Genomic DNA, 144,179 nt, shown 5'->3' on the forward strand with positions numbered 1-144,179 from the left:
ATAGCCCCATTAAAAAAGAGCCTGGGGATGTAACAGAGTTCTCAATGGAAGAAACAAAAGCATCTAAGAACTACCTCCCAGAGTGTTCACGACCTGTAACAATTAGGGAAATGTGTAATAAAACATCTTTGAGGGTTAATTAGAATAGCAAAGATCGACAGTCCAAAAGGAGTGCTGGAGAACACGTGGACAAATGGAGACCTCACTCCCTGTTCATGGGATTGCAAACTGGTACAGCCACTCTGAAAATCCATGTAGAAAATTCTCAAAATCCAAAAATAAAATTTACCATATGACCCTGATGTCCCACTCCTTGGCATTGTCCAAAGGAACCTTGACCCTATCCACAGATACTTGATGAGCTGTCTTTATTGTTATCATATATGCAAAAGTAAATGGAAATAACATAAATGTTCAACTGATGAATGAATAATGAAAGTGTGAAATATACTTGCAATGGAATATGATTCACTTGTAAAGAAAAATGAAATCATGACTTCTCTTTTGTGAATTGAATGGAACTAGAAAATATTATGTTAAGTGAGGGAACCCAGACCCAGAAAGACAAATATTGCATGTTCTCTCTCATTTGAAGCTCCTAACTCAAAATCTTCAGGTATGAGTATATAATTTGGAGTAACCAGAGAAACCAGGAAAATAAAAAGGGACCGTGGAGGAGGGGCTCTGCAGAGGGAATCAACCGGATACAGATGATGGGAAGGGAGAGTGGGGAGATGGGGGCAGGGCTTTAATTGGGGGAGGGGAGGGAGGGAAAAAGGATAAATAACAGTCAGGATGTTTGAAAACAATATAAGGATACATATTATTTTATACTTACCTAAAATTGGGTATAAGACACTATTGCTGGTGTCCTTACTTGTCTCCCAGAAGTTGAAAGTAAGTTCCTTTTGCTTAAGACACCATGAACTTCCAATATAGGGACTTGAAGGAATCAAGCTAGATCTGACTGGAAAGCCTTCTCCCTGAGGACTAGCTTCCGTAGTATTGGTAGATGATATGCAAGCTGCTCATAGAGAGAAGCAATAAATAGTCCAACTCAGCTGTGATGCCTATGAACCTCAGCAATGACCATCTTGGCAAGATATTCCTGAAGGTGCAGCAGTGGCACTTACATCTTGGCATTAACCAGTACCTGTCTAATTGAGCTTAAGGTACTCTGAAAAGGAGGGAAATCATGCCTGGTACCAATCACTTACTCAACTACTCCATGGCTGGATGGCTCGTGGACCCTAGAGAAGAACCTACTGCTTTCAGTTCCCGAAATGAGTATAATTCCTATCTGAACTCTGAATACTTACCTTTATACCACAGAGAAACGTTGCCCTTGCCCACCCCTCATCAAAGAAGATCCTTTGTTGTCAGACGGAGGCCATTGAAGAGAGCTACAGTGGGTCAAATGCAGAATACAACTGATAATGAGGTAACCAAACACAACTGATGTATCTACAACAGAACTCTACTCCAGTGTGGCTCAGGAAACATTGAGGAAGAGGGGGTGGAAAGACTGTAAGAGCCAGAGACCAGGACATCTGCTGTGAGATTGTGTCTCTTAGAATTGAAAAGGAAGTCACACCCATACAATTTCAACAATATGATTGCCTAAATAAGACCTGAACAATTCCAAGACCAGTTGGCATGCCACTGTAAACAGGGAAATCTCATGGGCTTCCACACCTAGAGAAAGAGCTACTTGCAGTTAATGGCTGCTAGGAAATGGAGAATCAGTTCTTTTCAGGAATGAGCTCCCTGTTTAGTTATACAATATCAAGTGATTGGCCCTAAAAACATATACATACAAGCAACACTAATTGGACTCAGCATGTTGTATTTACATTTTTATTCATGTATACATTTACATATATGTGGATATCTTATAATTTAATAGAGAAAAGGAGGCCAAAAATTTGAGATGGAGGAGGGTGGAGGATTGGAAGGAGGAGATGGAAGAAGGGAAGTGATATACTATTTTAATTAAAAATAAAATTTTAAAAATATAGCCGGACATGGTGGCACATACCTTTAATTCCAGCACTCAGGAAGGCAGAGGCAGGTAGATCTCTGTGAGTTCAAGGCCAGGCTGGTCTACATACTGAGTTCCAGGACAGCCAGAGCTGTTACACAGAGAAACTCTGTCTCAAAAACAACAACAACAAAAATTAGTAAATTAAATGGAGTAATGCATTACAACCATCTTAGCAACACACATATGGTTAGACAGCAACAAAAAACATAACCACAGGAAGGCAGGCAATAAAATCCAAACACCGCAATGAGAAGTAATATCTACAGCGTGCATTCACAGACTGTATAGAGATGGCTGTGCGCACAGGATGTTGGCTCTCCTTGCTGCTTCCAGGCTAGAATGCAGGCTTAAGGCACTGAGTCATCTGATGAACTGAGGCCATGCCCTCAAAGATGGTTCAGTAACAAAGTAAAGATTTAGTCTGGGATACTTCCTGGAGCAGAGCTGTCTCCCAGCCTTGCCCTGCTCACTGGCCTTTGCACCATAATACAAGAAGAGAGGGAATATTTATGATCTGAGTCCTTGTGTTAGAGGTCTTTGTTTGACTGGTTTTACTGGCATCCTTACTGATACAGACAGAAATGAATGAAATTTGAATGGCTAAGAAAATGTTTTTAATTTCATTAGCAATTAGGAAAGCAAAGCAAAATGGGAATGAGATACATTTTTGTTCTTTTTAGATTGGCTAATATAAAATCTGCCAATATTGAGATCATGTGCATAATCGTATACACAATAAAGTTTTTTACAGCATTAATAAAAAAATACAAGTGCAAAAATTCTACATATTATTACTTAGTAGTGTTATTTAATTAAATATTGGTACATCCAACAGCAAAACACTATCACTGGGAAAGAAGAAAACAAAGTTCATAAGTGAGATTATGTAACTGTAGGCAGGATGTTGGTAACATGGTCTCCCAGTTTACTTTCTACTCTGTAATAAAACACCATGAGCAAAGCAACTTGAGGAAGAAAGGGTTAATTTGAGCTTACATGACCTGATTACAGCCCATCAAGAAGGGAAGTCAGGACATGAACTCAAGGGAGGGACTGAAGCAGAGACCACAGAGGATCACTGCTAACTGGCTCAACTCCATGGCTTACTCAGCCTAATTTCTTTTTTTTTTTCTTTAATTTCATGAGATTATATAATATATCACATCATTTCTCACTTCCCTTTCCTCCCTCTAAATCCTCTCACATACCCCTCGTTGATCTCTTTCAAATTTTTAACTCTTTTTTTCATTAATTGGTGTTCTATACATAAATGTGTATGTGTTTGTGTGTGTGCATGTGTGTGTATGCATGTGTGTATGTGTGTACGTGAATACATTTCTAAATACATAAATACAACCTTCTCTCAGTCTGTATAGTGTTCCATTCATGTATGTTTTCAGAGCCGACCATTTGGTACTGGATAAGCAGTTTGTGTGCTCTTCCCTGGGGAGGACTGTTTCTCCCACTGTCAGTCTCCCATAGCTGCATATAGTTCTTTGTGCAGGACTGAAGTCTCCTGGACTTTTCCCCATCCACATTAGCATTTGTCCTTGTTCGGATCCTGTTTGGGCAATCTCATTAGTGAGCCTTTGAGGGTGTAGCCTCTGACATTACTAAGAGATATACTAGTACAGCAAACTCCCCGATCCTCTGGCTTTTTCCACCCCCTCTTCCACAATGATTCCTGAGCTTCCTTAAATGTAGGCATTGTATTATAGGTGTTTCTATTAGAACTGGGCTCCACAACTCTAAATGTTGATTGGCTGTGTTTTCTGTAATGATATTCATCTGTTACAAAGGAAAGTTTCTGTGATGAGGAGTGAGACCTACAGTTATCTGTGGGTATAAAAACAAATATTTAGAATGTAGTTAGGGGTCGTGCTGGTTTAGAAAAGTGGTGATTGTAGGTCTTCCTCCAAGATCTATGATTTCACTAGTCCTGGAAAGTTGGCTAGATTTCCAGGACCAGACATGAGTGCCCTCTTGTTGAGTGGGTCTTAAGTCCAATTGTAGAGCTTTTGGTTACCACCAAGGTATTTGTACCACTATAGCATCCTTAGGGTTATTGTGCAATGCTGGTCATTGTTGTGGTTAATAGGCATCATAGCTGGGTGGGACAGTTGGTTGCTTCTTCCTTTGGAAGCTTGCATGGTACCTTATGGTAGGAGAAAATCTGGAAGGATTTCAGGTCATGTCTAGCTCAGGGCCTCTGGGCCCTATGTCTGACATGCATGGTGTCTTTAGCAATAGTGACTTGCCTTTCATCTCTAGAAACAACTGAAGGCAATAGCAATAGCCTTCAATGTTTTGGAGTCTCTTGGATAGCACTAACCAACAACTCCAAAGAGGCCATCTAATATATGGTGTTGGGAGGTTTTGTTAGATGGTCTTTAGTTCTTGGAGGGAGCACTGTCCAACTAGATGGAAAAAATTCATTTAAGATACATGTGTATATTTAAATATAGACATGTGTATTATACGTTTTGGTTTGGTTTGGTTTGGTAGATCGTTATTAGTATGATTCCTTATGACCTTTTCTCTTGCAGTCCACAAGAATGTATTATAGAGATTCAGCTGTGTATTAAAGCTATACTTTGACCGGCCAAGGTTATGTCAAATGGGAAGCCATTTATCATGGAATATTTGGTGTTATCCAGTTCTTAATATTTCAGCTGTCTTCTGCTATAAAATACTTGCATGCACAAATACTTCCAGACTACTTTGGCAAACAGCTAAGCTTCTCAGATACTGTTCCACTAGGTAACTAACTTCTCCACTGAGCCTAGGAGACAAGCAGGCTCCTAGACGCATAGCTTTGTTTCTTGTGCAAATGAAGCTCAGACCAGCCCCTTCACTCAGGCTAGGGTCATGGCAGAGAGATTGACTGAGGACAACAGGGCTTTTTGCATAACCAGGTGCAGTAAGGACTGGAGCAGAATTCCAGAGAAGACAAAAAGCCACATGGCCAGAGAGAGGAGCAGAAGACAGAGGTTCTGTAGAGGGTAAAGCAGATCTCTTGTAGAGTTTATCAGGGCCAGGGGTAAAGAGTGAGGAAGGCTAGATGGAGGATGAAAGAACAGAGGACAAGGATCCAGTCAAAAGCACCCTAGGAGTTTACTAAAACTATGAGGACAGGAAAACTGGGCACAGAGAAGAGCTGAAGTGAGGACAGGGCTGAGGCTGTATCAATAGAAGGTTGTCATAAAGGAATAACGTTAGCAGACAAAAGAACGTAGTGTACATAGATTCCTTTCCCTCAGATAACCCCATACCGTACTCAGTGTCTTTCCCAAGATTCTGGGAGGAATTTTCTCAAGGCAAGAAATTGAGAAAATTCTGTCTTCCATACTTTTCAGGCATTCTTACTGTTCTTTTACCCTTCTTCTTCTTCTTCTGTATTTATATTCCTCCCTTGTCCCTAATTAGTGGTCCCTTTTCCCATTCTCCCTATGATATCACTTGTACTCTGCTGTTTCCCGTCTATTGTTCATGTAAGGATTCTGTATATGTGCAGCTAGGGGATCTCATCTGGTACCTTATTACATCATCAGCCAGCGACTGCATCGCAGCCTAAAAGCTGGATGCACACCCCCTGGCTTGCTCTCTCTTTGCTCTCTCTCCACGTTCTCTCTCTGCATCTCACTCTGCTCTCAGTCTCTCTCTTTCAATGCATCTCTCTCTGTGTCCTATCCCTTCTTCTCTCTAATAAAGCCCATTCTAACTCTGGTAACCAGGGCTCATGACTCTACTGCCACCAACAAGCCAGCACCGATCCAGTGCCAGCCACCAGCCCCCAATACCCTTTCAGCTCCCCCACACCTCTACTTTGGCCATGGTTCCCTCTTACTTTCCTAGTTTCTGTAGTTACTCCAATAGATGTACTCATATCTGAAGATTTGGAGCTATGAGCCTCCAGTGAGAGAGACCATACAATGTTCGTCTTTTGAGGAACTGGATTACCTCACTCAGGATGATCTTTCTTAGATCCATCTAGTTACCTGCGGAGTTCATGATTTCATTTTTATTAGCTTTATTAGCAGCTGAACAGTATTACATGGTATATATGTATCACATCTCCCTACCCATTCTTCTGCTGAAGGACATTTGGGTTGTCTCCATTCCCTAGCTGTTGTGAATAGAGCAGCAATGACCATGGCTGAGCAAGTATCTGTGGAGGAGGATGTTCAATTATTTGTTTCTTTGACTCTTGTTTTTTAGTTCTTTATGTATTCTGGATATTAGTCCTTTGTCAGGTGTGTAACTGGGAAAGATTCCCATTCTGTGGGCTTCATCTTCACCCAATTGAGAGCCCCCCTCCCCCACAAGACAAGGATTTTTCTGTGTAGCCCTGGCTATCCTGGCCAATATGATGGAGGCAATCTCTCAATTGGTATTCCCTCTTTCCCAATAACTAAATTTGTGTCAAATTGTTAAAAAAAACCACCCTACATGGAAATATCTCTCTCTCTCTCTCTCTCTCTCTCTCTCTCTCTCTCTCTCTCTCTCTCTCTGTGTGTGTGTGTGTGTGTGTGTGTGTCTGTGTCTGTGTGTGTGTGTGTGTGTGTGTATGGATTGAGTTCTATTCTCCCCAAATTTACATATTGTTGTCCAGGTGCTTCAGAATGGGGCCCTGTTTGGAAACAAGATCATGGAAGATGTAAGTTAAATAAGGTTTTTCCCCTAGGTGGGCCTCATCTAATAAAATGAAAAAGAAATGGGACCACCGAGGATTGTGCTGCCAGTCTCTTGTTTGGGGGCATTTACATTTCAGAACTGTGAGACAATGCATGTTTGTGGTTTAAACCACTGAGTTGGTGTGTTTGTTCTGGGAGCTCTATCCAATGAATCCACCCTACAACATTCCCCCTACCCTTATGTGCCTAGAAAAATGTTCATAGGATCATATCAAAGATATATATGTACACTAAATCACTGTGACAGCATGATTCTGAGTATTCATCAATATCTATCATCAAGAAAACAGATAAATAAGCTACAGCAAAACAATGAACTGGTTGTATCTCATATCAATAGGCACTGAAAAATCCACTGAAGTCTAAAAATATTTTTAAATAAAAATTTAAAGCATTCTAAGACAAAAAGAAAATACAAATACAAAGTGACAAACATGAAAATATTTGCAAAATATGATAGAAAAATATTTTTACTATTTTTTGTGAGTCCTCATAAAACAATAAGAAAATGCTAAATTCAATAGGAACAAGACAAAATATAGTACTTATAAAAATACTAATAATCAATAAATATGGGGAAAATATTCATTGTCACCAGGCAAAAAAGCAAATGTAATCTGATATAAGAAACCAAGATGTTTTAAAACCTTAACTTTGCAAAGATTAGATATTATTAATCAAGGCTGGTGCAGATTTTTTTTAAAACAAACTGATTTGGTTGTGTGTGTGTGTGTGTGTGTGTGTGTGTGTGTGTGTGTGTGTGTGTGTATACCCACAGATGTGTGTAAGCCAGAAGTTGACATGGGGTGTTTTCCTCAACTGTTTCTCCAACCCTTTCTGAAATAGATCTAGTTCACTGAGTGCTTCTATGGGCTGGCCAGCACGCCCCACCTATTTTCCTTCCTCCGAGATTCCAGGTATATGCTGTGCTTGACTTTTACATGGCTATTCAGGATCCAACTCAAGTATTCGGGCTTGTACAGCAGGGGCTTTACCAACTGAGCCTTCTCACCAGCCCCAGCTCAACTTATTCAAAGAGTAATTTGTCTGTATTTAGACTCCTTGAAGCGGAGGCTGGAGGATGGCTCAGTGGCTGAGTGCTTGCTGTATAATCATGAGGACTGGTGTTCAGATCCCGGCCTCAGAAAACACAGCTTTCCCATAATGTCTGTACTTACAGCTCCCAGATGCCCACAACTTTCTTCTGGCCTTCATTGGCACATAGCATACACAACACACACACACACACACACACACACACACACACACGCACGCACGCACACACACACACACACACACACACACACACACACAAATAAAATAAATGAACCAAATCTTTTCAAAAATACCAAGAAAATAAAAATCCAAACTGATTTTGCAATATAAATGTGTGCTGTGGATATCACTCTATATAAATAAAACACTGATGGCCAGTGACCAGACAGGAAGTATAGGCAGGACAAGGAGAGAGGAGAATTGGGGAAACAGGAAGAAGGGAGGGACACTGCAGCCACCGCCAGGACAAGCAGCATATAAAGACGCCGTTAAGCCACCAGCCACATGGCAAGGTATAGATTTATAAAAATGGATTAATTTAAGATAAAAGAACAATTAGCAAGAAGCCTGCCACGGCCATACAGTTTATAAGTATTATAAGCGTCTGAGTGATTATTTTATAAGTGGATTGTGGGACTGCGGGGCTTGGTGGAAGCTGGAGAGAAGCCCTCCAGCAACAAATGTGTTTTAAATGCAACAAGAAAATAAATCAAAGATGCACATTAATCATGTTTACAATCACTGGGCAGTTTTTAATGGCAAAACAAATCAGGAAACAAGAGCATCACTATTTTTGCCAATGTAGTGCAACCTAAATGAATACTATTCAGTATTGGTGTTTATTGACATCAAGAAACTTATCTCTGTTTTTAAAAGGAAGTAGACAGCTTATTGCTGGTTTGCATATTTATGTTGGTTCTTATGTTTGTCCACAGGAGTAGAAGAAGAAGCCTTTTGAGGGCATCAGTCATGGACAAGCCTGCCAATTACTGTGAGGGAAGAGCCCGGTGTCTCCCAGACAGTGAGACAGGGGAGCCCCCCATCCCTCCGTCCGAGAACGACCTCTTAGTTCAGGTCCTTGACTTGGCTGGCATACTCTACAGGGGCAGAGAGCGGAAGGTAGGCCAACTTATTTGGGTTGAATTTTAGAGCTTTTTTTTAAACAGCATATTTTAAATATTTCATGACTTTAAAAAGTTTTAAAGAACTCAGAGCTGGAGGTTTCAATTCGAAATGGCAACCAGAAACTTCAAAAGCCAAGTAATAAACTTAATGTGTGAGATCTCTATGAAGAAAACCAGAACACCTTCCGGGAGCTCCAAAGAAGATGGTTAAAATGCAGTCTCACACTGAAGCTGATACATGAAATAGATGCTGATGTTTGTTGAGCAAACAGACAGCGGACTCCATTTATCAAGCCCTGTGCCAAACACCCTGCAAAGTGCTCTGTGTCCATTGTCTCATTTCATCCTCAGACACCCAGCAGAGGAGGGATTACCATAACATTTGCTTTACATGTTATAGAGTATCATCTAAGGCTGAGCTTTTTCTCTGTTCATCATCTGGAGTGGAACTTTGACCCAAGAATGCCTAGTCCCAGAATGCAGGCCTGGCCTCAGAATCTAGAAGCCTTGCTGCACTTACATGGGATGCAGCCCTGGAGCTCTGCTCCTTCATGCCACATTGCTCTCCAGGAATGCAGAATTAGCCTTGCTACCCGGGAAACTATACAGCTCTACAATCATACACACTTGGTGGACCTTACTCCTGAATTCTGGTCTGCTTCATCTGATTGTAGTTTTTAAGTTAAAACCTTGTCTTGACACTAAGTGTCATATAGATGAAAGAAAGACACAGGATGAAAAGGGTCCCATAGGAAGATGAGGAGAGAGAATGGTGTGGGCACCACATTTCCTCAGGAAAATTGGCTCTGGACACAGTCTTTGTGGTCTCTGTAACTTCATCTTGTGAGAAAAGTGATTTTTTTTTTTCTTTCACCACAGGTCAGTAGACAAGCAACTCTAGAACCCAACACTTCAAATTTAAACCTCAGCACCACCCCTTAGAAGGTGTGTCAACCTAGGAAGTTTCTTTCTGAGCTTAAGTTTCTTTACCTAAAAAGGAGCTGCCAAGGCTGACTGAGGCAGTGGGGTAATGCATGAACAGCACATGCTACAATAAATAAAATGCATTCTGTAAGCACAAACTACATCCTACCTATCATTGACTTTGTCTTCATGGCCATTATCACTGTCACCCTCAAAACCCGGAGGCCACCTTCTGTAGCTCAGTGCCTGAATCTTTCTGCTTCTCTGGCCCACCTAACCAACTTCCCCTTAGCAGGGGGCTGAGCTCAGCCCTTGTTCGTTTCTTTGAGACTCATGATAGACCACAGTCCTGAGAGACGCTTGGACCATCAGCCCCTTCTGCCAGTCTCACAATTGAGTTGTTTGTGGAAGGCTGAATGAGAGACTGATGACTCGAGATAAGATACGAAATCAGCTCAGCCTCGCCACAGCAGACTTCTGGTCTACTTGTAAAATGGGTCTTGTCATTTATTTGACAGTCCCCAGGATTTCACAGGGGGGAGGATGAATGAAGCTAAGCACTCAGCAGTGTGTTCCTGATAGCCTCGAGTGTGGAGTTAGCTGTTCCCGGGGTCCCAGGACATGGCTGAGCTTTTCAACATCCTGGCTGTCCCCAGTCTCTTGTCATTAGTCCCAGTCAATGCTTGTTGATGGCCAACCCTGAGGGAAGGGGTTCAGGTGACTTTCCTCTTTAGTGGCCAGGAAAATTTTCCTGTTCAATTAATTTAGTCAGGCTCTAAAACTTTGACTGAAGGCGAGAATGTGCAGTCTGTGAAGGCAGCCTCCAGCTATCCTCCACCCCCTGTGCCCCACGAGGGCCAGAGTACCGTTTTTTTCAGCAGAGACCTGGGTGCAGAGTCTGGCTCGCCTGCATGTATGCTGTATTGCTCTATTTTTTCCCTCATTTTGCTACCAATTTTATAGGAATGTGACGGACTGATGAGATGGCACGTATGAAACATTTGGGACCGGTATCTAGAAAAACAGAACATTGGTAAAGTACTTGCCTTGCAAGCATGGGGATCTGAGTTCAATCCTGAGATGGAAGAAGAAAATAAAAGGTGGGTGTGGTGGTGAACATTTATAATTACAGTGCTGGGGAGAGAGCGGCAGATCCCTGGTGACAGCTGGCCAGCCACCCTAGCATACCTGGTAAGTCCCAGGCCAGCGAGAGTCTTGGTCACAGAAATGTAGGTAAATGGTGTCTACTGAAGAATGACAGCCAAGGATGTACCCTGGCCTCCTTGTGCATGCACACACACATGTGTACACACATGTGTACACACATGTACACAAATAAAACATCCATGATCATGAGAGCCTCATTAAATGATTTCCAAGAAACAGATGTGACAGGACAAAGGACCCTCAATCACTTCACTTGTTTTATATGGAATTCTTTCATGCATTAGGTGGCTTTAGAATTCAGTTGTTCCAAAACCTCACTGGTGACAAGGAGGGACCACTTAGTCATGGTCGGTGGCAAACTTATCCTGCCAGGGTCTGTCCACAGCCTTTCTCCAGCTTGATGGCCGCTCATCAGTGAATATGTCCCTCCACATCTCAGGTGTAGCTAGCCTAGCTTCCCTTAGTATCCTCAGTGGCCATAACAGGAGCTGGCACAGAGCTGGCATCTCACGGATACCTGCTGAGTTGGGAATTGAAATAATGGAAACAGAATCAAGACTCTGACACAGAGTCACTGTTCAACTGCAGCCTTACCAACAACATCTGCCTCTAAGTTTCCTCTCCCCCGCCCCCTCCACATACACTCTCTGTCCCTTATGTTCCTTGTCTCCCCAACATCTCTCACTCTCTCTCACAGTCCAATAGAGTCCTCGCTGTCTCTTTTAAGAGAATGTAAAGGCAATGGCACCTACTGGTCATGATAACACAGGCAGGGTAAGTGCAGAGGTTTCATGCCATTGAACTGTGGCAGATGAGATCCACCAGGTGTGGCCGCAGAAGCTTCTTCCTCCAGTCCAAGGATCAAGGCAGCAGAACAAGACAGGAGAGAATGCATCTGATGCAAGCTTACAGATGAAGGGTGGACAGCTCTTAGGGAGCATTAATATAAAGAAAAGTAGAGAGAGAAGGGGTGAGGCTGAGCGCCTGCTGTGTACAGCCAGCAAGTCAGCGTAAACAGCACGGCACCAGAGCCTGCTGTCTCTCTAGCTGCCTTGGGCACAGGGATCACCTGAGTGAGGTTCTTGCTGCAATCAGATATGGCTGTGGGAGGTCTGAGATGACACATTTCTATTGAGCACCTAGATAATCTGATGCTCCTGGTTTAGGGACCACACTTTGGCCACAAGGGTTTACTGCAGAAAGAAGCCCGAAGGCTCAGAGGCTCAGTTGTGATAGAGTCCTTGTCTAGCATGCATAAGGCCTTGGTTTCATTAGAAACTCTGAAAAATAAATGTGAACAGGTAAACTTGACAAAAACTTAAGGCCTCTGTACATTTCAGTGGTCAAAGGGGCACTCTAGCCAGAACTCCTCTCTGTTGTGGAATATTAGTTGAAGATGTGTTACATTTGTTGATGCTGTGGAATATTTGTTTAATGATGCAAAGATGTGTTGGCCTTCTTTCATGTTGCATTTGTTTATCTCTGTGAAGCTGTGTTACTTTCCCTGTCTAAAACACCTGATTGATCTATAAAGAAATGAATGATGACTAGCAAGGAAGGAGAGGAATAGATGGGGCTGCCGGGCAAAATGAATAAATAGAAGGAGAAAGCAAAAAGAGGGAAGAGTAAGAAAAGGAGAAGAAGAGGAGGATGCTGGGGGGCGGCCACCCAGCTACACAGCCGGACACAGAATAAGAAGGAAAGAAAAAATATACAGAAATAGAGAAAGGTAAAAACCCAGAGGCAAAATGTAGATGGGATAATTTAAGTTAAGAAAAGCTGGCTAGAATTAAGTCAAGCTAAAGCTGGGAATTCAGAAGAAAGAATAAATCTCCATGTATTTATTTGGGAGCTGGGTGGCAGACCCCCTAAAAGCGAAGAGTGAAAAGAAACCAACAATACCTCTCATTTTAGCTATGTGGATACTCCCAGGCTGATAGGGAGTGGGGATCCCAAGAACTCAGTTTTAAACCCCTGGCTTGAACACCCAGAGCATCAGCAGTGGCAGCAATAACAAAGTCATTCTCAGGTCCCTTCCAGAGAAACCCACCAAATTAAATTACTCTAGTTGTTGTGCCTTCTGGCCAAAAGATATAGGAAAGTGCCTACAAATGTTTTACCTCCCGCCTGTCCCTACCACAGCACACACCGACACTAGATATACCCCTCCAGAACTGAAGCATGCCATTCTTTACTCCGAAAGCCTGTGACACAATAGATATTTGGTAAGTGTTGGTTAAATTAGTCTACAAGCTTGACTTCTTTTTTTGCTACTTTGACAAATCAAATGTGACAGATTTCAAGTTTGGGGAGTGTGGGTGATTGGGAGGAGAAAGAAGCAATCTTCAGCTCATGGAGGGAACCGTAGTGCACACAGTGTGAGGCGCACATGGGTGGGTTATCTCTTACCATTAAAAAGCACAGTAAAGGAGACAGAGAAGTTCATCGCTGGAAGGTATCTTAGACCTTCCCTATATCTGAGAGGACAAATATCTGGCATGAAGAGTCATTTCTCTCCATTCCTGTGTCTGTGGTGGACATGTCTAATCAATCACAGCATTTTCCCTGATAAGCACAGACGTGACTTCAGAATCCTCAGGTTTGAATGCAGTGTTGGGGTGACTTAGCCTGCCCTCTGGTGAGGCCTTGTGCCTGACAGGCTTTGGCATGTACAAATGAATATATACTCTCCAGATTATCGCTTGCTCTGTGGCTCTCTTGTGAAACTGCACACCCAAGGTCACACCCAAGGTGCCTTTGTACCCAACACCTTTGCAGCTCAGCCTGAATTGGATTAACCTAGGGAGGAGAGGCAGGACATAGACAGTGTGGAGCAAAGCATATGAAGCAAGCTGCCCACTCCCCTGCACAGAAGAGCAGGATGGCGACGATAGCTTTTAACCTGTCCACCCATCTACGGACAATGTATTTTTAAGAACCAGGCATTGATTTGGCCTGTGCTTATTTCCATGCTATATTGCCCTAATACGCACTGGATGAATGACTTGGTTAGGAGATAAAGGTGTGATAAGTCACGTATCATAAGGTGACATGGAAGTGCTGTTTTCTGCCTCTCTTTATTGCTTTGTTTATACTCTGCTCACTCTGCATGCAGCCTCACCTCTAGGCAGTCACCAAAGTTGGGAAGTCCTTCTAGAAGTTCTGTAGCCAAACCCACTGACTCTTCTGTCCACAGAGCTCTCTGCCATGGTAGGTGGTTCTGTGGTCTTTGTAAAATGCTGCCCTACATCTGTCAACCACATTTGCTCCTCGGCACAGTAGGGAAGGCAAGTTATCCTTGGGCCATTTTACAGTGGAGAAAATGAAGGCAGGAAAAAGCCATCTGGTTACCCTAGATCCATGGCTGAGGGGTTGCTGAGTAGAGATGCACTCCTGGTCCACCTCACTCCTCAGTTGGTGCCCTGGGCAGGAAGACTACATTCCGTCAGTCACAGGGAGCTAAGGCACAGGTTTCTTAAGTTTGTGATTGCTCACACAGGGAGTCATCTCCCCCAAGATGCTGAGAAGATGGTCACTTGGCTTTTTCCCACTGGTGCCAGGTAGGCAGGGAATGGGCCTTTCGGGGTCCTCATTCTCCCAAACTTCCTCTGCCTGTCACCCTGGAGAAGAAACCCTGCTGAAATTGACAGGTGCCATGCCTCCCTCCACAAAGGAACAGGGAATGTCTTTCAGGTGACATTCCATTGGGGATGTCTTGCTATAAAGCAAGTACTGGCAGTGTTGGGGCAGTATGCCACCTAGTCTCACCCTCCCCACCTCACCCTTGCCTTCACCCCCAGAGGCAGCCTGTCTGCCTATGGGAGTGAGTCAGGGACTTACCAAGTCATTGCATGTCACGTCACTCAGTCGCCCCTTTGCCTCTACCAGTTCTAGCTGGCCCCAGGAAGCTGCTGCTACCAGGGCGGCCCCTTCTGTGTAATGGCTTAATTATCATGTCAATGTGCATTCATTAGCATGGCAGCTGTCATTGCAAATGGGGGGGCCAGGGGGTCCTGGAGCCCCTGGGGTCAGCCTAATTGATGTAGTGAACAGAATACTGTATTTACTCAACAATGATTGGGGTTTCTCTCCTGACCCTGGAAGGGCATCAGTGCTTGCCCAATCGATAGCAGCTGAATTTTCATCAGCCGTGATGGAACAGGATTCCTGGGCCTGACCCCTCCAGGCCAACCCAGAGAGCTGCAGGTGTCCTCCCATGATGAGAGACTCCCCTGATGAGAGACTGCATCTCTACATCTCAGACACAGAACAGCACTGGAACCCTGCATCTTTGAGGAAATATACTCTTCGGTGGTGAGTATAAAATTTACCTCTGGTTTCCATAAAGTCATGTAATTTTAACATGTTCATTTTGCTGTGACTCTCTCCCAGCTGGTTTAGGGTGTGAAACAACTGGGTATTAAATGTGCAATGACTCACTCTTATTGACCACTGGCTGGGCCATGTGCTGCTCTAAACAGCACAGGTATATCAGGACATTTAATTCTTCCAGCCCCTGCTCCTGTTCCAACAACTATTGCTATATAACCAATTACTCTCAGTGTCTAAAACCAACACCTTATTGCTATTGTTCCTCATGATTCTGTGTGTTGGATATTAGAACAAGATTTTTCTCAGCTCGAGAAGGTGTGGAGACACAGTCATGAGGATTCCTAAGGCTAGCACAGCTGGAAGCTGCCTCTCCCCAACCAAACACACAGCCTCTCTCTCTCTCTCTCTCTCTCTCTCTCTCTCTCTCTCTCTCTCTCTCTCTTTTTTTTTTTTTTTGGTTTTTCGAGACAGGGTTTCTCTGTGTAGCTTTGTGCCTTTCCTGGAACTCACTTGGTAGCCCAGGCTGGCCTGGAACTCACAAAGATCCGCCTGGCTCTGCCTCCTGAGTGCTGGGATTAAAGGCGTGCGCCACCACCGCCCGGCACACACAGCCTCTTGAAGTGTCTGGTTTGGACTTCAGTATGGTAAGGTGGCCTTGGGTAATCTAACCTTGTCTGTGGTATTTTAAGGTTTCATAAGACCAAAGCAAAAGTTGATCACCCCTTGAAGACAAGGCATGGCACAATGAAAAACACAGTTATTATGGGTTGCCTACCAGAGATGACCACCTAGACACAGTTTATAGCCAATAGAAAGTCTTTACTGCTGGTTAGGACAACACTCAGGTGCTCAGGACCTAAGTGTAGCCCCATGTATCCAGAGCTCAGGGATTTTGAAGGCAAAAACCACATCCTGACATCTCTCTCAGCAGCTGCAGAGGAGCATTGCAGAAGCAAGCAGTTTAGCAGAAGCAATGATAAGCAGTTAGCTGGAGGGGGTTCTGCAAGAGCAAGCAGTTTAACAGAAGCTAACTAAATTAGCTCGGATACCCTGACCTTGGGTTCCTAGAATAGAGTTGGGTAATTTTCCATGGGACTCTCCATCAAGGAGATCAAATTCTAGTTAAACCTGAAATGGCCTCAGCAAGAATGCAAGCTGGAGGAACCTCTTCACTGTCCTGCTCTGTCACACAATGACCCTTGTCTAAACCTTATTGGTAAAATCTATCATGAGCCAGCTCAGATTTAAGGAGAGGACGGGAATCTGAAGCCTCTTGAATGGAGAAGTATCAGAGATCAGAGAATTTGAAGCCATCTCTAATTTACCACAGGTACTAGAGTTGTTCTCAAATACAGACCAAGGCCCTGGGAAAGTGATGAACTGGCTGAGGTTGCTCAACTTGAGAGTGTATGTGGTAGGATTTGGACTCACATAGCCTAGCTCTTGAGCACTTAACTACTTACTTTGCATAACTCATTTTCAATGAGGCTTATGCTATGTTCTTCAAAAGACCCTTCTGAGTGCCTAGAGATCCTTCAATGGTAAGAGCGCCTGGGCCTTTGGGGGAAGAGGTAGTGAGTAGTGGGAGTTAGTTTTGCATCTTCTACCCATTGGCCTTTCAGCCCATTGAAAGTGAGTAACTCCTGAACACTATAAGGCTTTGATTTCCTGCCTTGAAACTACTCAGTGATGGAAACCTACCCATAGACATGTCCAGCATCTGAGAGGAGGCCAGCACTAAATGAAGACTTCATGCAGAGAAGAATTACCTTGACAGCCTCAGCCTGTCCCAAATCTCAAGTTGATCAGCCCACTAGAGAATGAGGTTGTGAGCCAGTGGGGGAATCATACTATTAGGCAAACCAAGAACTTAAGGATAGTTTTAGCTCACAATGGACCTATGTGACCTAGGGCAGACCATTTAACTTCTTGAAGCCCGGTTTCTTCATCTACAAATAAAGGAATTTGACTAAGTCTGAAAGAAAAAGGCTTCACCATTTTTTTTTTCAACTTCAAGCGATTGGAAGTTGCTTTCTAGGGAGGACCATTGTAGGTGCTCTTCAGAATGCAACAGGAACACATAGTGTAGGGATTGTGAGCCTAGCCTTTAACAGCCGAGCCATCTCTCCAGCCACACAAAGTGTGATGGAAGCTTCCAGGAGAGGGTGTTTGTAAGGGAGTCCTGGTTCAGATTCAAGTCCTTTATTTAGAGTCTGAAAACTCCACTTGAATTTTCTGAAGCCACTTTCTTACTATAAAGTAGGGGCCACAAGAGTTGATAGGTGATTTAAATGATATGGTATGGACAGACATGTCTGTCAACTCAGAACCAGGCACACAGGATGTACTAACTCAGGCTCATTGAATTTCATCCCTCAACACAATTGGGATACAGAGCGACAGCTAGGAGACCTGTAGTTTCTGCATAATTCGTAGGAGAAGCAGCAGTTTGCATGCTTTAACAATCTGTAACATAAAGATAACTTTCAAGCTATATTTAGTGCTATAGGCATGGTGAAATATAAAAATATAAAGTAAATGCACTATTACCATCTTTTAAAAATAGAAACTACATCTACCCACAAAAAGCTGCATCTGAGCAGAAATTCATTAATTTACTAAATTCAGTAAGATAATCTTTGCGAATAGTGAGGACTTCATAATAATGGCATGGGAAGGTGCGCAAGCTATCACTCTTACTCTGTCGAGAATTTAAGGCAGGGGGAAAAAAAAACAGCCAATGAATAGAAACAGAGAGGAAAACCTCCAATCCATTCATTCTTCTCAGCAGAAACTGCATCTCTGACCAGGTTCTGTGAATGCTGATGTGATGTGATCCTAATTCTGGGGAGGCCTGGCAAGGGAACCACCACAGCCTCACACTGAGCTGCGGATTCAGGCCTTCCAGGCTGCAAGTGGGTAGGATTCACATTGCAGCTACATGCCAGGCACCGCACAGCGGCCTTTGAGTGTGCACTTTCTCCTTTGATCCTTGCGGTACATAGAGGGGGGCAATTCCTGGCACAGAGGGGCTGAGATTTGCCATAGTTGGACTTGCAATTTTTCAGGGTTTTGTTTTTGAAAGATTTATTTTTTTATTTTTAATTAAATAATGTGTCTGCCTGTGTGTATGTGCATAAACTGAAAACACACTGGGAGCCCAGAGACATCTGATCCCCTTGGACCTGTGATTACAAGCAGTCATGAGCCTCCTGACAGGGTGCTGGGAACCGAACTCTGGTTCTCTGTAAGAGCAGTGTTGATCTTACTGCTGAGTCATCCCTTCAGCCCAGATTTTTCAATTGCATGGTGAAAAAATCACACCCATGTCATCATCTGTTTTTCCTTTTCAGTATTTAATAACTTACATGAGTCATTCAACAGCATATTATATGATAAGCTTCATGACAGTTGGCTGTGCATTGCTTCAGGGTGATGGAAGGGTTTTAAGTATCTTTAAGGTACGGTAGATTAGATACACTAATGCATTTGCAAACGTATTTTAGCTTATGATGGGATTATCAGAACACACCACCATTGTAAGTTTAGGAGCATCCATACATACTGCCATTTTCCAGGAGGACAGAGACTCAGAAATGCCCAAGGACCTTTCTTCCTAACCACATTGTCTCTGAGTGACAGATCTTGCCAATGTGACGTTGTAAAGGAGGAACTACCCTCTCTCTCCTAAGCCACAGAGGCCTGAGGAATGTTGGAACCAGGAAGTCCTAGATTTAAAACCCAACCCCAGTTCTTTCTGTCCCCATGACATTGGACAAGGGACTGATTAACCCTTGTGAGTCTTGGTCTCCTCATCCATAAAGTGCAAATTCCAGCAATAATAACATGGATCATGTTTTATGGCTGTGTGCACAGGCTTGGTAACCCCTATAATAGGTGGTGATTGCTGGCTTTCTCTTCTTTAAAACAGGATTTAACATAACAAGGCTTCATTGGGTTCTCAGCTTCATTGAGATACTTAGAATAGATCTAGGGACTAGGAACCTCAGAGATACTTAGAATAGATCTAGGGACTAGGAACCTCAGAGATCTAACCCACATTCCTTCCACAGGGACATCTGATCAATAGCTGTCCCCTCTAGGCTCTGCCTGCAGCCACACATTCAACCGTCTGCTGATGAAAAATAGTCACAAAGGAAGAGCCGGGTCTGTACTGAGCATGCTCTTTTCTTGTCGTTATTCCTCAAACAATATAGTGTCACGACCATCTATATACAGTGCTTATACTATAGCAGGTATTGTGAGTACCCTAGAGAGGATTTACAGTATCCTGGAAGATGGACACGGCTCAGATGCAAACACTTCACAGTTTTACATAAGGAACTTGGGCATCCTTGGGTTTGGTATCTGGAAACTTTCCCTTGCAGATATTTAACTTGGTTACATGTACCCTCTTGTGCTTGGGATTTGTTGAGATAAAAAAAAAAAAAAAAAAAAAAAAAAAAGAGGAAGAAGCTAAAAAGATGGAGGATGTGACTAGCTAGGGAGTATACAAATAACATCTATAGATTGAACCTCTGCTTTTCCTCACACCATGTGGGCTCGTCTGGGAGTCTCCCTAAACAGCCTTTTCTTTTAACAAGGCAACACTCCCTGCAGATTATTCCAAACTTTGGTGGCTTTGCTGACTTTCACTGGCTGCTGTCCCTTTCTTCCCTGACACCCACTTTGCATCATAACCAAATGCAGCCTGCCATCGCCTCCCCTACCTTCCACTGGGAATGATCTCTTTATCAATAATTTGATCCTGGAGCCCAGTGGGTGACTTTTTAGTGCCCTCGACACCAGTACAGATGGGGGTTTTGGATCCCCAGTGTAATTCTGGCCTGAAATGTTACCAAGAGCCCCACGGCTCTTCAATTACCTCCCTTGGCCTGTCAAGACCACAGCATCTCAAATTCAGTTAGCTGGTCTTTGGGTCTCAGCCAAGGCCCAGCCTCTGCTCCTAATGACAGCCAGCTGAGGGGACACTGAGAGGGGCTAAATTCAATTTGCAGCCCTTCTAATGAGATTAGAGGAGCAGGGTTTTTTATTTTCTCCAAAGTTTGCCATGGGTAGAATGAATGATGGCCCAGGGATGAGCTGTCAACGTCAACAAAGGCTCTGAGTTTTGAGAGGGGGATGGGAGGCAGCCACGCAATAGAGAGGAGTTTTTGGACACAGCCAAGAAGCCCTAAGTGAGTTGCTCAGCAGATGACAATGTCTGGTTGACACAGTATCACTCTGAGGACAGGACTCAAAGTCAGGAGTGCATTTTGAGGAAAGGCAAGTGTCAACCATAAGTAATATCCTCAGGTGAAACTTTGCTTTTCCTCCGCTTCTAAATTCTTTTCTGTCATTCTTTTTCAAAAACTGATATGCCAGAAGTCAGTTAGCAAGCTATGTTATTTAGTGGGTCAACTCAGAAACATTGAAAATATAAGAGCAAGGTTCCCACTACTCTGTTGCTTCGAACGGCTCAGTCTGGGTCACCTCTTGGCCAGAGGCACCTGTGCATCTCCCAGGAAAACTACTTCTATCAGTCTCAAGTTCGGAGCCAGCTAGTATCTCAGAGGCCCGAGCTTTGTTGTGCGCAGCAGTGAGGAGGAAGGAAGGACTTCATAGGGTGCAGAGTGACCTTGGGTGAGGTCTTCGGCACAGTTACTTGGTGAGTGTCACCATTAGCACTGATCTGCTTTGGAAATGTCACTGTCTGAGCTTCAACTCAGACCAACCACAATAGAGAAATCCAGGGGTGTGTGGGGGGGTTCCTTCAGGGTGGAGGAGCAAGGCTGGATGAACGTCATTGGAAAATCAAATCACACAGCTCGGAGGGTGGCTGTGAACTGCACCTTGGAAGAGAATGGCATCTAGAAGGGAGAAAGGTCAGAGGGTAAAAGACCCAGCCCCAGCTGTGCCCTGATCCAAGGCCGTTCTTAGTAGGGACTACAGTATTTCTGCCACCCCTGACCTGGATCTTGTGCGCTGAGTACATATTTGTCTGCTGCCTTGTCTTAAAGTTCCTCAGAGATGATCCACATATAAGACAGACCTCCTGCCCAATGTCCTTTCTTCCATCTAAATTCTCCGTTGACTTGATGACTCCACACTGGGCCTTATTGTAGCTCTGTTGTCTTGGTAGCCTGCCCTCACAATTCTCCAGAGCGTGAGCTGGACTTCACAAGCCTTGTCTCCTGTTTTCTTAGTCTCAAAGTCTAGCCCCTAGTAGACTAGTGATAACCAAAGACCATTAATTACTATGACCTTTTTGCACTTTCTTTAAATGTGGAGACCCAGCCAAACCAAGACCTTTTCTCAGCTAGAACAAATCAACTTAAGTCCTAGGTACTCATTAGATATCAACTAAATTGAGTTCATGAGATCAGATATATGAGATCAAACTTGGTCAAAGTTTGAGCATGGGAGCTCTTAGGTAGGTATACTGAAACAGGGCAGTATTTTTCATAAAGATGGAAGCTTACATCAAGGTCATGTTGTTTGTGTTTGATTTACTTTTGATAGACAAGTTTCAACCCACTCTGCCCATCAGGCTCAAGGTCAGAACTTCAGGGCCCTTGGTGACCCAGGATGCTCTGATGGTGAACTCATCTGTCTGCCTGTTTGCTGGAGGATGCTGTTGATGGTTACTTACAGTTCCACAGTCTGATCATGACTACACATCATCTCCAAATCAGGGCATCTGAGGGAATATTATGGCCAGAAGTCTCAGAGAATATCTTCCACAGAAAAACAGAAGAAAAAAACACTCCTGGCTAAGAAGGATCACGCTGAATTTGGGGCCTGGATAAAACTGGGAAAATAATTGAGTATTTATAGCTGGGTGATGGTGGTGTACACCTTTAATCCTGGCACTCAGGGAGCAGAGGCAGGCAGATCTCTATGAGTTTGAGGACAGCCTGATTTACAAAATAAGTTCCAGGATAGTCAGAGCTGAAGAAGAAGAAGAAGAAGAAGAAGGAGGAGGAGGAGGAGGAGGAGGAGGAGGAGGAGGAGGAGGAGGAGAAGGAGAAGGAGAAGGAGGAGAAGGAGAAAGAAGAGGAGGAAGGAGAGGAAGAGGAGGAGGGGGGGAAGGGGAGGGGAAGGGAGAGGAGGAGGAGAAAGAACTGAGTACTTACAAGTCCAATGTTGTTGAAAAACGACTCTATATGCCAGGACTACAAAGCCAGAGGAATTCTGACCTATGTCCATGATGGATTGCTTTTTTAGTTTGCCTACATTTTTGTTACCAATTGCTTCTGACCTTTTTCTGATTTTATTGAATTCAATTTAAATTCCTTATAAAAACACCATTTTGCCAGGTACAATGGCACACACCTTTTTTCTCAGAACTTGGGAGGAAAAAGCAGGTGGGTCTCCATGATCAGCCTGGTCTATATGAATCCTATGCCAAGATTACATAGTGAGATCTATGTAACAAACCAAACAAAAACAACAAAATCCATCATTCTGTCTGTCTGTCCTGGTTAGTTTTTATTATCAAATTGATACAAGCTGGAGTCACATGGGAAGAGGGAACCTCGGCTGAAGAATTGCCCAGTGTCTGTGTCATTGAAAGAATGCCTTGATTAATGATTGATGTGGGAGCACCCAGACCATTGTGAGTGGTGCCATCCCTGGGCAAGTAGTCCTGGACATTTTTCATAAGAAAGCTATCTGAGCCTGAGCCTGGGAACAGCCACTAAGCTGCATTCCTGCATGATTTCTGCTTGAGTTCCTGTTTGAGCTCCTGCCCTGACTTCCCTCAGTGATAGACTGTGACCTAAGAAGTGTAAACCAAATAATCCCTGTCCTCCTCTAAGTTGCTTTTGGTCAGAATGTTTTATCACAGCAAGAAAAACCAAAGTAGCATACTGTCCCCAAGGGAATCGTACAGTGAAATTAGACAGAAACATCAGAAATGCAAGCCAAAGCCCTTGAGCTTCTGGACCTCCTAATATGCCTTTGAGAACAGGCTGTTTATGGACCAATAAGGGAGACTTGTTACCCTGGCGTACTGCCTAGGGGCACGTAGCATTGGACTGAGAACCAGCATCTCCTGTAGGCAAAAGACACAGGACTAGCCAGCTTCATTAATCAGCTCTGCTTAGTCAACCTCAGCCCTCCTGCCCCATTCCCACCTCAAGCTGACGGAAGTGGAGAAATGATCCCTGGAGACAGGAAAAGACTCAAAAGACAGAAATATCCCATGACCAGCTATCAATTCATGATGCTTATTAATGGAAAACCAGCTTCTTGGGGATGAAAGCTTAATTGTAAATTGCTCTGTAATCAAGGGTGATTTTTATGGTCATTCTCTTGTGTGAGTCGCACAGATCTATCAAGAAAGTGATAGCTGTAGTGTATCCAGGCCATCAAAGCTCTACACACTGAGCATTTGACAAACAACAGAAACCCACTTCTCCTACTTCTCAGTGATTCAGCATCTGGCAAGGGCTCTCTTCCTGGTTTACAGACAGCATCTTGCTGTGTATCCCCATGGTAGAAGGGACAGGCAGCTTTCTGTGGCATCCTTCTGAAGGACACTAATACCGTTCATGAGAACTCCATGGTCTCCTATCCCAAAGGCTTCACTCCTAAAGATCATTTTATTGGTCAGGTTTCAGCATGTGAATTTTAAAGGAACACAACAAGCACAGGTACCTCATCCCATTTCAAGGTGAGGAGATGGAATGCCCAGCCTTAGGAAGTGTGAGCCTGGGATGCACTGCATATCTTACTATTGTCAGAAACATTGTCTGTCCACTCTCCCATGCTCTACCTTAGCATACATCCTTTCTGCACAGGATGAGCTGTTCCCTCCCTCCAGATTCTTCCACCCGTTTCCTGATGGAAGCCCTCATGCCCTACTAGAGGAGAGACTCTGAGACTCCTGAATGGCAGCTTCATGTACACTGGGAAAGCACTTAGCGTGGGGATATGACCGTGGCCCTTTTGTTGCTGGTCATCGTGGGCCAAGAACTTGCTCTTTCTCTCCCGTGACCCTCTTAGCTCCTTATGAGCTCTCACACCCCAGGTTCTAGCTCTCCAGTGTCCAAATCTCAGCCTGGTACTCTGATGTTTTTCTCTCCTTTGCAAGTTACATTAGCTTTTCTTCCTCTCGTCTATTTGCTGTACAGTGGAGTTGCACTCTGGTGTGGTGACTAGTTTTTTCCAATGTGAAAGCTCACCCAGTGCCTGCTGGATTTGCTGAGAACCTTGAGGGCCCGCCCCTCTCAAGGCGATGCCAGACTAGAGGATGGAGCCCTGGGTCTCTTCACTTTGCGCCGCATTATCACAGAAAGGTGGATTAGAAGTTATCTCCGCTCTGCTTTCTCTCAGCTCCTTGGCAACCCAGCCACTTCGATATAAATACACACCAGAAACGTGCATTGCCTCATACTTCAGCCAGAGCCTTCAGAGGCCCCGGTGCAGATACCACCATGGAGCAAGAACATCAGGAGATCCTCAGGACCAGGACTGCCAGCCTTGTGCTTCAAGGTCAAACATGGCACCCATCAAATAAAATGCCTGTGAGACCTGATAATTCCCTGACACCCATCCCACATGCTGAAGCCCTTTAATCTCTCTGGATAGCCAAATACTTCACAGTTGATACATATGCTGTTTGCATTCTTTATAGGTAAACAAAGGGCCAGATGACCTTTGCTATCTGTTTTTTGAACATTTTCCTCCCTCCCTGCAGCTAATGTAGTGCTTTCAAGTGGAACTTTCACTGTTTTTGGTGCTGGCTGTGTGAAAAACAAAAAGCTCAGAGTGTGATTTTCCAAGGCATCTCAATTGATCAAACATGAAGCAGAGTAACAGTGCATAACATAGATAGATTAGTGAGAGGAATCATAGCTCAGGGTACTCACATGGCCATATTAGTTCTGATGAATTGAATAACTAAATATTCAGGAGGCCAGTGCAAATCAGGTCTGACACTAGTGTGGGTTTAGTAACTTGCTGTTTTCTTCTTGAGGCACTCTTCTAAGCAAGCTCATACATGCACTTGACTTAGGCCTAAAGATGCATACATCAACTCTGTAAGAAAAGCCTCCTTCCTTGGGGGCCTAGGTATCAAATTCCCCAACTGCCCCTCATCTATATAATCACTTTCTTCAGACTCAGCATGAGGCATCATCATACATTTTCAAAACTCCAGGGGACCCTGGAAGAAGATACAACATAGAGATCAGAGGCCTAAAATGCCAGACCCGAGAGAAGAGCCAGAAGAAGCGTGGTGTGTTCATTGTAAATATTTTAAAGCTATATTCTTATCTCGCTTTAGTGCCGTGTGCTGTCTTTCCTCTGGTAATTGTAAATATTTAATATGCTGTAGCCCATCTCTTTGCTGACACAGGAAACATGAATAATCCAAGCACGCAGGACCTGTGCACCACTGCTGTGTACACTGCTCACGAGAGTCATCTGTGAGGAGCTGCTAGCAATGACTGTCCAGGCCATGCATCATGCAGAGGCCTGATCCAGCTCAGGGTCAGTCAGGGGAAGCCAGTGTCCATCCTGAGCAAAAATGCCCTTTTGTAATTAGCTAGTAGTGGTGTGCGTGTTTGCAAAAAAAATCCCTAAGTATTTTCAGTATCAGTATTTTTTTTCTTAAACAAAAGCATAAGAATTTTCACTCAGTTTCCCTTTTTCTATTTCCTTATCACCCTAAACTTTATCGTGGGGCATGGTTTTCCTTGCAAGGTGACCAAAGAAAGCCTCCAAATGCAACTATCTACCGTAATGGTGAGAAGGTCGAACTATGAGGGACAAAGGCTGCCTCAGATGCCCTGACTCTGTGGAGACCTCCTGACACGGTGACAAGGTCTTCAGTTAACCTCCCTATCTACTCCGAGCTGATTACAAAAAGGGGGACTTTTGCTCCCGATGGACACTGTCCTTCCATGGCCACACTTGATATTTACCTTGTGAAGGCAGAAGTAAAAACTCAGCCCCGAACTCAGACACTTAACTTATATCTCTAGGTCATTAGAAAAAAAGGAAGAACTCTGAGTACCTCAGTGAAGCCTGTGGGGCTAGGCTGCCACTGGGGACAGGAAAAATGTTCTGGGTCCAGATGGCCTCAGTTCCAACCCAGGTCTCCAGGGTCAATAGAGACCTGAGCTCAGGCTCTGCTGGCCCCAGAAGCCTTGCTTTGGAGATGCTTAGAGGTATTAAAGGCCTTCCAAACTTGGTGACTGACATGTTCAGGCTATGTGTCAGGAATTCATTAGTGACTCTTGGTACTCATGCACACATAATCACATTCTCACACATGTGCACACATTCATGATGTCAGGCACAGCCTAGCACAGAGCCACCAACCAAGGCTCCACCTGGACTCAGCTCAGCTATCACTCAGCTGCTGCCTGGATTTCATGCCAAGGTGCTATGTCACATCTTGCAGACTATGCTGGGACTTAGTGTGCTTGGGCTCTGCAGAAGGACAGCATTCAGAGAGGCCCTGTAGATGCATGGGAGTTCCTTCAGGGCCTTGAGTTACCATGTTGCAAAGAGCTGAGAATACCAGCCCTTTCTCATTTACCCTCCTTTCCCTATGGAAATTGCAGGGGATTCTGTGGACTGACATCGAAGGTCTCCAGCAGAAGGTTCTCAAATGCTGGTATCTCCACACAGGGGCAAGTGTGACATCTCCAGAGAGTCCTTGCAATACCAGTGCACCTGGCCCAGAACATGGTGACTGCTCCCAAAGTATCGCTGAACCCCACCTCAGCTACTCATTGCCTTGGGAAGTCACGTGCCCTCTTCACTACTTCAGCTTTCTCAAGTGTGAAGCAGAGCCAAACAGCATGGCAGGACATGGTGAGGACCAGCCACTTGACACACGGTGAGGTCTTCCCCTCTGAAGGGCAGAGACCCCGAGAAGAATGGTGTCTGAAGAGGCACCTGTGAGGGACATTTCTACTTAGGAAAGGCCTTCTACCCATGGCCCTGTGAAGAAGGACTCAGTACGGGAGGCTCACACATCAGGTCTTTTGGCTAACATAGGTGCACTCTGCAGAGAGCTGGGACTCCCCTGAGCCTTCCCACAGGTGTACCACCTCTTCTCAGTGTGTTAGTCTTTGGAGAAAAGGAGATGGACCTGAAGCAGAGAAGGCGATGAGCATGGTGTCTACACCAAGAGCAGCAGATCAGAGGGACAAGCTCTGCAAACAGAACAGAAGATGGTAGAGCTAAGTGAATCTCTTAATGGCTTGTCTAGTTGAAACTCTGGGACAGGCTCCCACCGTCTGATTTTCTAGACACTCTTATCCCAATAGCATAAAATATCGAAGCTTATTGAGAAACATCTCTATCTGTGTGTAATTCATTTATATTCACCATAATAAACTTGCTTGCAGTATGTGTGTGAGGTTTATGGGGAGGGGTGTCTGTTAGGAAATCACAAGAACATGCTACATCCTAGTAGAGTGAAAATCAGTGCCAGACAACTATTTAAGTTCCTTTTTGGATCTAAGGGGCATAAATACTCTTCCCGTGATTTCCAGTTGTATTACTCAAATGAAGTGTGGAAGCTTATGTAGCACGGATCTTAAAAGGTCTTATTAATAAAATCAAACCTGAAGCCAGGTAGGTATTGGGGTGAATGCTGAAAGATCAGAGAAACAGAACAAGCCACAGACACCTCACCTTGCCAATTCCTCAGCTGATCCTGTTTCCTCAGACTGGAAGCCTCTGAGTCCTCATCCAAATGGATCTCAGCTGAACTGCTGTTCAAAAGCCTAAAAGCTTAGCAAGCCAAAAGCTTAAACAGGCTCTAGTCCTGGTCCTCACGCTTTACATACCTTTCTGCTTCCTGCCATCACTTCCTCAGATTAAAGGCATGTGTCACCATGCCTGGCTATTTCCAGTGTGGCTTTGAACTCACAGAGATCCAGACAGACCTCTGCCTCTGGAATGCTAGGATTAAAGGTGTGTGTGCCACCATTTTCTGGCCTCTATATCTAGTAGCTGTTCTGTTCTCCGACCCCAGATAAGTTTATTAGGGTGCACAATATATTGGGGAACACAATATCACCATAGGCTTACTCTCTGCCCTCTGATTTGTCTTTGTGTGTGTATGTGGATTTAAGGAAAATTTAACAGTTTTCGCTTGTCTCATCTTGTCTCTCATTTCTTGTATCTTTCCTCACAGTGATTCTCTTCTGCCTTTTACCTCTATGCTATCTGTATCTGAAGTGTGCCCCAGTCATTCAACTAATGCCTAATAACTTCCCAGGAAGTGTGATGGACTGTGAATAAGACAGACACTTTAAACTCCCAAGAAGCTCATAACCTGACGAGGAAACAGACAATGTGCAAACCCTTCACCTGTAAGGACAGGCTGTGGGATGGGTGCTGTGATGTGCTGCCTAGTTCTTCCTTTGGGGTGAGAGAAATCATCCCCTGGCTGCTGTAGGTTCTACAGAGACTTTTTCTAGGATGGTCCGCATCCAATGCCATTTCACCCTCGCTCTGCACAGCTTTGAAGGAATCTCTCCACTCCTGAGCTCTTCAGAGGTGCAATCTAGCCTGGCCTCACCTTCACTCTGCGGGGTGCCTGTTGACCTGTGAAGCAGCCAGTGTTCTGCTCTCAACCAATGTCTCTTCCTCTGCCAACTCCTAAGCAGAAAAGAGGACTAGTGACAGCCCATGACCATCTGGGAGATGACAGGCAACAGAAATAGGGATAGCTGGGAGGGTGACGGTGAGAACCTTGGGATATATTCTTGGAACTGTGATTTTTTTTTGTATTCCTCCCGGTATCATAGAGCTGGCAGGAAAAGAATGCTGGACAAAAGGAAAATGACACTTTGATAAAAGGCTGGGAAACACTGATTGGAAGCTGTGAATATCAACCCAACTTTGAACCACACATCTGAGAACAGGAATGAACCACCAGACAGAGTAGATAGGCATGATCATGCACAGACCAGCCGTTGCCAACTTGGAACTTACAGCTGCGTTGCCTTTTGGGAAATGAGTGAGGCTTGCCAACAGCTTGATGGCATTAAGTGTTGGAGCTGAAGGTGGAGGCGTACTCAGGCTGGTAAAAAGTACATCTTCATCGTAGAATGATGGAAAAATGAAGGGAGTATAAAAACCAGAAATCACAAAAAAAGCTAGGCAGATTTAAGGTGAAATACATAGATTTTAATAATAAGTAGTTAAAACATTTCCAATAGGTAGTTTCACACGAAGTAGAAAAATCAGTTCAAACTCCAAGTATTAATACACAGATACAGTAAAGTAAAAGTTTAATAAAAAGCACAGCGCATGGTGACCAGCACAGGGAGTGTGGCAGTCAGGGCTGTAAGGTGTAGAGTGGAGATGACCCAGCAGATGAAAACACAGTCTTCACTCTTGTGTTTACTCATTTTTTCCCCATTCATTACTTTCTAAAGATGGATAACAACTTTAAGAACATATTTAAGCAGGGGAAAATTTTTTTTATTTATTTTTATTCTCCTCTCATATATTATATCCCAACTGCGGTTTCCCCTCCCTCCACTCTTCCCAGTGTTTCCCACCCCTAACTCCATCCATTCTTGCTCCATTTCCCTTCAGAAAAGAGCAGGCTTCCCAGGGATTTCAACCAAACACAGCAAAACAAGTTATAATAAGACTAGGTACAACCCTCCTATCAAGACTGGACAAGGCAATCCAGAAGGAGGAAAAGGGTCCCAAGAGCAAGTGAAAGAGCCAGAGACAGCTCAGCTCCCACTGTTAGGAGTCCTACAAGAACACCAAGCTACACAACCATAACATATGTGCAGAGGACCTAGATCAGATCCATACAGGCTCCATGATTGTTGCTTGAATCTCTGTGAGCCCCTCTAAGTCCTGCTTAGTTGATTCTGTGCGGTGTGTTTTTGTGTCCTCGAACCCTCTGGATCCTACAATTCTTCTCCTTCTTCTGTGGGGTTCCCCAGCTCTGTCTGTTTGGCTGTGGGTCTCTGCATCTGCTCCTATCAGTTGCTTCATGAAGCCTCTTGGATGATGACTGGGCTAGACACCAATCTATGAGTATAGTAGAATATCATTAGAAATAATTTCATTGACTTTTTTTCCCCTTTCCAGTCATGTTTGGTTCTATCCTAGGTCTCTGAGCTGTCTAGCCCCTGGTTCCTGGCCATTCAGACAACATCAGGTTTGGGCTCCCTCTCTTGGTATAGGCCTCAAGTTGGACCAGTCATTGGTTGGCCACTTCAGATTTAAAGCACTATATTCCATGTTGGACAGGGCACAGCAAAATCTGGTATGTCGGGAAATGCTGGGGAAAATTCAGCAGAATATACACAGTGAACTACTATGCACCACTAAAAGGGAAAGAAGTTCTGGCACATGTTCAAATATGGTTGAACTTGGCGTAATGGGAGAAGGTTATGCCAAGAGAAATAACCCAGTCACAAAAGAAGCACTACATGGTTCTCTTCACATTAAATCAAATAAGTGAATTTAGAAATGTGGTTGTCAAAGTGGTTAGAGAAGTGTTTAGAAAAAAAGTTTGGCATTGCAAGATGAAAAGAAATACTGAGATATGTTGCATAGAAATGTAAATACCCCTAACACTAGTGAACTACATACTTAAAAAATGGCTAAAATGGTGAATTTACCATTTTATGTTTTGTACAACAGAAAAGGAAGGCAGAGAAGTGTAGATGTAACCATCTTGTTAAATAAGAAACACAGAGCCAATGCAGAGATGAAAGCCCAAGAGGTCAGAGTAATAGATAAGCACTAAAAACCTTACCCTTCACTGTGGCTCCTGTCCTTCCCTCCGCAAGAGACCTCCTTCCTGTGTCTCTGTCTTTTTATAGACTTTCTGTTCTGCCTTCTCATTGGTTGTAAACCTAACCACGTGACCTCCTCGTCACTGCCTGTCTATGCAGACCTCCAGGTCTTCTATGCTTGATATTGAGATTAAAGGTGGCACTCCATGTTGGTGGTATCCTTGAACACACAGAGATCTGCCTGTCATGTGATCAAGATTAAAGGCGTGTACTACCACTACCAGACTTCTGCTATGGCTTGCTATTAGCTCTGGCCCCCAGGCAACTATATTTATTAACATACAAATAAAATCACATAAATTAAATAAATACAATTAAATAAATAAGTACAAATAAAATATCACCATAGAGAAGAGACACAAGACAAGAGGAGCAGGTCATGGTGTCTAAGCTGTTGGGGAAAGGAAGTCCACACTGTAGCAGATATCACAAAGTCTCTACACTATGGTCCTAAACTTCACACACACACACACACACACACACACACACACACACACACACACACACATTCTTTCAACTGAATTACAAATTAGGGACCAGAATTTAAATTTAAATTTGAGAAAATTTAAAGTTTCTCAAAAGCCAGCCAGTCCTAAGGGCATACACTTGGCCAAAATATAGCAACACAGAGTTAAAACTAATTAAAAATGGCAACCTGTCTATGAACACTAAAGAAAATGGCAATATAATCCTTACAAAGTAATATTTGTAAGAATATATCATTCAAAATATTTGGAATTTGTTTAAGGTTATAACAGGGAATAGTTAATTTTCCATTACAAATAATTAGAGAATTACAATAACAGTGATTCAAATCATAAAATAATAAAGAATTAAAACGTAAGAAAAGAAAGGAAAATTAATTAAAAAAACACATACAGAAATTAAAGACTTACAAAAGAATAGCATTAAGAAATAAAATCTGTTTTCTTGAAAAGAAGAACACGGACAAATACCTAACAACTACAATTTAACAAAAGTGAATTAAATAGTACTTAAAATAGAAAACATTGTAAGTGTAGACTAGTTCACAGTATTGCAACTGAAAGTCCAGTGAACTGGTGCTTCGTGGTGGAAGTGTGCAACAGATGTGGATGTGGCCGGGTGAAGCAGACCTGAGGACCCTCAGAGAAGCCCAAACTTCTCCATGAGGCTACACAGAGACCCCCCTAACTGGTCATTGTACAGAGGACAAAGGACTGGAGAGTACTCAACTCCCAGTTGGACATTCATGTCTTATCTCAAGGCTCAGGGGTCTTTATGGAAGATGGGAGTGGAAAGACTCTAAGAGCCAGAGGTGATGGATGACATCAAGAGAACAGTGTTTCCCAGACACAGCAGTCCAAACGCAAGCAGGAACTCATAATAACAATGACAGTGTATGCAAGACCCGCACAAGCTCCAGCCAGACTAAATCCCAGCACAGAGGGTGGGAAGGCCCATCTGCAATCCTACCCCTGGTTTAGGAGCTCTTAGCATTTGATTGCTGCCAGGAGAGAAGAGTCAGCTGATTTTGTTGTTGTTTTTTAATGATGTGACCCCTCATAGACTGACCACACACCAGGGAAGGCTCTGATCCCGAGACTGGGTGGGCAACACAAACTGGACCTGATGGGAAAGAAAAAGGAAGCAACTTCCAAGTTGGCTGGGGAAGGACAGGAGAGTTGAGAGGGTAGGAAGGGATGAGTCGAGGAGTGAGGAGTGGAATACGTCCAAATGTAGTTCCGTGGAATTCTCAAAGAACTAATTAATACAAATGATTTAAATAGAAAAGAGGCTTCGTGTCTCTGCCAATTAATTTTCCACATTTATTCGTAGGCAAGTACCCCTTGGTGAGGGATATTGACCTTCAGGCTCCATGGTACAGAGAACTCCTGTCTGACCATGTCTGTAAGAGTGTCTACATTAGGTTAACTGAGGTGGGAAAACCCACTCTGAATGTGGACACACCAGTCCATGGCCTCTATGAATTGGGGAGACCCAGATGAGGAGTACCAGCACCATCCCTTTGTGCTTCCTGACTGAGTACCAGCACCATCCCTTTGTGCTTCCTGACTGAGTACCAGCACCATCCCTTTGTGCTTCTTGACTGAGTACCAGCACCATCCCTTTCTGAGTCCCTACTGCAGACATAATACTTCCTCAAGCTCCACCTTCCTGCCTTCCCTGCCACAGTGGATTGCTTTTGTGGGTATTTATTCTGTCACAGAAACCAGACACACAGCTAATACAGAAGATAGAAGAGTCAAAAGCTTCTTCATGAGGGTGATGGTGACGTTGAGAGGTTGCCTGGGGCAAATCCAGGCCACTCTCTTACATTGGTGGTCAAGTAGCCCTGATGGCACCTTCTGAAGTCACAACAGTTGTCCCACATAGAAAATATGTTTACATCCACATCTGCAAGTCTTCCTGTTTCCCTGAGGAGTGGACTGTAGGACTGTAGTTAACGGGGTCTTTGCTGGTACCTCTTCTTCTTTAAGAGGAGCATGGCCAGTCTTTGCCCTAATTCTCTTTAATAGACCTTCTGCCACTGGAAAAATTCACATTCTCAAATTGGGAATATCAGCTTAGCAAAATCTGTTCAACAGGCTGCGGTGTAACCCATGAAAAATGAGGCACATCACTGCTCAGTATTCATAAGGATGCCAGCAATGTGTTTAGCAAAAAAGGTCCATTATCCAATGAACAGTGTGATGGTTAATCTTCATTGTCAGCTTGACTGGGTTTGGGAACACCCAGGAGGCGTTCCTCGGGCCATGCCTGTGCAAGCATGTCCAGAGAGGATTAACTGAGGACAGAGGACTCAACCTGATAGTGTAGCACCGTCTCTGTGGGCTCGAGTCCCAAAGTGAATTAAAACAAAGCAAGCTGAGCACCTCTCTCTCCCGCTTCCTCCTTCTGTCCCTCCTTCCCCCTTCTCTCTTTTTGTCTCCCTATCTCCCTCCCCCTCCCTATCCCTCTCTCCATCTCACTCCCTGCCTTCTGACTGCAGACTCATGTGGTGAGCCTCATCAGGCTCTTGCTGAAACGCTCTCTCGCCCTGATGGAATGTACCCCTCAAACCGTGAGCCACATGAACTGTTGCTTTGTTACTTCCATTGAGTACTTTGCTACAGCAATGACAAAAGTAGTTGATTGATTTAGTAAACTCTCAACGGGTGGAGGTGGCGCACGCCTTTGATCCCAGCACTCGGGAGGCAGAGCCAGACGATCTCTGTGAGTTCAAGACCAGCCTTATCTACAGAGCGAGATCCAGGACAGGCACCAAAACTACTCGAGAAACCCTGTCTTAAAAAACAAAAACAACAGCAACAAAAAATAGTAAACTCTCACCTGCCCATCATCAAACACATACATAAGCACACATGTGGATGTTTGCATAGTTTTACATACATACGTTATGTATTTTCCTGTAGATATTTTCATTAGTAGTTGGAGCTATTTGGATAACTTACTTTGTTGATATTCTAGATTTCCATTCTGCAATTTTGATGTGTTATTTTCAAAAAGAAGAGAAATTAAATAAAACCTAACACATTTTTTTAAAAATGTATGTACAAGTTGTGTCTGAACTATGTCTTTATATAACATTCTATCTCGTGTGCTTACACATTCACTTTTGCCGCTCTAGTCTTGATTCCTTTTAGGACAAGACACTGTTGATGGATTGACTCTTTGTCCAGTGCTTTTTTATGTTGTGAGCACCACGAGATGTGGGCATTCCAAGGAGGAAAGAAGAGGTGGGAGGGAGGGAGAAAGGAGGCATGTGGAAAGGGGAGGGAGGGAGAGAGGAGAAGGGAGGCAGGAAAGAAGAGATGACCAGAGGGTAGAGAGAGAAAAGAAACTGGGATAAAGAAAAAGGAGAAAGGGGGAAAGACTAGGGGCAAATCCAGGCAACAGGGAAGGGGGGACATGTGCTTAGAGTCATCATTTCTGCCCAAGTCTAGGATGAGAAACCAAATTCCCAACTATAGTTTCGCCTCTGTCCTGTCCACATTTCTGCCTTTTGGTTCTGATTCTGATACCTTTGACACTGTTGGGTGAACCAGCCATTTAGGGCTCCAACCACTAGGGTCCAGTCCTAGAAAAGCTTTTCCCAAAAGGTACTGCGTTCCTTGCAGATGTTTGCTAACACATCAACAGCTGGAACACTGCACAACACACTCCATCAATCATTAGCAGACATTACCTAATTGATAAGGTTGTCCCTCTGAACAGCTCTGTTCCCAGTTCTATGTGACACACAATCACACTCTATTCCCTTTGCCTGTGACATCAACATTCTTGGCTAGGCTCTTGGAAAGGAACATTTCTACCCAAGATAAATTGAATCTGGGGACAGAACCATTCCCACAGGAGCCCCATAGCTACATTCCCCCCGGCTCCATCTTCCTGTCCATAGTGTGTTCCATTCTAGCAGGAAGGCTCCTCCAAGGACCTCGCTGATGCTGATGCCAGGGCAGCTGTGGCTCCTCACCAGCTCCCTGTGACAGCAGGAAGCAGATTGGAGGCACCAGGCATTTGGTGTCAATGGATGTGTACACATGACCCCCAAGGCTGGGACCATTTCTCCCTCTCTTCCTCTGTGGCTCCCCCTCACACACACACATGATTTTACAGCAACATTGAAAATGTCCATCTGGTCTTCACTGGCAACAAGCTTCTCATGATAGCATATTTCACTGACAGCACTTGGAGGTGGGTTATGAATCCAAGAAGCAGTCAAAACTCCCTGGACGCCCATGGGGAAGCTGAACAGAGCTCAGGGAGATTGCAGGAAGATTCACAGCAGCTAGCGCCTGCTGCCATTGCCTCCATGTGGCTACTGAGGAGGCTTTGCTATGAAGTTGGTCCCTAGACCCTGAGATTAAGGGAAGGACACATAATAGCAGGAACAAGAACATATTTCCTTTTAATTAAACAAAAACTTCATCTGTGTTATCTGTCTTGAGCATAATGAGGCCTGGAGTAGGCCCTTCATGCATGCAAGCTTTACTTTGTCTCTATTTTGGTCTATAGGCATGGGGGGTTTGGAGTCCACACCTTGGATTATGTGTCTAGATAGTCTCTGTTTTCTTATTGGGTTGACACTAGTTTCTGTCCCGCATTAAAACCTGTGAACTTTAGCCGAGCTCTCTGAAATGCAATGTTACACCCAGTGTTTTCAAAATCTGCTGAGGAGGCAAGACTCAGGGTCATCTACCCAGGCCTGGGCTTTCTTCCGGGAGAGGCCAGAAACCTCAGGAGGGGAAGCGAGGATGGAGCTGGATGCCAGAGGTCTTGACCGAAAGCTTAGCTGCTTGCCATATGTGATGGAAGCGCTTGCTCTGTGTATAGATCTAAGAGGAAAAAGAGAACATGGGCCTGCTCTCAGCTCTAGACCAAGAAGGCCATGGAGGTGAGTTCATCCCCTAGTCCTGCCCAGGCCTTACAGTATTCATGCATATTGACCCTCCTGAGACTTAAGAAAATTTCTTCATGAATACTGGGTTTCTGCTGGAGTGTCCAGCAGAAAATTTCTGCTAAAATATCTCTCTGTGGAAAGATATGGGTCTAGAATAGGAATTACATCCTCTAACTTATAGCTGGTGGCTCTGGTTGTTGAAAAGAACCAATAAACATGCCACACGTGCTCCACAAGGATGATCAGAGGTTGCTAGGTGCAAACTTTATAACTATAACTATATCTATATCTATATCTATATCTATATCTATATCTATATCTATCTGTCTGTTTATCTATATCTATCAATATATATATATATATGTATATATATAAAGAGATTTTCTATTCATTTTACATACCAACCACCGATTCCCCTGTCCTCCCTCCTCCTGCCCCCGAGCCTTCCCCCCCCAACCCATCCCCTATTCCCACCTTCTCCAAGGCAAGGTCTCCCATGGAGAGTCAGCAGAGCCTGGTACATTCACTTGAGGCAGGTCCAAGCCCCTCCTACCTGCACCAAAGCTACACAAAGTGTCTCACCATAGGCACTAGGCTCCAAAAAGCCAGCTCATGCACTAGGAAAGGTCTCAATCCCACTGTCTGGGAGCCTCTAAACAGTTCAAGCTTAACAACTGTCTTGCTTATCCAGAGGGACTAGTCCAGTAGCTAGGTAAAAACTTTAGAGTCGCCTCCTTTGGTGGTCAAAGGGTGCTGTCTTAGTTAGGGTTTTTATTCCTGTGATGAAAAGTCATAACCAAAATGCAAGGTGGAGGGGAGGGTTTATTTGGCTTACACTTTCACATCACAGTTCATCATCAGAGGAAGTCAGAACCGGAACTGAAGCAGGTCAGGACTCTGGAGCTGGAAGCTGATGCAGAGGCCGTGGAGGGTGCTGCTTACTGGCTTGTTCCTCATGGCTTGCTCAGCCTGGTTCTTGTAGAACCCAGGACCACCTGCTACTGAATGACACCACCCACAATGGACTGGGTCCTCTCCCATCAATCACTAATTAAGAAAAATACCTTGACCAGGACAGGCTCCAAAGCTACATAGAGAAACACTGTCTGGAAAAGAAGAAAAAGAAAAAAGGAAGGAAGGAAGGAAGGAAGGAAGGAAGGAAGGAAGGAAGGAAGGAAGGAAGGAAGGAAGGAAGGAATGCCCTGAGGCTTGCCCACAGCCTGGTCTGATGGAGGTGTTAGTTATCTCAATTGAGGCATTCTCCTCTCTGGTGACTCTAGCGTGTGTCAAGTTGACATAAGACCATTGTGCACAGGTGCCAAGCCAGTCTCCCTCCCCTGTGCAATAGTGGTAGGGGAGCCCTGGAAGGATCTACCTTTTTTTAGCTATTCCATCTCCCGGCCACAGTCCCCCTGGTCTGAGGCCTTGGACAAACACAACCCTCTCTCCAGATCATTGACCTTTATGAGAATTCAAGCTTCTCTGCAGCTTGGAGCGGGTGGGATTCTCTGGTCTTCCACCCTTGCCATCACACAGGCCCTCCTGCTCCTCTTTAAGAATTTACATCTGGGGTGGGGGTGAGGATGGGAAGAAAACACCCCGAGGTTCCACTTGCAGTCACCTGGGTGCAGGAGCAAAGTTGCAGGACTCTTTCATGTTACAGGACCCATGGGAGATGTAACTGTGTAAATCTCTACTTTCATATCTCGATCTCTTGAAGAGAACACAGCCCCAACGCCACAGAAAATAAACACACAGTCTAATCTCCCCCAGTGCTGGGACAGTTTGTTGAAATTGGTGAAATGATGCAGACCCCACCACATGGTGTGATAAGAGTTATAAGTCCAGCTTTCTGGTTATTAAACAGAGGGTGGGCGACTCTGAGGCTTCTATGCTATGCCATGCATGGGCAGAGCTCATTTGCTGATCAGGGTTTGGGCATACATGCACGGTCTGTTTCCTTCTGTGGGGACCTGTGCCTCTGATGATAAGATCCCACCCCAATTTTCTGACCATTCATTGCGTCATCACTGACAATAGGAAAGAGAAATCGAGTTTTAATGAGTCATCCTATACAAGACTTAGAATGAAATAAAGCAGCTTGTGAATTTTTTTATTTTGATTCATAAGATTTCTTTCTTCAGAGTAAAGCTTAGAAAGCCACAGTCTATAGTGAACTATGCATTTATATTCACATATAATATCATTGCAAAAATCAATGTTATACAACAAACATACGAAGAATTAAATGAAATCCCCCTTCCAGTGTCCACAAACAAAGTGTTTTGGAACACGGTCTTTGCTCCTTTACTGACTTCAGAACACTAATTGCTTCCATGCTGTCCTGCAGGGGTTGAGCCTGCATCCAAACATATTTACCCTCTGAACCTTCTCAGATATCTTAAAGAAAAAGAAAAAAAGGCAGCCCAAATTTATGATTTCCTCACACCATTTCACTAATAGATGATGAGGAAATCTGGGAAAGAACAGGACTGTAGACAATGTCCTCCCTACAGCTGGCTGAGGCCACATGGTCAGGGTCCTTCCTAATTCCTCCACCATGAACCTTCAAACCATAGCCCTCTAAGAGCTGTTGAAATGCCCATTAAGAAATATTGATTCTGAAGTATGACTTCATGGTCTTGAAGATCCCTGGTATCATGACAGGACATGATATAATATCCTGTGCAAATATAAATTACATTGTCAGAGTCCCAGTTGCTCCAGGAAGAAAGAGAGGGCTATAAAAACACAAGCATTTATGACACTGTAATGTTTGCAGTGGGAACACTCAGCCTGACCAACACCAGTTTCCTGTGGGATGTTCTGTTGCTCGCTGCCTTTGCTCCGCTCCTAACAACACCTTTCTGGAGTGGGTTCCCTCCTTTACCTCCAGCGTGTATTGCCATGCCCCAATGTTTCTCAGGAAGGTCACTTCCAAATGCAAGTTCTCACCAGTCATGCAAGCAACACACCAGGTGGAATTGCCAGGTTTTTTTGTTTCTAAGAATTGATCTGTGACGAAAACACAGAAGGATTACTCACCAAGGTGCTTGAGAAAGCTTCATGGAAAACAGTGTGTGACTACATAATGGACACATCAGAGTAGAGGGAGAGCTGGGGGGCGGGGGAACAGGAGAGAGGTTGCTTGTCTCTGTGTGGAGTGAAGTGTGGAAATCCTCCTGTATCTCTTCAATGAAGCTCCAGTCAAATTACCAAATGGTGTTTCCATAGACATGGCACCCGAGTACTGGTCCCAAGTGTCATTTTCCAACTCAGAGGTCTGAAGAAAACAGGGCTAAAAACACAAGGGTAGCCAGGGGCACCCAAGTACTTTCTCCTCTGAGGACCTTGGACAGCAATGCTCAGGGATGCAGAGCAAACACAGCCAGGGAGAGACAAGGGGCCCTGGTGCGCAGGATCTTTGTCAATAGTGGGGAAGTGAGAACGCGAGTCTAAAGGCTAAGGACAGTGTGCTCTCAGCCCCTCCCCTCATCAAAGCCGTATAATGGCAGGAGAATAGACAGTGGGAGAGTTACATCAAGATCAACAACGTAAAGGAGGCCAGCAGGCAGGAGGAAAGATGGAAGCTCTTCTCCACACCTGGGCATCATCGAACAGAGTATGCTATACACACTATAAACACTATACACACAATACACAATAAACGTATACACTGCATACACACGGTTAAGGCCAGTGCTATGTAAATATCCTATAAGGTCATGTGCCACACTCACGTTCTTGGGAATATTTTCACTCCCTTAACAAATGGTCCCTAGTTCTAGTTCTACCCATCAGTTCTGAGTCCAGTTCATTGTCCTTGTACACAGAAGCTTGGGATTATTTTCAAAACCTGGCATAGTGGCTCCTGTCCTTAATCCCAGCACTCAGGAAGCTGAATCAGGTGGACCTCTGTGATTTTGAGGCTAGCCTGGTGTACGCGGTGAGTTTCAGACCAGCTGTGGACTCCATAGTGAGACCCTGTATCAAAAATTAAAGATAAAGACAAATTTTTAAAAGAGAAGAACCTGGATATTTCAATAGGTACTTCTAGAACATTCTGGCAGGTACCCTAGCTGTCACCTGCACCTACTACAATCACCTGCTACCCTTCAGCACATCTCGTGTCTAATTTAGTACATATTCATATTGAAGAGTCAGAAAGAGATTCCAGCTAAGCTGTCAGTTGATGTCTCCCTAGCAGATTCTGCATGCTGCATTTGAATTTATCTTTAATTCTCAGGACATCCCCACATGGTGACTGTTACTATCTTTTTGACAGGTGAGGAAACAGAGAGGTTAACTATTTTGTCCCAAATCAAGACAAACCCAGGAACTCATGCCTATTCCCATCTGCCTGTCTTTCCACCACCTGCCAGTAACTGGCTTCTCTAATGAAATAAATCAGACTGGATCAGCACTGGGGTAAGCATGAAGAACGCTGACTGTTCCAGAAGCTCATGGTGTTGGTTGAGCAGAAAGAAGGGCCTGTGGGATACCCCAGAAGACTCCAGAAAGACCTGCACTGGTTTTCCGTGGTGGGTCAGCCACAACTTTTGAGTTGAGTAATATGTTCTTGAAGTTCAGATTTTAAATCTCTAAAGTTCTGGAGCCATTAGCAAAGTCATGGCCAGATTAGGAACTTCTAGGCTCTTCTGTCTCTCTACCCCATCTACTCGCTGGCCCCAACCGTCCTGCCCCAGGTGCTCCACAAGAGAGTTTGCCCTGTGGGCTGAACCACTGAACCCTGCTCAGCATCACACTTCACAGGCCTTTCTCTCCTCTCACTGATGTTAATGGCTCATTTCCCCACGGCTCTCTCTTTTCACCTTTTAACCATATGTCTGTCACCTCCCGCTTGTTAATGGCTTTCAGGCATTCTGTGGTTCAGCACAGTCTTCCTGGGGCCTGCTCCACAGAGACTTCCTGGGGCAGTCTTTCTCCTTGGCTAGGAGTTGCTGAATTGCTTAGAACTTGTGAGCTACTGTCTTAGTCACAGTTAAGCATTACCGAAGGACTTTACAAACAGCCTGAGAACTTAGGTTCCAGCATAGGTAGGGTGCCCTGTAAGCCAAAGGGAGCCAACCCCACTGCAGCATGTTAGAAGTCATCTGCAAGTGATGGCAGCTTATCCCAAAGACATCTTCCCACAACCGGCTCATGGAAACCCCCATCCTTTTGAGAACAGGGATGTTGTATCCACTTACAAGAGAAAACCCCCACCTGCCACGGTACAGCAAAGAGATACAGTGGTCCCAGGCCACACCTTACACTCTGGTTTGTGCTAACATTCTATGCTAAAGAAAGATGAAAGCCTCCCACCTACGATTGGACTTGTAACTAACTTCCACAAGCTGCAGGCCTCGGATAACACTGCAGGAAGATTACCACCTACATCACTTACAGGCCACCCACCTTGTCATCCAGGAAAAGCAGAATACCACAGTATTGCAAGCCTCCAGTCAGGGAAGAGAGAGGGCTAGTCCCCAGAGGAAGCAGCAGAATACTCAGATACTGTGGTAAGTAAGCCTCTTATCTACACCAAGAGATGAAGGAAATGCCTTTTCCACTGTTAGTCCCCTGTCTGTTTGTTGTTGCTAACAAAATCAATTCCCTACTTCCTGCGACAAAAGTGGAGACTCCAACCCTCAGAGTCCTGCTTATTAACAGCAGGTGGTGCAAACATGTCCTCCCACTGACAGGCATTTTAGCTCATTTCAGATGCATTCATGGCCCATGAACACAACTGAGTGAAAAGCATGCATTCTCTCTTGGATGCAGAACAGACATATTTCAGACTTCTGGAGTCTTGGTGGCATTTTCACTTTTCAAAAGTGGGCCATTGGAGAGTGCCTCTATACCAAGTCTACCATCCACATGACAGTTTCCATTTTTCCCCTGCAGTGAGACTAGGAGGAAGTTGGGGGTCCAGTTGCTGTATTTGGGGGTAAAACATAACTATCATCTGGATTGGGATGTGAAAGGGGGTCTCTGACAGTAATGCTGGGGTAACAGGGGTGAAATGCTCTGTCCGTGCAATGTGGGATATTCAGCTCCCCCTGTCAGAACCCACTTAACCTGTCGCTGTCACATGTCAATCATAGGAAAGTAAGTTGCTCAAGCAGAAAAAAAAGCTTCATTAGTTAGTCATGTGCCCTCAACTCTAATTTTAAAGAAGACACTGTGGCCAGAGAGCTTAGAAGATTTTGCCTGATGCCATACTGCTCAGTGGGGCCAAGTCAGTTGGGAAGCCAGGTTTTCCATTTCTAGTCAAGAGCTCAAGGCTCTTGCATGTAGCTCTATACTCATGAGAGCCTGTGACAAAAGAAAAGAGGCGATCACCTCACATCCCAGGTTTCTGTCACAACAAACACACAATGATCCCTGTCAGTAGTTTGTACCACTGATTTCCTGTGTGATTTCAAGTAAAGTATGAATCCCTTTGCATCCCATTTCCTAATTTGGAAAATCAGAAGAGATAACTGGTCACTAACTGCTACTTTGTGGTATATACGAAGAGTGATCTGTAAACACAAAGAAAAAAAAATGCACTGGCTCATAGGCAGGGAGGGAGTCCTGCACACATACTCATAGGGTAAGAGGCATTAGTGTAAGGATTACGTATTAATTACGTCACAGCCTGCAACGTCCCAGCCTAAAAAGCGGGCGTGCCCTCTTTCCGCACTCTCTCCTTCAGTATTCTCTCACTCTCCCCTCCCTCTCCCCCCTTCCTCCCCCCCCCCCATAAAGCTCTAGAAAGGTAACCATGGCTCGTGATTCTCCGCCACTGCAACATCTGTCGGCATGGCTGCTGCGGGCGGCAGCCAGCCACGAGCACCGCTTAACCAACAAACCAACAATAAGCACACTGTACAGTTAGATCTGGTACTGAGGGGCCATGAAGTAGCTGACGTGTGAATGACAGTAACGTGTTGAGTAGAAGAATGTGAGGGAGACCTGAGGAGAGGGACAGACACAGTAAGGAGGAGACAAGGTCAATGTGCTCATGAGTCTGCTTAACAAGTAATAAGGAAGGGGAGACCATGACTTCATTTCTAAGCATTTTCAGGAAAATTTAACATGTTCTTACAATCTCCTCAAATCCCAATGCAATTTTTACCCAACTAGAAATGGAAAACTTCACTGTGTTGAAGGCGCTGGGATGGATGCTCTTAGTATTTGCTATGGTTTGGACATCCTTTGAGTGAATTTGTCTCCCAAAGGTTCATGTGCTAGAGGGGTGGTTCTTGGCGTAGCAGTGCTGACATCATGCAAACTTTAATAAGTGGGGTCATTCTTTCAGAATGAGACTTTTGTTTACACAGCCCTCTGAATCCTGGCATGTCAGAGATTTCAGCTAGGTGACCACACTTGAGGAAGCCAAGTATAAGGTACATTTTGGGGGTCACCTTCAGCAGTTCAGGGTCAGTGACATTTCACAGGTCTCTCGTGAAAACTGGTGGTATGTGTATGTGAGAATTTGACATGGAGAGAAATAGGGCTCACAGGTAAGACAGACACTGACAGCAAATGCTCACTCCTGTTTCAAATCCTAACTAGAGTCCGATGCGCACGATCAGAGGGAGTGTGATCTGGGTCAAAGAAGCCACCCAGGAGCTTGCTGTTTGCCCTGCCACTCAGATCTCCCTTTTCAGACCAAAGAAGGCGGCGATTTGTTTGTTGTGTGACTCTTTCATCAAAATCCAAACCTCTGAAACACAGGCACAGCATTTCTTGGGCTACCATTTATGAATGAAGTCAAGTCACTTGGGAAACGAAACCCAGCATTGCCCCAACATGAAATGTTTGACCCAACAAGAGATCTTATGCCCTTTACAAGCACGAGAGACGGGGCCATTGTTAGCCCTGTACAAATGAAAGATCCGAGGTGTGTTTCTTCTAATCTCACTTTCACACAGGCAATCAGAGCTCGGGTGGGAAGAAATAGAACAAGGCAGGACCAGTTTGCCCTGCTGGTCAGGCTAGAGTTATGGGGAAGAGGCAGGGTCGCTTTCACTAAGTGAATGGATTTCAAGAATGATTTTAACAGGTTTAAGGGGTCCATTGAAAAGCCTCCACGGAAAAGAGCAAAGAGCCCAACCACAGCACCCAGAACGAGCAGAGTGCTCTTGTGGGAAAAACTCACCAAATCCTGTGTTGTTAAACATGGTTGGCGAAAGGCCCAGTGAGCAAACCCTGAAACAACACTGACCCAGAGACCCACACTAATGTGGCCGAGCAATTAGGAATTATCAAATTCATTCCCAGGGAAGATGACACAAAACTTCAGAAAGAAACACCTCCTGAGAGACTCAGGAAGTCTGAAGCAGGAGAGGGCGGAGCTTTTGAAGAGGCACAGGAGGGAAGTAAAGGGAGAGGCTGCCCCTTTACTAGGCGAAGGAGAGGGAATAGGAAATAAATACCATCCCCCTCCAAAGCGCAGGGTCTGGAAGGCTCATTTAGTGTGGAAATGGAATTCTGACTCATGAGAAATGAGAATGAGCTTCGACTGAAAACCATCTTACCCTTTTCAAAGTACTTTGATGTCAACTTCTTTGAGTCATCTCCCGGGTCACCAGGAAGATGTGAATGGTCGTCGCAGCAGGAGAGACCACACTGGGAGGCTGGATCCACCTGCTCTAGCCACAGGCCATGAGGTGCACAGTCTGAGGGTGGGCCATTGAAGCCACCAAGGTAGCCCAGAGACCTGCCAGGTGGGGAACTCATCAAAACCCAGCAGGTTATGGAGAGAAACTTTTTTAAATGTAGTCCCTGTGCCAGAAAGCACCCGCCAAGGCAAAGACCACGGCTAAACTGCTTTGTTAGAACTTCAAATTGATCCAGGAATGGCACTGTGTTTACTCCTCATACATTCAACAAGCATTTAATGCAAACAATACCACAAAAGGACACTGTTCGAACACAGCCACAGTTGAGAGTGTCATAAAGTAAACATCCTGTAGGGCTAGCATTCTCAAACTTCGTGTGTCTGGCTTGTGAGGTGAGCAGTCTGCCTTGGCTTTGAAAAGTTTTCTAGTTTGTCTCACATACAGCCTTCAACAAATAAATACCATGCACACTTGCTCCTGAAGTATATTTGTGTGTAATGACTACACCCCCACACCTGATGGAGGAACTGTGCCTTACATCTCATTGGCTTGTCTGGAAATGGTTAACAAGGCAGGGCTGGAGTGTTATAGGCAGAGAAAGGGAGGTTTGTGGGGGCTGGATAGTGTTTGCAGACTCTGGACACCAGCCATGCTCCCTGAGGAATTTTCCTGGTGTCACATAGGATGGAACTGAGAATAAGAGTGGTAACATGTAGACTGTGCATGCACACACAACAGTGAAGATGGACCAGACCTGGTAACATGCAGACTGTGTGTGAACACCCAACGGTGAAGATGGACCAGACCTCAGGAGTCCCGTCACCAAATAAAAACTCAGTAAGTCAGGATGCCCACTTAAAACTGACTTAGAGACGTGCCCAAAATATTGTCCTTTATCCCTTTCTTTTTCATTTTCTTTGGTTTAACTTGACAACCTTTCCTGAGATCTACTGCAAGTCGCCACGCCTCCTTTGGAGCTTCCTATGAAGCTGTTTCGGAAGGAAGGTGATCTTAGAAGCTGCCTTCTTGCATGCAGCCTCGGGTTAGATGGGTGTTTGGATCTGGATGCCACAGACAGGTACCTCAACCTGGACAATCAGGAAAGAAACTGGGATAGCAGGAGACTGACAGCCTCCACAGGCTTTATGTGCAATGCAAATGCTCCCTCTGTCTTCCTGAGGATGCTGACAGGCTAACTGTGCCTTTCTGTATTGCAAAGACCATGAAACTGAGACCAAAACAGATCAAGGTGGGGAGCTGGGCTGTAAACACTGGCTACATACTTCCCATCATACTCCATAACACAGAATTTGCATTTTCCAGTCAGACCTGGGCTACTTCCACACCACTTCTCAACTTCCAGCAATGATACTCTCACCACAGGCAAGGATGCCTTGATTTCACAAGGCATTTGAAGGGGCCCAGGAAGAATTAAAAAAGCAAATTCTGTCATGCCCCAGTCACTAGGACTCCTGTTCAGGAGCCAATGAGGCTCCCTCTCTCCTGGGCCTCTGCCCTTGGACAGCTTCCCCTCCACACTGTCGGGCATCCTAGGCTCAGGCTTGCTGACTACTTTTCACCAGCACCCACCTGAACCCCAAGCAGTCACAGGAAGTGAGGTCAAAGGCATCTGAGGTAAGGGAGCAAGTCATGACGGTTTCTGAGTGTGTGTGCTGGTGGAGACTGACAACAGAACACAGACAGGAACTCCTCTACAGTCCATTGCCTCCCATGACCCAAAGCAAAGGGACTCCGAAATCTTAGCACTCTATTAAGCCCTTGCTGCTCAAAATCCTACACAGAGGGAATCTACTTTCAGTTCACCTCTGGCTTCACGAGGTGAGGCAGCAGGAGGGGAAGGAGGAAGAATACATTCAAGTCAGACCCATCACAGGCCAACCCCTCCCACCCCAGGACTCGGCCCACCACTCTCTCTAAAAAGCTTTTTGCATGAGCAATCCATACAAATTTGATTTGAGACTCTCGATAGAATGGCCACACAGAACCAGTGGGCAGGCAAGTTAGGAAGCAAATGTATGGATCAACTTTTGTCAACAACATTGCTTTCATAGCCAAGGGTGGAAGGCCAGAATGGAAGGTGGCCCCACATGCTTCAGTGATGCTCTGACTATACCCCCAGATGGTAAGTATGTTCTGGGAAGAGGTAAGTTTACCAGCATCCTGGAGACAGGAATAAACCTGTGACAGTGGGTTGGCCTGAAGACTGAGACATCCAGAAAAGCACACTCCAGTGAGGGTGTCTGATCTGTTTCAGCCTGAAGACTGAGACATTCAGAAGCACACTCCAGTGAGGGTGTCTGATCTGTTTCACTACAGCTTAAAGGGCCCACAGAGAGTTCTACTAATAAACAAGTCTTTGGTCTGTCTATGTTGGCTGGGGTTTGCAGTTGAGTACAATCTTTGTTATCGAGAGCTTGCTGTGTGTTAAATGTTAGCAAGAGCTTGCTGTGTGTTAAGTCTTGTGGGTACAACTTTACCTAATTCTCAGGGCACCAGAACTTGCTCTCTCCTCTGCCTGACACACCCCAGAAAGCAGCAGGGATGCTCTGTTACTTCATGTGGGTCTTACCTTAAACAGCACCTTTTCAGAAAAGCCCCTCTGGGTGGCCTTTGAGGGACCAGCACCCTGCCCCGTCGTCACCCTCTGCTCCTTCGCTCTCTCATCTTCGTTCGTAGCTCTTCTTTTATGTGTGAGGGCAAGGACCAGACTAAAGCAGCAAAAGAGAAAGATACACCAAAAAAAGTAAGACTCGGGGAGGGAGGGAGGGAGGGAGGGAGGAAGAAAGGCATGGGAGGGGAGAGGGTACATCTGAGTGTGCTTGAGGAGAGTTCTGGTCTGCCCAGGTTGTCCTGGTTAGAGCCAACTTACCGAAGGTACTCAGGAAGATGTGTGCGCCCGTTTTCTGCAATGCAAACAGCAGTTGGCAAGTTACAAAGAAATTCAGTGTTCCCAGTTGACACCTACAATATCTTCCCTTTGGGTCCGTTCTGTAGGACTTTGGTTAGATTGGCAGGTGATTTGAGGTCAGTAAAGAGGAGGAAGTACCCCCAATAGGCCTGATTCCCCTCTCCCGCATGTACACACACTGAGGGACGCTCCACAATGATGAAGCTGTGTTAAGGGATTAGAAGCCCAACACACGTCATCTGTACTTCCTTCCCCGGGAGGAACGCTGGCCTGGGGAGGCAGGGATGGCTGACTCCCTGAAGCACAGCTTAACTCCTCTGTGCCCTGGGCTTGCAGATTGGTCCCATGAGCCACAACCTACAACCTGTCAGTATTAATCAATCTCTCCTTCAGAGCTCCGTGTGATGCTCAGGAATGACAGACCAGAGTGCCTAGGACAGTGCCTGCCTTGCCACTTAACACAAAGTCTCAAGCCCACAGTCTGTTGCTAAGCAACCTTTCTATGCTAAAACCCGAATTGCCTGGCTTCTCTGAGAAGCACTTTGGACATGGAGTCATGGTTTTCTTAGATTCTGTATACTGAAGAAAACATCTCCTTGCAAGTGTCCCCTGCAGCATCTCGGCCTTCTTGGTCTCTGTGATGGACTGTAGAACTGAGCAGGCTGCTGTTTACTTCACATAGGACCCGGCTAGGATGGACCTCTTGGTTCAGGAGGTGGCCCCTCCTACCTGGGCCCATTCCTCTTCCTACACAACCCACCACCCTACCTCTGCTGGGCTTTGATCTCTGCTTACCTGAAGAGAAAGTTCATTCCTCCTAAGCCCTGAGGCCTTGCTTTGCTTCCAGTTCACTGTGTGAGCTCTGTCTTTCCTTCAGGGCGTCATGGTGGCTCTGGCATGGGGACTCATGGTGGCTCTGGCATGGGGACCCCAAGCCGTTTTCCAGCCTGTTACCTGGGCAGCCCCTGACTTCTGCCTCTCTCGGTCCTCTGTGCCTTTACATACTGAGTCCCTTTTCCTGGCACACCTCCTTACAGCCTTCACTTGGGGGACTCTGTAGCCCAGGCTAGTGTTGACTTACAGAGGAGGAGTCCATCTCTTGCTCTTTTGCCTTCCTTCCAAGGAACCGTTGATAGGCATCTTACAATTCTTTTTTTTTTTTTTTTTTTTTTTTTTTTTTTTTTTTTTTTTTTTGGTTTTTCGAGACAGGGTTTCTCTGCGTAGCTTTGCGCCTTTCCTGGAGCTCACTTGGTAGCCCAGGCTGGCCTCGAACTCGCAGAGATCCGCCTGGCTCTGCCTCCCGAGTGCTGGGATTAAAGGCGTGCGCCACCACCGCCCGGCTAAACATCTTACAATTCTTATGTAGGCCTCATTTCATTGCCTGTGACAAAGGTAAATTGAGGTGCCTGTACTGTGGTCAAGCTCCTTGACAGCTTCTTCCTTGAGAGGCTCCTCAGATCTGCACACAAACAGTTCCATCAGATGTCTCCACCAGGCCTCGGCACCGGACTGTCTTACAGGTTTGCCTTCTTGTGAACTCAGCATCCACTTTTAGTCTAGCAGTCCAGTCTCCCCTGAAGTAAAAGACAAGCTAAGATGGAGGCCATGCCAGAACACAACAATGCTTCTGTTGCAACAGATTGGGAACTGATTTACGCATGTGTACCTAATGCTGCTCATGAATATTCCGATTTTCATGACAGAGTTTTGCAATTTTATGCACTCAGGTCTGCTGGAGCGTGACACACGTGCTTCTAAAATTCACTGTGTTATGTAGGAAAACACAATTAAAACAGGGATCCTGGGGAAAACAAAATTGAGACACAACATCCAAAAACTTCATAGATCTCTTCCCTGCTCCCTTTCTCTGTCTGAACTCCTAATGTACAGAAGAAAATCAGAAGACCACTGATTTTGTCTAAGGCACCCATTTGATAGGTAGAAAAGTTGAAGCCACAAAATACAATCTGGAGTTGGAAAGACGGCTCAGAGGCTAAGAACCCTGGCTGCTCTTCCAAAGAACCTGGGTTTAATGTCCAGCCCCACATGGCAGCTCACAACCATGTGTAACTCCAGTTCCAAGGGATCTGCCTTCTTCTGGCCTCCGTGGGCACACATATGTTGCAGACATAAATGCAGGCAACGCACACACATCAAAATAAATTTTAAAAGAAACACATTTCGTTTGTTGAAGACAGAGTTTTGTTGTAATAGTCCAGGCTGGCCTCAAATTCTTTATGTAGCCCTGGTTGGCCTTGAACTTGCAACCCTCCTCCCCCAGCTTCCCACGTGCTCACACTACAGGCATATGCCACTCTGGCACTGAGAATAGTGTTCAGGTAAGTAGAATACCAGGCAGGGCAAGTAGATGCTGGCTGGAAGCTGGGCAGGATTTTTAGTTCAGAGTTTTAATGACAATTGACTATCTAAATCTCATTGGTTTTATAACAGCCATATAAATGTTGAAAACTGAGTTGGTAGGGGGAAAATGTCTACAAGAGGCTCAGACACAGTAACACAAAGACAGAATGTTTGCAATATCTCCCTACCCGCAACCTACTCCTATTCCTCCCCCTACCGTACCCCCCAAATTCTATATGTGCGAATTCCGGCCCCAGTGTGCTGGGAGTGGAAAGTGGGACCTTTGGGGTGTGGGTCTGGAGCCAGAGTCCCATTAGTGGACCGTAGCGCACTTTCCTCCTCTTACCCCACCACAAAAGGACACAAAGCAGAACCTGGGAGCTGCAGACTAGAAGCAGCCCTCCCCAGAACCTTATTGATCCTGATTGGGTACTTCAGTCCCCAGACACACCAGCCAGACATCCACTTCTCTTGTTTATAAGTCAACTGGTGTGAGCGCACTGTGACCATTAAGCAACAAGGGGTTTCCCCCAGTGAGAAAAGCCTCAGCCCTGCGCTGAACAGCAAATGAACGCACAGGGTGAAGGGCGGGCGCTCGGCTTTGACAAGTTCCACTAATCTGTAGGGGTTTGAGGTGTGAAAACAGGAAGAAAGTGCAAGGATGTGTTTCCATTTTCGGGCCCCTGTACCCCCAAGGAGAAGCCACCCGGAGCTCCTTGTGCTTGGGCCGACCTGCATCAGGATCATCTGCCTGTGAGACCCCTGTAAGGCCGGCCACTGGCACAGGTGGAGCGAGGTTAAGTGAGCAGATTATTCTGCCTTTTCACTCATCTGGAAACAGTGTGAATGAGAGCAGCAAGGAGCAGTGGAAGAGACACCAGGGAGGGGCCACAGCAACCCTGTTGTTGGACTTTTTTTTTCCTTAGATAAGTTAGACAACAGAATCCTAAGTCCTGAACAACAGAGGAGACAGGAAAGGGGAGGGAGGGATACATGCATCACACACACACACACACACACACACACACACACACACACACACATCGCACATATGTATATACATATATGTATCTCTTTTGTCTCTCTTGCTGTCCATGCCCTGGATCCTGGGCTTCACAACCTCTAGATCCACAAGACAGTAAATTTTTGTAATTTGTAAGTCACTTACTTATGGGTTTTCTGTCATAGAAGCCGAAAATAGACTATGCCACGTATCCTGAAGGAAAAGGGCCTGAGCCGGACAATATACCGTTTAACGTTTAGCTGAAGGGTGTTTCTGGAGTGCAAAGCTCACTGATCCTCAGCTGATAACCTTACCCAAGAGTCCCTCCTCTCCACCTCTCCCTCCCATTCGTGAGTCTTCCTCTCACCACTGAGCAATGGCACCTGGGTGCCCTGGAGGGCCTGCCATCCATCAAGCACTGCTGTGCACAGCTGCGGCCCACAGGTCTGCTTCACTCCTTGGGACAAATCTTGGGGCTTCCGAAGGGAGGAAGGAACATTTTCTAACCAGGAGCTTCTGTAGTGTGCTCTGGCTTGAGCTCTGAGCTTGCTGACACTCTGCCTGTGGCCCACAAGCCCTTCCCCCGCACACCTGCTCTGGAAATGGCACTCACAGGTAATTTGAGAGAATAAAAGGGAGCTAGAAAGGAGCCCTATTGTGTTGTCATTTGTGCCCGAGTCAATGGAAACTCACTTCAACTGGCCTTATGCAAAAAGTTCAACTTGAAGTACACATTTTCAGAGAACAGACGACAGAAACAAGTCTTCCCCAGGGCATGGCTGAGAGGACCCCAGGAGCTGCATCTTAACAGTTCAGTCAGAATTAGCTGACATGGCTATGCAATGGTGATCTCCAACCTGAGAAAGGATGATTTTGCACACTTTTTGAGGTGTACCATTTAGAATATAGGTCACTAATCAATCACATTAAAATCAACAAGCTTCCTGCTGTCTCTCCCTTTGGAAGCCTGACAACAAACCTCTTAATGTATGCCATTTACCATCAGATGGAAGTGCCCACCACGCATCTCTGTGTGTGTGATGCCAGCAAATCTGAGTTTCAGATGAAGAGTCATCATCACTTGGCCATCCCTGTCCCCAAATAATTACATAAATGAAGTGAGGATGCTGGGCCAGAGCGTAACTGAAAGAACTATCAACACCATCACGTTTTAAAAATGTGTTTGGAGTCAAATATTTTCTGTTCTCTCTATCAGTCCTTTCCACACCCCTCAATCAGCAGCTCAGTGGTGCTCTTGTCTGAACGAGCCACAGAGGAATAGTCTTTTCCGGGATAATGCGGTAGAGACAATTTGATCAACGTCACCATCCTCTGGTCAACTCACAACAAGCTGTGACTCTCAGCAGCATGAGGCCAATTGCTTCTCCTCTTCCATCCCACTAATTTGGGAATTTAATGTGGTTTTTTAAGACATTCACACAAAATTTAAAAGTGATGTATGTTTAGGCCTGTGCACAAAAATTTATAAATACAATGGATACTGCCCAAGTTATAATGGACTCAGAAAGTACACTTCTAGTTAAAGGTTCCCCACTATTGAATAACATAATTTAATTTAACATGTTATTGAATACTCATATGTATTGGGTGCCATTAATAAGAAGGTAATGAAATATGACCCATGGTGCTACCCCAGCTTTTCAATAAATTAAATTGAAAATCTATTTTAAATTAGAAGCAAAAAGATTATGCTAAGTGTCAATGCCCAGGAATTTGTGAAGGTATTTTTGAGGACTTTGGAATTTTTAAATACTTTAAAATATTTCAATTATGTGTGTTAAATAAATGAACTAGTACTGTAGTTGATGTACAGTAGTTGACTAATAATAATCTCAGAATGTTTCTCTGGCTACCTTTATTAACAATGCTACTGGAGTTTAACTTCTTATTGCCATCTTATCTGTGGACAGTTAGTACCTCAAACTTAGGTCTGCTCATGAAACTTGTTTCCTGGGAGTCACTGGTGGGTTCTTCTTATCATTTTCACTAAGAGCCCCATATAAAGTAGCTAAGTAACTCCATGGTGGGACGGACCGCAGAAATATCACCACTTCCCTAACCTATTGTCATGATAGAGAATCATTGGTCACTTTGGACATTCTTTAACTAGATGGTAGTGAAAAATAACACAGTTCAAAGTTACCAAGTAAACACACATCCCCTAAATGTATCCAGAGGCCCAAGCTGTTGTAGTAAATTTTGAGAAGTATGAGTGAGATTTCCCGAACATTCTGGACTGTAGGTCTTTCTGACCTGTGGTGACGACTGAACAGCTAGAAACTTCCCTCATGCCTGAGGCTGCTACGCACATACACTGTCAGAGCAAGCAGGGTTGGTGACACATGCCCTCTTGCATGCCAGCACATTGGCCCATTCTGTTCATCTTGGCCCAGCGGCATACACTGTGAGAATGAGATTAGCCTGCATGGCCCTCACCCTGAATCTCTTTTTCCAACTTGAAAGTGAAGACTAATGCAAATCTAGGGTCTCCAAATGTAGCCCAGGATAGTCTCAAATGCGTGATCCTACTGCCTCAGGCTCCGGAGAGCTGAGATTACAAGTGTGTGTGACCATTCCTGGGTCATGAAAATAGTAAGTTACACTGAGAAATAATCGAGCATAAGAAAGACAGATAGCACCTTTCAGGTCAGGTAAATCTTTATTATCCTGATAGAGAACTGAATACAAGAAGATGAATATCCAATACAAGAGATCCTGGCCATCCTGTTCAACAGGAAGAATGAAATGGATATAAAGGTACTGATCAAAAAGCTACATCAGGACAACTGATTGTTTCATATTAATGTCTTCCCTGAAATTTCACATTTTAAAACTGAGGAAGACAATTCTAGAAAATATGAAACCTCATTAATGCCTGTTAACATTAGCAGAAATGAAGCCCTAGGAGGAAGAGTAATTGTTAGTTAACACTCGGTCAGTTCCTGCTATTAGACTGGGAGAAACTCAAGCATTCTACGTGTGGTCTTGTTCCCTGTCTTACAGATGAGGAGACTGAGGCACAGTGGCCAAATAGCTCGTTCTAGGGTACAGGAGTTGTAAATAACAGATCTGGGATTGAAAGCGATGGCCATCGCTGGATGCAGCCATGCTGCCATAGACAAGGACTCAGTGTTCCCTCCACTGCCCACTGCCCAGAACATCTGTCCTTAGCACAGAGCCCCTAGAGATGGTGAGGCTGGCCTCACTGCCACACTTACTGGGAGGAAGCACTGATAGCTTCATGGTGGGAAGCATGAATAAAACAATATATTCCATCTTTTGGGAACTGGTTGTTTTAAGAACAACAAAAAAAAATGCAAGAACTTGGAAATAATTGAATTATTGCTCTCTGGCTGAATTCTTGTTTGGGAAGAGTATTTTTCTATCATCTATTGCTGTTTGTGGACCTGGAACTAAAATAACAGTTGGAAAGAAAAATAATAAAAGCTTCTTATTGACTAGTGGGCTGTCCATTTCTTCAGCACCATTGAGTTCTACCAAAGGGGAGTTATAATAATAATAATTCAAAACTAACGGAGCAAACTTTGGGAAGGAAAGTTTAAAAGTGCATCAAATATTTAATTAAGTCTGGAGGTGCTGAAGGTGAGAATCCAAGGCACAATGCATTTAGCTATTATGCAAAACAAGTACAAAATTTACAAAAATAAACAGAAATGGGCCAAGAGAGGGAGTTAATAGGTAATTTCCCTTGTCTGTTCACAATAAAATCTTCTGCAGATCATGGCCAGATTTCAGAGGATGGAAAGTATCTTGGAGTCGAGACCAGGAATGGATGAGAACACCATCTATGTTTGGAGAAGACATCTAATGGAAGAATCCGAAGCTATTCTTGTCACTAAAATAGCTATTGAAAACAAAAGATTGAGTCACAGTGATGTTCACAGTGTAAGGGCCTCCACTATCTCCACTCCCAATCCCTTCACCATGCCTGTGGGCAATTGGGATCTGAACTTTTCTTAACCAAAGAATATGGTAAAGATGATGAGGTGTCCCTGCCAAGACTACATTGCGAAAGTGTCCATCACATGTTTACACTGGAAACACTCCTTACTGGTATGGTGAGGTTTGGGGTCATGTTGAGAAGCCCATTGCAGATACTTCTCAGTGATCTCTAAGCTGAAGGCAGTCTCTGGCTGTGAGCCCCAGGCAGCTCCTCAGTCCTAATACAGCCCTAAGAAAACAGGCTGCCAACAATGTGAAGGAGTCTGGCAGTGAATTCTTCCCAGCCCAGCCTCCAGATGAGAATTCCCACTGAGTCTTTGACTGTACTCTGGGGGCACCATAAGCAGAAGGCCCAAAGCCCCACCTGGACTTTTGGCCTATGATAGCTATGAAGCAATGATGTGTTTTTGTAAGCTGTTAAGCTTATGGGATTTATTACAACAGAACTGTAACAATGATAGATAGAAAGCTCTATGCACTGCCTATTCGTGGGCTAAAAGAGACCCACATGGCTGCTCTCTTTCTAGCCATTTTCTTCCTGGCTCCTAGGGGATTTCATGGGATGAATGACAATCTTACTCTTCCTAAAAACCAAGTAGCTGGCAAGGGGGCTGCATGTGCCTGCATTGTCTTGGGATGGTGAGCAAAGCATCACAGTCGGGGCTACAAGCTTTAGAAGTAGCTCTACCCGGAGTCATGCACACTTGTGACCCTCTACTTACCAGACACAAGTTGCAGGTTCTGCTTTTGGTACCACAACCTGCCCCATTCTCTCCTAAAACCATGTTGTTCTTATGTCTACTTGGGAAGAAAACCTTTCTATTCTTTCCTTCCCTACTCAAACTTGTACCAAGATACAGCACTTTTCAAATCACTTAAGATGCAATTTCATGCTATTCATGCTAAGGGGAATTCAGGTTAAGGGGAAGCTAACCATATCTACTTCCCTGAAACACACACTCACACACAGAGAGAGAGAGAGAGAGAGAGAGAGAGAGAGAGAGAGAGAGAGAGAGAGAGAGAGAGACAGAGAGAGACAGAGAGAGACAGAGAGAGACAGAGACAGAGAGACAGAGACAGAGAGACAGAGACAGAGAGACAGAGACAGAGAGAGAATGTTGATAATCCACTAGAGTAATTAAGGTCCCATTAGTAAGTTATGTGAAGGATGTAATTACTTTGCTTTAAACCTGCTACGATTGCTACTCATCATTTGACAAGCAAGAAAATACTGTTCCAGTCCACTCTAGTTTAATAGGAATAAGCTAGAGGCTTCTACTGTGACAAGGCTAAGCACTGGTCCAAGTCTCACAACAACAGAGAGAATGAACACAGTTGAGCCCCAGGCTCTGAGAGACGTTGACTCCAGGACCCACTGTGAATATTCAGATCCACAGTGCTCATGCCCCTTATTATAAGATGATGTAATGTTTGCGTATCGCCTACATACATCTTCCCATACAATTTAAATCCTTTCTAGATTATTCATAATACTGAATACAATGTGAGTGCTATATGAATAGCTATGATGCAGCTTTCTTTGGGGCAATATGACAAAGAAAAGTTTTGCATGTGCTTAGTATAGACACAATTTGTTTTCTAATAAAAATTTTCTTTTTAAATAAGAAATTAATTGACTCTCTGGATAAAGAACCCAGTGGTTCAGGGAGCTGAGTATACTACCATTTGCAATATAGCAAAAGAGAAGCAAGCGCTTCAGAAGGCAGAGGAAGGACCCAGCCCATGAGCTCTAAATGAATGCCTCTGCTCACTACAGAAGACAGATGGGTCAAGATGATTCAAGCTAATTCACTATCTTAGTTTTCCCCTCCAACTTAGTATTAAAGATCAAGCCTTAAAGATAAAGTAAGAAAGTTCTTGGTTATAGGAATAATTCCCCCAGCTTTTAAATAAGAGCAGAAACTCTGAATTGGGCTTCGTTATATCCATCTACTTGTAATCCTTCTGTTCTTTCTCGGGTCTGTGTGTTCATCCACTGTCCATCTAGTCACAAAGAGTATGCAGGGTGTATGTGGGTTCAGTCTGTTCTGGCTACAGTGTAGCCCTCTTATGAGCATCCACCCGCACAGATGGTCACATGCACTGTTCTCCAGCCCCTTCCAGCTGTGGATGTTCAAAGATGGAGATCAGATCTGCCTAATTCACCGTGGTGACCTCAGAGCACAGCACAGAAGAGGCCCCAGTTAGGTAAGAATCTAGATGATGGTTGTATGCATAGATAGGAGACTAGATATGCAACAAAGCCCAACTCAAGCAAAACCACCTTCAGCTTCTTATGATACTTAATTCTTCATATTTAGCACCTACAATGATGAGACAAAAAGTCAATAAAGATTAATTTTCCTGTATTTAGTCTAGCTAAGTCCTTCCTGGGTACATTTTGAAGTGACATTAGACAGGAGGAGTTTGCTTTATTTAACATCTAGTCAAAAAGCTTTCTAATCCACAGAAAATGTTGAAAGACAGACCTTATTCCTGCCATGTTAAATTCTTTATCTGGGCCCTTCCATACTCAATCCATGAATGAACATGTAGAAGCCTGAGAAAACACATTTCAAAAGGGAAGTCGAGTATTATCAAGCCTCGGCAGAAACATAAATAAATTAATAAATTAAGTCAAACCAAGAAAATGCCTCTCTAGACATTCACATTCCATGGCTCCGAGTTCTCAACTTTATCTGCATTCTTGAAGTTTTGCAAGAGCCACAGGCAAGCTGGCTCCCAGGGGCCAAACCCTTGATAGCTACATGGCAAACAGTAACAAGCTTGGGTCCACACACTGGATGGAAGACATGCAGTTCCAGGCACAAACAAAGATACCATTTCCCTATCCTGTTGCATGGAGCCATGACCTCATCCATCTTCAACTCATGTCTCCAAAATGCATCCTTCTGAGGCCAAAGAAGGCAGGCCAGGAAGCAGGGGACGTCACTGGTGAGAAAAGAGGCTTTGTTGCAAAGTCCCTTTGGGTGGGAACATCTGCCAAACTGATCATGTGAAGATGAGGACAAGGCCAGGGTGAGATGTAGAGGGAAACAAACATCGATATGAAAACCGTTTCCCAGTATTCTTGATCCTTAGAGAAAGCTGTTTCCAGATGAGACCTTTCATCAGCTTCCTACTGGGAGACCACAAGGCGCCCTGGCCCCATGCTCTGAACACATCATCCAACACAAACAGTGTCTAATGCTACCATTTCCCAGTCAGCTTCTAACCCAGAAGCTCAGAAATGCTCCCATCTCATCCTTCTCCTGTTCTTCCTCCAGAGGACACACTGAGAGAGAGGCTCAGCCTAGAGGCTTTCATGCTGGCATCTGTCTGTAGGATTAGATACTCAGTGTCCAGACAGACCATAACTTGCATCTATTCCAAGCCTTTTCTTTTACAGTTGAGGAAAATCAGGCACTGATATTGGAAGTTCTTGGCTCCATGGCCCTGAAGTACGAGCCCCAGGATCTCCGTCCTTCTGCTCTGCCCACAATGCTGAGCCCTTGCTTAAAGCATAGTTTCATTTGGAATAGTTGAAATCAATGGTAACTGGTAGCTTGGGGATTTGTGTCCCCTCCATCCATGTGTTCGTCCTTCAGAATCTCCTTGTTCCCTACATATCAAACCTAAACATGTTGGATGGGAAGAGAAAAGACTCATTTTGAAAGTCAGACCCAACCAGCGGCAGAGAAGAACACAGATTGTCACAGTTCACTAGTGATGATGTTCTTGGACAAAGGAATGAAGTGACTGTGGCCACTCTAGGATTGGACAGGAAGGCCACTACAATCTGACCTTCTTACTCAGCCTCCTTTCCTATACCCCAAATAAGAGGGCTCTACAAGAGCCAGAACCTTCCAGTGACTCTTGAGTGTGGCTTTCTTCTCTGACCAAGTTTTCCTTGCCTCTGAGTTCTGCCTGGAATGCCCTCCAGGATCCTCTCCATCCATCTGATCAGGACACAAAGTCTCTGCATAAGCTTCCTGACTCCCGCTGTCCCCACAGAGAGTGGCCAAGCTGCAGCCAGACACAGCAGTTTGCCTCTGCAGTACAGGGTCTTGCTTCATGCCACATTTGAGTTCCTCTGCCCTATGCTTTTCTCCCAGCTGGCAAGGGCTTCTTGCTGTACTCCCAATAACAATTAGAAGGCCATAAGTTAGCCACCTGCAGCAGAGCCCATGCTGGTGTGACTAACCCCACAGTACCACACGGCTTTTCCCAAAAGGCGTAGAGGAAGTAGAAAGTAAGAACAGACCTTACAAGGCTGATTTTTATGCTTAGCAATGCATTGGTTTTTGTTTTTAAAAGTTTGACAAAATTTTAGAAACATTTTTGGAATCAATGAAAGCTTCTTAGTGTGCAGAGCATTCCAAACCCACAAACAGAGCAACCCTGACTCTCTCTCTCTCTCTCTCTCTCTCTCTATATATATATATATATATATATATATATATATATATATATATATATATATATATCCACCATGCACCATGTTTTCTGAAATAGCTCTCATGTACTTTCGATTGTTTGTTTGAGAGGGTTTCTCAGTGTTGCTCAAGCTGGTCTCCAACTCACAATGCTCAGACATACATATATATGTATATATGGAGAGAGAGAGAGAGAGAGAGAGAGAGAGAGAGAGAGAGAGAGAGAGAGAGCTATTTCCAACCAATTGAAAATGAAATATTTACTGTCAAAGCCTGAGACAGGTGTGAGATTGGAAGGGATGACAGAAGGGATCCATAGAACGTGACCTTGGTCTCAGTTTGTCCTGGGCAGGTAAAACAGGCCCCGGGGCCTGGCTCTGAATGACGGGGAATTCCCAGAGGAAGGAGTCTGATCAGAAGGTTCCAAATGTTTCTCAGGCCACTTGTCTCCTTCCTGGAGGACCCCTGAGTGTCTAGATGTCTGGAGCCTTGCTCGCTGGTCCTGTCAAGTCTGGCTGGAGTCTGGGAGCCAGTGTGGCAGTGTTTGTGGAGCCAGAGTGCAGATTAAGCCATGTTTTAGAGGTGACCTCTGTCTACCCCTCCCCTCCAGGCCTCCCTCCCCCAGCAGATCCCACCTACGTGCTTCTGCCCTAAGTGGGCCTGCCCCTGCCCCTCAAGACCAAACACAGTCCCACGAACTGAACAGTCACACCCCCACCCTCACCCACCCCATGTCACTTTCTTCTCAAATGGACCTGGTCTTTGTTGTTCTAATTAGATTATCTCTGCCTTGGGGACCTAAAGGACAGTCCCCAGCAGCCTCGGCTGGAAAGGCAGGTCACATAATCCCTGTTATCAAGAACCTTGTCATTTAGCATGTAGATCAACTAATTCTTTCGATACCAGGGGAGCAATTGTGCATCTTAATATTGATTTTTTTCTGAGATACAATCGCCTGCATTCCTGAGTCAGACTCACTTACTGAACTAAAAGGCTCCGCTGACTGTGTAATGAAGCCGCCCCTCCTCCATCACACTCGCCACTCGGACTTAATGGTACAAAGCTGGGCAAACCTAAGGGCCTTGGTGTTTTTCCACTCGGTCTAATTTCAGAATAAGCTTCCAGTTGACAAGAAACAGGAAAACAAAGGTGGCGGCTATTTTAGGAGCAAGTGCATGTAGCGGAGATGGACTCCCCACCACCCACCAAACCCGCCCACACTTCTACCCCCGCCCCCATGCTACAGGGTGCAGTGAAATTGGGCTCCTCATTGAATGAGACCAGCCTACCCGCTTTGTAAATTTTCTGATAAATGAGTAGCCTGGGCTTTCAAATCAGGCCAGGGTCATTTTCTTATCAAATATGCTTAATGGGAGGCAGAAGAGTCAACATGTGAACTACGGCAATAAGAAGAAAAAGGTGGGGGGATTCAGAGCAAAAATGCATTGGTTTGGGGCCGGCAGGAGTGTTGATTCTGTATCATGAAGACTGAGAGGCAATGGCAAAGGCCAGCCCAGGGCTCAGAAAATGCCCAGTCTCCTCACTTTCCACTGTGTTACCCAGAATGACAACGTCTGCTCTTTTCTGAAAAGGCACCGTATGTTTACCACCAGAAACGCACGTGTTCTGTCCCTTACACACATTGCTATCTGCTCCTCCCAGGCACTGAGAGGAATGTTCTGTTCATGATCCCCACATGACAGGCAAACCACAAAGGCCCAGAGAGATTGTATGTTTGCTGAAGTCTCAAACCAGGAAGTGACAGAGCTGGGTGTCAACCAGACCCACTCCTAAATGTTAGCCATAGGTAACAAGACTCACTACACTCTTCTGATCTCTGTTGTCTCAGTCTATTTATTTAGTTCATGTATTTCAATGTGCCTGCATTCATTCTGGGAGGATTAGCATTTTCCAGGGCCTAGGTGCCCAAGACAGGAAAGAATGTACAGTGCAGGGCAGGAACATAAATAAATGCTGCCCAACAATTAAGGTGAATCTGACTCCAAGAAAGGGGTAGGTGAATGCAGGGGAACAATGGGTATGGATTTCAGATCATTACAGGCTCTGTCTTGACAAGAGTCCCAAGTGCTTTGATGCCCATGAGGAAAGGACTGAGTTAAGAGAAATTGTCATTAAAAATCAATGCTTTATAAAAATGGAAGAAATCATATATCCCCTTGATATTCATGTGAAACCTTCTAGGCCACAGGCTCCAGATAGGAACTAAACTGTTGCTGCTTTACAAAGTCAAGTTCAAGATTGCTCTATCAGGACAGATGATCTGAACTTCAAAGGCTCCTACTGAGGAGTTAATACTTGTTGAGGAGGAAACACTAATTAACACATGCCTGTGTTATCCTTATGCTTTATATTCAATAAGGGAAGAGTGCCATGGACTTTTTATTATGTCCTTTGCATTGAGTGTGAGTCTGTCCCAGACTCTCTAAATCGAGTGCTTTGCTAACTTTGTAGCATAGAATAACTCTGTCGTTCTACTGGACTCAAGGGATTAACTCAGCATCTGGCAGGCAGGGGGTGGTGCTTAAGAAATGTTTATTAAAACAGAAAGATGACTGTTTGGATTCACGGATACTAAAAAATCTCTTTTATGCACGCTGTACCATGTGATGGTGAATCTTCATGGTTACTTGACTAGATTTTGATCATCTGGGAAAGTGAGGAGTGTTTTTCCAAGATAGATTAACTTGAGGAAGAGAGCGCTGCATGTGGGTAGCACCATCCCATGGACTGGGGCCCAACCCAGATAAAAGGGGGGTATAGAACAGAAGCCAGCTCTGCACCAGCACTGTCTCAGCTTGCCTCCATCCACCATGAAGAAAGCCTCTTGCCACGTTCTGCGCACGCTCACCCAGCCAGCAGTTGTGGACGGAGCCCTAATTCTGAGTAATTCCTTCTCCCATTGCTTTTGTCAAGTATTTACAAGTTAGTTACAGCAACTAAAGGAATTGACACATCAGGAGAACGTACCTGGCCATACTGTACTTTACCGGAATAGTTCCGACCACTCCAGTTCTCCTGTCCCCGAAAACCATCAAAAACAACTTCAGTATTTGAGTTTTCATCCGAACAGTTCCTGCTGCTATTCCCTCCACCCCGTCTTACTTTTTGAGACCTCCTTCTACCATAATAATGCCTTTAAAGATCTTATCCAAATATAGTCACATTCTGAAGTACCAAGGGAATGGGTCTTTAAAATTTACAAGGGGGGCACTCCATCCAGCCCCTACCCCTGGGTTCCTCTAAATTGTTTAAACCTCACAGCAATTTGTGAGAAGCCAGTTTTAAAAGCTATCATACTTCTGTTTCATTTGGCTTAAATCTTAATAATAGAAGAATCTATTTGTTATCATACAAGAAGTCTAAGCCTGGCATGGTGACACACACCTGTAATTTCAGCATTCCACATGCTGAGGCAGGAGGATTGCTTTGAGTTCAACTTTCAACTAAGCCTGGGTTACATAATGACTTCCAGGCCAGCCTAGGCTACAGTGTGACAGTGTGAGGAAGAGTCCAGCCAGGGAAGCAGATAGGCCAGCAGTAGATCCCCACCTCTCCTCTTCTCTCTCCTCCAAATCCAGTCCTCCAGTGTTACACCCACCTGCTGTGGACTCCCCCCCTCCCCGCCCCCATCTCCAGCAGACCACATAGCTCTTCTCCTCCAAATTTCCCCCCCACTTATCCACTTGTCCCAGTGCCGACTCTAGCAGGCATTCCCTGGGAATCTGTCATCCAAGCTTGTCAGAGAAGCAAGTAGGCCAGCAAAGCAGGTAGGCAATCTTCAGGACTTCACTCCCTCCTCACCTCCAGATCCAATACCCCAGTTTCGTCCCCAGCTCTATAGAAGACTACCTGCTGTGGCTCTGACCTCATTCCCAAGGGACCAAGCAAATCCTGGTGGAACACTCTATTTCCTCCCTAGTAGACCCCCTCTGCACTCCATCTAGCCCATCTCTACTCCTAAGTGTCAGCTCCCAATACCTACAAGCACATTCTACCTGGAACCTCCAATGGCCACACCTGGCAAGATCCCAGGATTCCCTACCAGGCAACAAACAGCTACATATGCTGTTAAGGACCAGAGTGGCCAACAGAAACCAAGAAACAAAACACCTCCCCAACAAAGACAAGACCAGATATCAGCACCTAGAACAACAATCATCCCAACCCCAGATGCCTAGATGCCAGCATGAAAACACAATTAACAGTCAGGACAATATGTCTCTATTAGAGCCCAGCAACTCTACCACAGGAGGACCTGAGAATTCAACATAGCTGAAGCACAAGTCAAAGACCTTAAAATAGATTTTTAAAAAATGCACACACAGATGTCTTTTCTAAAAAATTTTAATTATTTACATTTTTTTTTGTATGAGTGCTCTGCATACCCACAGACCAGAAGAGATCCTATTATAGATGGTTGTGAGCCACCATGTAGCTGCTAGAAAATGAACTCAGGAACTCTGGGAAAGCAGCCAGTACTCTTAACTGCTAAGCTATCTCTCCAGTTCCTTAAAATAGCTTTTATGAATATGATAGAGGTCTTGAGAGGAAAATGCATAAATCCCTTAAAGAAATCTATGAAAACATAAACAAACAGGGAAAGGAAATGAATAAAACAGTTTAAGACCTGAAAGTGGAAATAGAATCAATAAAGAAAACCCAAACTGAGGGAAATCTAAAAATGAAATGAAAAGTTCAGTAACTTAAACAGAAACCTCAGAGGGAAGAATACGAGAGATAGAAGAGAGAAGAATCTCAAGCATTGAAGATAAGATAGAAGAAATGCATATCTTAGTCAAAGAAAATCTTGGACCTATAAATGTCTAGGCACAAAACATCCAGGAAATCTGGGGCACTATTAAAGGACCAAATCTATGAATGACAGAAATAATGGTAGGAGAAGAAATCTAGGTCAAAGGCACAGCAAATATTTTCAACAAAATCATAGAAGAAAATTTCCCTAACTTAAAAAAGGACACGTCTATCTAAATACAAGAAGCATTGAGAACAGCAAATAGACTGGACCAGAAAAGAAATTCCCCAAAACACATAATAAAAACACTAAACATACAGAACAACAACAACAAAAGAATATTAAAAGCTCCAGGGGAAAAAGACCAAGTAACATATAAAGACAGACCCATTAGCATAACACCTGACTTCTCAATGGAGATTCTAAAAGCCAGAAGAATTTGGACAGATGTTTCACAAATGCTAAGAGACTACAGATGTCACCTCAAAAACTACACCCAATAAAATGTTCAATCATAAAATGTTGGGGCAAAAAATACATTCCATGATTTAAAAAAAAAAAAAAAAACTTTAAGTAGTATCTATCTACAGATCCAGTTCTTCAGAGGGGCTAGAAGGAAAACTTCAACCTGAAGAGGTTAACCATACCTAAGAAAACACAAGAAATAAATAATCTCAGACCCCCCAAATCAAAAGAGGGGAGAAATCCCACACTACCACAACAAAACAACAGGAATCAACAGTGTTCATTAATAACTCTCAACATCAATGGTTTCAATTCCCCAGTAAAAAGACTGACTAACTGTAGTAGCACTTTCTCCTCAGGATTGCCAGCCTACAGATAACGACACAGTGACTTCTTACTAATTATGAAATCTTGGCCATTAGCTTAGGCTTGTCCTACTAGTTCTTATAACTTAAATTTACTTCCTTTTATTTATCTATGTCCTGCCACATGGCTTGGTTACCTCTACTCTGTACTGTATGTCTGACTTATTCAGTATCTTCCTGGCATCTCCTGTGTGCCTAGATTCCTTCTCTTCTTCCTTTCTCTCCCTGGAAGTCCCGCCTATCCTCTTCTGCCTAGCTATTGGCCATTCAGCTTCTTATTACACCAATCACAACAACATATCTTCACACCATATGCAAATATACCACAACTAACAGATCATATTTGAAAATAGGATCCATTCTTTTGCAGCATCCAAGAAACATATCTTAACATCAAGGATAGACATCACCCCAGGATAAAAGGATGGAAAAATATATTCCAAGCAAATGAACCTAAGAAGAAGCAGTATAGCCATTTTAATATCTGACTAAATAAACTTCAAACTAAAACTGATCAGAAGAGATAGGAAAGGACACTATATACTCATCAAAGGAAAAATCTACCAAGGAGATATTTCGATTCTTAATATTTGTGCATGAAACAGAAGGGTGTCCAAGTTCATTAAGAAAAAAAAAACACTACCCGAGCTAAAATTATATGTTGACTCTCACACACTGATAGTGGATGGCTTCAATACTCTAAAAAATGCTGGAGGCAACTGATGTCATAAACCAAAAGAACCTAACAGATACTTGCAGAACATTTCAAACACAACAGAATATACCTTCTCCTCACCTCATGGAAATTTCTCCAAAATTGATCACATACTCAGAAACAAAGCAAGTCTCAACAGATACAAGAAAGTTGAAATAATACCCTGTAACCTATCTAACCAGAACTGATTAAAGCTGGATATAAACGACAACAGAAAGCTTACACATTCATGGGAACTGAACACCTGGCTACTGAATGAAATATGGGTCAAGACAGAAATTAGGGAAGAAATTAAAGACTGTCTATAATTGAATGAAAATGAAAACACAGCATACCCACTTATACAACACATTATACCCACAATGAAGGCAGTTCTAAGAGGCAAGTTCATAGCACTAAGTGCCTATTAAAAAACTGGAAGGAGCTAATTCTAGTTACTTAACAGCATACATCAAAGCTCTAGAACACAAAGAAGAAATGACACCCAAAAGGGGTTGAGAGGGCAAGAAATAATCAAAAACAGGGCTGAAATCAACATAATAGAAACAAAGAGGGGGGAACCCACAAAAAAATCAGTTAAGCAAAGATTTGGTTCTCTGGGAAAATCAATAAGATTGACAAACCTTTAGCCAAATTAACTAAAAGGCAGAGAGAGAAGATGCAAATTAACAAAATTAGTGTTGAAAGGGGAGACATAACAACAGATTCCGAGGAAACCCAGAGACTCCTAAAGACATGTTTGAAGATTCGCTCTCCACCAAATTGGAAATTCTAAAAGAAATGGATAGTTTTCTCAATACACACCACATGCTAAAGTTAAATCAAAATCTGATAAGCAATGTGAATAGACCTGTAAGTCTCCCAACCAAAAAAAAAAAAAAAAGGCCCAGGGCCACATAGTTTTAGTGCAGAATTCTACCAGATTTTTAAGTAAGAGTTAATGCCAATACTCTTCAAATTATTCCACAAAATAGAAACAGAACTACCCAAAATCATTTTATGAGGCCACAGTTACCCTGATAACCAAAGCACATAAGTGCTCAACAAAGAAAGAAAATTACAGACCAATTTCCCTTATGAACATAGATACAAAAATACTCAATAAAAGACATGCTAACTGAATCCTAGCAGGGATGGTTCAACATATGCAAATGGATAAACAAAATTCACTATACAAAGTGAAAGACAAAATCCCCACATGATCATCTCATTAGATGAAGAACGAGCCTTTGACAAAATCTAACACCCCTTCATGATAAAAGTCCTGGCAAGATTAGGGGGACACACCTCAACATAATAAAAGTGATTTACAGCAAGCTCACAGGAAATGCTAACTGAAATGGAATGAAACTCAAAGCAATTCCACTAAAATCAGGAACAAGACAAGGATGTCCACGCTCTCCATACCTATTCAATATAGTACTTGAAGTCTTAGCTAGAGCAATGAGACAACTGAAAGAGACCAAGGGGATACAAATTAGAAATGAAGAAGTCATTGGCAGGTGATACGATAGTATACATTAGTGGCCCTGAAATTCCACTAGGAAACTCCTACAGGTGTTAAAACACTTTCAGTAAAATAGCTGGATACAAAACTAACACACAAAAATCAGTGCCTGTCCTATGTACAAATGACAAAAAGTCTGAGGAAGAAATTAGAGAAACAACACCTTCACAATAGCCTCAAAAAATCTAGGGGCAACTCTAAACAAGTAAGTGAGAGACTTGTATGAGAAAAACATTAGGAAACTGAAGAATATATCAGAAGATGGAAAGGTCTCCCATGCTCAGGGATGGGTAGGATTAATAAAGTAAAATGGTCATACTGCCAAAAGCAATCTACAGATTCAATGTAACTCTCATCAAAATTCCAACACAATTCTTCACAGATCTTGAAAGAACAATTTTCAGCTTCATATGAAAACATAAAAAAACCTAAGACAATTGATATTATCCTGAATTATGAAAGAACTGCTAGAGGTCTCACCACCTGGACCTCAGATTGTACTACAGAGCTATAGTAATAAAAATGGCAAGGTACTGGCAAGAAACAGACACATTGATGAATGGCATTACACTGAACACAGACATAAATCCACACCAAAGACAACTGATTTAAGAAGAGGGAGGAGGAGGAGGGAGGAAGGAAGGAAGGAAGGAAGGAAGGAAGGAAGGAAGGAAGGAAGGAAGGAAGGAAGGAAGGAAGGAAGGAAGGAAGGAAGGAAGGAATCAAGGAAGGAAGGAGCCAGAGCCTGCAGGCAGATGCCACCTGGAAGGCCTACCCAGGGATGACCTACTGGGCTGCCATCCGGGCCCAGTTCCATAACATCGAGTAGGTCCACCCCAACATCTACCCCATCTATGGGTCGCTGGAGCGCATGGAGGAGCTGGTCCTGCAGAAGCAGATCCGGGAGCACATCACTGCCATCAAAGATGAAAACCTGAAGCGTGGTTGTGTGGAAGATGGCAGCAGTGGCCAGGGAACAGCTCCGTGGATCCTGACAGACCCGTGGACGTTCTGAGGGGAGATAAGGAGGCGGTGGAGGAGGAGTCTGCAGAGCCCACAGTGTCCCCAGAACAACGAGAGGAGGGTAGGTTCTATAGGAAGATGCTTTTTTAAAAAGTGGACTCTGGGAGAATGGAGAAACGACAGACGTGGCGATGAAAGGTATGGGGCGATACGGGAGCAGCAGACAAAGACCACGGCATGCACAGACGCACCGTGTGATGCGCCGCAGTTTGCCATGCCCCTCCAAACAACAAGCACGCAAAGCCGAAGTGGGAAGGATGGAAGGACAAAGTGTTGTATGAGCGGTGGAGAGAGGCAGAACTAGAGACCCCACGGAGGTGACAGCTGTGTGAGAACACTGCCACGAACAGACGAGAACGTCAACACTAAGCAGTGCCAGCGGGGCAGGCAGTGTGCGGCAGCCTGGAGCTAGCACAGGCTCTGTCCCGAACCCACTGCCAAGCCACAGGATCGCCCTGGCTCGGAACGGTGCCAGGAGCTCTGAGGTGGACAACAGTCTACTCCAAGACCCAGCCACACTCTCTTGCATCCAAAGGATGCTTCATACTACCGCAGAGACACTGTTCAACCATGTTCGCTGCTGCTCTATTCGTAATAGCCAGAAGTTGGAAACAACCTAGATGTCCCTCAACAGATGAATGAATTAAGAAAATGTGGAACATTTACACAATGGAATTTTAATCAGCTGTTTAAAAAATGAAATCATGAAATTCACCAGCAAATGGATGGAACTAGAAAAAAAGTCATCTTAAGTGAGGTAGCCCAGACCCATAAAGTCATTAAATATGGTATGTATTTGCTTATATGTGGATATTAGCTTGTAAGCCAATTATAAGCAAGCTACAATCCCTAGAACCACAGAGGATACCTATAAAGTAAGTGACTCAGGGAAGGGGGTCAGATAGATATCCCCAGGAAAAGGAAATAGAATAGGTAGCAATGGATGAATGGGGGGCAGGGACTGGAATGGGAGGATCAAGCAAGACAGGGAAGGGATGGTGGGGGTAAGGGAGAGAGTATGGAGGGGAGACAGCTAAAATTAAGGGCCATTTGAGAGGTAGTATGGAAACCTAACACACCAGAAGCTTCCTAAAATATGTACATAAATGAAGGTGATCTAAATGATGTCACCAAAACACAGAGAAACAGAGCCCAACTGGACACCTCTTGTCATCAAATGAAGTTTCCAGTACCAGAACTGGGCTGCATCTAATTGAATTGCTAGGCAATGGGGTTCCATGGGAACCCCCAGGTAACCCAGGATCAATGCAGATATGAACTCATAGAAACTGAGGCAGCATGCATGGGTTTGCATCAGACAGGGTCCTAGAGCTGAAAGAAGAGGACACATGCCCCCATCCCTAACCAGAAGCAGTCTCCAATTGGTAATCACTAGCAAATGATAATTTAGTTTTCTTCAACAGAGTCTCACTGGGGAAACAAACCACTCTTTCAGGTAGAGTGAATGCCCAGCAATAGATGGCCCTAAGAAAATGAACTAAACGGAATTGTTGAAGGTTCCTTGTCTCATAATGTCATGTCAGGGCGTTTCTTTTTACCTTTGTAAAAATTATTTTACTATTATTTTCTCTCTCTCTCTCTCTCTCTCTCTCTCTCTCTCTCTCTCTCTCTCTCTCTCTCTCTCTCTCTTACCCAAAAGTCTTTCACATGTTCATCATGGCTTCCAGTTTTGTGTTTTTATGGGATCCCTGAGTGTGTGAACTAGTGGGTCTCTGTATCTGTTTCTTGTGCCTTTCTTGGGTTCTTTTCTTTACATTTGTTTGTTTGTTTTGTTTTATTCTGTATAACAAGAAATCCATTGGGTCTGTTTAAAGGGCAAAGAATTTAATAAGGGGAAAAACTCACTGTACAGAACAGAATTGACACAGGTTCTAGAATGCTGTTTGGACCGCCTGGATCAGTCCCACATCCAGGTCCCGCGAGGGATTGAAGAGAGGCCTGTCTATGTGGGTCTCAGGTCTTAAGGGTTGCCGAGAGGCCACACCCCAGGGGCCATGTACTTCAAGGTTATAGGTGGGCAGAGCTGTTACCTGATGCATCTCTAGGGGCAGTGCCTCAAGGTCATAAATAGAACAACATCCACTACAGTGTTGCTTTTGTATTATCTTATTATATTTCATTTTGTTTTATTACTCTCCCTTAGAAGCCTGGTTGCTTTCTAATGAGAGACAGAAAGGGAAGTATCAGGATGGGGAGGAGTTGGGAAGAAACTGGGAGGAATAAAGGAGGGGGACCATAATCAGGATATAGTATATGAAAAAAACTATTTTCAATAAAAAAATTAAAGGAAATCAATTTCAGAAGGTCTGGCCTCTCGCTACCCCCAGCCCTCCATCCTCCAAGTTCAAAGATATCATTTTAGGAAAATGATCAGATTCAAAGCTTGGCTCTTCCACCCAGTCTTCCACTTGTTTTCAAGTTCCCACTGGAATCCCACTATCCCAGGATGATTCTTCTACCTCCCTGCTAGAAGAACTCTCTCCTCTTCCAAGTCCTGAGAACTCACTGATAGATACCTTGGATGAGCATTATCTATCCACACACCCGATTCCCCTCTATTCTTAAAGAACCCCAAGACTAGTTCTGATTCATCTATGATCACCCACAGTCCAGAAAGGAGATGCCAGAGTACACACACCATCCTTGTACCTTGGTGGGAAAGAGCCCTTTATAATGTTATTTCCAACATGCCTCTCTGCAGAGATATATGGCCATATCTTAACTTGTGATTCCCTTCTTTTGAAAAAAAAATTAATAATGTGTTTATTTGTGGGGAGGGTGTGTGCACATGTGTGTGCAGGTGCCCAAAGAGTCCAGAAGAAGGTATCCGATCCCCTGTAATGTGAATGCTGGGAACCAAACTTGGGTCATCTGCTAGAACAGTATGCACTCTTTTTTTTTTTTTTTTCGAGACAGGGTTTCTCTGTGTAGCTTTACACCTTTTCCTGGAATTCACTTGGTAGTCCAGGCTAGCCTCGAACTCACAGAGATCCACCTGGCTCTGCCTCCCAAGTGCTGGGATTAAAGGCATGCGCCACCACCGCCTGGCCAGTATGCACTCTTAATCACAGAGCTATCTCGCTTGCCCAGTGTTCTTTGTAGCAAATACCAACAAGATCTTCATTGGATTTTCCTGGTCTTTACTTCATCAGTAAAAGTTAGTATCAACTCCTCTTCCTCTTGACTCAGCCTTAGGTGAAGGTTAGAGGAAATGTCTTCTTCCCTCCCGGCAGTACAGTAAGTTCTATGGATGGATGACAGACCAAGGGCCTGGTCCGACTTCAAAGCTTGAGACTTTGCTAGAGAATATAAAGGGAGCTAAGGGACTATCCCATAGGAAAATGCCAGAGTAGATGAAATCAAGATATAAGAGCCAAGTTTATTGCTGTGATATTTATTCACAATAACCGGAGTGTGGGAACAAACTGTATTTCTGCCAATGGATAAATTAGTTAAAAAGAAAAGGTGTTACACATACAGTGATAGTTAATGTTGGTTATCAACGTGACGGGACTGAGAATCTCCCTGATCACACACATAGAGTGATGGTTAATGTTGGTTATCAACGTGATGGGACCGAGAATTGCCCCCATCAGCTTCTGGAAAGGTCTTTAAGAAATTTTTTTATTAGATTAATTTAGATGTGAGGATCTGTCCTAAATGTGAGCAATACCATTCCATGCAGCACCAGACTGCATAAAAAAGGGGAAAGTGTGCTGCACACCAATGTTCATTGGGAGCTACCTGCATCCTAACTGTATTAGTTTGGTTTCCATTGCTGTGATAAAATATTGACCAAAGTCAGCTTGGATAAAGAATGATTTATTTGGCTTACATTTCCACATTATAGTCCAATATAGAAGGAAGTCGGGGCAGGAGCTCAAGGCAGGAATCTGGAGGTAGGAACTGAATCAGAAACCATGGTTACTAGATTGCCCCCCGCCCCATGGCTTACTCAGACTCATAATCACCTGGCCAGGGTAGTGCCACCTACACTTCTCCCACATCAAGCATTGATCAAAATGCCTTACAGACATTCCCACAGGCCAGTCTGATGAAGACAATTCCCCAGTTGGGGTTTTGTTTTCCTAGATGACTCTAGTTTGTGTCATTAAGAAAACTAACCAGCACACTGACTAAGGCCACAAAATGTGACCAGCTGCCTCATGCCCCTGCCACCATGCCTTCCCTGTGATGATGAATTGTACCCTCAAACTGTGAGCTAAAGTAAACCATTCCCTCCTTAAGCTACTTTCATCATGGTTTGTCAAGGTTATGGGAAAATTAATATGCATAAAAAGAAATATTGCTCAACCTCAAACAGGACATATTCTTGGATATACATGAATCTATAGGACATTCTGTTGAATGAAATGAAATACTTACAGAAGGCTACGTACTGCATTATTACACCCATATGAGTTATCTAATCATCAAATTCATGGCAACCCAAAGTAGGATGGAGCTGTCATGTGAGGAGGTGCATAGCCCTGAGCTGCTGTTTGACTAGTATGGAGTTATGTAAGAGGTACACATGGCACAGAGCTGAGGAACAACACCGTGCCTACAGACAACATGTCTACATCCAACACTTAGAACTCTATTAAAAGGGTGACTCTCACGTCCTGACTAGGTAGCAGGGTGGAGCATGGCGGGGCCCACGCAGCAGAGGGCAGTATAGCACACACAGTGGCGCCTGCTGGGTGATCCCTCAGGAGACTGCAGTGGAAGAGAGAGGCACCTGGCTTTATTCAGATCTACTTTGTCTTCATTTCATAAACCTGGTTTTGTCAAAGCCATTTTATTCCATCAAAAAAACTTCACTAGCTCTTCTTTCAAATCTCGGTAAGAATGGGGGAAGACTGAGTTCACTGAACACTGAACACGGTACGGATGCCGAGAGTACATACCCACATGCCAAAGTGCTCTCTTGCATGTTAAACGGCCTTTAATGCTTACTCTTTTAGGAGTAAAATAGAAAAGACAACATTCAAGTTTACCTGCTCCATGTCTGGTGAGAAGACAGTCTGCAGGTGCCATAGCTCAAGGTAAGATGTACACTGTTCCACAACCAATACAGAAGAAATAATGTTCACCTCTGAGGTGTCCTGGGAATTATAACATTCCGCAGGAATTAGTGCATCTAATCTCAGGGAATTTTGATTAGACACCCTCAAAAAGCTGCAGAAATACTGAATTAGTATAAATTCTTCATAAGGACCCACTTGCAATAAATAAAAAACCTCCAGAAAAGAACATTTTTCTTACCATTTAAAAAAAAAAGTGAATGAACACACTCCTCAAGCATGTCTGAGGACTATTGTACTGATATCCAGAGAAGTCACCTAAACAGGACAATGGATAGTGAGTGTCTTAAACAGGATCTGCAGATGTTTGTAAATGCTTGCAAAAAAATTGCAATAGTTCCGAATGAATCTGGCTTTCTGGGGCTGATCTGTGGGATATATAGGGCTCCCTAGAGAGCAGGTGTGGTCAGTTGGAGGACAGAGTGGGGTATGAAGTCCTTGGGTGGCTGAGTGAGAAGAAACTAAGACTGAAGGGGACTAAAACAACATCTGCCACCCCACCCCCACCCCCACCCCAGCGATTTGATCCCTGGGAAGTATGCACATGGTAACAAGAGCAAACAGTGGGTAGGACCTATTTACAGCTGTGGTGATGTGGCTGTCTGTGTCCAAAGAGAAGACTGACCTGCTTCCAGTGTTTTTAGTATTTTTTCTGTCTGTATCAATCTTGGACGTGACACCCTCATGAAATTCAAATAATTAAGACATTTAGATTAGCATTCTTAACTGACCACAAAGTGACATAGGAATGTGTCACAGTTGGTGTCTCTTATCTCCACAAGGTTACCAAGATTGGGGTACCTAAAATGATAATGGATTTTCTTTTCTTCACCATTTTATACTTTTTTCTTTAAAAAAAAAAAAGCATAATTTATGGTAATCTACATAAAATTTCATTTGTGTGTGACACGTTTAAAAATTAGTTGATTTGGGGATTCCAAAAATTATTTCCTCCAACAAGGTAATAAAACTAAACTGGCAAACGATCCAGCAGCATTTCCAGAACTCCAGGGTTTAAAACCAAACCCCTCAGCAATCCGGGGAGCTTTATTCTGTTGTTCTTGTCATTGGTATTGTTTTGATTTATCTTGTGAAAAGGGGCTGAATATCAATAACAAAAATCTGAGCCTTGTGATTTTTCTAACTTGTCTTACTCCCATCTACTTCTCCCAGCTCTGTGGTAACTTTGGAGACTGGTATCCTATAGTCTTGGTGGAAATGAACAGCTTTGCAGTTACCACAGAGACGGGAGAGGGGCAGAGTGTCTTCAGAGTTTCTTCTCTTGGGTGAGATCAGTGAAAATGGTGGAGCACAGACCTCTGCCAATTCTCTCTTCCATAAAAACACTAAAGAAAACTAGCTAAAAAAAATCAAGAATGCATTTTCAGAACTCTGAAAATTAGCTCAATTCTTAAAGCTAATTCAGGGATTTGAACTTTTGAATTAGCATATCGATGCAAAGAGAACAGCCGAGCTTCAGTAAGAACAGCATATCAATGACTGTTCCCATCACCGTGTTAGAAAACTGACAGCGTCATCTTAAGGGAGGAGTGTTTCTTTTGGCTTCAGTTTAGAGGGCGTAGTTCATCCTGAAGGGGTGACTGAAGAAGCTATGGCAGTAGAAACTGCGGTGTCTAGTCATCTCTATAACTGAGAGGAAGAAGAGAACGCAGCACCAGAAGCTGGACTGGGCTACAGTCCACTGGTCTACCCTGCAAACTCCTCCGCCACCACCCTCCACAAGGTCCTCCCTGTGACCCGCCTCCTCCAACGCCTCCCAAAACAGCTCTACCTACAGACTAAGAGTTCAAGCATCTTGGTTTGTAGGGGACACTTCACAATCAACTCATAACAAATAACACAATTCAGGACATTTTATCTAATATTTGTCCCCACTTCTTTATGCTCTACAGTAGCTTATTAAATAACTTGATTATAAAATAATCATGATAGAAATTAGTATTGGCTAATCGTCATGGAGATTGGAGATTTTTTTTTTTCAAAGCATGATTTACAAAGAATGGTTATAAATAGACATGTCGGGTAGCTCAAACTATCAGAAAAAAAGAGTCAGTATGTTTGGAGATAAAAATCAGTTGAGATTATCCAGTTTGAGAAATAAAAAAAATAAAAATAAAGAGAAATACACAGAGTGTACTGATGTGTGCCCCAGGGATAAAAGAAAGATGGTGAACAATATTTGGATAAATAATGTCTAAATGCTTCTTAAAATTGGTAAGACATTAACTAATACATGCAGGAAGCTCAGTAAACACCAAATAAGTCAAACACAAAAATCCACATCCGGAAAACAATAATCACTTCTAACAGATGGAGAAAATCTTGAAAGAAACAAAGCAGAAATGACCCATCATATACAAGAGATCCTCGATGAGATCCTGACAGTTGATATTTCTTCAGAAACCATGGAGTCCAAAAGTCAATGGAACAATTAATTCTTAACTTTTAAAGAGCAAGTCTGTCAAACCAGAACTCAGTCTTCACAAACTTCCCTTCAAATCTAAGTAAGAAATTGAAGACTCCCAGGTGAGCAAAACTAAGAGACTTGCTACCAGAAAACCAGCTTTGCAGAGGGAATCATTCAAACTGTAATGAAAAGGACAGTAGGAAGCAACTCAAACCTACATTAAGAAATAGAAGAGAAATCTAGCTAAGTTTGGTAGCAGACCTGTTATCTCAACATTATGGAGGTAGAGGCAAGCTGATCAGGAGTTCAAGGCCAGCCTGATCTACATAGCAAGTTCAAAGTCTGCCTAGCATACCTGAGCCCCTGTTTCAAAAACAGAATAAAATACAGAATGCAAATACAAACAACATCATGGTGATTCAACAGAGTTCATTAGGGAAGCAGAATTTCTGTGGGTAATATAAGGTAAGAAATGTCCTAAAGGAGTCATGAAAGCTTGGAACTTTCATGGGAGCTTCCTATGGTAGTAGAAACAGTCTGTCTTCATTCAACAACACAGGCACTAGAAACACCGGTACAACTTCACTACTATAACTGAGAAACTGAACTCTTCATCTTAGCTCTCAATACACTAATTCCACACTCCTAGATTCAACCAAGTGTAGATGGAAAATATATTCATTTTTTGTTATTTTTTGGTACAGTAATGAAATTATTAAAAAATATGTTCTTGAAAATTTATGTATACTACACCGGGCGGTGGTGGTGCACGCCTTTAATCCCAGCACTCGGGAGGCAGTGCCAGGTGGATCTTTGTGAGTTTGAGGCCAGCCTGGTCTATAGAGCGAGATCCAGGAAAAGGCACAAAGCTACACAGAGAAACCCTGTCTTGAAAAACCAAAAAAAAAAAAAAAAAGAAAGAAAGAAAAAGAAAATTTATGTATACTGAACATGTATAGATCTTTTTCTTGTCATCATTCCCTAAACAATACAATATAAAACCATTTACATAGTATTTATATTGTAGTGGTAACATCTAGAGGTTAAAATATGTGGAAGGAAATTCTTGGATTATATGTAAACGCTATACTGTTTTATATAAGGGACATGAGCATCCATAGATGTTAGTGTATTTGGGTGGGCCTGGCATCATTCCCTTCCATGCACTATGGGACAACTATATTTAATTTTAATTTGTTTTAATGTCAGCATCCATACATGGCCTCCTGCTGCTGAATTAGACAACACAGCATTAGATTTTTCTCTGTGGGTCTGCAGGTGGCTCAGAAAAAGGTGCCTACAAAGTGAGAGAGGTAGAGGACAACTTGAAATCTAAAAGAAAAATGAGGACCAATGTCCAACTCTCAGCACCTTGATGACATGGGGGAACTGCCAAAGACGGTGTTCTTTGCCTCAGAACTGCTCACACCCCTGGCCAAGACCCAAGGAAAGTGAACAGAATCTGGAGGCTTTGCCATACTGAGTGTTGCCCTGCTCCAACCAGGAGAGTCAATCCATCACCAGCAAAGTGCATGAGATGCCTCTCAATAGCAAGACGCTATGTCTCCTTGGTCCACCTGACCTCAGATGTGCACAGGGAAAGGGATTCTTGGTAACTTTATATGGCATCCACTGTCCTTTCTGGCTCCAAAAAGGGCCATGTGAATTTTTATTCCTGCCCTCGCCAGGCTCTCCTCAGCCCCAGGAGATGCAGCCTGGCCTCACCAGTTAGTAGTCCAGTGAGGAGTCAAAGCTACAACTAAATGTTAAGCAGAGAACCTGTACTCTTTGTTCATCCAAAGAAGAATCATTGGTCTGAACTTCCTGACACTAAGTGAACATCAGATGAGTGAATCGAACACTCTGGTTTGACTTACTGCTTTCCCTCCTGTATCTGCACCTGTCATCAGTGTGTGGAGGAAGACTGTGGCGAAATTCAAAGGACAGATTGTCCTTTGAGAAGAGTCACAATACACAAGCAATGTACCCCCCAGAAGCTGTCTGAATTGTTCAGCACTACATATAAACCAGGAGTCACAGAAAAAGAAGCAGAATTATCTATAATCCCATTTTCACATCTTATCAGAAAGCTGTGTATAGGTCTGAGCCAAGACAAACTGTTTTTATTAATGCCTCAGCTGGACATGTGAGATGATAATATGTGTTTACTTCGCAAGAGAGCACGGGGTTCACAGTTCCACTTTGTTGTGAGAATCTGGGTTTATCCATTGTTAACAAGAGCTGGATACGCTCCGGATCTTCCTAAAATAACAGTGATTCTTCTTCATGAAGGAGCCACAAACAAAATGGGCTGCTTGATTATTTTCCACCCTGTGTGCCTACACAGTGCTTCGATGTTAGACCTGGTACACGGACATCATCAGACATGTTGATTCATTAAACCAAGTTTATCAACCTCTTTGAAAGTCTTGGAAGAAAATAAGGAAGTAATTCAAAAATCCAGTACAGTCTAGTGTGGCCTAGTGTATCAAAAGGCTGCGAGAAAATAAGCTGCAGAAAAGTAAAAATGTAAATAAAAATGTGATTTCAATCTCTGCTTGGCGACTGTCCTCCCTGAGGCCACTAAGGCTTGGTGCCATCAGATGCATTAATGCCGAGACACTGGTCACGGGTGGGGCAGGGGAAAGGATGCGTAGATCTGGAGGGGAACCACTTATGAGCCTGAAATGCATTCAGCGGATGCATCAGGCACCAGTTGCTGAAAACACAGAGCGGAAAAAACTTCCTTTAGCATTGGCTTGACTGGAGGGGATAAACGCGGCAACATGCTGAGTTACTTAAGCAATGCAGAATTGCATGATGTCAGAATTCCACAGGACTGCACTGTGGTGCTGGGCTGGGGCTGGGTTGCCATGAGGCTGTCTTCAGGCAGTGGAGTTTCTGATTGAACGGTCTGAGAGAAGCCGACCTCTGGGACCCTTGCTGCCACGCTTCATTGTAAGCAGAGCAGATTCCGTCTGTTCTCGCGGATGATGATGGATGACCCTCAAGGACTGATGCAGATCACTAGAGTTGGTGTCACACTGCAGTCAGAAGGCAGAGCAAGTGTGGACAGGAACTGAAGAGAGCGTCTGTACCAGGCAATGGCTCCTGACACAATTGCTTTGGATGGAGACGCCCATAAGGATCCACATCCAAAATAGAGGACCCCCCGCCTTGTACTCAGAAATCTTGTCAGAGCAGTGGATCACAGAGCCCACAATTAGGACCTGGGACACTGATGTTGCAAGTCCTGTTTTTAGATACTCATTTATCCCTAATGGTCATATAACCTTAGGGGAACAAATTAAGACTAAGGTCCATTACCTTTAAAAGTGTAAGATAACTAACTGCTTTTTAACAATATAGAAGATGGTTTCTCTTTCACGTAAACATCAATCCAGTGGAACTTTCACATTAGGAAGAGCTACTTTCTGCCGTTCACCTGTGCTTTCCTTCTGGTCTACCTTAGACTCATCATCAGCTCCAGCCTCCACACAGAGGAAGCAGGCAAAGGGAAAGAAGAGAGCAGTGACCTCCACCATCACAGGCTCGTCCCCAAGTTGCCAAATACTTCTTTCCTTTGCTTTGAGCTCAGTCCATGGCCACGTGGGGCTGCAAAAGAGTCAAGGCACAACCATTTTCCCAGATGCTGCTGGGAAAGACGACAAGAGGAAAGGGTGGCATTACAGGGCTCACGGAATGATCTGCTACACAAGCCTGTCTGGCTACTGTGGCTGAGGATGAAGCTAGAACACTTGCCTGCCTGGCTGTTGTGAAGATTAAACTAAGAGCTGAGAGTGAGCGAGTACCTTCCACCAGGTCAGCTGGAAGACACGGTCCGTGGGTGCCTGGGATGCTGCCCTCCCTGCACCCACAGAATCAGTGCCTGTGTCTACACTGTCAGGAGTGGGGTTCACCTGCTAGCCAGGAGGCAGAAGCAGATCATCCAGATCTAACAGTTACTGTGGAGCTTGGAAGGTTCGGAGTGCTGTCAGGGAGCTGGGGCTGGTGAGGTACCTGAAGGACTTGTCATAGGTGCAAATTTTAGGAGAGCCCCAAAACATAGAACTTTAGAAAAATATATCCTAATGAATTTTAAAAAGCAAAATTAATGAAAAATTCAGGGTGAACAAAATGTTATGTAATGACAGTTCCTGATTCTGTTTTCCAGGACTCTCCTCATCCTCCCCCATCACCTAATCCACACCCTTAAAGGTCATTCCTGCCTTGACAGCCTTTTCTCAGGCCTGAGAGATTTAATACAGTGTTGAAAAGGGCTAGCCTTTGAACCTGTGAGTGGCATTTTCAGTAATACATCAAAGAGCAAGAAAATATGAGCTCTATAAGGTATGTGAACATCTTCCAGTTGTACCTCAATTTTAATGAAAACAATACTCTTCAAACATTATAAAATCTGCACCATCTAGATCACAAGGAAGAAATGAAAAGTTTCTAAAACTGTACCATAAAACCAAAACTTTTTTGGTATTTTAGTGTCTATCTTTCTCAAATTTTATGCAAACAATATGTATTTTTTTAAAGTGAATCCATCAGTATAAAGTGCAAATTGCATTTTAGTTTAATGGCATTTCGATGTTCAACACTCTCCTATAATTTCCTAAGTGTCGCTACATGTATGCACATCTCTAAGCAGCTGTGACAAATGTCCTTGTAGATAAGTTGTTTTTGTAATCAGCTGTTTGCTTCCTTGGCACAAATTACTATAGGAGGATCACTAGGCAACCCCCTCTAAGCTAGCTATAGACAGTCTTCTGGAAAGTTCTCCCAATTTATACTCCTCCCAGAAACATACCAAAGCCTCCCCATTCTCTTGGCAATAAGGAGCATAATCAAGTTTTTAAAAACCTTCTACTGATTTAAATAATGAAAATTTAAAACATTTTCACCCATATCTGATTGCTACTGAAGATCAGAGTTTATTTTAGTTCCTTTTCTGGTTGCTGAGATAAAAAAATACCCCAAATAGCGATTGACGGGAGAAAGGCTTGTAGCCCTCAATTCCGGGTGCAGTCCAGGAGGGAAGGGAAGTAAGGCAATGGGAGCCTGAAGCAACAGGTCATATGGTACCAGCAATTGGCAAACAGAAAAGGATGAATGCGTGGTGCACTCAGCCCCGTTCCTCCACAGTCCAAGATCCCAGCCCAGGACGGTGCCACCACAGTGGGCGGGTTTCAACGATCGCAGCGAAGGTAACCCCCCCACAGGCATAGCCAGAGGCTATGAATCTGTCAGTTGACAGATAACACCAGCCATCACAATGTTTTCATTTTTATTAGTATTTGCAGTTGTGTGTGGTGTGGACATGTGTGTGGATATGTACACATGCAGCTAAGTGCAACCAGAGAGGTCAGAGGTCAACATGGAATGTCTTCCTGTTTCCCTCTCCATTTTGTTTCCTTATTTCCTTCTTTTTTTTTTTTTTGATAGAGAATCTTTCACTGAACATGAAATTCACCATCTGGCTGAAGAGCATCAGGGCTATCTTGTCTCCACCTCTTCAGTGCTGGTCACGAGCATGTGACTCCACGCCTAACTTCCTATGTGGGCTCTGGGGATCTGAACTCAAGCCTTCAGCCTTAGCCTAACAGATACTTCTACCCACTGAGCCATCTTGCCTGTCCATATTTGAAGTTTTTACGACAAATTGCCCAAGGTACTCAGCTCCATAGTGGGAGTGATTCAACTCTGTATGTTCATTTGAGTCTCCAAGACCTCAACACAGTCTGGCAAAGCACTCAACAGGTCCTGAATAAGAGAAATTGTCTAGCAATTCAGGGAAGGTCTTCATATATCCCAGGGATTAATATTTTTCAATGATTTCACTTCTTTTTTTCCACTTAGTTTATCATATATCTTTCTTTTTATTTACTGTTATTTTTCACACAAGATTAAAACACCAAACTAGCCAGGCAGCAGTGGCACATGCCTTTAATCCCAACACTCAGGAGGCAGAGGCAAGTGAAGCTCTGAGTTTGAGGCCAGCCTGGTCTACAGGGCAGCCAGGGCTACACAGACAAATCCTGTCTTTAAAGCCAAAACCAAAACCAGAAACTAAAACAAAACACTAAATGACTGTTTGAGTAAGAACTAGCAAAGTTATATACACCCAAACTTGTGTGTGTGTGCATCTGTGTACATGTTCGTGTGTCAATGAGTGTCTGTGTGTGTACTTGTGTATGTGTCTCTGTGTGTGTCTGTAAATATGTGTGTGTGCCTGTCTCTGTGTGTGTCTGTGTTTGTATGTGCATGTGTGTCTGTGTATCTCTCTGTGTGTGTATCTCTGTGTGTATCTCTATGTGTGTCTCTGTGTGTATGTGTGTGTGTATCTCTGTGTGTGCGTGTGTGGTGTGTATATCTGTGTGTGTGTGTGTGTGTATCTCTCTGTGTGTGTATCTCTCTGTGTGTGTGGTGTGTGTATCTCTGTGTCTGTGTGTACTTGTATGCTTGTGCAGTGTACTCATTTTCTATGTACTTCTTTCTTAAATATTTTGCATTTTTTGGAAAAAAATTATGCCTTTTAAAATTACATGAACTCCAAATGTGAACTAGAAAACATTTTATTTTTTCTATATGGTTGGTAATAGTTGCTTAAAAGACTTCATGGGATCAGTTACCCTTTCTCAATAAAAATTTAATTTTACTAGAAATGCTTCCTTTTTACCTCATCTTGGCTCCATTTTTGAATGTCCTGTGTCCTCCCCAGGTGCATCTGTCTCTCTGCATTATTACTGTGCTGCCTTAAGGAATGTTTTGACAGCAGAATTGGTAATTCCTTTCTCATTACACATCTTTTAAAAATTCTCAGATTGGGAAGGCATGATGGCCCAGCTGGTAAAGACATTTGCTGCCAATCCTGGAGAGTTTGACCCCTGGACCCACAGGGTAGAAAGAAAGAACTGACTTCATAGGCACTCTCTGACTACACACACATCAAGACACCCCACCCCCACCCCAATAAATAACCTTACTTCTCAGTTATTCTCCAGTTCTCCTATTTCAAGAATGACAGAGTCAAATGATTTAAGAATCCCATTATGATTGCATTTGACACTGTGCAACTAGGTTAGCTCGTTTTGGTGACAACATAATTTTTAATAAAAATCACTTCCACAGAGATGTCATGTCTCTAGAACTGAAGAAGTTATTGATTCCTCAAGCTACCTCAAATGCTTCCTACTGAATATATTTTTAGATACTTTATATTTTAGGTCATCACTGAAGTAGGGTAGATCTTCCTCTCTCTGTCTTCTTACTTGTTACTATTTTCATATTGAAAAGCTAGTCTGTGTGTTTTGTTTTCTTATTATTTCCAGATAGAATCTCTTATGATAAACATTTTACTTTTGAATTAATTTTTATACCTCTCGTTGTGTCTCTTATCCCACTGCTGTTCTTTAAGCTTCTAGGATGATGTTCAGTATTAATGATTACTGTGAGTGTCCTCATCTTACTTAGAGGAAAATACTTCTATTTTGTGCTATTCATTTTAAGACATTAATTTCAACATTCTTAACTAGGTTAATTAATTTTATATTTTTTTCTCTCAGAGGATTAAAAATAGAGACTAGATATTAGATTTTTTTAAGCATTTGATAAAGTCTTTTACCTCATTCTCATAATATGATTGGGTGCATTGATAATCACCTGATTAAGTCCGTGCATATTTCTGTAGTATCCTTATTCGGTCATAGGTCATAGCATATAATCCATAAACCTGGAGCTATCATTTGCTTATGTATTACATAGGATGATTACATTTACATAGCTTTGCATTTTATATACAGTTGTCTCTCATGGATTCTAATGTATAAAGTTTTGTTATCAGGCTTATGTTCGTTTTCTAAGTTGAATTGTTAAGATTTTTGTTCCTTTCCTTTCCTATTAAGTCATTTCAGTGTCACAGGGTTGTGTGTTTCTTCACGACACAGAGGAATTTCTCTGTAAATTTCTCTACGTCCAGAGCCTTTAGTAACAGATCTTCAACTGTATTTTCTGTATTTCCTGTTCTCTGTCCTCAACTTCTTTCATGGGTTTTGACCACATAAATGTTGGTTGCTTTGTGTTCTTGATTTAGTTGAGGTATTAAAATGAATTTAGAGATGTTGATTGCATTTTCTTAATGTTTTCGCAGTTTTTGTTTCTTTGCCTAAATCCACTTCTTATTATTGATGTTTTCTCTAGCATGTTTTTGGTTTTGAATTTATTGTGATTACAATTGTGGAGTTTGCCAGTGTAATTGGCCCTTTCCAAAGAATTGTTTGGACTTACTGGGATGTCTCCACTTTTCTAATTAATTATTTCTGCTTGGACAGAAATTTCCTCATTGAACCTTAGTGGACAGGGATATGAGGGGAGCTGAAGATGAATAGATAAGACCATGGATATGGGGGGATTCCTACTGCAGGAAGAGGAGCAAACCACACAAAGAATAGTGAAATATCCCACATGACTTTGGTAATACTGCTTTTTTTCAGAAGCAGAGAGGGAGGCAATGTTCATACTGCCATTTTAAAAACTGTCTGCAACTATTTTTATTTATTTTTGATATTATAATTTAATTACAACATTTATTCTTTCCCTTTCCTCCCTCCAAAGCCTTCCCTTCTTCAAATTTATGACCTCTTTTTTCACTAATTATTATTGCATGCATATATGCATTTATATATAAATATGAATGCAATAGATTATATTTGGGAATATATATGCAACTATGATTTTTAACATTTTTATTTAGCCATTTTGGTAATTTTCTTTTTATTTTTAACTTTTGAAATTTTGATTTGAAACACTGCTCAAATAATTTCTACTCTTTAATGTATCATGAGGGTCAGTGTATGTGTGTTGTGTTAATAAATATGTTTTTTAAAATATTCTTTTGACATAAAAATACTTTTTCTAATCTTGAATTTTTCCAACAGATTTATTAAGCAGAGATTATTTGTTAATCATATTATACAGATTCTCTGTATCATTGTTTAGTTTTATCTTCTTGTTTTTGTTGTGGGGTATGCACCAGAGAAGACTGCTCAGGCATGGGCTTGAGCCAATAGAAAGTCTTTATTAGCCAGCCTGTGACTACACTGGGTGTTTGGGATCCCAGTGTAGCCCTGAGCCTTTCTCAGTGTGAGCTTTTAGGCACAAAAACCATGCCCTGGGTTGACACACTTCAGTTATCAAGAACAGTTAGCCAGAAGCAAAACTACAGAAGCCAAAAAGCAGAGTTAGCACATTTAGAGAGTTTTCCAGAACCATAGGCTTTGATGGATTAGGCCTTAGCTTTAGTTTTGTCTGGTGGCGCTGTCACTGAGTTTTACAGCCTCAATGGTAGGTACTTCTACCATGGAGTCAGTTGTGCTAAGGTTTGGGGCCCTGTTTCACTTTTGTTGACAGTTGAGCCAAATGTATTGATGTTGCACTATAGCGAACTTTACACTCTTCCCCAGTATCTCTTAGCAGCTTTTACTTAGAGGTTTTCATAATGCTCAGAATTTAGCAGTCATGAAAATGACTCCAGGTGTTGTCTTGTTACATTCAGTGTCACACTGTGGTGGCAGCACTTGTACAGCAGACAGGTGCACAATTACATCTCAGAATTCACAACAGCAACAATAACATGATGTCATTTTTAATGTTATATGAATTAAGTTCTTGGTCTACTCAATTTCCCCTTGAAATTCCTTTGTCTAATATTAATATTGCTAATGCTATTCTTTTTGCATATGCATTTATTATTTCAAACATTCTGTGCCTTTAAAATATACCATAACCAGATACATACTATTTCTAACTAGATATAACTATCTTCATGCTTTGTGATAAGAATTTTGAAATCATCAGCATCTGTAATTTAATCTGTTCACCTCAGTATGTTGGGTTTGCTGTACATGTAGAGCATACGTACTTTTCTGTGTCTTTTAAGTCACCTTACAAAGGTTGAAACCTTGCTGTTTGCAGGTAGGCATGGCTGCCCACAAATATATAAATTATGTGTCCTTGCTCAGCTTCAGAGACATAACTAGGAAAACTAATATCACCTGAAATGCTATAGAGCCACGGTCAGTGTTAAACCAACTTTATATGAAACACAGAGAACTCTAATTTTTAAAGAGATGTGAGACATTCTCTCTGAGACTTGGCTTTGTGGGAAAGAGATGGGGACTGGGAAGACAGAGCTGGCACCACTGCAGGCGTCTGAACTGAACTCACCAGTTCCAGCTATGTGAAGTGTTTCCTTGCTGCTTGGCCACGTTTCCTCTACTATTCTGTACAAACCACCATCACTTTCTGGTTCTTGAGTCCACTGTGTGCCAGGAGACTTGGATTTCCTTCTGAAGAAGGAAACAACCAATTAGAAAGGCTATAAAACTGGTAGGTAGGTTCCCAGACCCCAACCCATGACTCCCCACCTGCTTCTTAATTTTACCTCATGCTCCATTGGGGTGTATTGCCTGACACTTAACCATGGGCAGGACCGGCAGTGGAGATTGTTCTGCCCGCTGCTTCCTCGTGAATCTCCTCAGGGTGCCCTTGTTTAGATCCTCACCATTTTCGGTCAATGTGTCTACCATTATTCATGACAGGTAAAGCCTGGGCAGAGAGGATTATACATGATACCACAGAATGAAGATGACCAGCCAAGCCCAAAGGTGAGAAATGGCCTCCCGCTAGAGAAAATAGCCTGCAAGGCTGATCTGAAAGGATGAGGGGAAGTCCCAGGGCAGGGGAAAATGGTCCTTCAGTAGCCTGATAAAATGTCACACCAAAATTAATTAGTTAAAACATCTAGTTACCATAGCATGAAAAACTCACCGGTGTCCACAAGGGAAATAAAATCTGATGGGCTAGAGCAATCTCTGTTCTATATCCACTGAATGAAACCCATTTGTTTTGGCATAGTCAAGAATTATTTGTATTGTTATTAAGATTTTCTACAGCTTAGCTTCCACCCTTGTGGTTGTGAAATAGCTTAATCAATAAAATCAGAAGATGCATTTTAAACAATACCCAGCATGCCACTGAAAGTACATCCAATAATCTCTACCGCCCAATGTCAAGTGTTAAAAAACTTTCCCAACCTCTTTTGAAATTGTAAATAAATAGTTATAAATTTCCAACCAAGTAATTATTTATACTGAGTTGGTCAAATACCTGGGAGTATATTGCAAGATTTTCAAATACGTATCTCTACTTCCTTGTCTAGATGCGGCTCTGGCTTGTATTCATTTAATCATCTCTCCTGTGTGTCCCAGGAAGGTCACTCGGGTTTACCGTGGCTATCAAGGGTAACACATTCAGCAAATTCTTAAGCTCTTGTCATCTCCCTAGCAGCCTTTTGTGGTCCTTTTAGCAGTCTGCTGGGCTGGGCGGGAGGAGACAGGTTGCCCTGGGCAGTGTTGTACAGCACAGTTCTTTGTCTCTTGCTGTCGGCCAGTCCTGTCACTACATTGTTCTTCTGGCGGGTGCCTTTGATGGACTATCTATTCCCCTGTCTCAACACTCGCAGCAGCATTTGGAGAAATCACAGCCGCCGCTGTTCATTCTGGTGGAGAATAACCCGACAGCCCACACACTCAATGAGAACACTGTGCAGGAAATCCCAGAGCTATAACGCACTCTCCTTCCCTGAAAATGCCCTCCAAATGTTGCGAGACAAGCTGGGCCTGTGCTATCACACTATGATCAAGAGCGACTTGGAGAGGAAAGGGTTTCTTTCATCTTACAGGTTACAGTTCATCATCCAGGGACACTGAGGCATGAACTTGAGGTGGGAACCTGAAGCAGAAGTCACTGAGAAACACTGCTTCCTGGCTTGTTTCCAGGCTCATGCTCGACATCTTTTTTTCCCCCTGAAAGATCACTGCTTAGTGATACATGATTGAATCGCCAGTAGAATTCTTAAGGTTCTGAACTTGTTACTTGTTCGTTTGTTTTACATTTATATTTACTGAATATCTGCCGTATACTATGCAAAAGGAACAGAGTTACTTTTGCTTTTTCACCAGTGCCCAAGTCCTTATTATAAAAAAGTCCACTCTGCTGAGTTGGCTCCCCTGATTTTTTTGTTAATCATCAGGCATCGTTCTCCCATGTGTTCTTCCACATAGAGCATCGTGGTACAAGCCATGAAATACTCCAAATTCTGTCTGGAGAAGTAGAGGAACAGCCATTGTTTTCATTCCCATTTGACAAAGGATTAACCAATGGAGTGTAACTCTTCCTTTTGTGGCAGTGGAACAGAATGATGTTTGACCGCCAAATGTTTATTTTTATAAAAACCAAGCACTGGTATATGAAACAGCACATAAGAAGCCCATCAGTGAACTCAGAACAGTTTTCCTTGTTTATGTTACCTGAGTGCAAAGCTCCAGTTACAAAGAGGTTGTGAGTAACAACTGTGGACAAAAATTCAAGTGTAGTCAAGGATGCGTAGGTCTTCAAAACTTTCTACTGAACCTTGAAAATGAAAATGAACTACACCCCAAAACAACAAATTAATGACTTCTTAGCATTATGTGATTTCTATAACCCATGAAATCTGCCCATCACAATCATGTAGTTATTTTAGTAAAACTAGTTCTAGTCAACTTATAGAGTTGTGCAGACACCACTTCAGTCGAGTCTTAAAACATTTCCATCACCCTGAAAGCACTCCCTCAAGAACATGTCCAGGAAGTCTGCACACTTAACCTCAATTCCTTGAGACCACTAGCCTACTTTTGGTTTCTACAGGTTTATCTTCTCTAGGCATTTGACACACTGTTCCTAAGCATCATAGCTTGTACCTTCATCCATGTTGTAACATGTGTTAGCATGCACTCATTCCTTTTGATGACTAAATTATATTCCAGTGCATGGACATATCATTTTTTTGTTCATCCACCAGAGGATGGATGTTTGGAGTATTTTAGTTTTAGTCTACTATGACTATTTTGAGGACATTAATATATCAGTTTGGGGTTGACATATTTTTATTTATCTTGGGTAGATACCCAAGGGTGGATTTGTTGTTTCATGATATCTGTTGAGTATATAGTAAATATCGACCTAAATTTTTAAGCAAGTGCCAAGTGTGTTTTCTAGATAGTTTAACTATTCACCATTCCCACCACCAATGCATAGTCTCCACATTCATGTCAACACTTATTTTTATCTATTTCATGGCATCCGTCCTCCAGAGAGTAAGTGATTTCTCGTTGTGGTTTTCAATTTCATTTTCTTAATGGCTAATGATACCACATACTTTCATGTGCTACTATCTCCTCAGGCAAAATATTAATTCAAATCTACACTATCTTAAATTAGGATATCTGTCTCTTACTAATGAGTTGTTGGCATGTTTTGGTTAAGCTCCATACTAGAAATGTGTTTTGCAAATACTTTCTCCCGCTTAGTTTGTCTCTTCATTTTACTAAAGGACAAGTTATTTAAAATCCTTGTTACAAGTGCCGTGTGGGAAAGATTTAATATTTATTCCCAACATGATCGCATGACTGAGATAAGCCACACATGTGAAAAGCACCTGTCCTATGACTGAGGTAGGCCACACATATGAAAACACCTCTTCTATGACTGAGGTAGGTCACACATATGAAAAGCACCTGTTCTGTGACTGAGATAGACCACACATATGAAAAGCACCTGTTCTGTGACTGAGATAGACCACACATATGAAAAGCACCTGTTCTATGACTGAGGTAGGCCACACATATGAAAAGTACCTAGCACAGAGTTGGAAATTAGACTTGTTGAAGTTCAAAACATAAGAAATTGCACAAAATGTACATCTTTAGTCAGGGGGAAAAAACCATCCATGGACTACAGCCCCACACTAAACACTGAGACATGACGGAAGAGTCAAGACTCTGGGCTGGGAAGGTGACCCCAAGGCAAGAATGAGCCCAGCTTGTGGGCAGAGCAGAGGAGGAAACCAGCATTCTATAGGTTGAAGGCAGAATCACCCTCATGTCATTCTGAAACAAACATCTCTAAAGCCCACAGCAGAACAGCATGTAGCAACAGATATTTTGTTATACCATGTGGAAAAATAAAAAAAAAAAATAGCAGAAAGATTATAGCTGATGTACTGTGCTGCCAATACTGAGAAAAACTACAGGTATGATTGATGTGTGGGCTTGGGGGTGCCCACGTGTGCATGATTGTGTATTTGAGTACACATGAATGTGTAGGTGTGTGTGCTTGTGGAGGTCAGAGATCAACCTTGAATGTCATTCTTCAGGAGATGTCCACCTTGGTTTTTTTAGACAGAGTTATTCACTTGAACCTGGGGCTTGTGGATTAGACTTGGCTGACTGCCCTAGGATTGCCCTGGCAATCCCTAGGATTCTGTCTGTTCCCACCTCCCTGGTGCTGGGGTTACAGATGCGTGACACCACACCTGGATTTTCAGGTAGATTCTGAGGTATATTCCCAGCCTGAAAACCACAGACATTTTGGAGGTGGGAATGCTTGACAAATATGGGGAGCACACAGAACCCAAACATAAGTAGGGTCTGTACACAGGTTGGCTATGCCAATTGGGGAGTACTGGGGTATGAATGTGAGATATTTTAAAGTATTTTTAAAGGTTTTTAAAATTAATTTTAATTGTATGTATATGCGTGTAGGTTGGTATGTGAATGTGAACACAGGTACCCCCAGGGTCCAGAAGAGAATGTTGGATACCTTGAACTGGACTTAGATGTGGTGATGAGCCACCCGATGTGGATGCTGTGAACAGCTCTGGTTCTCTGCAAGAGCAGCGTGTGCTGTCCACCTCTCCGCCATCTCTTCAGCTCCCATTACAAGCTCTTATAACCTAGGACCAGTTTAAAACTAAGGCCATCTTGTCAGGGAGTCAGCATCAAAATCGGTTTCTAAAGCCAGTATCACTAAATGAGGAAAATCTGGCTGCCATAAAAAGAAGGAAAACACAAAGGGGCAAAAAATAAAAACAAACAAACAAACAAAAAAGCAACCACTAGCAGCTGGTATTTATTTGAGCTTCAACATAGCAGCTCTGGGGTGAGGTTTTTGTAGGGACTGTCTTACCCAAGTTTTGCTATTCCTGGCTAAATAGATTGTAGACAGAAGAGGGACACACCAAGACTTAAAAGGTTAAGCTTCTTGGCAGTACTGGAGATCGATCTGGATTAGGCCTTGCTCTTAAGCACTATAGTGTGTTGCACTCTGTCCCAGCCTGCACAGGGCAGGAACCACGGCCTGTCCCCTCAACAGCCAGCACAGGGCCTGACAGAAGACAGTTAATGGAAGTGGGGCAAGCAGGCATGACTTGGACCAAAGTCTTAACAACTCGGGATTAAGCTAAGCCCTAGCTATGAAGAATGATGGAGAAACTCACAAGCACACCATAGCCAAGCAGGAAATGGAATAGAAGAGCCGGCTAAGGAAAAGTAAGGGTTCTAAGTGTCAGAGACGAGTACTTTGAAACGCAGGTCCAATCTTTTCTCCCTGGAGTAAGAATTTCATTTCACATTCCCTTACACTGAATTCATTCCCTGACTGGTCCCTGGCACTGATGCATGGCCCCGTGTCTACTGCAGGAGAGGCCTCACCAAACAAGCATCATATTTGCGGCTTTATTGCTTAGGGGGGGTGGAAACGGCACCTTCAACCCTTCAGGTTGGGGTTGAGCTTGGGTCCTTCATGTCATCCTCTATAAAATATAAATACTAATCACTCCTACTCCTTCAGAAGCCCAAACAGGGAAACTTAAAATACTGTTTAAACTCCCAAGCCCAGGGCCTGGCCTTTAGAAGAGGCTCAAAATATGGTAACATGATGGTTTTACTTGCTTGGATGCTAGCACTGATGCCCATATCAACTGGGACTGTCTCATTCCAAAGATGTCACAACACTCGGGCATGGTGCAGTGCCAGGCTGGATATGCAATGGGGCTCAATCGCACCGTTCTTATCCTGGCCGAACTCTTTGAAGATAAGACACCCTTAAATCCTGTCCTTCCTCCACCATTCTCTACCCCCTCTCCCCGCCCTCCTTTCAGCTAGTGGACAAGAAAAGAGAGTTCTGGCATCTCACCAAACTTAACAGGAAATTATGAATGAGGATTGCACAGGACAGTTGACTCCCATATGAGACAGACCCCGAAGGGTGGGCAACAACCCCAGGGAGCCTGAGACCACTAAATGACTGTCTGTCTTGGACTGATAGGCAAACAATAACCTATTCCACTGAAGGTCTCGGTGGTATTATTAGTCAGGGAATAACTGAGACCAACCTTTGTAAACATTCATGGCGCTCAGAAACTGGCATCTGGTGCCTCATGTGGGACTGAGATCCCTCCAGGAGTCTGAGGAATGTCACAGCAATTGTCTAGTGGTTGATGTCCGCCAGTACTTAGCACAGGGCTATGTCAAAGTGTCAGTGCCCAAGGACTGAGTTCTGAAACTGTCCTAATTAGGGTTTTGTAAAACATCAAAGGAGCATTGAAGAAAAAGGGTACTGGCTTCAGAGACTGTAGAATACACATGGGTGCCCTTTGTCCCTTTGCCAAACTCAATAAACGCCACTCTGGCATCACCATAGCTTCCACAGGGGGAGTAGTCTTGTTTTGTCTGTGTGTCCATACACTTGCTGCATTGTGGATGGGACTCATTATGACCATTTTCAATGCTTGATAGTTTTCCTAATAAAAACTTAAAAGGACAACATCAATCAGGGCACCTACTACAGCCTCCTGATAGCACACCTGCCATGACAGCGCTTGACCACCTAAGCAGAGCTCTGGGCATTTATTACTAGCAAGAAGGTCCAAGGTCGGATGCTTTGGGCCAATTATGACATGGAGGCCATCCTCTGGAATGCTCTAAAGGTTTAAGTCAAGCTAGGTGGTGGTGGCACACACCTTTAATCCCAGCACTCGAGAGGCAGAGGCAGAGGCAGGCAGATCTCTGAATTCAAGGCCAGCCTGATCTATAGAAAAAGTTCATGACATCCAGGGCTACACAGAGAAAACCCTGTCCAAAACAACAACAACAACAAATTTAAGTCAGACTAAATAATATTTCAAACCTGTTACACCCATCAGGCCTTAATTGAAGAAAACAGGGCTGAGTCTGTTACCATTGTCTCTGCAGTGATGATTTAAAAGCTAAGCAGTCGAGCTGTTAATTCTGTGAGAAGTAATGATCCTCACTTCATAATACGAGCATTGGAGATCCAGAGTAGCAGAAGTAGGGTAGTTTATTTTCCAATCTTGCAGTCTAGCATCTGTGTGAAGGAAAGCAGGAGACAGCTGGTGTGCTGAACTGGCAGGAAAGAGTGGTTTTAATATCCCTGATCTTATTTCCTTGCTTCCTGAGTTCCTTATTGGCTGGATATTCATGGAGGTACAATCTTCCTGGTGTCTAGTATTGTCCCCTCCTAGGAGTCCCCATTCTGTTGGTTCAGATGTAAAGGCTTACCCAATGTGTATTTTGTGGCTTGGGATTCCCTCCTTTTCTGACTGTGAGCTCAGTCAGGTAGGAGACTGTCTGTAACTTTACAACCCTAGGATGAACTGAGAATACTTAGACACACAGGTATCAGCTGCCAGATAAGGGAGACAGGGCTGCGTGCCCCTTGCTTATCTGTGATTCTCTGATGAATTCTAAATGCACTCCATACTGAAAATAGAACATGATTTATTTCTTACAATACTCATCTAGCAAAGAAACATTTCCTAAATCTCTTCCACATGTCAGGGACAAAGATTGTTTTATCTCACTTTTTAAAAAGTCTTTTATGTAATATATTGTTTTTATTTTTATTGAAAATAGATTCTTCTCTCATACAATACATCCCAAACACAATTTTCTCTCCCTCCACTCCTCCCAGCTTCCCCCCAGTTCTCCTCCCCAGATCCATTTCATCTTGGTTTCCCTTCAGAAAAGAGCAGGCCTCCAAGAGACAGCAACCAAACACAACAAAACCAGATACAAGACAAGGCAAAAGCACTCATTGAGGCTGGCCAAGACAACCCAATAAGAGGAAAAGAGCCCCAAGAGCGGCAAAAGAGTCAGAGACACACCTGCTTCCAATGTTAGGAGTCCCACAAAAACAACAAGCTAACAACCACGGCATATATGGAGAGGACCTGGTGCAGGCTACTCTGTGATTGCTACTTCAGTCTCTGGGAGTCCATATTACCCAGCTTAATTAATTCAGTGGACCATGTTCTCCTGGTGTCCTCCATCCCCTTTGACTCCTACAATCTTATTCTTCCCTCTTCCACGGGGTTCTTCAAGCTCTACAGGAGGCCAATGGAGACCTTCAGTTTAGAGTGTATCTCTGCATAATATCTGGCTGTGGGTCTCTGCACTCACTCCCAGATGCTCCTGGAGGAAGCCTCTCTGATGATGACTGGGTAAAGCATTGATCTATTTAGTATAGCAGAATCTATGAAGGTGACTCTAGTGAGAACTAGTCAAGGAGGATACAGAATCTGAACGGGTCATGTTTGGTAGCCAAGCAAGGCTTCCAGGGTGGCGCTGGGTTGCATTTGGTTGAGTTGTGGGCCAACGGGGTCCCATGGAGATCCCTAAACAACTCAGGCTGATGCTAGGACAGAAGTTGCTCTCTGAAAACTGACAGTGGGCCCCCATTGCCAAGGACAACATCCACACAGCTCTTTGACTGTAGAGGGTTGAGCTGCTGCCTGCATGGAGCCTTCACCCCTACATTCTAGTCTCTTTGGAGCCAGAAAGTACTCTCCAAGCTACAGAAAGGGAAATGTGGACACCAACCCAGCCACAAAACCCTGCACCCACAATCTGTCCTGTCTGCAAGGTATGCATGGGGCAATGGTGAAGAACTTGTGGGATTGGCCAAACAATGTTTGGTTTGACTTGAGGCCCACAACAGGAGAGGGAGCCCATGATCTACACTGTGTAGATGGACAGGAACTAGAGACTGGATAGCCCAGAGACTTAGGATAGAACCAAATACGACTGGCCAAGAAAAAAAAAATGATTCCTAATGTTTTATCTCACTTAACAAACAGATAAACAGGAAACCCAGGTAAGGCAGTGTTTAGTATTTCTCACCTTTTCATGGCAAAATGAAAGTTCAGAGATCTGAAATGGTCTCCTCAAGACCACAAGGTGAATAAGTGGCCTAGCCAGGTTTTGAACCTGTGCCTTGCAAGTACAGGCCACAGACGTTTAATCTCCACTCTACTTTCTATCAGTCTGGAGTTGCTTGAGTCTATATTACAATTTGCATCTCACAACTAAGAGATGCACACTAACTAACTAAACAATTTTGTGTGCTGAAATTGGATGGCAATTGTGAGCTATTAAGAAAGTGGAAAGTGGGGGCTGAAGATGGCCCAGTGGTTAAGAGCGCCTACTGCTCTTTCATAGGACCTGGGTTCAGTTCCCAGCGCCTACATGGAGGCTCACAACCATCTGTAACTCTAGTTCTAGGGAAGAGTCAGATGCCCCCTCTGACCTGTATGAGCATTGCATGAATGTGGTGTACACACATACACTCAGGGGCACATATACACCCAAAATAAATACATTTTAAATTTTAAAAAGTTGGAAAGTGATTCCTACTATGCTATTTAAAAGTGAGGGCCTTTGAAAAGTAACTGTTATGGGATAAAGTAATGAGGTGGAGCCCCATGACTGGATCTTAGTGCCTTTATAAGACAAAGGAGAGAGAACAGAAAGACAGACAGACATGAGTGCACTCCCTGCCTCTGGCCACGCCATGCCCTCCTACTCTCGGGACTTCTCAGTAGGGAAGTCGTCACCAGAGTCATCTTCTAAGAATCAGAAAACAGAATAAATACTCTTCTCTTTATAAAGTATCTTGTCTCGATTATTTTATCACGAAAACAAAAATGAACCCATATAGACGTTAACACAGACTTTTATCAATCACTTAAGAATATAAAACCCATCATATCCGAAGAGATCTTGGCTGCCTGTGTCCTGGTCATTGATAGTTCAGGGAAAGGGTACTGAAAGGCATGTTCCCCGAGTTTAGGGGCATCTACCCTGACCCCTGGAGCTTTCCTGCACTCATGCATTTCTCCTCCAATGTTATAGCAATGTAGCATTTTCTAAAAGGGACATAAATCAATGATAGGCAATGTCTTTGTGAACAGGATTGTCAGCTGATCTCTGCCATGTGTGCTCAGAAGTCCTTGGGTTTCAAGAAGAGGTAGGAACTGGGTCCTGTCAAGGTGTCTGTGGACACCAGAGTCCCGGGAAGTGGACAGCAGAACCACCACACAAAGTGAAGCTGGCGACATTGCCCACTCAAGGCATCATGAAAACAGGATTTGTTTTTTAACTCCACTTAGTAATTGGCTCTGGCATGGGAGGGTCTAGTATACAGTCTTGACACCAACACCTCAGAAGGCTGTATTCTGTCCCTGTGACCATCTGCTAGTGCCTAGAATGACTATAATGACTGGACTTTTTCTCTTTCATTTGTTGCTATTTCATTTTTTTGCTACCTCCCCAACAACTGTGCAATAAACCCTATAGATTTAAAAAAAATATGAGAAGTCTACTGCTTTAGGTGTCAAATATTCTCTCTCTCTCTCTCTCTCTCTCTCTCTCTCTCTCTCTCTCTCAACCTGAAAACTTGAAATACAGACAAAGTTTCTAAGTTTCTGAGTAGACTGTTGGGGGTGTTTGTGGATGCCATGTGTGTGATCGGTGGCCTGGCCTGGCAAGCAGATTGAAGAACATAGTAGACACCGAGAATCAAAGACCATAGTCAAATGGAAACCACACAGCTGGCATCTGATTCTGAAGGTCTGGGCTGGAAATGGAGCCACCGGATGGAACCAGAGCTCCAGGCAGGAAGCATACCTGGGAAGGACAGAGGAGTGAGATATCTGAGCCTAGGGTAGCAGCACAGCTTCCTCTGGGACCCTGACAGACAGCTGGCAGCCTTGACAGTCCCAGTCTCCAGTTTACCCCTTCTCTTCAGCACCAGCTAACCACAACCTCCCACTGAATGGCAGGCCTCCCAGCAGGTAACGTGGGTTTTAGACTATGGGGCTTGATGCATGTGCACATTGGAGTCTCAGACACTGTAGGCCAGAAGTTTTCAAACAGTGCTCCAAAAGTGCCTGAGCGGTCACACTCAAATCATCCCAGGGTACTTCTGTCTCCTAACTGGACAGATAATATTCTAAAACTTCTGGAATAATTTATAAAAACTGCCAAAACCTATGTTGTTCATTAGAGTGTGTTACATAAAGAGTGTATTAGTTGTCAGTTTGTCTAAACTAGATATTTTCATTTTAAGAAGCAAATTTGAGTGTAACATTAAAATTTGTTGCATGATATGTATTGCTTATTATTTATTCTGAAGTTTTCCATTTCATATAATATGAGGCTTGGGAAGAACTTCTCAGGTTTCATTGCTTGCACAGGGCAAATATAGCATGTGTGTAAGCACACACATAGGCATGCAAAGTGTCTTTCGGGTCATGATTAAGTTCAGCCAGAGGGTCTGAGATACCAGTTGTCTGTCCTGGGACTCATTGTGTAGCACAGGCTAGACTGCTGGGAACCGATCTAAAATAGTTGCTGAGAGGAAAATGGCTTACTGTCTTCTACAGTATGGATCTGCCATGTCTCCCAAAGGCTGCTGTGGTAAAAGTTTGACTGCACTCTGATAGAACCTTTAAACAATGAGACCCAGTAGAGAATCCTTTAGAGCATCGAGGGATCACACTTGACAGGTCCTGTGGGACTCTGCTCTCTTCTCTTCCTGTCTTTTACTTCTTAAAAATGATGCACTTACCTCACCAAGGATAAAAACAACGGGACCAAGAAACACTGCTGGTCTAACTGAGACCTGCAAGTTAGTTATCCCATGTATTTGTTACAGTAATGGATGGATGGCCAGTGTGTTTCTCCTCCAGAAACTGGACTTTAAGATCACAGGTGGCACAGAGCCACAGGAAAGATGGAAGAGCCCAAGCCAAGACCGGTTAAGTCTCCACTGGATTCCAGTTTAGTTTTTTTGTGTGTGTGTTTAAAGTCTACCTTTCCCATATGTAAAACACAGATTATCTGAATGACTGGTATGGCAGGACATACCCATGGGTGTAATAGTGGTATAAATGTTAAGGGGTTAACCAATTGCTTTTTGGTTAGATTTAAGGCCTCTCAATGGGCAGAAACACATGCCTGATTGTAAATATGGCCAAGAGCCCATGACTGGGGAGATCGTAGGCTCCAGGGTTGAACCCACTACTATTATTCTGCTAAACAGACACTGTGTCTCTGTAATAATAAACTAGTGCACCTCTCTGACTTCATCAAAGAAGTTTCTTTGTGGTTGACAACAATTAATGCAGAAACTCACAACTCATCAAAATGCAGAGAATACACATTAACGGAATACTCAGCCACAAATGGAACCATCACAGAAGAGGAGGAATTCGAAAGGTTGTAAAAACCAAAGAAGTTGGGGAGGGACAGAGAAAAACCACGTTTTCTGGACACAACAGGACTGCTACTCTCATGAGCTTACAAGCAGTCATAGCTGCCTGCACAAGACATGATTGTTTATGAGCCCTCCTCCCCAAGCTATGCAACAATCGGGAGGGGGGCTCATAAATAATCATTCTTAATAAACAGCTCTTGATAGTTGATGGCTTCTGGAGGAAGGAGAGCCAGTTTTCTTTAAGAGTGTAGCCTCTGGCATGTGGATCATGCTCCAGTAGATGGCCCCATATTCATCCATTGAAGAAACTCCATATGGAGTTTACTTTCTTTGTGGCAAAAGTTAGCCATTGGGCAAGAATGCCCTTGCCTCAACTGCTGACAATATGTTGTCCAGAATGGGCAAGCAGGACACAAAAGAAAAGGACTGCCAAACCTTGCCAAGATAAGGTAGGAAGGCCCTTTAGAAAATCCTGCTTCACAGATGAGTCAGTCAGATATGCTAGGCCTGTAGGCCAAAGATGGATGCCCCAACATTGCAGAGAAATCTTGGATGACTGTCCAGGCAGATGTTTCTATCATTTCTCAAATTTTTTGGAAGTCACTTGTTTGCACTTCCTGCTTACTTAGGTAATATTATTTTCTTCTTGGGTCTCTGAGGAAGTTGAAGATTACATAGTTATAGTTTTCCTTGTTAACAAATTCAGAAAAGAAATTCACTAAAGATGTGTAAAATGTATAAGTTTGAAAAAAATCAAAATATAGTTTTTAGTTGATAATACAAGTTAGGATAGAAAGTGAATTAGGTACAACATTTTGGACTCAGTAAAATATGACAGATAATGGAGTATTTTCTCTGAATCTGTCAAATGTTAATGGATTGGACATTGTTAATGTAATTCTTGATTGTATATATTGTATATACTTATTGTACTTATTGTATATAATTTTTCTTATATTAGTTATAACCTTCTATTATTTAGACAAAAGGGGGAAAATGTGGTGATATATTGTGTACCCCAATAAAGCTTGCCAGAGAATCAGAGGACAGAGCCAGACAGTGGTGACACACACCCTTAATCCTATCACTTGGGAGGCAGAGAAACGTCTGGATCTCTGTGAGTTCAAGACTACACTGGAAACAGAGCTAGGCAGTGGTGGCACACACCTTTAATCCCAGTACTGGGAAGCACACTCACCTTTAATCCTAGGAAGTGACATGGCTGGGCGGAGAAAGGTATCGAAAGCATGAAAAAAACAGGAACTAACGTAGTTCAGCTGAGAACCTTTTGGGTAAAGACTCAGAGGATTTCAGTCAGAGGATTTATGTACATTATTTAATAATAATAATAATAATAATAATAATAAAAGAGGATAGGCTAGATCTGATAGGATCTAGAGGAAGGAGTGGTAGGGTAGTAAGTAAAGTCAAAATACATTACATGGAATTCTCAAAAAATTAATAAAAATGTTATATATATTTTAAAATGTTAAGCACCTCAAAAAAATTTTGCAAGAAATTGCTACTCAAGAGTGAGAGGATCTTCACACATGGGTACAGGTCCAGGAGGTAGAAGAACAAGGTCATAGTGCTACTTGGAAGTCAGAACTCAAGCTCTTAACCACTAAAATTGAGAAGTTCACAGAATCAGCCTCTGGAAGACAGTGGAGTAGGCATAGCTCCCAATGCATTAGTATTAACTAAGGACTCCCCATCATCACAGGGCACAGCCTCTCAGTAAGCCCTTCCTCAGACAGCAAACCCTGTGTAGAAGAAAGAGAGATTGATTTCTGTACTTCGTGTCTGCCCTCAGCACATCTTCAGGGTTTGCTTAGACCGGGGTAGCAAACAAAATCAAGACCAATTTTAGCCACTGCACTGATATGCCGTTTCAGAGCTTCAGGGGTATTACTATCATGGATTTGGAGCATTTTATGACTTGTGGTGGTTTAAGTGAGAATGGCCCCCATAGGCTTATATTTTGAAGATTTGGCTCCCAGTTGGTACACTTGCTTAGGAAGGATTAGGGTTGTGGCCTTGTTGGAGGAGTCATGTCACTGGAGGTGAGCTTTGAGGTTTCAAAAGCCCATGCCAAGCCCCCTCTCTTTCCCTCTGTCTCTGTATCTGAATCTGAATCTGTATCTGTCTCTCTCCCCCTGCCTGATGCTTGCTGATCAAATGTAAGCTCTCAGCTACTGTTCCAGCACCATGCCAACCTGCCTGCCACCATGCTTTCTACCATGATGATCAAGGACTCACCCTCTGAAACTGTAAGCAAGCCCCCAATGAAATGCTTTCTTCTTTAAGTTGCTTTAATCATGATATCTCTTCCCAGAAATAGAATTTTACCTAAGACATGACCCTGAGCTAATATTTCAAGGACCTCCCGCTATCATCCAAACCTCACAATCCAGTCAATTTCTCCTTTCCCTCAGCAGCTGGAGATGCCACAGAAACATAAAGTGTGTGTCTACAAGTATGTTAATTAATTTTCTCATTGATGTGAAAAATTCCCAGTAGAAGCAGTGTGAGGAAAGAAAGGTTTGTTTTGCTCTCAGTCTGAAGTGGAGTCTACTATGGCAGGAAATGCAGTGAAGCAGGCGCACGAGACAGGTGCTCACACCACATCCACACTCGGGCAGCAGAGAAAAATGAAATGCTGATACTCAACTTGCTCTCCCCTTCCTCTTCAGTCTGAGAACTCAATCACTGGATGTGAACACAGTCAGAGTGAGACTTCCTTCTTCAGTAAAACACTTCTAGAGATGTTCTCACAAACACACCCAGAGGTATGTTACCATGGTGATTCTAGATTTAATCAAGTTGCAATGGTCATCTCAACCAATAACCGCAAGCAGGACTTCCATCAACTAGTACCCAATCCACTTTATTCCTCACAATAGTCCTCAGGGACCAAGCAGAAATTCCTCTTCCCATTTTACAGACAGGGAAGCTGACACATTGTGAAACTACATTATTTACCCAATGTCTTTTTTTAAGAGAATTTTTATTATTATTAAGAAATTTCTATTCATTTTACATACCAACCACACATTTCCCTCTCTTTCCTCCTCCTGCTCCCCAGCCTTACCCCCACAACCCACCCCCAATTTCCACTTCCTGCAAGGCAAGGCTCCCTATGGGGAGTCAGAAGAGCCTGGTCCATTCAGTTTAGGCAGGTCCAAGCCCCTCCCCCTGCACCAAGGCTGTGTAAGGTATTTCACCATAAGCACTGGGCTCCAAAAAGCCAGCTCATGTATCAGGGATGGATGGATCCTGATCCCACGGCCAGGGGCCCCTTGAGCAGGTCAAGCTACACAACTGTCTCGCCTATGCAGAGGGCCAGTGTCTTAAAGCTAAGGAACAGTAGAGCTGAGACCATCTCCTTGGACTTCTGACACCCAGACCTTTGACCTTTCTGTTACTCTTTAAGCACAACAGAGACATAGGATTTAGTTATTTTTTGTTTTTTTGAGACAGGGTCTCACTCTAGCTTAGGTTGGACTAGGACTCATTATGTTCCAGGCTGTACTGGAATTTTTCTTGAGGGACTTTTCAGGGGAACCCCATTAAACATTGCCAAGTCGTGATATCAACAGAGTCATTATCCTAAAATAAGACCATCTTCCAATAATCTCCCGTCATCCCCCCCAAACTTCCAACACTTTCTGGCTCCTTCCCTTGCCAAGTTCCCATTGATCCCCACAAGCTGTCTTAACTAGCATTCCCTAGAACATGTCTGAATGCCCACCCTTCTTGGGTCCCCAGAAGGGACACACCTTGGAGATTCCCACCTCAGATACATCTGTCAAAGTTAAGAGAAATAGAGAAATAATGAGAAGGGAGAACATGTAGGTTAGCAGCTGCCTTATGGCCCCATGTCCCTGAAGAGGATGACTCTGAGAGAAAGAGAGAGAGAGAGAGAGAGAGAGAGAGAGAGAGAGAGAGAGAGAGAGAGAGAGAAATATTTTCTGCTTCTACAAACAACCCAGCTCTGAAGAGAGACTTCTTTTACATACACTTTGCAGGGACGACTTAAGTAAGTCTTGACGACTCTCTTTCCCTGGAGACTAGACTAAAAGTATTGTTTAGAAATCTAATATATGGTTTATTTACTCAATTTGTGCTGAGCTCCACAGTTCCTTCAGGCCAGCCTCACTCACCCATTACTCTATTAATGCTCCATTACTGAAATTAGTGCTGTAATTGAAGGGGGAAGGGCTGTAGAAGGGGACACTCCTTAAAGGCACAGGTCCTGGCTAATCACATCAGGGGAAGGGGCATAGAGAACTGGTGTGGGGGACACTCGAGCTTTCCTAATGTTCTGTTCTTGTGCAAAGCAATACCTTTGCAGCTAAGAGCAGGGAGGAGACTGAAGTCAAGGTTGGACTGGCCAGAGTGTGACTCAGGGACCTCAGCAAGCCTTTCACAGTTCACCACACTGGTGTGACACCGTTTCCAGGCCCAGACCGCTGACCAAAGTAGTCAATGCCAAGGCCCAGGGCTTCAGTTCTGCCCTTATCTTGGCCGTTTCAAACACACAGTATCAGCCCCATTCTTGGCATGTGAAGAGATCAATGCCATTTGTCTTCAGCTCCCTTGGCTATCTTCATTATTGCAATGTGCCAGCCTGCTCTCACCTCTCCTCTTGGCTTGTCCTGGTCCAGTCAGCTCTTTCATGGACAGTCTCTGAATCTTCAGCCAGCACAGCTCTCTTCTTCCAAGACCCATTCTATGTCCCCCCCAATCTCCATGGTTTCTTCACTTTTTGCTTCTCTTCCATGAAGTAAAAGCACACTAGTAACTCCTGAGTCCCCAGCACACCACTTTCTCTTTCTCTTATAAACTGAATATAGTTTTTTATGAACTTGGCCGGCACTTCATGCCTTATAGTCTATAATGCCTGATGGGTTCTCAGTGCTTGGGCATTTGAGTTGCACCATCTCTCACCTGCTGGAACGACTGTCTTAAAGGTCCCCAGCTGTCCCGTTTCTCAAGTCTTACTCTTTACTAGACATCAGAGAAGCACTGGGAATGGCCAAGCATCTTTTTTCTGCAGTGAATATCTCCTCCCTGTCTCTACAAAATGCTCTCTCCTGGTTCTTTTCTGTATCTCTCCGACAGAATATTCTCTTCCTATTGCTGTGATGTTAACATTGTTTTAAGTCACAAGAACTTTGGAGAACCCCGTACAGTACACAAACACATACATACCACCCATTCACAGCTGCTATGGAATCTAAATTCCAGATAACAACTGCTGCTCTTTTCTTTGATGAATTCAGTGGTTCCCACTCTTAAAATCTTATGTATTGGAGCAATTTCTACAAATTGCCCAGCTTCAGCCTGGGCCTTCTTGGCAGTTTATAGCTGTATTTTCAGCTGTCTTAGGAGCAGGCCATAAGCGCATCAGAGATGCCTTCCTCTTCCCCTTGTCTACCTCTGTTCATGACCTCAGACATGGGGACCTCAGACATGGCATTTCCTTAACATTTGTTTCACCTTGGAGCCAATCTTGTTTAGCACAGGATAATTAAAACATGGTTTAAAGTATAAAAAAGCCCACATAGCCTTTCCCTAAGATCCCAATGCTTTGCACCTCCATCAGAGCCCAAGGTTAACATGATGGCCTGTTGTGGAATATTTGATCACACTGTGGACCTTGAGACTGCATTAATTAAATAAAATCAACCTTGGGTCAGGAGGTAGAGCCAGCAACTAGTTGACAGAAAGTACTCATAGAGAATCAGGGGGAACCCAGAAAATGGACAGAAAAATACAGGAAGTAGTAGGAAGGAACTTTGAGTGTGGTTATCTTTTTTTATTTGAAGCGACAGAAGAGACGCTCTCTTTCTGGATCACTGCCAAAAGAGGAAGGCCAGTTGGTTGCCAAGGTCTCTCTGAGCTAGCAGGTTTTCACCCCAGCATCTGACTTCCCAGTCTTTATTGGTCAATAGAAGGATAGAAATTTAGTTAAAAACTACCTCGGTGGCAGCAGCAGGAGGAGCGCCTGGCAGAACACAGAAGCAGCAGCAGGGCAGTGACTGCAGAGCCACAGTAAATAACTGAAATAATCATAGATTCCGATGCAGACACAGCCGGCAACAAAACAACAATGGCCTCTGTGTAAATATGGAGAAAGTGGAGGTGATTCAGCATCACCTTTCCTCCACAAATAACTTAAATAGGCTTCACACTGACCACCCCCAAGAAGCCTGAACTATTTTAAGGGTGTGCAGGTGAAACACTCTTAGCAGCTTGACTATTTTACCCTTTGATCTTGCTGAAGCCAGGGCCGGAGGTGCTAAAATCTAGATGAAAAGACTGGTCCCAGAACACTTTTATACAAGTCAAAGTTTGAAGGATAGGAAATCCCTCCAGGTTGCTCTCATGAAGCTAAATGGCAGACTGAAGCTACTAGAGAAAAAAACTGCCCTTCAGAAAACCTTCTGGATCTAGGGACAACTGTGGTCACATCTACTTGGGGCAAAGTGACAGCTCCCATTGCCAGAAAGAAGGTCTTGCTAATGAATTTCTAAACACAGCCTTTCTAAGTGATCTGTGCTGCTTTCCAGAGGGAGCACACTCTGAGGATGTGTGTGTGGTAAGGAAGCACACTCCTGGGAGGGCTGTGGTGAGAAAGGACCTGTACTGAAGTGCTATATAGAACGAGAACTGCAAAATGAATCCCTGGAGCAGTGTGGACTCCGGTAACTGCCATCTGACTAACTGTGACATGACCGAGTGGTCCATCATACTCTAACCCTGGAAATCAAGATAGTATAATCACTCCAGTACAAATAGAGTCTAAGCGCTTATCTTAATTGATGTATTTCACAGCATGTAAAATATAAGCTTTTGAGTTTCACAAATCCCTCTGTGGATAGGGCAGACTGTGAGTTTGAAATGACCTTGAAGTTTCTCTGTAGTCAAAGGGCTAATTAACTAACATGCTGTTAGGAAGCTTTCTATTCCTTATCTGGACTAGGGCTCAGCTTAAATAACTGAATATAACATAGCTGATTAAAATAACTCGAAATTTCAGACCTAAAATTTTATTTAATACAGTGTTCCCCTATAATGCATAAAGACTCCAAGGGTCCAAGCCTAACTAAAAATTTACACAAAGATACAAGTCTTTCAGAATGAAAGCCCAAGTATCCTGACTCCCAGATTCATTGTCTTTCTTGTCCATAGTTCTCTCTGTAGAGGGTTCAAAGACTTTAGCTATTCAGGTAAAATGCCGCAGACATTTTCTCTAAACTAGATCAGGTAACATGCCCTCCTAACAGAAGCCACTGGGAATCTGATGTCATATGAAGTGATCCTTTAAAATTTATTCTTACAGTGACTTCTTCCTGTGTGCACTGGTGGAAAAATTAAGCTGTGTAAGTTCTAAAGTCATACAGTGTAGTCAAATCTAAAGATATGGCCAAGAGTCTTAGCCTTTCACAAGCTTGTGGTATGTTTTATAAAGAGGTCAAGCATGCCTATGGCTAGGCATGTTCTGTACCTTGAAGAGAACTGGAAATAGCCTGTTCTATCCTAAGAGGAAGTGGAACCAAAAAAAAAGTGTCTCTCTCTGCATGAAAGATGTTTAGGCAGGTGTTTTTTCTGGTGAACCAGTGCAAGCATTATAGGTGGTATGAATAATAAGTACCAAAAAATGAACCAATATGTAAGAATGAGCTGCTTGGGGAAAGCCAAGTTCCTCAGCTGTCCAATCCATGTCACAGAAACCTAGGGCTTCACTGGGAGATGTGAGGGATGACATAGCCTCCATGTAAGGTTCCATGTTCACGTAGCCAAAACTTGTCACATTACTGTGTCCATGCTCTCAGCCTCACTGTTACCACATGACCATAGAAAATGGTGAAAGAACCAACCTTGATTCAATCATGAAATGGAGCGTGGTAACTTCTGTGAGTTGTCTCTTCTGCTCCCTTTCGCCATCCTCTTAGTGCTCTGGAGTCCTCTTTTCTTCTTGTCTCCTCTAGTGCCAACTGCTAATGGTTTAGCCGGATTTGAGTCATTGTGCTTTCCTCCTTGGAGCTGTGGCTTAACACACTAAAAATAAGCATCTGCTTCTGCAAAGGCTTCAGAATTAAGATGTAAGTGCCACCGTGGAACTGCAGACCCATGGCATCCAGAGGCCCATGTAGATGGAAGACCTGAACCACAGAAGTATTGAGAGAGGCCCTCTAAAAGGACAGCAGAACCTTTGAGCAAATCAAGGAGAACTTTTGGTGGAAATGAGGTGGGCCAAGGAATAATTTTCATATGACTGGTGTTCTTGACCTAAAATCATTGTACTACTTGAAAACCGCCACAAATCAACTGAAGAGTAATAACAACTTTGACAGAAAACATACTGGATAGGAAACCTAAGAGTGTTGAATTTAATCAAAGACTTAAAAGCATGTATTGGTATAATAATATTTTCATTTTTAATTTGCTTTTTGGTTGCTGAATTCTTCCATTTGTTAGGAATTTTGTAGCAATACTAACAAACTCTTAACCCTGGTTTTTCTATTACAGATCACATTTAATATTCTATGAAATATAAATACTAGTGTTTCAGTGTTCAAGATTTCATCATGAAGTAGACGTTTCTCTGGTTTGCTACATATTCTAGAGGCTTGCTCCCTGTCATCCATCATTGTTTTAGGTTTTGAGTATTCTCTTCCATGTTTGGGAGGAGTTCTCCAGCTTTGCTTCCTTATTACTGGGAAAATTCCCTGTGGTGTCTACTCTTTTCCTCCCCATCTTCAACCGGATTAAACTCTTCCTCTGTGTCTAAAATCACCTTGTATTTTTTACTTTAGCCAGATAGACACTTTTACACAATGACTGCTTCACAGCTTGTTCTGATTTTGCAGCTTCATGTTCCTGTTTCATAAAAGGAATGTCCTGCACACAACAGGAAAGTTTCTTATGGGATTCTTTCTCTGATTAATGGTTTAGGAGCCATGAATAGACGGGTAACATCTTCTTTCCCCAGAGTTTGCATTGTCTTTTTTCGTAAGGCCATTTTTATCTTCTTAGTCACCCATGAAAAAAGAGACCCCCATTTAAACCCAGATTTTCTAGAAGCCCTCATCATGGCACTTCTGGGGTCAGTGCCACCATACTAAGATCAGGAGCTGACAATCAGTCACTCCTGTCAATCAATACCTGTTCTTTGTCTTGGTGTGGAGAGGCTGGAGTTGGAAGTTCCCTTTCACACTATCAGCCGTTCTAAAATGGGGCATTTTGTCCTCTTGTTCTCAAGGTAGAGCATAAAGGATTACACCCTTCATCTATAACTCCACCTGCAACCAATGCTTCTCTCTATGCATAAAATAAATCTAAATAAACCAGGTTGCCTGCATTCCCTCCACATTGTTGGAAATGTGGTCTCTGAACAGAGTGGATGAAGACGGTCAGAAGAAAGGTTTGTGAAAAGCATGGGCCAGGGGGTGACCTGGGGAGAGACAAGAGTCCACAGGCTCTGGGTTTCAGAGGCTGTTGAGTGCTGCTCATCTCCCAAGTCCTTCCCTGTGACTTGGAGATGTAGACCACTGTAAGATGGTGACCACTCACTACCCTTCTTGTCTCTTGCTTGAGTTGTTGGTACTGTTAGTTAGGTGACAGTTGCCCCAGAACTGAACTGAACAGATTCCTTCCCATGTTTATTACTTGCTTTTTGGGTTGTAATTTTCTCAGATTCACTCTGGATTTTTTTTTTTTGAGACAGGGTTTCTCTGTGTAGCTTTTCGCCTTTCCTGGAACTTGCTTTGGAGACCAGGCTGGCCTCGAACTCACAAAGATCAGCCTGCCTCTGTCTCCCGAGTGCTGGGATTAAAGGTTGTGCCACCACCGCCCGGCTCTCTCTGGATTTTTTGTTGGGGAATGAGGGGGCATGCCAAGAACCACAATAAGATCAAGTCAAAAGCCCTAACTTCTGTCCTACCAATCTGGACCCAGCCTTTACATCTCTACATGAGCACCCACAGGGTCCCCAATTCCAGGCTGATGCCTCTTTCCACCCTTCTCTAGGTCCTGCAGTCCTCCTCCATTCTTTTGTAATGACTGGGTACTGTCTGATTCATGGGAGGTCTTAGTTCCATTCAGGTAATGTGGCAAGGAGAGGGTGCCCACTAGCAGGCTCTGAATCAGCCACCATCCAAGGAGAGACAAGGTTCCCTGAACTAGGAAAACATGAACTGTTTAGTGCCTATGGAGTGAGAACAGTCAAGAAGAGGAGATGACCTCCCAAGGTTAGTAACTACAGCAATTTTGAACAAAAAAGTGAATTGTAAAGGTGTAGACAGGGAAATAGGAAACAACCAGGGAAGGTGTGATCCTGAGGGCTGGTAACAGTGGGACGAGGCCACTATCAAGTCTGAAGGGATGAGGAGAAAGATTGATTTCAGAATAATCAGATTGTTATTAGTCAAAAGCTTCATTTTCTTCATTAAAACATGAGTAATACTAAAAAATGTGCCATTTATATTTTTAATCTTTGCTTTTAATGGTTAAGTGGCCTCTATTAAGTAGATGGGAATTAATTAAGCATTGACTGAGGAATAAGCCAAGTATCTGAGACCGCTGGAGTGGAAGTATGAGGGAAGTACATGCTGGGACTTCTGTTAGGGATGCCTGTGAACAAATGCCAAGTATGCACCCCTGCTCACGGAGGGGGCAATTAAATGCCCTTGTTTGGCTCAGGGCTGAAGCCCCGCCTGGCTGGAAGGCAGTTGGCTTGGGCCCAGCGTTATTGCATGCCTGCCCTCGCCAGCCCCACTTCAAGCGGGTCACCGGATCTGTGTTGCCACCTAGGAACATTTGAGAGAGCTGTGAGCTTCAGAAGGTGAGGCGCTAGGGCGGATTGGGGGCAGGGAAGGCCAGCCAGGCAGGGTGGCTGGAGAGTTTTGACAGCCTAGAGAAGAGCCCCGGGATCCCATTCCTGCAGACGTGAGCCCCCCAGGCAGGCGCCGGGTGGATAAGCGTGTAGACAGCCCGGCCAGGCCGGCCAGTGACGCTTGCCAGCACCTGCAGATAGCAGGGAAATAATTGGCACATGTTTAAAAAAAAATTAAAAAACCTCTTGGATGTGAGTATATTCTAACAGCATCTGGCGGGAGTGCCTGGGAGGAATTTAATCAGAGAGAGATGTTTAAACCGGGCTCCACACTCGGCCCCAGCCAGGCTCCTAATGAACTCCGTATCATGTGCCACCCCTGCCTGCTGAGGACATTCAATTTGTTAATTCTGCAGCTGGTGAGAGAGGTCAGATAGGAAAGTGATGATTGTTTTCTGACGTCCCAACCCCTGCTCACATCTTTCTAATTAATCCTTTTAGGAGACATGGGGAGATTAAGAAAGAGAAAAGGTGAGGGGAACAAGCTTGAGAGAATTTGATGGAAAGTCAGCGCAGCCTTCCCAGATGGGATGGACCTGACGAGCTGGGGGCGGGGAGAGAACGGAGAGCAGGCAGGAGGCTAGCTGTTCTTCCCACACAAAGAAAAAGCAAATAGGCCCCATGATACTCTCCCACTGTGGCTGTTTTAAACAGAAAGGAACCAGCATGGTCTCCATCATGGTCTTGGGTAGAAATTCGGGTGTCACAGAGGTGTGAGGTCTCCCAAGCAGAGACCTGTGGGGCCTGCATTCAAAGGCCTCAGTCATTGCTGTTTTATGAGAATACCAAACAGGAAGGCAGAGCCTAGGGTTTCTCCAGCCCTGCAGTCCAGCAGCTCTTGCCTTTTGCCTTTGCCTTCTGGATCTATGTCCCCTTCTGCTGGACCTGCTGTTGGCCAGAGTGTCAGAACCCTGTGGCCCTCAGTCCCCTTGTTCTTCAAGTCTGGGGAGCCCCGGCAGCTGGGAAGGAGAGTAGCCCGAGGTTGCCTAACTCCATTTCTCTTCCTAGATATCCTATGCTGTGCTTTCAAACACCCCTCAAACTGTCTTGATGGAGATCACTTCTTCTCCATCAAGACACTGCCACCAGTCTGTGAGGGGACAAGGCACACTTGAGTTTGTATCTGGCCCCTTGTTATTGGAAGGACACAGAAAGTTAACATCTCTGACCCTGAGTTTTCTCATAAAATGGGGATAATAATGCTAACATAAAGCTTGTGAAATAACCAAATCAGACACCTACTAGTTGCCTAGTGAATATTCAGAATGACCAAGACTAGCAAAGAAGATGAAATAACAACTCAATGATCACTTTAATCACTATCAAACTGAATATGTTCAACACTGTTTGTGCCAGTGTGGCCCTAACAGGTAGTCCTATTTGATGACGCCTCCTTTCTGGTCAGAAGACAGCCCTGCTTTGTTTTATCCATCGGTGGTAGGCACTGGACATGGAGCATGCATGTCAGTCATGCATACGTCTCCATGAACTCTCATACCCTCTAGTACTTTCACTAATGCTTGGACATACTTGTCATGCAATGCTTCCTGGATCACCTTCTATGTGACTGACATTGTGCTGGGCTGTGGGGAACCAGAGATAAGCCAGACAGTGTCAGATGATCACAGTCTGAGGATGAAGGGTTTGGGAAGGCCTCTCCAGGTTCTTGAAAGACTAAGGGCCCAGAAAACAGAGAAAAGCTCTATTGGAGGAGCGGATGCCAGGGGCGGAAGCTTAAGGGTAGGAGATCAGGCAGGAATCTGCTGGTTGGCCATGGTGGCTGGTATGAGAAGTTCAAGGTACCAAGAGCAGGAACGGGAGTGGAGAAGTGCAGGGGTGGGAGTCAGGGGGTGCAGGAGCAGGAGTGGGAGAGTCCATTGGCAATAGCACCTGGCTTGGAAGAGAACAAGCTGAGAGCCACCCTGAGAAATTCGGCTTTGTTCTTAGGAGGGAAAGAAGTAGTAAGTGTTCTTTAGTCCGGGTGTTTTAAGAAGAAAACGTTAACACAAAATATGAATTCTCTGTCCAGCTCCTCTGGACTGCCAAGAAATTGACTCTCAGCCATGATGGAGGCTTCTCTTTCCAATGCTCCCATCAGGGATGATGTCCATTTTGCACAGAGATGGAGAACCCATAAAGTCATCTCCTGCAAATCTGGGCGCCTTCCCAGGGGCTGACATGGGGTGGGAATGAATCCTGAGTGATTTGTGCATATTGACCACAGACTCTCCAAGCTACAAGAAAGTTCCTCTTGTCTTTCTTTACCTTTAAGCTCCACCTCCTCCCCTCCCTCACTACATGCAGTCTCATCTGCCATAAACTGCCATGAAATACAAAAGAAAGCACAGATTTCATGAACTCCATGTTTACTCTCTCTGTCCTACAAAAATCCCCAAGCTATGGAGATCCCAAAGGCCTGACAGTTTTGTTGGAATGTGAGTGAAGGAGAGACAAAACAATGGCCTTGTCTGCAAAGCATCCTACCCAGTGCATTTTAAAGGCTTTGTTATCATTACAATGTACGGTGGTCCATAGTCTCAGGCTACATCTAAGTAATTATCTGGGTGATATGTTCCCCTGAGCACCATTGACAAAGCATCCAAGTAACTGATGTGAGGATAGGAATACTAACTGAAATGAAGAATGGATTAGTAACAATCACACCCACAACAGCCTCTGCTAGGGAGTGAGCCTCTCCGGGACAATACTGCTCATGGTAATGGTCTTCCTTTGAATTTACCTCTCATTCATGTGACTGTGGACCAATCATTTGACTCCCCTAAGACCTTCTTTCCTCCCTAGTAAAATGAGGCTGTCCTTTCAGCCTTTCTGAGATTGCAGTCCATAAAAGGTTCAAACATAAGGGAGACATTGAACGAATGCAGTCTGGAGAGATGGGTGACAGAAGACAGAGGACACATGACTATCACAAGCTCTCGGCTGCTGTAGTAAGTGTCAAATGTCTCAAAGTGTTATTGAAATATGTTCTCAATTGTAGCATTGCTGTGTGAAGTTGGCACCTCGGAGTAACTTCTAAGCGTTTGTGAACTCTCAGACCTTCGAAACTGGAGTCTAAACCGGGGTCTCTGTCTTGCCTATGCGACATTGAGGGAGGAAGAAGAGAGGCAAGTGAGGGCCAGTCACCTCATTGTCAAGTATGAGGGCAACACATTCTCCCATTCATTAGCACCCACTTGTGTCTGCCAGGAGAAGGTCAATCAGCTGCCATTTACCTGGGGATTCCAACACAAGAGGTGACCCAAGAGACAGGAGATTGTGCTCTGCAGTAGAGAAATAAAATGTAGACTTTCCAGTCTCAGAACCTTCCCCAGAGATGTGAAAATCTGATTCCCAGGGGCCCTGTTAGAGAAGTGTAAAGAAACTGGCAAGTCCCTGGAACACTTAGTCATACTGAAGTTGCTTTCAAGGGCAATGGCAGGTCACTAAATAGCAGGAGAGCAAGCCCACCCAGTATAGTAGCAGCAAGTGGGGTACATTTTAGAAAAGCCTGGCTTTTACATGCCATTTTTACGTATATACATATATGTGTTTATATATATATATGTTTATATATATATATGTTTATATATATATATGTGTGTGTATATATATATAAATGTGTACAAGTGAAATCTTTCAAGCTTAAATATTTGGATGCTAACTACTATTTTCACATTTCTGAAACTCTGTGTAGGTCCAACAAAGCATGTTTAAAGGATCACAGTGGTCCTCAGACTGTTAGTCAGTTACAATACACATAGGAAAATAGGTCAGCTCTAACAGATCCTGTCTGATTGGCATGAAGCTATGTTCTAAGCATATATTTTTCCTCTGGAGACTTGCAAAATCCACTACCTCATGTACAGTAGAGCAATACATACTGTAGATTGCATTAAATGCATCACCTCATATACAGTAGGGCAATGGGTCCTGTACACTGGGTGAAATCCATCACCTGATATACAGTAGGGCAATGGGTTCTGTATACTGGATGAAATCCATCATCTCATATACAATACAGGGTAAAGGTTCTATATGGATTTTATAGACTGGGTGAAATGTATTGCCTCCTATATAGTAGGGCTACGGGTTCTGTACACTGGGTGAAATCCATTGCTTCGTATATAATAGGACACTGGGTTACCACTTTGCAGACTGTCATAATGAGACTGTGGCTTGAAAATCATTTTCATGTATTTAGACTTTGCAATTTTGTCACTTGCTGAGAATACATACCAGGAAATGAAATTGCAATTTTATTTGATTAAATTTATGCTTCAAAAGGGCTGTACCATGTGTCAGGTACAGCCTGACACTGTATCAGGAAGTCTTTGCCAAACACTTAGTAGGCTTTCACCTTTCTTACATTCCCCACCCTCTTGTAATGAGTATAGGATCATGGGACTGGTAAGCTGTGAACAAAAATGGCATGTACCTAAGAAACCTAAGAGAGGAATATCTGCTCTGCCTAGGAAGGCAATGATGAAAGCCATGCATTGAGATAATATAATGGGATAAATAAATAATATAACGGGGCCTAGGAACTGCCAGATGGGGGAAAGCCACAAGAAACCCTACTCTAATTGTTCACATAAATAAGACAAAAGCTGTACGTCAAATTACTGCAATTTTTTTACTTACCTATAGCAACATAGCCTAGCTTTTCTAGCTTTAGGCATACCATTTCATAGTGAGACCAGCAGTAAACATAAATATAATTCACCATATCTCTATAACGTTTGACACAGTCATTAAAAACACTTACTTTAATGTATTAGTGGGTGGTGTATTGTTCCTGTTTCATTTAATCTTGCGTTTCTAAGTTTGAATAAGATTGAATATTTTCCAAATTTATTAGCTATAGTTCCTACCTAAAGAAATATCAACTACTGTTTGATAATTGATACTGATGAGTTTTGATAGTTTATTTTTTAAAAAATAATATTTTATCCTTTGAGAATTGCACATTATGTATCTTGATCATATTTAATCCCCTCCTCCAACTCCTTCCTTACCCACCCTTCCTCCCCTCACCTCCCTGCCCACTCAACTAAGAGTTTTCTTCTTTATCTGCCTCCCACCATGAATTAAGTATCTGTTGCCCAGCTGCTCTTGGGAGTGGAGCCTGCCTGGAGTGTGGGCCACCTACCAGGGGTCATATCATTGAAGAAAATCGCCTTTCCCTCTCTCCCCAGCAATGGAGTGTCAATCGCTCCTCAGCCAGGGATGGGGTTTTGTACCCATTCCCCCACATCCGTGCTGAGATTTTGTGTGGCTTGAGCCTGCTCAAGTCTTATGTAGCTGTCATGAACACTCTAAGTCCGTATGCACACCTGCTCTGCTGCATCTGAAAAACACCGTTTCCTGTCTCCACCACCTCAGGCCCTTCCAATCGCTCTCCATACTCAGCCTTGCAGAGAGGAACACGATATGCCTGTCCCCTTTAGGGATGAGTACTCTGCAGTCTTTTGTTCTCTGCATGTTGACCAGTTGAGGGTTTCTGTGTAAATGGGCGCCTGCTGTTAGAAGCTTCTCTGATGAGGGTCAAGAGATGCACTGTTCTACTGTGTAACAAGAAGCAGCAAGAGTCAGTTGAATACGCAGTCCATTTAGTGGAACAGTAGTGCTGGCTTCTCCCCTAGGGCCTGTTCCCTGTCCTGTCACAGATTCATGGCGCTGTTAACAGTGCCAGGAATGGGTTTCATTTCATGGAGTGAGCCTTAGATTCATTCAGAAGGTAGTGGGTTCTGCCTAAAGCATTACCAGAAGAGAACAATAATCATCATTCCTACCCAGCAATGAACACTGCCAACTGCAGTAACAACGGGCCTGACAAGGAATTTTATTATTATTATTATTATCATTATCATCATTATCATTACTATTATTATTATTTACTTTTCTGTGGTACTGGGTATTGAACCCAGCACCTCTTGCACACCAATGAGTTATAACCCCAGCCCATATATTCTTATTTTTAAACTTCAAGGGCATCTTTTGTATGAAGAAGAGATTTAACCTTTGTCAACGAAATTGAAAACTTGTTTCAACTTTGCTCTTTATTATGTTCATCCTTTTAACAGCAGTTCAAACTTTTTTCATCAAGTCAGTTGTGTTTTTCATCCGGGACTTCTTCTGCTACTTTTAAACAAAAATTCATCCTTTAAAAATTTTCTGAAAATACCTAATTAATATTTTCTCAGCTCTTTTCCATGATTAGAAATGACTCTGGTTTATGATGAAATGATGGTCTTAACAGTAATTCACTGTAAAATACTCATGTATTGCCTCACACATTTATAGATAGGGGACTCTTCTTCCAAATAGACTTAGAAATACGCTTAAATTTATATCACAAATAAATTTATTAAATGCTTGATTTAAACTTGGAAGAATATATCTGTGTCATCTATTCACTTCATGTGACTGTCGTTAAAACATATAGCAGGGTTTAAGCATCCTTCCTTAAGTATGGTTTGATACCGGTAGCCGTCATCCCCCGTTCTCAGTCTCTGCTTCAGAATGGACTTTCCTTCTCCTAGCTCAGCTCCTCTGTCATGGAGATTCTTAGCTAGTGTGTCTTTTTCCCCATAAAAAATATTTTGCACATATTTTACCAGGCTTCATCTTGTCAACCATAAATGGGAGAAGGCCGAAGTGTTTGTGATATTTGATCATCATGTAAGAAGTCTTGCCCGGCATGCCCCATGCCTTTAATCCCAGCACTCAGGAGTCAGAAGCTACGGATCTGAGTTCAAAGTCAGCCTGGTCTACAGAGTGAGTTTCAGGATAGTCAGAGCTACATAGGTAGAACCTGTCTAAGAAAAAAATAAAGATGATTGATCAAGTCATCTTTTATATCTCTGTATATATCCTTCATAATTCTATTCATACTGGTGGAAGGATTAGCAAATATTAATTTAAACAATGCAGTAAATTGAACTGTGTGTAATTAAGGGAGGGAGAGTTTAAGTAGTTTGCTGGGCTCTGCTCATGGTCAAGGCTCAGAGCACATCCTGAAGTGAAACGGGGCACCAGTCTCAGCCCATGCACCTGTCATGGGCTCAGCATCTCAAGGCACTAGGTGTGAGCTAGGTCTTCATGGGCTGCACTAGATTTTAGCTGAGAGCCCGCTTTGAGACCAGGCTCTATGCTGCTCCACAAGGATCTATTATTGAGTATTTTTCTGTAGTTTGTATTCCCTTTATTATTAGTGTAATGGAAATGTCTTCCCGTAACAGTCTGCCTAGGTTTTAACTTCTACGCTGCTCCCTCTGATTCAGGAGAGATTGCTAGGAATCACAGACTAATACAGAACCTGTACTTTTGGGCAGGGGTGGGGGGGTGGGGGGGTGGGGGGGTGGGGGGTCGGGGGGAGCAGCTGAGCACTGGCGGCCTCCTTCCTTCCTGGGTGTCTTGTTTCTAAACCTCTCTTGCTGTGTGCTGTTTTGAATACTGGGCCAGAGTGTCCCTGAAATTATTCTAGCTGATGCTTGTTGTAGTTGTTTTCTGATGTTGCCACGAGGGGAAAGGAGGCCTGAAGCTTCCTAGTCTGGCATTAATTTTTACTAATACCTTACATTTTCTATTTTTGATAACTGTATTTATAGATTTCATGAAAACAGTTATCCTCTTACAATAATAAAAATAAAAACTACCAAGATAAGATTGTTGTGATTTTAAGATATTATTTGTAAATCTCATAGTAACAAAAAGAAAATGTCTATAGGATACATAAAAAAATAAGGAATTCCAAATGTGTCACTACAGAAAAAATAAAAAGACTGTCTATAATCCACAAATTCAAAATCTAAAATTCTCCAAAATCAGAAAGTTTTCAGTGATGATACCACAAGTGGAAAATTCCAACTATGAAATTTTATCTCATGCAGAAAATTATTTTAAAAAGTCCTATAAAATCACCTTAGGTTGTGAGCATAACATGTATATGAAATATCATGAGTTTTGTGTTTTGACTAGGTTCCTACCCCTAGAATCATATGAATTTATATGAGAATTTCTAAGACTGAATATGCCTGGTCTCAAGTAATTGGCTAGGAGACATCCACACTGTAGTAACTGAGGGGGAGAGGTGGTGGCTGTGCAGAGACCAGATTAATGAGGTCAAAAACTGTTAAAGATGCTGAGGGTTTGTGCCCCTGCCACAGCCCAGGTCTGTGATGATGTCCGTGGCCATGCGGATATCATGGTCTAGGCTGCCAGCTGAAGCACTCACTGTTCGCAGCCAAGGGTCTTGCTGAGCTGGCCCAGCCATTCATCAGCCACCACACCTGTGAGAGCTGGCCCTGCCCCTCTCTGGCTTCATGGAGGCTGTTGGTGAGGGTGTGGGAGAGCTGGCTGGCTGACCAACTCAGCTACCACAGGCACAGATTCAGGGCTTTGAGTTGGCACACCCCAATACCTACCCCATCTATGAGCTGCTGGAGCTGATGAAGGGGTAGGTCCTGCAGAATCATAGCCGCAGGATCTCCATGATTCAGGACAACAGCAGGATATCCTAGAGGAGTCCTGGTGAGGGTTCAGTATTGGTGGTGTACCGGAAGCCTGAGGTCTTGAGCCAGACCAATGACTCGTTGCAATGAACATTTGTAAGTAAAGCTGTTTGGGCAAAAAGTGCACACTGCGTGGCACGCCGCAGCTTCCAAGGCCAATTCTAATGCAACAAATGAATATGTGACGGGGGAGGTGGGAAGGGCTGAGGAGCAGAGGGGCGCATGCACAGCAAGTCAGCCATGACAGGAGAGAGAAGGCTGTTGATAGGGAGCAAGCCGTCATGCCAGAGAGGTCGGTGAGATGGTTTTTGTTTTTGTTTTTCTTTTCTTTTGGAGGGGAGGGAACAAGGGTGCAGGTCAGACATGGAAGGCCTGGGAAATCAGTGGAGTTGGGGTGCATGATATGAAATTCCAAAAAAAAAAATAATAAAAATTATGTTAAAAAATACTAAAGCAATTGGACTCGGGGGTCTTGTACAGAACATTCCACCAACAGACCCCCAACACACATTTTCTCAAATGCACTTGAAACCCTCTCTAAAACAAGGCCACATAGCACATGTTAGGCCACAGTATGATAAGTTCTAAAAGACTGAAGTCATACAAAGATCTTGTCCGGTCACAAAGGAAGTTAGATGGAAAACCCACAAGTCTGCAGGATTTTAAAATACTCAGCAACCGGTGGGCAAAAGACAAAGCCGCAAGGGAGAGAGAGAAGTTTCTTGTAACAAATGAAAACGAAGCACAGTGTAACAAATGAAGCACAGTGCACTAAAACGTTCGAAACCTAGCAAAGGCACTGCTGCCTGGAAATTCCTCACTCCCAGGACATAAAAGGGAGGCGGGGGCTGGAGAAATGGCTCAGCAGTTGAGAGCACTGGCTGCTCCCCCAAATGACCTGGGTTCTATTCCCAGCACCCACATGGTGCTTCACAACCACTGAAACTCCAGACCCAGGGGATTCAATGCCCTCTTCCGGCCTCCTTGGACACCAGGCACACACATGGTGTGCAGACATGCATGCAGACAAAAATATATATAGGAATAGCACACATGCCTTCGTGGCAACGAACAGCTTTCTCATGGGACTAAGGCTCACTCAATAATAGGGAACCATGCCTGGTACCATGGAGAAAAAAAAAAAACTTGAGGATTTGAATACCTTTAAAAAGAAAGCATGCTGGGGTACAGCTCAGTGATAGAGTGGTCAAGTGCTTCTAGTGTGAACAATACCCTAAGCTGGATCCTGAAGTGCACAGAGGAGGAGGAGGCGGTGACCGAAGATAAGGATCTCAAAGCAGAAGTCTGTCTTTATGGAATAAAGAAGTAGAAAAAGAAGTCCAAAGAAACTTAGAAGAAAAACAAAAAGAAGAGGAAAAGAACGGCTCCATCAAAAGTAAAAGCTAGAAGGAGAAAGTAACAAAAATTCAAGCCGTGAGAATAAATTAGGGATCCATGGGCTACTGAAGTGCCAAGGCAGGCTACCGTCCTCTAAAGTGCTGGGCAGAGAGACCCCTTCAACATCTCCCCTCAAATGTAGCAACTGTCACAGCTATTGGTTTTCCACCATAACTAGATTGTAAGGTCTTAACGCTGAAGACACATTTTGGTCACATTATAGGATGTAGAGAAATCAAGCTGGAACTCAGCTGGGTGCTTGCTACCTTCATGCTAGTCCTTACAGTGCCAGAAGGTTCTGTGTGGACTACTGAGTGGAGAGTTGTCATCAATAGTCTTACAAGACTGACCCTGTGAGCTACACTACAGACCAGCCAGGAGAGCACAAATTGGTCTTGATAAGTTCAAAATTTTAAAAGGACACTAAGTTGGGTGGGTAAGATGAATATGATCAAAATATGTTGTGCAAAATTATCAAAGTACTGATAAAACTTCTTTAAAAAAAAAGAAAGAATACAAGTTTAGCATCTTACAGTTCCATTGGTCAGAAAATGGAACTGAATCTCCCTAGGCTAAACTCAGGTGTTAACAGATGGATGTCCTTCAGGAGGCCCCTGGGGAAAAGACAGGTTCTTACTTTTCCAAGCTTGCAAAGGCTGCCTTCCTCCCTTGCCAGATGATTTTCCCCTCCATTTTCAAATCTAGCAGTGCAGCACTTTCAAATATCATTCCCTAGCTTTCTCTAGTACTCTCTTCTTATCACACTGAGCCCATGCAGGTAATCCAAGATCATCTACCCATCTCAAGGTCCATCATACTTACAAAGTCCATTTGGCTATGCAGCAGAATACAGCCACAGCTTTCTTTGAGGATCTTGTTCTTTCATCACAATCAGGGTTCCAGTCACCACATGTGCTGGGCATTGTAGACTGGAGAACATTCCCATCATTGAAGGAAGGCCAGTTAGACAATGCTCATTTAGAGGTTAAGAGCCGGACATTACTTAGTTTATTCGTGTCTAGTTTCCTCCTCTATAAAATGTACGTAGCTCTGGTCTCTTTCCTCTCCTGCCTCTTCTTTCCTCTTATCCCTTTCTCCTCTCTTGCCTCTCTTCTTCCTCTTCTCTCTCTGTTCTGTCTGCCTGTCTCTCTTGTCCCCACTCCGACATGGCCTTTTACTCTTCCCCTCTCCCTTCTCCCCTCCTCCAACAAACCTTGCACTAACAAAAGAAAAATGTATGTAGAGCAGGAGCCAATATAATGCTGCAAAGAGGTGAGGAATTAATACTAGTATAGTGGGCATCTTTTACCTCACAGGAAGAATAAAAGCTGGGGCTGTGGATGTAACTCAGTTGGTAGAATGTTTGCTCAGCATGCAGGAAGTCCTGTATTTGGTCCCCAGAAGCACATAAGCCAAACATGATAGAACACATTTATAACCCAAGCACTCAGAGGCGGAAGCAAAAGGATAAGAAGTTCAGCCTGGGCTGCACGAGACCTGGGCTGTACAGGCAAATTAACTCCATATTGCAAAACAAGAAGCCTCAGGTCTGCTCTGGAACTGCAATGAGCAGACTGTAGCTCACACTTCTAAGCCCAAACCAGAAAATGCTGCCTCTGGTGATAGGAAAAATGGGGAGAAGCCAAAGGCAGGCAGGGGAATGATTTCAGAGGTATTAGTGAAAACACAGGTGTTGTGGAATGTTAGTTCAAGATGTGTTACATTAGTTTATTTTGTGGAACATTTGCTTAATGGTGCAAAGATGTGTTGCATTCTTTCATGATGCATTTGTTTAACTCTGTGAAGCTGTGTTACTTTGCCTGTCTAAAACACCTGATTGCTCTAACAAAGAGCTGAATGGCCAATAGCTAGGCAGGAGAAGGATAGGCAGGGCTGCCAGGCAGAGAGAATGAATAGAAGGAGAAAGAGAAAAGAGGAGGAGGTATGAGAAAAGGAGAGGAGGATGACAGGGGCCGGCCACACAGCCAGACATGGAATAAGAAGGAAAGAAAAGATATACAGAGACAGAGAAAGGTAAAAAGCCCAGAGGCAAAAGGTAGATGGGATAATTTAAGAAAAGTTGGTTAGAAAGAAGCCAAGCTAAGGCAGGGCATTCATAAGAAATAAGTTTTCATGTGTTTATGTATGGTGGGCCCCCCAAAGCAAAGAGTGATAAAAAAAAGCCACACAGGCTCTGAAGTTAGGAAAGAGACGACAGACTAGCCAAGAGACATCACAGGAGTCATGTGCATAGTGTCAATCCTAGAACAGAAGCGCTCACTCTCCACTCTCTGCCTTACTTCCTTCTCCAGCATTTACGAGCATCCATTCTCCATGGTGAAAGGTACAGGCAGGCCTGGAAGGAAGTCATGCACGAAATAGCGCTACAGCAGTCCCTAGAGCAGAGCCTTCACTTGTCTCGCAAAGGAACAGCAATGAGAGTGTATTTTCCTGCACAGAAGGAACTCACCCAGCACCTATTCTGTGCCCCAGCCACACTGAGGCCTTCTTAGTTCACCCCTTCCAGAAAAATTAAGCTCAAGGATGTATAAACCCCTTGCTGCTCCATCCTTCACTGCTGTTAGAAACCAGATTCTTCAGCCTCCTGGAGTAGATTAAAGACCAGCAGCTCTCAAGAATCCTACAGGTCTTCAGCCCAGGCAGACACGTAGTGGGTACTGGGTTCTCAGCTTCTCTGTTATATACCCAGCCATTGTTGAACTACAGCCCATAGAGTGTAAGCCAGCTGTGTTGGTTTGAATGAGAATACCCCCCCCCCATAGGCTCATGTATTTGAGTGTCTGGTTCCCAGTTGGTAGACTGTTTAGGAAGGATTAGGAGGTGTGGTCTTGTTTGAAGAGGTGTGTCACTGGAGGTGGGCTTTGAGATTTCAAAAGCCCATTCCTAGGCCCAGTCTCATTCTCTTTCTGCCTCTTGCCTCCTGCCTGAGGATCGGGGTGTGAGCTTCCAGCTGGTGCTCCAGCACCTACCTCCATGCTTTCCACAAAGATAATTGTGGACTCACCCTCTGAAATTGTAAGCAAGGTCCCAGTTAAATGTTTTCTTATGTGAGTTCCCTTGGTCATAGTGTCTCTTCACAGGAAAAGAACAGTGACTAAGATGCCAACCTAATGAATCCTCCTTGTAGTGTATATTTGTTCTGTAAGTTCTGCTCTTCTAAAGAAGGCTAACACCGCGGTGGTTAATACTTGAGTGAATGAGTACACATCCAATTCACATAACTGGTGATGTCAGTGACCACTGGAAACAAACATCCTGCTACTATGAAACACTGGGAGTTGAGAAATGTCCACTGCTGACATATTGAAACACGTAACAAGTCTGAAGAGGCTGTGGAATTTTTTTCTTATCCTTTTGAGTAACACAGGCAGCCCTGTCAAACAAGGAACAAAAGAGAGTAAGTGAGGTTCCCTTTAGCCTCAACCTTTAGTCCACTAGAAGACTCCTGGGGACTTTGAGGCAGAAAAGGCCAGTCCGGTCCTGAAGCTGGCATTCTGTGTGCATGAGTGGACTGTGCTTCTACTAGGGTTTTGGACTGGCAATGAAGTTAATTTTTCAAAAGGTGGGAGAACGACTGAGAAGCACAGCTCAGTCCCACCCTCAGCACTTTGTGCTTTCTCAAATGACTTTCCTGTGTCTTTAAACTTTCAAATTTTGGCTAAACTCAGGAGTAAAACACGCCAGAATTCTATGGACAAGACATCCTTTTAGCAAGGTACTGGGAAGTCCATATAACATGTCCAGTAAATTGGAATTGCTTTGCCAATGCGGCTGGATCAATTGATGACTCTCAGGGAACATTCTCTCCAATTCTTTCTCTCCTCTTTCCCCATGAACTCTCTCCCTTCCTCCAACCCCCGAGTCCTCAGCATTGCCTCACTCTCCTGGAACTTCTGACTCAGCTGTATAAATAACAGGAAAAGTAATTAGGAGCTGGAAGGTCAAATGCTCCAAATGCCCCTCTGACAATTTGCTCTTTTCCCACCAGGACTCGGCGTCTTGGTTTCCTTGTGGGAGCAGTGTCTGTAAGTCCAAGTCATCCAGGGAGTAAAAAAGTAGTTCAAGAGAGGCATCTGGTCCTGTTAGGAACTCTGATCTGAGGAGGAAAAGTGAGTGTCAGAGCTGCTTGCCTTCCGTGCTGCACAAGTCACTGAGAGCCTGGGCATCCAGGCGTCTCTTCAGGCTTCCATCTGTGATGCTTGCTCCACCTGGCCCAGGCAGCCTCATGCCCCCACACTTTGGGTGTGTTTAATGGCTTCCCAGCTCATTAAGCTTCCATGCTAAGCATTCCCCCCCCCCCCCCCCCGCATGAACTCATTTAAGCACAATATCCCACACGGAGGACGCAAGCACCATCCTCTTCTGTAGAAACAAGCACAGGGTGATGCCTGATTTAGCAGTCAGTAAGACATGGACTGTCTACACTTCAGAACCACCTGACTTCTTTCAAACCCAGCCACTGAATCCTTGGATTCTGGAGGAGTCTGTGTCAGCTCCAGCTTAAAGACAGAACTATGACAAAGAGGCAGATCTGTCCTCATGTGCTATTTCCACTTGCCAAAACTGGTTCACAAGTCTCCTTCAAAGATTTGATGTCACATCTCTGAGTAATAGCAAAGCCAAGTGAGGTTCATAAACCACTTGAATAAGAAAGAGTATAGGACTCTTAGCCACTACAAACAACCATATTGATTCCTCTGCTCAGGACTCTGAGACTTGGCTGACATTTATGAACTGGCCTAGGGAGACCACTAGGATGTTGCTTATGATACAGCATGCCTGGGAAGGGGAAACTTGTAGAGTAATGTGGAACCTGGGAACCTGGGAAGATGCAGGGCTCATCTCTCCTGGAAAACCTCAAGCAAGAGTAAAAATGATTTCATTTTGATTATTTGACAATTCAATTCAAGTCTGGCATCAGTGGCTGATCTTCTTTCTTTAAGATATATTATTTATTTTTAAGATTTTGTGTATATGTGTATGTCTGTGTGCAGGTTTGTGCATGTGAGAGCAGGTGCCCATGGAGTCCAGAAGAGGGTACCAAGTCCTCTGGAGCTGAGTTACAAGCAGTTTGTGAGATACCGGACATGGGCGCTGGTACTAAACTCAGGTCCTCTACAAGATCAGGACACGCTCATAACCACTGATACTTCTCTCCAGACCCTTGATCCATTTTCCTAAACCTTGCCGTCATCTCGTGCTCCATGGAATCATTTTCAATAATATCCTAGGATACCTCATTATGAGTCACATCTGTGACAATGTTTCTAAAATACTTATTAGCAGCATTAGAAATTATCGATTTGTTTTTCAGATGAAGTAAATTAACATCATGAACTCTAAACAGCTAATAGCTAAATAGTCTATTATTTGCCAAGCTCCAAGGACTCTAATAAAATGACTGTCACACTGCAGTATGCACAGACAGTGAACTAGCCTGTGCTGCCAACATTCTTTGGTGAGGGAAGACCATCCTTCCAAGAACCCCAAACCTGTATACATGTCCTTGTGGGTGTGCTGGGGGAGAGGCTTCTCCCTCCTGCTGAGTAGGAATTGTGGGAGTTAAGTGGGCTCGATGTAGGTGATCTTCCTTGTTGCAAGTGCTAGCCAGCATATTTCCTCTTTTTGCTACAGACAAGAAAACATTCACAAAGTGAACACAGTTTTAAAAATTATGAAGTCATTTGAGCCATGGAAGTCTACTTTTCCGTGCTTCTTCTGAAGCCTTAGTGTTTTGTTAACATGACTTTAAACTTCTCCCAAAGAGCATCCAGCAGCTCTCAGAGTGTAGTGCCCAGGTGACGTAGGGGGCCTCTGTGTCCCTTCCCTGCACACTGCATTAGCATGTTACCTTAGCGAGCAGAGGTACCCAGGAACTTCAGGCTTAGGAAGCCCTTGTTTCTGGGCATGTTGATACAAATTCCAAATGACTTGTGGAATAGAGCCTTTGGGGGCAAAGCATGGTACTGCTGACTGGGAGACATCCAAAGACGACCTTCCAGTGATGGCACCCAGGGGAGTGGGGGTGGGGCTCAAAGACCATTACATCTCAATAGCTGACTGGACTCTGGACTTAGCTATAGCACTTACCTCAAAATCGTGTAGCACTTGAATGCATTCCAGGGGTATGAAAGCTGCTAGGCTTCCAGCCTTTTTCCATATGGCTGCATGAAAACATACTGAGAGTTTCTACTAAAATCATGTACACACAGCCGAAGGTTTGCCTCTGAAATAATGTCATCATTGTCACCACCATGGCCATCATCCTTAAGAAACATTCATCACCTGAACTATTTGTGTGTTAGAAAGGCCAGGCAGCTCCTTGAAAGCCCTAGCTTTGAATTCTAATATACTTTTTCAATTATGTTAATTTAATTTTCTATAAAGGACAAGACGTCTCTGTTAAACCTAGATTAGAGGAATCCCAACCTCACCATCTGAAAGAGCTGTTGCCTCACAAGTAATTCTCAGTCTTTTCTATACATCTAGACATTTACTTTCCTATAAAGCTGGCTTTGCTGTAAAACTACCTCATCATTGAAAGACCCCATGTGTCTATTCTTAGTAAATATCTTTGCCCATGAAATATTTCAATTCTGTGTTTTTCTATAGTAATGGGTGAGAGAGCTGGTTCTGCAATTAAGAGCACTCACTGCTCTTATAGAGAACCTAGGTTTGGTTCCCAGCACCCACATTAAGCAGCTCACAATTTAACCACCATCACAAACAAAAATTCCAGAACATCATTACAACTAGAAAGACAATCAACTTTTTTCTAAAGGGAGAAACGTGGAGGGTGAAAACTGTATCACCAACACTGTGGGTGTCACAGAGAAAGAAAGAGATCACAGCAACGTTATATTAATCATAATTCTCAGCCAGTGTTTCCATTTGTAGCTGCACTGTCCCCACCATTTACTTCAGCCTCCTGAGTGTCGGGATGGCAGGCGTGAGCCCCCCAATCCAGGTTAAGGAGGTCCACTTTTGAAAGACATTCTCTAGGAGAAAGAGAAGGCTCAACTGTGAAGAATTAAAGGGTCACCACACGTCAATCTAAAAGCCATAAAGATACGTCTATGCCTATCTAATAAAAAGAGATTTGAATTCCAACAATAAATCATTAAATCTTGCCCCCAGCTAAGTTACACGCAAAGAATTGAGAAATCAGGCTGGTCTCGGATAGCTGAGCAACACTGGAAGACAACACACAGAATTTCTCTCTAAAATCTCCAGAAGGACAGGAAAGAGCTCACAAATATAGCATTCAGACCAGCATCCTTGTGTGGTACAGGAGCTCGGACACATTCCTGCTGCAGAGCACCCAAGCGCCCTAACAAAGAACACATTAGCTAACAACTCCGAGTGTTCTTCCTTGCCTCGGTGTGGGTCCAGAACCGGGCCTGCATTTGCAGTGTGTCAAAGGCAGACTCTACTAATCATACACTTGGCTTGGTTGAAGTTCCTACCTCTTACCACAGTAAGAAACGTGTTTCTCACTCGTGTTTTTTATTTTATTTTTCACTTTTTTAAAATTTGTGTGTATTTTAATTAACCAAATCATTGGGCCCGTTGATAAAGATGAGGGGCAGATACTTTCTTATAGCCTCCTCCTTCAAGAACTGTACATTTCCTTCACCAAAAGTGCATAAAAACCGAAGAAACAATATGAGCTTGATTGTAGTTTTAAACTGGAAAAAAAGCAGTCCAGATATATGGCAATATAGTTTCAGTAATTATCCAAAAATGGCAAGATATTGGAAATTATGTTCCCTTTTTACTTGTAATACATTTTCTAAATAGCATATGCAATAATCAGAAAAAGCTGGGCTTTTAACCACCATAATTAAAACTGTATAAAAACTATCTTTAAATAAAAAGAATTAGCCGATAAGGCTTCAGATGTGCTGGCAAATGTCTCTAGGGTGGGACATTATGAAGACTGAGTTCATTTCCTTCCTTCTCCATTTATGAATTTTCCCTAGTGAACCATAAAAGATATTATCAACAGTAACATTAAATAACAGATATTCAACACAGTTTTCCTCTTCGTCATGTGTGTTAAGAACATCAAGAATGATGTGGTGAAGGGAGCAGGATTTTCCCACAAATCCCACACCAGAGGACAGGAGCTCACACCTGGCTCTGCTTCCTGCCACCAAGCCTGGTGATCACTGGGCTTACTGAGCAGCTCTCTGGGTCTATGCTCTCCCATTTGGTCATATGGTGAGAAGAATATCCTGGAATTAATCTCGCTCTCACTCTTGTTCTCTCTCTCTCTCTCTCTCTCTCTCTCTCTCTCTCTCTCTCTCTCTCTCTCTCTCTCCTCCCTCCCTCCCTCCCTCCCTCCCTCCCTCCCTCCCTCTCTCTCTCTCTCTCTCTCTCTCTCTCTCTCTGTGTGAATTTTCTTGAAGGGCAGTTTTGAAGTGTCGTTTCAGGCTGGCTTGGAACTCACCACCCTCTCACCTCTGCCTCTGAGTGCTGGAATCACACAAGTGGGTTACAGCACCTACCTTGTCCTGGAGATTCTGTGCGGGGTTTCACGGGGCAGCCTTGAAGAAATCACAAACCATGAAAACCTCCAAGGACCCAGCAGCTGCTCCCTCCCACCAAGGTTAAGGAAACTTGAAGGGGTCAACACTTGACACCATGACTCTTTTCCTGAGATGGGAATGGCAATCTCACAGACAGAAGGTGAGAAGTGAACTGAAGAATGGTTCTGGTCCTGTCGGGGCAGGGAATAGATGAGTGAGGCAGACAAGAGGAGGTATATGAACTGAGGATAGACGCTTCCTCACCACCCACATCTGCTCTGCATCATGACCAACCTCCTGGGCTCAGCATCTTCCTCCATGTGTGTAAATCTTGCCAACACCCCAAGAGGATTCCAGCAGGTCTGTTCAGAACACATAGGCTAAAACCCCCCATGTCTTTTGCTGACCCAAAGGGAAATCCATTCTTGCCAGAAAAAAATGAAGAAGCCCTTGCTTTGGTAACAGGGTGTTACCAAAGTCAGACATGTCAGGATGAGTTTAACAAATTGATCTGAAGCCCCAGACAGCTCCTGCTGGCCCGTGGCCTCTCTCAGGATACTGGGTTTTCTTTCTAGTTAGAAACCCTGGGCAGCAGGTAGAACACAGCTGCAACTTTTTCTGGTGCTTTTTCTGGTGCTGGGAGTCAACATGGGTCAAACTTTCTGGTGCTTTGCAACGTCACTTTCCACATCTGTGAAATGGATGTGTTGCTGTCTCGGGACTGTAGTAGTTGCAATGTAGAATCCCCAGGAAGACTTTGTAGTTGTCAGGGACTGCTAATGATGGAAAGAAACAATTTCCAGCTAAGGGCTGAAGGCACAGGCAAGTAAATGCTACAGTTGTGACAGCTGGGGAAGACTGAGAAGCAATGGGACAGGGACTAGCCCGATACAACGTGAGGAGGGCATTACAGGTGGCACAGCTGTCCGGGGAGGCCATCTAGTTCTACACAAAATGACTTGAAAAGTGCAAATCTATGCCTCTTGTTAAACCCTCTGTCACCCTGGTTAAAGTTCTAGTATAATTTCCCAACTTCAGGCCATGCCGATTTTCAACCCTGACTATAGATGCTTGGGCCACTCTTTAGACTTACGAACAATAATGCTGAGCTCTCTGGCTGACTAGCCTGGCACCAGGAATTTTAGGTAGAGATTGTAGACTTCAGATGTGGTCGTGAAAACATTGGTGTGACCTTACTGACTCTCACCAGCAGCTCTCACCTTCCTCTCCAGCTTGGGTAGAAATAAAGTCTGTTTTGTGAGTAGTCTGCATGAGGCTTTGGTATCCCCGGTGTGGGACTGTAGATTAGAGCCAGGCAGCCAGATTCCGGGCCTTTGCTCTATTCCCATTCTCTGTCTTTGGCCCTGAAGATGGACAGGGTGCATTGCAGACCCAGAGTACCTTTCCCTTGAAGGGTCTGTGAGAAAGGAAAGTGGCGTGGCGAGGCCTCCCAGAGGACACTACATGGAGCAGTGCTGTTGGGGGGGGGGGAGGGGGTGGACAGATAGGACTGACCTCTCACCAGTCCCAACTCAAACTTCCTTGGGGCCCAGAGGAACTCAAGGCTTAGACAATGCTAATTAGCACCTCCAGGAGAAGACGAAGCTGGGGGTGTGGGATGATATGGAGAAAAACCCAGGTGAGATGGAGCAGAATCTCCCTCCTTAACCATTGCCTTCTGGGCATCTTGCTCTTGGGATTTAGCCACTGACAGGCATTTTCTCAAGTTCTTTGGAGACAAGAAAAACCACCTGAAATGCTAGAATCCAATGTCCAAGTAACCAATAAAATGGTCAAATTCACATAGAAGAATGAAGACTGGCTTCCAAATGGCCCCTTGTGGAATCTTTGGAGCATGAGGTTTTACCTCAAATACAAGGCCATTGGGGTGGGCTTTGAAGACTATGGCTCACCTATGATTTTGGTGTAGTCTCTGCTTCCTGAGTCCCTTAAATACGAGCAAGCCACACTGCACGTTCCCACTGCCGTGGACCAAGCAGCTATAGCCACCCATACCTTCCTCACCATGACGGGCTGCATGCAGCATCTCCATGACATGATGGACTCAGTGCACTCTCTAGAACTACGAGTCAACATAAATCTCCCTGCTTTTAAACGGCTCCTGTCAGACACTTTGCCACAGCAACAAAAAAGCAATTCAAGCCCTTTTCAAAAATGTTTGCACTTTTGTGTGGTTGTGTCGAGGACGCCTAACACGCCGTCTGCCTACTTAGGAAGCTAGTAGTTATTCTACACAGGGTTGTGCACCAGGCAGGTGTCATACAGATCTCTAGAAGTCACTGACCTGTGAAGACTGCAGTCATGCATTGCTCCCTCCCTGCAGCTGCAGACAAGACAGCACCCATGCTACTTTCTGTTTGGGGGGGGGGGTGTCTCCTTTAGACCTTGCACAGGCAGAGCAGTGTCTGTCCTACTATACCTGATATATTTCACTTAGTCCTGGGTCCTCCAAATTCAGCCGTGTAGGTGAATTTCGTGGAATCCCTTCTTGATTGGCAGTCCTTCCAGGGGGTGACTTCCCATCATCACCTGCTGTAGAGCCAGCAAGCCACACACAGCAGTGGGGAGTAAGGCAGGGGAGCACAGGCCTGATTTCCAGGCCCCTGACCGGATGGCTGACCTTCGATTGACATTTACAGTCTCTTGGCATCAGCCTCCCCTCTGTAAAATTAAGTGGTTTTACTCAACACCACCAAGGTTTCTCCTGCCTTTGAGTGGTTATGATTCTGTGTGGGTTAGATGGTGCAGTGAACGTGTGTCTGGGAGACAAGTTAGTCTACATTGGCATCTGATGCTTAAAGACACATATGTCCTCCCCAAGGCTTTTGTCATTTGGGAGAATTTATTTAATAGGAGGTCCAACACCAGATTCTGTGAATAAAAAGCATTATTTTCAGCATCTTTCTCTAGAATGCTTTCTCGTTTCCCCTTTCTTCCCTTAGAAAATGCCTTAATATAAATATTAAGATCATAATAGAAAAAGAATTCTTCCTGATGAGCTTGAGATCCTGTAGTAACAACATTAAGCCAAGCCTTTTATTGCTGGTTAATGAAATTCTTTTAAAATTGAACCAACTTCAAGTAAACTGATTTGCATTGATTTGGTAATGTATAGAGCTCAAGCCACTCCATGTATAAGCAAATTAAAAGCTTGAAGCCTGTAAGGCCAAGCTGCATAGTCCCTGGCAGAAAAATTGATCCCATGATTCCCTCCAGGGGAACCTTGTTTGGGGGTTGGGACTGTTTAAAGGTACACAGTCAATTTTTTTTGGCAGAAAACAAAGTTAATTAGGAGAAAAGTAAAATCATGTTCAGTGCTAGACTCAACCTTTTTCCAAGTCACAGAGATAATTTTTATAATGGAAAAAGTCATCTTGGGTGACTTCAAAGCCCATTTCACAGAGGCACAGCTGTTTTCACTGAGCATCCCTCCTGGGTGCGCCATCCTTCTGATTAAGCATCCCTCATGGTTCCTAGACTCTCCACTCATCCAACCACTATGGATGATTCCATAGTGTAATCATCATCACACTGGTGATTCCATTCTTTCTGTCAGGCCCAGCTGTGGCTCCTCTATAGATAAAGAGAAGAGAAGAAGGACTAAGCCACAAGCCCCATGGAATCCAGGCCTGGGATCCAAAAGCAGTGCTTTCAGAAGAATGAGTGTTAGCTCTACTACCTGCTAATGGCATTATCTTAGATTCTCTGCCTCAGTATTTCATCTATAAAATGGGGTCTTTGAACACTTATGTAATTGTGTTGTCCAAAGGATGATGGATGAAATATTTAAGGTGGAGATGTCCAAAATTCAGCTATGATTGTCACTGTGGCTGTTAATGGTGTTACTATGAAGATAAATGCATCCACCCTTACCCTCCTATCCCAGGACCAACAGGGGGAAAGTGTCTTCCAGACACAGGCAGATAAATCTCCCAGTTACTGAATCAGAGATTATTTATATTAAAAAAAAAGGTAGGTATGCACCAATTGTTCATATTCACCTTCAAGATGATGTGAGGTATGGGGACTTAGGCTCCTTTATCCAGACAGGAGAAGATGTCAAACAAACATTTGCTCTGGTACCTACTGAAATCACAACTGGTACAAACCTCTGAAGCGAAGAGTGCTTACCGAGTACTTCCAAGGAGCCTGGTTGTAGCACTGAGGAAGGGCAGGCCTCCCCAAGGTCCTCACATGTAGAGGTGGCCAGGGAGAGAACGCACAAAGAAGCTAGAGATGTACACAGTGCCAGCCCCACCAGGCTGTGCAAAGGATTGTGGTCTTATCCTGGGAGCTTAGACTACCATCAAAGGCTTTTAATCAACAAAGTAGCAACACCAAGCTAGTGTTTTAATCTTCCCTGCTGCGGCATAAAGAAGGCTGAAGGAGAGAAGAAGAGAAGCTTTGGGGGTGGTCTGAGTAAGAGGCAGGTGCACAGAGCAGGTACACAGTCTCCTTAGTCAGTGTGATCTAGTGAAGGAGGCCTTCACAGCAACATCAGAAAGCTGTCAGGAGCAGCTCTCTGGAAAAAGGCACATTTGGACACTGAGCACTGAATGAGAAAGCATATAGAAACATGATTGATGGCAGGAATGTTCATATAGGAACAGACACACACACACACACACACACACACACACACACACACACACACACACACACGCATCCCATGCAAGGACATAAGGAACAACTAGATTCAGTCCTTGCCTCTGAAAATCTTGTGGCCTGCTGTGATCAGAATGTTTGTGTCAGCACAAAATTCACATGTTGAAATCCCAACCCTCAGGGTGATAGCGCAAGGAGCATGCTTTCTGAAGCAGTTGGGTCATGAGGGTGGAGGATTCGTGAATGAAATTAATGTTCTAGTCAAGGAAACTTGTTTGTGTCTTCCACCACACAAGGTCACAAAGGAATGGCACTTGTCCATGAAGGAAGCAGCCCTTACCAGACACCAAGCTCACAGTACCTTGATCCTGGACTTCCTGGGCTCCAAAACTGTGAGATAGAAATTCCTGTTGTTTATAAGCCACCAGTCCAAAGCATTTTGTTACAGCGACCCAAACAGAAAGAGACAGCTCCATTAAGCAGTTCTCAAAGATCCTCAAGATCTATCCTATGACTCTATCTCAAACCCAACTTCTACCATCAGGCGGGGGACAGAAGAGCAGAGGGGCTGTCTCATGGAAGTGTTTTCCTGTCTCAGTGTGAGAGCAACTTGGGTCACTTGTTGCCAAATGATTGTAAAGACTTGGGAGGCTGTGAAGTAGAGAGGAACCAGCTGATATTCAGCAAGCATTAAATGTTTTCAACTTCATCAGGCAAAGGTTTCCCTCTTTGGGTTCATGTCCAAACCAGTTTCTATTGGTTAGGTCCTTTGAGGGTGACACTATTTCTTCATTAGAGATAGACAAACAAAGAAGTTAAGCAAGTGACCCCCATTCACACAGCCAGTCAGTGGTAGCAAAATGTATTTAATATCACTGTTGGAGTCAAAACTGGCCTTTTGTTTGGAGTAGAGGGTAGTAACATAGGCCCCCAAACTGGGTGCATGTCATAAAGAGATGGTGAGTAAAGATGGCTACCGAGACCCATTTCCGTGTTTGATGAAGTTTCTCTGAGCACTGGTCTTTCTCACTCTGCACAGCATCTTCTATAGAGATGACACCGTGGAGAGAGGTGTGGTTACAGGGAGCTCAGTTACATATCGGACACCTTGGCAAGCTCAGTGAGAAAGGAGCTTCAGGAACTTCCTGAATATTCTGATTAGCCTGGATGGCCAGCAACATCTCAAGACCAGTCATGGAGCCATCGGGATGGGATAACTAAAGCTGACTTTCCCAGGTCACATGCCCACCTCTCTGGCTAGAATAACGATAATGCAGAAGATGTCGTTTCTAGCATCTCTGTGCGTTGCAGGACCATGAAACTTCATTAAAGAGATTCTTGGAAGGCAAAAAGAGAAAGAATTAATGAAACATATGTCTTCTCTAGCCACCATGAGACAACAAATTTGTCTAAAAGGACACACAAAAAATCAACTTGTTGGTGTCCAATGCTTGTTCACTGCCCAGTCACAAAAGCAGGAGACCTTATTTAGCATATGTTCATTCACCCTGAATTTACAATCACAGCTTTTAAGGAGCTCTGTTTGGTCCTGCAAAAGTACAAGAAGAAACATGAGCCTCCCATGGATGGTACAGAGAGAAGCCCATTCGCCTAAGCACTAAAGCACACTGGCTGGTATTTCTGAGCTACTTCTCTTTGCATGAAAATGGAAAGATTACTTAACCACCCCTAATTTTCCCCAAAACAGTTTTGTCACTCAGGCACCTTCCCCTGCCCTTGATGGCCCTTCATTCCAGCCATCCCTCTGTGGGAACGCTCAGTCCAGATCCTGACAATGCAAACAGAAACAGGTAGTAATTTGGCACCATTGAAGTCCAGGTTTATAGGCCAATTTCCACACTTGCCAATAGTCATTTCCATTACTGAAGCAAAGCACAGAGCCCAAGGTCTTGTCAGGGCTTTGCAGCTGAGGAAAGGCCTTAATGAGCCCTGAAAATCCTGCCTTCTGAGCTGAACAAGTGGCTTGAGGTCAGTGTAGCCAGAATTCAGGAAGAAGACCTCGTTTTGCCTGAAAGATCAAAGGAAGGCACGTGTTTGATTAGAGTTGTCCAGACAAATATCCAGCTTCTAATCTATCCTGATTATGCAGAACAGGCCTGAGAGGGTCATAGCGATTAGAGAGATAGTCACTCAACTCATCCGAGCCTGAGGGACAGCCACCATCTTGGGGGAGTTCTGGGATTGAGAGTGTTCTACCAGTCACATTGTGAAAAGTGACAGAAACAAACAAAACCCCAGACATGTTAGCTCCTTGTATTCTGAAGAGGAAAAACCTTTGGGACTGGAAGGAACCTCAGAGACCCTGTTCATTCATGGCCGCACTCCAGCAACAGATCCCCCAGGTAACAGCCAAGATGAGAGAAACAATAGACCATCATCACCTCTTACTCTGTGGTGCCCCCAGTTGAAAAGGCTCCTGGTGAAACAGAAAACAAGCCACAGTCACAGACTGTAAGCCCTGGAAAGCCTTGGACAGGAGCCATGGGGCTGCCCCCCGAGAAGCTGGGCTGAGCATGTCCATTGTCATAGCTAGTGTTTGGCAGCCATCAAAGGCCGTACAAGCCTTTGAAGGATGGGAAACCCTCCAAGTGGCTAATGCACTAAGAAGGAGTCTCCCCCAGAGAGGGAAGCTGCAGCATGTCTCTTAAAGCTCCCTATGGGACCCCATCCTGGAAGCAGCCCAGGAGCACTTTTCTTGACATGGAAGGCATTTGATAAGGACTTGCTCTGAAGCAAGTGCTTCAGTTTTGGAGTTCACGGATGGAATTTTTTGTGACAAACCTGCAATGTTCTCCCTATGTTTTATTCGGAGCCTGAGGCTGGATGACGGTCTCCCCAAAGCAGCTAACTCTGCAGCAGACTTTGGGGTGGGGATGACTTAGTGGATAAAGTGCTTGTCCTGCATGAAGGAACACCGGGCCTCAGAATCCCCACACTCACATAAAATCTGAGATTTGTCTTGACCACAGGCCAGACAGGACTGAAGAAAACTCTAGCTACAAATGGCACCCAACGGGTTGGCAAAAGTTTCCACCTAAAACCTGAGAAAAAAGGTTCTAAAACAGAGCTAAAAACAGCTTGCTAGTTGTCTCTCTCAAGTTAGTGGCAGCCTGCGGGTTTGAGCTACTATGGTGGGTTCCTGGCGTGTGTGCTTGACCAGCAGTATGGCAGGAAGGAGGCGTCTCCAAGCTGCACATTACACTGTTGCTGTGTGCTATGTGGTGGATTTAGCCTTTGCTAGTACGGAAAAAAAAAAAAAAAAAAAGGTTTCTGGGCTACATGCTGATTCTGCAAGTTGTTGGCTCCCAGAGCTGGTGGTAAACGTACCACTGCCATGTTGGAAAGCTGAGGTGGGCAGAGCCAGCAGCCACGTGGGCTGTTTCAGTCTTATAAATGCTGCAGTTTAAAGCAAGAGGTTCACAATAAGACAGACTCAGATGGAATAGTTTACAATGTGTGTAAAAATGTACACAGGCTTGAAAGCGAGAGAAAAAGGAATATATGCAGTTATATAAACAAATAGATAGTTTTTAAAAATAAAGTCTTCAAAGAGACAGTAAAGGTAGTATAAAAGATAAGCCATGTAAAAATGGATATTACACAGAGAATCTGGACTGTGTTGTCTTTGGAATTCTTAACTGCAGAAAAACATTTGATCATAAAAGCTGTTGAGTTAAGCCAATATGTATATTTTAAAGATACCTTACTTCAAAATTTGAATCTAGGATATGTTGCTTTGGAAAGGAGGCTCTGTTTTTGTTTCCACAGAAAGCCAGAGGCTATGAATTTGTTCCAGATTCAGATACATCAGGTTTGACCAGCCAAGACCCCCTGAAAGGTCTCCAATGACACCATGTGTAGCAAGAATCTTAAAAAGTTCTTATTAATAAGATCAAACCTGGAGCCAGGTATTGGGGTGAATGCTGGAAGATCAGAGAAGCAGAACAAGCCACAGCTTCCTCACCTTGCCAATTCCTCAGGTGATCCTGTTTCCTCAGACTGGATGCCTGTCAGGTGAACTGTGCTGCTCAAAGCCTAAAAGCTTAACCACCTAAAAGCTTCTAGTTCCTGGTCTTCACGCCTTATATACCTTTCTGCTATCTGCCATCACTCCCTGGGATTAAAGGCGTGAATCACCGTGCCTGGCTATTTCCAGTGTGGCCTTGAACTCACAGAGATCCATGCCTCCAGAAGGCTAGGATTAAAGGTGTGAGTGCCACCATTTTCTAGCCTCTGTATCTAGTGGCTGTTCCGTTCTCTGACCCCAGATAAGTTTATTAGGGTGCACAATATTTTGGGGAACACAATACCACCACAAACATGGCCCAGATGATCCAAGATCCAGAATGGTTTCAAGGCAACTGGCTCAGACAATGCACCCTCACAGACTACTCAATAATCTTACATTTTTCTTTGTGTCCCCATAAGATACAGTGCCCCCATCCAGCGGGAAGTAGTAAGAGAAACTATGCCTGAATTCCCAAATATACCAAGCTGGCTTTGGAGATGGAATTGGCTCACTCCTTCTCTAAACCCAAGCATATTGCTAAAAGAAAAGGTTAAGAGATTCTTTAATCCCATATCAGAAGAGTCCTCTGGTGTGGGACAGAGAAAAACCAATATTTTTATAAATGCAATCTCTTTCCAAAGGAAAAAAAGGGCATAGTATAGATAGGATAAAAGGGTAGATTATTGAACCTACTTTTAAAGAGCAAGTTGATTATTGAACCTACTTTTAAAGAGCAACTTGCTTAAAAATGTTTTACATTGCCATGGATTTTAGTTTATTGACACAAATTTAAAGTTAATTTTGTTATACTGTATGTGTATTTTTACTCTTGTTTAAGGTATATGTTGTTGTTGTTGTTTTGGTTTTTTGAGACAGGGTTTCTTTGTGTAGCTTTATGCCTTTCCTAGAACTCTCTTTGTAGACCAGGCTGGCCTCAAACTCACAGACATCCACCTGTTACTAGCTGTCTCTGTCTACTCTTGTAAAACTCCCAAAAGTTGCTTGCATCCATCTCCCGTTTCTCAGGTAATATTATATCCTTCTGAGATCTTTGATGGAGTTGAAGACTAGATAGTTATAATTTCCTTAGTTATGATAAAAGATAAGTTAGTTATAAAACCTTAGACTCACAAATATAGGATAGATAGGATATCTTCTTTAATTTTGCCAAATACAAATAGACTAGATATTGTAACTGTAATTCTTGCTTGATAATTGTTCTGTTATATGTAATTTTACTATGTTAAAGTTCAAACCTTCCTTTTTGAAAAAAAAAGAAAAAGAAAAGGGGAAGTGCTATGGATATCGCTCTATGTAAATAAAATGCTGATTGGCCAGTAGCCAGGCAGGAAGTATAGGTGGGACAAGAAGAGAAAAGAATTCTGGGAACAGGAAGGCTGAGTCAGGAGATGCCAGCCCACCATCCAGGAAGCAGCATGTAACAGGTCACTGCCTATCTATACAGACCTCCAGGTCTCTATGGTTGGTAGTGAGATTAAAGGCATGTGTCTCCAAACTGGCTATGTCCTTGAACACACAGAATCTGTCTGCCATGTGATTGGATTAAGGGTGTGTGCTACCACAGCCAGACTTCTGCTATGGCTTGCTATTAGCTCTGACCCCTAGGCAACTTTATTTATTAACATACAAATAAAATCACATTTCAGCACAATAAAATATCACCATATTTCCCCCTTTCTATTTTAATAAAAAGAAAAAAAGGAAAAAGTTATAAATAATATAAGAAAAACTATATATAATAAGCACAATAACTATATACAATATATACAAGCAATAAATACCTAAACAATGTCTAGTCCATTTGCATTTGACAAATTCAGAGAAAATATTCCATTATCTATCCTATTTTGGTAAGTCCAAAATGTGCCTGATTCACTTTCTATCCTAACTTATATCACTAACAGAACTATCTTATAATGTCTTTCAAATTTATACACTTACACCTCTTTAGTGAGTTTCTTTTCTAAAATTCTTAACAAGGAAAACTATAACTATCTAATCTTTAACTATAACTATATCTTCAACTCCCTCAGAGACCCAAGAAGGAAATAATATTACTTAAAAAAAAAAATAAAAACAGGAAGTACATGCAAGCAGCTTCCAAAAAAAATGTGAGTTGACAGAAATAGCCAGTTGCCAGGACAGTCACCCAAGGTTTCTCCACAGCGTTGGGGCATCATCTTCAGCCTATAGGCTTAGCGTATCTGACAGACTCATTTGTGAAGTAGAATGTACACAAGGCCAACAGTTCAACCTCACATTTGGTGAGAGTAGTCCATGTACCAGAAACACTTGAATTCCACTAGTGTTATGACATGATTCAGGATTTTAAATTATGGAAATTGTTGATTTTTTTTTTTAATTCAGCTGTCCATTCTTCTTGGCTTGTGTGTGTGGCTTCATCTTAGCATCCCGTTCTTCTCAGCTTGTGGGTGGCTTCAACTCTTTTATCAAATGCCAGTCTACCATTGAGAGGTCTAACCTCTGTCAGCTTAGTTACTCTTTTAAGAATAACTGTTTCAGCTACTTGTCCACTGCACACTAGAAGCTATGAGTCCACTGCCACAGTCCACTCAGGTACCTTTGGAAAAAAAAAAAAGGGCACTGTACCTTTTCCAGATTGCAAAGGCCACTTCAGGAATGGTGCCATGTTGTCCTGGCCTCAGAGGATGCCTGTTGCTAAAGCCACAACCACACTTGTCTTGGCAAAAATTGGTCGTCCTTTGTTTCATGTCCTGTTTGTCCATTTTGTCCTGTTTGTCAGCAGTCGATTCAAGTATCCTTTGTTATCCAGTGGCTAACTTTTGCTACAAAGGAAGTTAACTCCATATGCAGTTTCTTCAATGCCCATATTTTCTCTGAAGTAGATTGGTACTGCCAGGAGCTGACATGTCTCATAGTCATTAAAAAAAAGGAAAAAATTTCTAAGTTATTAAAACATTTTAAATGCCATATTCTGTAGATCTCTGAAGGGTTTGAAGATGACCTGTCTATCTAAAATATATCTGCTGGATCTTGAAAACATACCTAATATGACTACAAGTTCTATTGTAATGTCCAGCTACTAACTTTCATTTCTTTATATCCTAATAGTTAGTAATAATAACATTCAAGGATCAGCAAATTGCATTAAATTGTTAAATGAATGGTATAAATACAATATCTTGAACAAGATTAGAAATATACATATAGCATTTTCTAACAATATCAATCTCAATATATATAATTTGTATACAATATATAAAAATCCAATCCAATGTTAAGTATTTAAAACTAGTAATTGTCTTTTAAAAGTAGATTCAATAATCTACCTTTTTATCTATATCATATTTATATCTTCTCTTTATTTTTTCAAGTAGATTCAATAATCTACCCTCTATTCTATCATTTCTATATATCTTTTTTTTTTAAACAAGAACCTTAAATCTAATCTCCTTTGCTTAGCCCTTTTCCTAACCCTTAACAACAACTTGTAACCAACCCTCCTAAACAATGAAAATTATTCCAGACCCAAAACACATTAGAAGACCAAAACCCACCCGCCCCACACCACCTCTTTGGGAATGTGGGTGTCATATTCTAAAAATTGCTTCCTGCTGGATATAGGAGAAGGTATCATCACTTTTGGGATAGTTCCTGTTAATTTCTCCAAAAAAAATTACTGCAAGCTCTTTGCCAAGGTTCACTTTCTGCCCATAATTTTTCAATGTCCTCCTTAGTTAAAGGTATGACAATTTCTGCTGGGTCTATTTCTGCTAATTGACAAAGTCTCAATTTTCCTTTCAAACTCAAGTCAGAGATTTTTTTCCACATAAGTTTTTAATTTTTTTATTCAGTCTTTTTGGTAAAAATATCCATTCCAATATAACATCTTCCCTCTGTATTAATATTCCTGTAGAAGAATGCCTAGTGTAATACCAGTGCTCAGAAGGCAGAAAGCATGGGTCCCCCAGGGAAGCTGGAGAGTTAGAGTACTCAAGGTGGATAATGCTGGGCTCATCAAGAGGTTCAGTCTCAGTAAATTAAATGGAGAGCAATTGAGGAAGACATCTGACATCAATTTTGGTCTCCATGTGCACTTACACACAAGTGCACATGCCCCAGCACACATATACATAAGTGTACATATGCCCCTCCACCAAAAAAAAAAAAAAAAAAAAAAAAGATTAGGGCTTTTATGGCCTTAATGGTTTCACCGAATCAAGCCATCATTCTGACTTCCTTGTATGAATAGATGGCACATTTTAGAAGATTCAAGCTAAAAAGGATAGATTCATAATATAGTCACTCTGTAGAACCTAAGGTAGATCAATCCTATCATCACCAAAAAAGAGATGGCCAGGCATAAGGTGCTTCCCAGGTGTTTGTAACACTGTTGTCAAAAAAATCAGACCTGAATCTGACTGGGCCACTTAATCTACCATCAACTTATAAAGAAGTACAGGGAACAGAGGAACATGTTAGCCTGATTCTTGGTTTATAAAAGGGAAAATCCAAAATATGAGTGATTACTGAATTCAAAATTGTAAGGAGAGGGATGAAGGAAGGTAAAATAACAGTAAGGATATCCAAAAATTTATAATGAATCATATTATTATATGTTTACCTGAAATCACATATAATACAAATAAGTCTATATAATATATACATATTATATATATAGTTTACATGAAAATTTCCCTCCTGAGCTAACAATGCTCCATCTTAAGAGCCATAAACCTTCTAACAAAAACCCAAATACCAGGCACGAGAAGTCCACTCTTTGAATTGTTGGTTAGAGTTATCCAAGAGACTCCAAAAACATTGATATTGCCCTTGGCTGCCTTCCAGAGGTAGAAGCTAAGTCCCTATTGCTGGACACCATGCACTTTAGACACAGAACCCAGAGGACCTGAGCTGGATCTTCCCTTAAAGCTTCTTCTCTGACAACTAGTTTTTCTAGTACTAAAAGGTGCCATAACCCTTCCAAGTGAGGGAAGTAATCAATAGGCCTGTCCAGCTATCATGCTTGGACCACAATAACAACCACCATGGCATCATAACCCTAAGGGTGCAGTAATGGCACACACACACTTGGTAGTAACCAACAGTTCCCTTGTTGAATGTAAGACCCGCTCAACAAGAGGGAAACCATACCTTGCCAACTACCCTGGGCTAGTGAAGTCATAGATCTTGGAGAAGAGCCTATGACTTTCCAATTTACTAAACCATCATAATCCCTAACTACATTTTAAATATTTGTCCTTACATCTACAGAGAAGTGAAGGCATCACTTCTCACCAAGAAAACTTATTTGTACAACAGACAGAGACCATTAAAGAAAAACATAACCAATTTAAATATAGGGAACAGTGAGCATGTGGTGCCCAGTCTCCAACAGATACAACATGATTCCTACACCTAAGGCTCAGGGACCATTTCAGAAGAGAGGTGGGATAATGGTGAGATCCAAAGGAACAGGGCGTCTGCTGTGAAGTTTTGTCTCCTAGAAATATCAGCGAAAGTACACCCATGAAGTCTCATCAGCACAGCTACCTAAACAAGGACGACACAAACAGACATGCTGACATGGAAGGGTGGAATCTCACAGGGCCTCAACCCTAGACCGAACTACAGGCAACTAAGGAATTCTGAGAGCAGGGGAAATAGTCTCCCCAGGGAAGAGCCCTTGGTTTGTCCAATATCAGGTGGTCAGCCCTGAAATTATATACATACAGGTAACATTATCCAGAATGAGCAGATTTTATTTATATATTTAAGAGTAAGTAGCCGGGTGGTGATGGCGCACGCTTTTAATCCCAGCACTCGGGAGGCAGAGCCAGGCGGATCTCTGTGAGTTCGAGGCCAGCCTGGGCTACCAAGTGAGTCCCAGGAAAGGCGCAAAGCTACGCAGAGAAACCCTGTCTCGAAAAACCAAAAAAAAAAAAAAGAAAAACCAAAAAAAAAAAAAAAGAATAAGTGTCTGTGTGTGTGTTTGTGTGTGTGTGTGTGTGTGTGTGTGTGTGTAACAATAGTTAAAGTAAAAAAGGCTGTGAATTTGAGGGATAGCCATGAGAGGGAATGGAGGGATGAAAAGGGGAAACAGTGTAATTATATTTTAATTTCAAAAGAATTTTAATTAGTCTTTAAAAAACACGTTGCATGAAATTCTCAAATCGCTAATAAAAATATTGTATTTTAAAATGGAAACAAGATAGTTTCTTCCACAAATAGGGGGGAAAAAGAGGAAGAGGCAATTTGGGGATGAAAGGAAAGAGGCTTCCAGAAAAGTCTCCAAATGAAACGCACAGCCCTTGCTTAGATCTCAGTCTAAACCAACATAGGGGGATTTGAATCTGAATACCAAGAGCACTCACTTCATGTTGGTGCCATAACTTGAAATAGCTTTTCTCCCAGCTCTGTGTGTCAGAGAGCCAGGCAGTGTGGCTCTCCTAGGCTTCCACACAGTCTCACAAGGTCAGACTCAAGGCTGGAGCACGGCCCTTGCTGAAAGCTCTGGATGAGCATCTGTCTTCAGCACTGAAGTTGCCATCTGCCTGTCAGACTGAGACCCACTTACTAGCGAAAACCACCCCCAGACATTTGAGGCTCACAGTGTGCTTGCATGTGACTTCTCCACCTTGGAGTCAAATCCTTTTATTTGTGACTCTGTATAACTGTCACACCTGCAGCACCTCTCTCCTTCTAGCCTGCCCTCCACCTCCTCTTTCATGAGGAAATATTTATCTGCTTTTCAGACCTCATAGTTTTGGCACATTCAAACAGTCCAATAAGCTCACTGGACCTGCAGCATCCCCTTGCCCTGTACCTTGATTTCTGGCAACAGAGGGTGGGAGTGTTACCCTGCCCTTGAGACCAAGGAGACAGAAAGCCTTCGGGAGCGGTCATGCTGTTATGGCTATGAATTTTAGACTGCATTAAAAAGTTTGAGAAATGAAATGAGAAAGCAACTGAGGCCTGCCTAAGATAGGTAAAAGGTGTCCAGGAATGTGGATGCTGGCATAGGTAAAGCAGGTGAACCTGAGGGGAGCTTCATGAAGATATATTATGTTTTCATTCTCATGTGTGAATTGTTTTTTGTTTTGTTTTGTTTTTTTTTTTGTAATTTACCAAGAAGGCAAAGAACCTACTTTACACAAGTGGTTCCCCAAAATTCAGAGGGGGGAAAAAGCTTATTAAGCACATATTCCTGAATCCCATCCTGAAAGTCCTAGGCCAGCAGTTTGGGATGAGATTTTTGTGGTTCTAACATGAACAGCACAGACCACACTTAAGACGCACTATAGTATTATGGAAAAGTTCATAAGAAAACTATAAAACAAAAAGAATAGGTGCCAAAGGAAGTCAGGTGGGCTCCCAAGGGTAGACAGATTGGAAGAACCAGGGAAAGTAGAGCAGGCATCTGGGAGAGATGGTGCCT

The sequence above is a fragment of the Peromyscus maniculatus genome, chromosome 7, assembly GCF_049852395.1.
Source record: "Peromyscus maniculatus bairdii isolate BWxNUB_F1_BW_parent chromosome 7, HU_Pman_BW_mat_3.1, whole genome shotgun sequence".
In the NCBI taxonomy this organism is placed as follows: domain Eukaryota; kingdom Metazoa; phylum Chordata; class Mammalia; order Rodentia; family Cricetidae; genus Peromyscus; species Peromyscus maniculatus.